Genomic DNA, 118462 nt, shown 5'->3' with positions numbered 1-118462 from the left:
GATTAATTGTTTCTTGATTTAATACGTGGACACTTTTTTTGATAAAAAAAAAAGGTAAGTAGACACTTTCTTTTATCAAGAGAGAGTAGCTTTTTGGGGCATATTTACATATTCACACGAGAAAAAAAAAATCGCAAAAAGTGTGTGTGGGAATATGTTAATTCCAACATGTACTACTTGCTTCACAGAAATAATAGTGATGTTGATATACTCCTATAATCATTTATGGGGGAAAACAAGATATATAGTCATTTATGAGTGCCTTTTCTTAAATTTATAACCATTTAATGCATGTTCCTGAAAATTGGGAAAATACATTTGTCATTCCCATTTTTTCTCATAAAATTAGAAGTATTTTTATTAACTTACACTTAATTAAATATTACTCCCTCCGTCTCAAAATACTTGTTATTCTTACTAAAAATATATGTCTCAAAATACTTGTCATTTTAAAAAATCAAGATAAGATTAAGTAGCTTTTTTCCATTTTACCCTTCGTATTAATTACAACATTTAAGAGAGAGTGCATCATTGATGGAGTTGGCATAGATATATATATAGATATTTATTGAGAAAAGATACCATGATGAAACATTTTAAGAGGGTGAAACAATCAAAATGTATCATTATCAATGCTTTCTTAAGGGTGTGTAAATGAAAAACACAACAACTATTTTAAGACAGAGGAAGTGCCTACTTAATATAGTTTCTTGGTTGAATAAATTCGGAAGAAAATAATTAATGTCTCTTCTTGATTATGTGAAACACCACTTATTTTGGACCAAAATTAAAAGGTAATGCACCACCTAGCTAATATGAACCGGATGGAGTATTGAGTTCTAAATTAATAATTTATACATATTAAATTATTATTATTTTTTTAAAGATAAATACAAGATCTAAATCAAATTCACTGACTTCTCGAATCCCCTTCATACACTCTAGCTCTGCCCACGGTAATAATAGGAGTGAAGTTTCTCTATAAGAAGTCACTAATATTTTTATTTTTTTTGGTCATTTTAAGATCATCTAATTTACCATAAATAAATAATACCCATTTTCCCATTGATGCCTCATTCTACGAGCTTATGTTCACAAGAAAATGACAATGATTTCCAACACATGTTTTATAGGGAAAAAATAAATGTTTGTACCTCCAAAACATTTCTTGTGAAAATGTAAGTATTTTTAACCTTGAATTTCGGTTTTGACTTTGGGAATTTTGAATGAATTACGTCCTACAATGGGTAGCAACATAGTGGCCCATGAATTCTTTAATGTCAAGTCCGGAATTTTAGTTCCCAACATAGCTGATATATAAAGTTTTATCCAAAAGCCTTATTGCAAGGTACATGCATGATTATTAAGTAGTACGTAATGTAGAGTCAATTTTATGTAAAATATTAAAAATAGTGAATTACAGATGCATTGCTTCAAACTATTATAGAAGTGTGAAAACAAGCAGCCTCAAGAAATTTGATTTTTCAATAAAAGAATGCTGGAGGTCGGTATCAAGTTTAAAGGTTGACCCCCCCCCCCCCCCCCCCCCAAAAAAAAGTTTGAGGGCTGACGGTTGAAATAAGATACCTGTATTTTTCTTGTTCGTCTTTTAGTTTTTCTTTCTTTTTTCTTTTTCTATTTTGCAAAGTGTTAACTGTTGACAAAGAAGGAAAAACATGGAAACTTCCATACTTATAAAGTGGACATCATCTAAGAGTCCGTTTGGATTGGCTTATAAGTTGCTTATAAGTTACTTATAAGTTGTTTTCAGTTTTTTTTTAGTGTTTGACTGACCAGCTTAAAGTCATTTTGTGCTTCAAATAAGCTCAAAAAAATAATTGAGCTCATTTGACTTAGCTTATCTAAAGCAGCTTATAAGCTGAAAACAGCTTATAAGCCAAAAAAAAATAAGTTAGACTACCCCAACTTATTTTTTTTAACTTATAAGCTGTTTGCAGCTTATAGACATAAGTCCATCCAAACAGGCTCTATATATAGCTACAGGTCCCCCCCACCCCCACGCACACACACACAACCTCCCACACCCCGCCCAACATATTCGAGAAATGATCTAAATTTGCTTTTGAATTCTTGGAAAGGATTTAAATTGACCTCCGATAATGATAGATGAAGAGAATATACCACATCGGTGACGGACGAGAATCTTAAGCTCCTTATAAGGCTCGGGTAATCCTCCTCCCTTTGAGCTAGTTTTTGGGGTGAGAGTTAGGCTCAATGCCTAATTTAACATGGTATCAGAGCCAGGCCCATGCCCGTTCAAATGTGGGGCCGCGAAAAAACGAGGTGCAGAATGCCCCTGGATCAATTAATCGGTCCCGACCTATGGGGGTGAAAATGCCCCGGTCCATGAATGTGCACGCTCCAGACCGGATAATAGAACCTCGATCTGGGCGTGAGGGGTGAAAAGAATATATCACATAGGTGACGGACGAGAACTCTGTTGGTGAGGGTTCGAATCCTACATTGTAATCCCCTCCCACATTTCCCCTTCCCCTACCCCCTATGTAATAAAAAGACAATTTAAAAAAAAAAAAAAAAACAGGGCAATCCTCCTCCCTTTGAGCTAGCTTTTGGGGGTGTGAGCCGGGCTCAATGCCTAATTTGACAATTGAGGATAAATATACTCTTATTGTTATAAGATTGGTCCAAATATGTACATATTCACTTAGGGAGAAAGATTTTCAACATATGACTGTTTTTACAATTAAAAAAAAGATAAATTCACGCTTAAACTATACTAAATAATTCAGATTTGCTCATAAACTTTGACAAAAGGGCGGGCAATTACAAATAACACGTTGGGCACCATGAATCATATTGGAGAACACATCAGAATGTGTATGAACCTTGGAAAATCATATATTCGAGTAGTAATGAAGATCTTATCTTATCCTAAATCCTTCATCATGATTTTATTTGGAAAGTAATTATACAACAACCCTATGTGGAATCCTTGTTGGATCATGTTGGGGTTTCTTACTAGTGAGTTAGCTTATACAAATAGATAATGTAAAGAATTTTCCAAAAACTATTTATAAGTAATCCTTCATATAAAGTGAAATACATAATCTTAGAAAGAAAATGATACTTGTTGGCTGTTGCAAGAGATGAAAGCAATTTATATTGCAACAATAATGACATATATGAGTTAAACTCGCTATGAAGGAACTGGGAAAAATAAAATATATTAGCGTCTTTTCATTTTTATATTTATTTGTGTAGAGTTAATTGGATGAAAACTCTTGATCATCAAAATATTACCCACATGGTCATTCTTTTTCTTCTTTGTTGGTAGTAGAGTATTATTTAATCTTCCTAATTGGAGGGATTAAAAGAAAATCAACGAACTATATTCCTTCTTATCATACAACTATAATCTTTGGGTTTCGGAATTTTGGTATGGAGAAAATATAAACCTTTCACTTTTACTATTCATGCTTTTAATATTCGTCTAAAAAGAAAAACTAATTGTTATTGCCACTATGTGCTACCCCTTCTGGCCTTTATCTATTGTATTGTATCTCGAGAAGAAGAAATAAAGGAAAAATAAAATCTAATTTATTTTCATCTTTTCATTTATTTTCGAGTAAAAATGGAAATGTTTAAAACATATAGATAATGGATGTTTTAGTTTTTGCGTTCGAAAAGGATATATAATCATAAAAAATAAGGCGCGAGTTTTTATACCAAACTTTAATACTAAAAGCAAGAAAGCAACAAGTTTAATCAAACGTGTGAAAACAAAGGTACAAAGCACTACTCCAATATATAAACCACGAGTTCAGGTTTAACGAAAAATTCAAAGCTAAATTGATTGATGTGATCAAATTGGACATAAATAAATAAGAATTAGACAAAGCAACTTAAACGTGAATAGGTAGTACGTAGGTGTTTTACCAAAAAAAAACTTTACCTTCTTTTTCTGTGTTGTTTTTCATTTTTTTGCCTCTCTTTTTTTTTCGTTTGATCAAGTCAAAAGAGTTTAAGAACGTAAGTGTTATGATTAGGGGTGTACATGGACCGGGTTGGTTCTGATTTTTTAAATATCAAATCAAACCAGTTGCATCGGGTTTTTAAATGTATAAACCAAACCAAACCAACAAAAGTCGGGTTTTTCGACCTCGGATTTTCTCGGTTTTTTCGGGTTGCTCAGGGTTTTCGGATTTTTTTCCGCAAAGTCTTCATACAAAACATATAAATTGTACTTCAAATACTTCTTTAGTCCTAGTAAGATATGAATATCTAATTAAGATATAATTTAAGAAAATAACACAAAATGTGATATGAGATATGACATTGTACTAAAATATTCAACAACAAAAAAGTAACCAGAAAATATCATAAAATAAAATGGTCATAATCTAAAAGTACTAAGTCATGCTATAATAAATACGGCTAATTTATAAGGCAAATAGAAAATGATCATAATCTAAAAGTACTAAGTCATGCTAAAATAATTAAGTAAGACTAATAAGTATTAATTACATGACTAGATATTAAAGAAAAAAATAACATGAAGTTATGTATTTTCACTATTTTAGAATTGATTTCTTTTGTTAGCATTAGTTTTTTTTTTTTTTCATTCCTAGTATTTTTATTTTAACATTAGTATGTTGATTTTTGTTGAGTTACTAACATCTATGAGCTATAAATTTTATTGGACTATTCAGAATTCTAAATTCAAGCTTGAAATAATATATTAAAAGACAAAAAACTATGAAAAAGTTTAAGAAATATTTATAAATTATATTATAAATAAACATTTTTGTGTATAAAATATTTTTGAAATTTTATATATGTAATGTAGGGTTGGTTTGATTTGACTTTTTTTTAGTTAAAACCAAACAAAACCAATGGCGGTCGGGTTTTTCTTTCTAAAACCAAACCAGTAATCGAGTTTTTTCTCGATTTGATTCGGATTGTCGGTTTGGTGCGGTTTGTCGGTTTCCTTTGTACAACGCTAGTTATGACTTATGATGCGTCTTAATTAATATTGAAGGATGTTACTAAAATCTTAATGTGGTTGACATGAAACCTTTGCTTAATTAAGGGTGATAGAGGTTAAATTAGTAAACACTATGACGTGACATCATAGTGTTAATCGTTGACGTTGCTTAATTACTCCAAAGGCACGTTAAGAACTCACCATAACTTGTATATGGTTTGAAAACATGAATTTGATCATGAAACTTTCAGTTATTTCTAATTCTACAACTAGTGGAGAGTTGACGCAACCACTTTGTATACATGACAAAATAAAGCTCAACAAGTGGCATGATGGGAATGGAACACGTGGCAATTGGAGTTAAAGCATTGCTTAGTCATTTTGTTTGGTCGGAACAAGAAGTCGCGAATATTCTCGGAGCAACTCTTCCGGACTAATTGGTTCGGGTTATTCATAGAAGATGAACATCACATGACCGATCCAGATTCGTAGCAAACGTCACACTTTAGAATTAAAGTAGCATTTATGGTCCATTATTACCCAGTATTAGGCTAGATTTACAGCTGATGATTATCTATTTATCTATATCTATCTATCTATATTATTTAAGAGCATGAATATAAATGTTGGTTGACCAAAATATTCTTCAAATATTAAACGATTTTTATACCCTTTTAAGTTGAAATTTCTCTAAACAATTATTTCATATTGGATAAAATTGTAATATTACGTTTTCCTAAAATTTAGGACTATGAATTCAACTGAAAGCTAAAATCCTATAATAAAACAAATTGATCAAGTTCATTACTCGGATGAAGTCAAACTCTGCTTTATCATTACTATATGATAATCTCATACGTGATCCATGCTAATTTTACAATACATCTGGTAAGATTTGAACTTATAATTCTCAAATAGGTGATTATTTGTTTTGCTGTTGACTGTATTCTTTTTCCCCTATGTGCCCAAGTTTTAAGTTACAATGACAGGTTTTTTCTGAGTGCAAAATTTGGTTCCGAATATTGATCTGACATGTTTCTCTTACGTTAATAAGATCTAATTGAACTTAATTATAATTTCAAGATAAATAAAACTCAAATATAATAGCTTAGGGATATTCAAATTCAAATCATACAAGAAGCACTCATTCTCCATAAGGATATTGTCTATAGGTAATCTTCAGGCAAGCTAATATTTTCAGGTTTAGTTATCACTTATCCATTCGGCGCGAGCTAGCGACCAACTATGTGGATGAGCAGTTGGAGTTACGGGTGCCTAAGAGGGTAAGGGTATGAGTAAGTGATTGTTGTTCTTCCATTGAAGTAGCTCTAAATTTGTTGGGTTATATTAATATTCTTACATCCCGCGCATAGTGGGAGCTTACTGCACCGAGCTGTCCTTTTTTTTATATTAATATGCTTACATTCTCGAGCTAATGACTACTATATTAATTTTCGTTTTATCAACATGTTGGTGTTGATGCAAAGCTAAATAGGTCATCTTCTCCTCTTATTTGTGTCACGCCCCGAACCATGGCCTGGGCGAAACACGACACTCGGTGCCTTACTGCATGTGACCGAGCGAATGACATGGCTTGCTGAATCATCATGAGGCAAAACATGAGCGGAATTTAACGTGAATGCATGATGAGCCTTTATAAAATGCAATAAGTCATAATACTTAATCAAAATACTTGTTTAAACATGAGTGCGGAAATAACATGAATGAGCCAAAATGGTTATACGACTCCGAAAGTGTGACATGACATAACTGACTTGTCTAGTCTATGAAACCTCTAACATAAGTCTGAACATGGAAAACATACTCGCTGGGACAAGGCCCCCAACATACCTTAGATGCATAGCTAATCAATAAATAAAGAGTTGACTAAACCCCGAATGAGATGGGGCTCACCAATAAGCTGATACGAATGCCTTCGGTGTATTCAGACAGTTACCTTAGTAGTGCTAACTTGACTAAGTAACTCAAATCGTACTTCTACTAACTCTGCTGAAAATTTCTAATTCACTGTGTCTATTCAAACTTACTCACTATGCTTCTGTTAACCACTTGGTAGCATCATATTCTCTAATTCTTCTCTGAGTACTAAAGTGAAGCATAAGATTATTTCTAACTTTTCCTCCTTATTTGACTCTATTCTAGGGTTGTATGCTATCTTTTTGAACTATAGACATGGATCACACTTAGGGAAATTTCATCGGTCTCAAACAAGGAATTGGAACAACTAACCCCAAACTCCCCATACACTTCCAAAATTATACCATACTATACACATCAAGGATAAATACTTAATCACATAACCTAAGAGGGAATTGTCATATCTTTTATCTCATAGTAGTATCTTCTTCTTGTAGTAATTTACTAACGTCATACTCTCTAGGTCTGATCTGAATAAGCTGAAATAATTTGAAACTAATACTAAAAAAAATTCAATATCGTCTGCTCATGGTTTTCTTATCACATTAGTCCCTTCCTAGTAATGTGCATAGATCATATGACAAAAATATATATATCTTTGAAAAAGTCGAGACTTTCTAGTATTACAAGTGGTTGGCTCTTAGGCTATTCCCCTGCTCAAAACTGCCGTGGACAATTTATGCCTGCTGCGGTTAACTTCGTAACATGCTACCTCGTAGGGTCTTAATATGAACCATCACCCTTATACTATAGTTTCATGGTCAAAGAGTCCAAATAAAATTACCCTATAGGGTATATAACCTACGTGTGCTACCATACCGAAATTTGTCTTTCAAATGGTACGAACACCTGATAAACACACCATGCACTATTTGGAAAGTCTTGGGTCTCGAATTTCCTTCTTGCCGCTTACACATTTGATACGTTCAGAATTCGATGGAAAAATAATGTTACTTACTGCTCTAAGCTTCATGGCACGAATTAGAATAATTCCTGATGACTCCATCTAAAAGAAACACATCGATAATGATTAGATTTATATCTTTCTCATCCATTGAGACCTGGCGTATTCAGTAGAACGGGAAACAACACACGAGTCCGAGTGATTTCTGAGAACATAGCTCTATTGCACGATCTAGAGTTGAAAGAAGTGAGACAATCTTAAATGTCTTGGTAGTCAACTGATTATATGTGTGGGCGCCGCACACATATAAAAGTAGCCCCACTAGACACAGTTTCATAGACTCCCTAAGGCACTTGAACTTAGGGCTCTGATATCAAGCTTTGTCACGCCACAAACCATGGCCTGGGCGAAACACGGTACTCGGTGTCTTACTGCATGTGACCGAGCGAACCACATGGCTTGCTGAATCATCATGAGGCAAAACATGAGCGGAATTTAACGTGAATGCATGATGGGCCTTTATAAAATGCAATAAGTCATAATACTTAATCAAAATACTTGTTTAAACATGAGTGCGGAAATAACATGAATGAGCCAAAATGGCTATACGACTCCGAAAGTGTGACATGACATAACTGACTTGTCTAGTCTATGAAACCTCTAACATAAGTCTGAACATGGAAAACATACTCGCTGGGACAAGGCCCCCAACATACCTTAGATGCATAGCTAATCATTAAATAAAGAGTTGACTAAACCCCGAATGAGATGGGGCTCACCAATAAGCTGATACGAATGTTGTCCTACTGAGCAGATGTGTCATCCTGTAAATCAGTACTTGCATCGTGAAATGCAGGCCCCCGGGCAAATAAAAGGGGACGTCAGCACATTGAATGTACTGGTATGTAAAGCAACTGAAGAAATAACATGGGACGTGAAAATAACATAACAGAGATAGAGCTGAAACATGATCATGAACATGAGTACATATACATATATAACATGTGTAAAGTATCGTGAGTAGGGAGAGCAGTAAATATAACCGATAACATGGTATGGTATTTGCGTCCTACCAGCAGAACACTCATACCTTGCCAGGGACATGCGGTTTAATAATATTATGAAAGGATCCAGTCATTATGAGAGATCGTCCTAAGCATGGGTGGAGCAATCCTCATCCTACGGTGGCTACGTAGTTTCAGGTTGTTTGAAGCCTTCTCGGTAATTAATGCAACTCCCAAAAACATGAACATGTAAAATAAGTGGCACTTACTGCCCATGATTTTCATGAATATAACTTGCTTGTACATGGATATCATGAAATAACTTGTAAACGTGGTTTCATGAAATAACTTGTATTTAGCATTTACGTATCTTGTATCATAGCATGAAAGTAGTTATATAATATAGTTGCATGAGAACTTGTAGACATGTAGGATATTCATGAAATAATCATTTTAGCTAAAACATGGAATACAAGATATGGGTTTTCATGGATTACAGACTGATTCTCAATAATCATATGGAGTTATTAAGAACACAATGATAGAATAATAGCAATTCATACATAATATAATCATGGACATGGACTTAGGGTTATCATGAGCATGGTATAGAAACTCTAGTTTTAGTAGAGAATCATAATTTATGGATTTTGAGGCGTGGGGAAGAACAATGATTTCCCACACTTAGATAGTAACTCTACATACCTGGTAATGCTCCAAACTTGAATTAAAGATTTTAACTTTGAAGAAGGTTTCCAAAATCTTGAATTCTTGAATCTTGAGATGGGTTTTCTTGAAAACCCTAGTTTAGGAACAATGATTTCTTGCTTAGATTATTAGAGTATATGTTAGAATTGAGTTGGAAGGGTTTGGATTGACTTACCTTGATGTTTTGAATTGTTGCTAGAGCTTGGAATTGTGAATAATGAAATAAAAGAAATCAAGGCTTGAATTTATACAAAAGTGAGGCGGAAGTTATATGGACATATTATACGGTCCGTATAAAGTTACACGATCCGTATAATATGACCATATTTTATCATGGCACAAAACAGAACGTCGGGTTGAGGTTTCGTGAAGTACGGACGACTTATACGGTTCGTATAAAATTATATGGGCCGTATAAGTAGTTCGTATAACATGACCAGTGAACGGACTACTCTGTACTCCTTCAGTAAAATGGTCATAACTTTTTGTACAGATGTCCCCTTGACCCCCATAATATACCGTTGGAAAGGTATTTCAAAGGGCTACAACTTTCAAGAAGGAAGTTTTCAAAATTCCTAACTCAATTACCCGAAAAGAGGCCATAAGTACAGACTATCCTAGACTTAGACGAATTTAGAAGGTCTTAAGAACTTCACTTTTTGGTTTGACTTCAAAACGACTGTTTATCACCCGAGTTCATCCCAAATAGATTCGTATAGCTAAAATATCACCTTTATACTAGATTCATACATTTATACCTAATTCGGATTTACGGGATGTTACAATTTGTCATCTCAAATCAATGATGAGGACTATCATCTCGTGCCTTTGGTCAGTTTTGTACAATTTCTTTACTTTAAAGAGTTTTATTTTATGATTAGCAGGATGATTGTTACTCAAGAGGTTCCATGTGATCTCCTAATTGGTGATGTATTATACATATCTCTACTTTTGATTAAAAAACACATTTTAGTTTTTAATTTAGTTCTACATATATTAAAAGAACGAATAATTTTCGCTAAATGTTGAACGACGAAAATATCTTCTAAATGCTGATCGACTTTTATGCCCTTAATTATGTACATTAATTTTCACAAGAACTAATAAAAAAGGACACGATTGGAAATATGCATTGGGATGAAGAGTTTGTGGTAAACTATATTTACATATACGGACAGTGATGTGCAACCTACACAAATACAAAGAGTTAAGACTCCAAGTTTGAGTCTACATTCAATGCCATAAGTTGCACACGTCTAAACAATTACAACTTTACCTATATAATTCCATGTTGGATAATTAAGGTAATTGAATATAGTTATAATTAAAGTGGAAATCCTGAGTTGCAAGAGAATTGCATGAGTCCTATCCCAATCAAAATATGTAATTGTGGAAGAAGCATATGTACTAAGGGATCTCAATTAAAGGTCCAATTATATAAAAAGTATGAGAGCTATCACCATATTACAAGTCTTCCTTGTTCTCCACTTTACACCTCATGTCTGAAATAACCTGGATCAATGCAGTATGCCACTCGATCTTATAAGTTGCATTTAATGTGTTCTTCTCACCATTACCAAATCGAGAAGATTGTAAGTCGATCCAATGTTATTTTTTCCTTTTATGGTTTAATTTTCTATTGATGCAGAATTTTTTCTCTTCTTTTTTCTTGATCCTAATCATGTGTTCGTCGTTTTCTCTTTGTAAGGCCCGTATATTTGTCAAAAGTTGGGAGCTATCTTGCATTGTAATTTTGGTGCCCTAATCTTACGTGGGATTTCAAATTCTTCTGAGACAAGTTTGAATCATGCTTGGACGACCCAACCTTATTTGATAAGAGATGTTCCCCACAATAATCTCGGTCAGATTAGGAAAACACATTTCATTAGAGCATCCTTGACTGCTATCGATATTAATATGTTACTTTGATTGTTAATCCATCTGTTAACCATAATTTTAGGAAAACACATAAGCACTGGGGAAGTTTGGGTGCATTGAATCGGAGGCATGCACTAACCACCTTTGGATCCTATAACAAATATCAACGTGATTATATTATGTGTCAAACACTATAGTATAAAGTTTGTCATATCTTGAGGACAATCACAACGATAAATCTGTGATTGTAAGGCAGTGATTTTATTAATTCAGTTTCAACCCTTTGTGGTTATCACGGTAAATTTAATCATCTATTGGTCGAAAGTCTCATATTTTGATTATGATTATCGGCACACATGTAAACTAAAACACCGGCATCAATGAAAATTAGCTAAAAATTTATTTAGTAATTTTAACGAAGTGATTAAAATTGTGGAGGAATCCTAAAACTAAATATAAGGGTGTAAAAAGTAAACCGACAAACCGCATCAAACAGATAAACCGAGTCAAACCGATAAAAAACTCGACTAGTGGTTTGGTTTGATTTGGTTTGGTGTTCAAAAAAACAAACCGACCATAATTGGTTTGGTTTGGTTTTAGCTAAACAAAGTCAAACCGAACCAAACCAACCCGACATTACATGTATTCAATTTTTAAAATATTTTATACATAAAAATATTTATTTGTAATGAAATTTAGAAATATTTCTTAAATTTTTTTGTAGTTTTTAATCTATTATCATATTATTCAAGCTTGAACTTAGAATTTTGAATGTCAATAAGTTTTATATCCTATGGATGTTAGTAACTCATATAAAGTCCAAACCAAAACAAACTCAACACTAATACTAACAAAAGAAATTCAATTTACCACTAGGAATGACAATAACGTTGGATATCTATTATTTAGTTTTGCATAATTGGTTTAGAGAGTGAAAATATATAACTTAAGTTTTTTTTCTTGTCATGTAATTAATACTTATTATCCGTACTTATTTTAGCATGACTTAGTAGTTTTAGATTATGGTCATTTTCTTTATGGCTTATTTATTAGCAATATTTATTTTAACCGATTTTATTATCTTTTGTTAAATATTTTAATACGATGTCATCACTCTTCTCACATTTTGTGTTATTTTCTTATAAAACACATTAATTATATAGTTGTATCTTATTAGGACTAAAGAAATATTTGAAGTAAAAGTTAAAAGTTTTGTATCAAGTCTATTCCAAAAAAAAAAACAAAGAAAACCAAATAACTCGAGAAAATCCGAAGTTGAAAAATCCGAATTTTATTAGTTTGATTTAGTGTATAAATTTAAAAACCCGACGCAATTGGTTTAGTTTGGTGTTTAAAAAATCCGAATTAACCCTGTCCATGTACACCCATAACTAAACATATTTGGCTCAGTTTTTTTTTTTTTTTAAATAGTTAGTCAAAGACTCTTTGTACTAATTACCAAGAAAAGAGATTGACTAGGAATAACGTGCAAAACATGTTTATAGAGATCAATATCTATCTATTTATATCTTTTATTTATTAAAACACGATTAACAATATTGAACGACAAAATTATCCCTAAAATATTGATCAACTTAATTTCTCTTTTAGTCTAAGTTTAGTATATTTCTATTGGCTATTTTAGTAATAAAAGATATCACAGTGAAAATAGAGTTTGAAACAAATTTTGATTCTCAATTTCAATCCTAATCTAATTATTAATTGAAGACTCTTAGGCATGTAAAATTTTAAATCCAACATAGACCGTAATTAGGCATAGGTGTTTTTATTTTACCTTCTAACCCTTATGTTTGATCTCAAAAATAAAAAGAGTTTAAAATAAAATATTTATTTTAAGACAACGAGTAAATCATATACAACAATGCTGAATAAAATTTGTAATCTTAAAAATTTAATCCAATATCTAGGACTTTGAATTACTGATTAACTAATACCAAAATATTACTAAATTAAGCTACATAGTAAATTCGAATGGATCAGGTTACTTATGTGGACCGATAAATCAGTACCATCTATTTAATTAAAGTCATACAAATGAAATATTATAATTTTATTAAAATGAGAGACATTTTTAAACGTAAAGACAATTGGGTCCTAACATGTGGAAGGAGGGGCATTTTTAAGATGAAAATTAAGGTTAAGGGCAATATGGGTCCAATAGATGGAAAGAGGGCAAATTTAAACCATTTTCAATACGTTAAGGGACATTTTTAACAATTTTCATTTCACATTTAAAGTCATTCACATATGTAAAAAAACGTGTGAAATGTTGATTTGATGATATTAATCAATTTTATGCCCTTAAAAATTATATTATTTTTATAAAAAAATTATTTCATATTGGATAAAACTGGAATGCTTGATAATTATTTTTTTAGAATAAATATAAGCTGAAAGTTTATTATTTTAAATACACATTTCATATTATTTGACACAAGATATATTTATGCAAAGCATGAACATAAAGACTGTTATTTTAAAAACATGAATATAAATGTTGGTTGACCAAAATATCCTTTAAATAGTTAACGACATTTATACCCTTCATGAGCTCTAATCCTATTTCTTTTGAACATACATCTTACACAAAAAAAAAAAAAAAAAAAAAAAAAACCTGAAACTATAAACCTTAAAGCACGTTAGTGACAAGTGAGGGATGGCTCAGTGGTTAAGCACCTCCATCCACGACCGGTAGGTCCTGGGTTCGAGTCACACTGGAGGGGAAGTGTGAAAACACTATAAATCCTCCTAAAATGGGAGGGGGGGAGGGGGGGGGGGGGGGGGAAGCACGTTAGTAATACTGTAGGGACAATCCTATTACTACTAGGAAGTAGGAACTAACTACTTCATTAAATATGAACTTATTTATTTAAGTTAGAAAATCATATCTATTAATTAAAATATATACTCCTTTGCACATGAGTAGGTAATAATTATTAGACCATATTTTAATAAGCTTAGGTGTTCTTAGTTTACCTTTTCCCTCTTATGTTTGATGTTAAAAATAAAATAAGAGTCATTAAACTAAAGTATTTATTTCAAGACAACGAGTAAAATGAATATAACAATTTTGAACAAAATTATAATTTTGAAAATTTTATCCAATATCTAGGGCTTTGAACTCCTAATTAACTAACAACATAGTATTACAGAATTAAGCTACACAATAAATTCGAATGCGTCGGGTTACTTATATCTTGGTCTAATATCTACGTAGACCAATAAATCCGTACCACCTATTCAATTAAAGTCATACGTATGACATCTTATAATTCCATTAAAATGAGGGATATTTTTAACTGTAAAGGGCAATTTGAGTCCAATAGATGGAAGGAGTGTATACATGATAAAATATAGCTTGACACATGGCATGACGAGAAAGGAACACGTGGCAGTTGAAGGTGAAATGCTGCTTAGTCGTTTAACTTGATCGGAATGAGAGACCCCGGATAACCCTGGAGCAAAGTTGCCAAGTCAATTTTTTCGGGTCATTAATGAAAGATGAACGTTGTGTGATTGGTCATGGTTCGAAGCGGACTGTAACGACCCGCTAGGTCGTTGTAGGGGCTTTGGCCATTTTACCCTTGCTAGTACCCTCTCGAGAATTGAAATGAGCTAATGAGAACTCAAGAAGTTTAAAGTCAAAAAACTGAAACTTGTGTTGTTTGTTGTTGTACATTGTTTGAAACTTGTTGTATGTCCAATTTAGGCGTGACGTGGTGAATTTGACCTCCGTTGAGAATTTCGAGGACACGGGTGAGTCCATAACACGTTTTTACATTAATATGCATGTTTGGTTTGTGTCTATAGGGCCTCGGATTGATGTTGAGTTTTTGGGTGAAAATCTGGTGAGAAAACCAGGCTCACTGGTTGATTTAGACTGCTGTAGCGAGTCCGCCATAGCGGTATGTGGTTTGCCGTCGCGAAAAATTGGAATTTAAATGAGGTCCGCCATAGCGGGACTACTCCCGCTATAGCTCGACCACTGCAGCGAACAACGGTCGATGAGAGGAAGAAACAGTGTTTTATATTCCATATTTCAAACTCATTGTTTTATATTCCATATCTCGAACTCATTCCTCGTATAACACCAAAAACAGTTCCCAAGAAATACTAAGGTGTTTTTCTAAGGTTAGGGCACCACTCTTCATCAAGGTAAGTCTTTATCTTTAACTTCATTCATTCCATAACCATCTTAAGTCCCTACATCATCTAAGGTTCTTTAATGGTGAATTAAAAGGCTACAACCATAGAATTTATAAAACCCTTGAACAATGAATGGGTATTGATTTTATTGTTGGTTAATCATCTAGGAGTATAGACTATCACTTCCTAGAATGAGAAATTGATTATTAATGGTAGAAATTGTTGATTGAGACTTAGGGTTCCAATAAAAATGGAAGATTTAGCCTAAAAACTGATTGAAAGTGGTTGAATTGATTAGAAAACCCATGAATTGATATAGTATGATTGTTGGGATTGATTTTATGATGAATTCACATTTAGTGATAGTTCACTAGTGATAGTTCACCCATTTGATAGGGTAAAAGTAGTGAGGTTTTCTTCCCCAAGTTGTTGTTGTTGTTGAGTAGATGATTTCTTTCTCACTTACCGTTATGATTTCTAAACTTTGAACGTTCTGAAGCTTTGCGAAAGAGGAAAGCTGTTACAGAATAATTGCATTGTTCCAGTTCGGTTTCGAGGTAGGTTACGTTTTACTTGACTTAGACTTTGGTTAGTTGATTGTATATGTAATGAAGTTGATCGGAGAAAGTATGATTTGGTTGGTATGAATTCTGATTTTGTGGGCTTGTTGCCATTTTTTCATAAACCGAAACTTGAGATGAAATTGTTGTGTTTTGATGAGTGTCTAGCTTATATGAAAATTTAACTCGTACTTTGTCAAATTATAGTATAGAAAGATGTCGAACCCACAGAGATTGGTTTGTCTATTCTACAGACGTTTCTTAATTTAATTACTATTTGAGAATATCAGAAAAGAGTTGATTGGTGAGTTAATTAACAAAAAATGTGTAAATAAAGCAATGGAGAAATATTTTAATTTTCACAAATATAATAAAAAGTGTTGGGATTTCGACTTCACTTAATATGTCTATTATATAGTAGATTTATTTATTCTCCAATTTCTATTTCTCAAAAATGTATAAATGCCTCTCGCGATTACATTTATATATTATTACTTAAGTTGAACAATTAATTGCACTCCTCTCGGTTATACAAATTAATTATCAAAACAGTAATATAGAAGAACCAAAAATATATGTTTGAACTGAAACATGCTCTTTATAGTAAGTCTCTTTCGGTTACCTTACTTGCCATAACTAATTATTACACTATCCGCCTCTCTCGATTACAAATAAGTGTAAAATTAATTATAACATAAAAGAGATAGCTGTTACTAAATAAACGTTTAACATCTGTCAATGCGACCATTAACTTATGTTACTTCTTCCGCCTCTTTCGATTACAAAATTAGTAAAAAGTTAATTTGTAACATAAATTTGATAGACGCTAACAAATAAAATAACATCTAACTATAAAGCAGATAGTTTCATAAAAAGCTTCCGCTCAAACATGTGAAATTGAGGAATAATAACTACTATTATATAGAAATATTAAGATCTGTCATTCTCCCAACACATAAGAAAGTTACTCCATATTGGAGTTAGTACTACTAATGAAAATATTCTTATCCATTAAATAATAAAAAAGGAGAAATATTCAAGAAGAAGAATTCCACTATTTAATTAAAAGCAGGAACTAGAATAATTTTCTACACTGAATAACTGAAGAAGCTATAAAGAAAAGGCTCTGGAATGGAAACAAAGTATTATTTTGCTTCCTCTCCATTTTCTGTCCCTCTAAGCAGCTTCAAATGTTGATATTTATAGAGTTTTTTTCTTCAGCAAAATCTTCCTGTGTGCACACAAGCTTTTTGCAATACTTTTCTTCCAATTTAGCCAATCAGCAATAGGATGTTGGTTAAAGAAAATGGTGTGTTCACGAACTCTTTTGCCAACTTGCATGTATTCATAGTTGTTCCCTTTTTTTATTGAGAATAAGGTTTGTCTTCCTCTTCCTTTAGCTTTCTTAGTTTTTATTTATTTTTTATTCAAATTGTGTCATTTCCTGCAAAGAAAGTATAAATATTAATATGAAAAATTAAATAACATACTTATTTTATGCATAATATTTTTATCTCATCAAACTCCCCCACACTTAGCATTTTATCGTCCTCGAGAAAATTTCTGACCTCTTTATATAAAAAAACACTTAAGTCGACAGTTGATACAGAGTTCCTTGAATTTCCCAAAGAATTTGATATCACCTATCATTTTAATAAAGTTTCTAGAATCGGTTCTTCCTTTTTAATCTTTTACCTATCATCCTGCATAAGATCAACTTTTACATACAGAAAATATTCATCAATCAATTTTATTCAAGATAATCATAGAATAGTGTATATTCTAACACTGATCGTAGAATCTTGTAAACTAACACTGATCATAGAATCTTTTAGGACTTTATACTGGCTTGTAATGTTGGCTGAGTGCTTTGGTAAGACATCGGGTATATATTTATAGTGACTGATCCGTTCCCTCGGCATTGGAAGGATGTAAGAATTTTTTTTTCAAGTTCAGCTATCCTTCAAATTTCAACAACCGTACCACATAAGTAGATCCACTGGATGTTGTTCACAACAATTTATTCATTATTCATACATATATATAGCTTCTTTATTATTTTTCTGAGAGAGTTTCTGCAATAAATGAGCAGAATATGTCAATATAGCTTAACAGAAATAGGTTTGCTTCAAGAAATGGTTTCAGGCTCAAATCGGGAAAAGTAGGGAATTTTTTTTTAAGTGACTAAAGTGTTTAGTTATATGGGATTTGAAGAAGGCCTAATTCATTTTCCAGATCAGTGCAGTTTAAGATTTCGCCTCAATAACAAACGAGGCAAGTTCTAGTAATTTTCAACACTTTAAATGATGAAATTGAACTGATTGAAATTAGAACATTTCAGTACTTTACTGCTAAACTTAATACAAGAATGATAGAATAAAATTTCGAGTAAAGGATTTTTTTGCAGAAAAGATCTTAAAATAGCAAGTGATATTTTAATTCTTTTGCTTATTTCTTGTATTTTTGTTTAAACCGCGGCCTTGAGGTTTCCAATAAAAGAGTTGTGAAATTCTTTTGCTTATGGTGCATTAGTCAAACTTATCAATTAACGATCTATGAGACGGTGTCTTGATGATTCTGGACAGAAAAAAATGAATCCAAAGGAATTGAGTTCATTTTTTTTTTTTTTTTTGTCTTAAACTAAAAAAACCTTGTCCAAAGAACACCTAGAGTTAAATGCAAAATTTAGATGGAACAAGAGATGGTTCAAGCCTCACCTGGTTATTTTCCTGCAAGCAATAGAAGTACAGGTCTACTAAATAATTCCATCAAAACGGTGCTTGAGTAGAATAAACAGGACCAGTTTTTGTATCTACCCACATTTATCCATGACATTGTATGCAAAAGCAGATAACTGGGAACTTATTTAGGATCAACATTTATGAGGCAAACTCTTCACAAATAAACTAGCACATGTTTCAGCAGACGAAGAAACCTTAAAATTTTGGCTTAACAATTGATTAGCCTCTGACAATCCAACACCTTCACAGTTAAAACCAAAAGGAAACCAATCACACTTGCTAAGCATTCATATCCATAATAAACTCATAATAATATTAGCATCATTGTATTAACAAAATTATGCATTTTTACATTAACATATGCATCAGTAAATTATTATATATATATATATATATATATATATATATATATATATATATATATATATATATACATATATGCATCTCTAAACTGTTATATGCATCAGAAAACTAGCTGATTCTACCATGTGGACTCTATATGAAGGAGCAGGTACAAAAACAAAACCAAAGAGATCCTTTCCTCGACTCCTTCACTTAAAGTCCACATTCATATTCTTCCACAAAAACTAATTTCAACAACTTAAGACTTCGGACCAAACAAGGGACACAAAAAAATGTTACTGATGTTACCTCCCCCCGCACTTTAATCTTACATTGTCCCGAATGTAAGACTCAAGATAGGGGGTTTTGGGGGTATTACTCCTTAGTTGTACTGCTGCTGGCACCATTTCCGTCAACGATATTAGAAGAGTTTATCCCACTACCAGCACTTGCTCCCGATGCCATTCCAACAAGCCGCTCCAACTCCATTTCGATATCCGCACGGCACACCCCACATATGCTGGATCGTTCAACTACATGATTACCTTGAGCGCCTGGATGTGGAACAATTTCAGCTGCGACTTCTCCGCGAAAAACTTGATTTCCTTGTGGTGGTGGCTGAGAATTCATCTGTCCTTCGCTACTAAACTGAGATTTCTGGTCGGAAACCAATCTCGCTGCCCATGTTGATCAACATGCCATTCAATTCCAAGAGGGCAGAGACCTGGAGCAATCTCGTCATCCCAAACTGGATTGCGAAGCAAAGCTTGCAAGGCGGTCGTCTTCCAAATTAGGGGTTTCATACATCCTATTGATGACGCTTGGAGCAAAGTAGATAGTATGTCCCCTAACAGTGGAAGTATTTGTTGTTACATCCATATTGGAGTAAAATTCTCGTACAAGCATTAACACTGCCGGTCCGGCGACGTGGTTCAATTTCAGTAAGCACAGGTCGAATTTGCTCACCATCCTCTTCTGTAAGGGCATTCTTCAATGAGAGGATGTTGCATTGCTGCCTTTTCCCATTCATCGGCTTCAGGAGAAACAAACCTATTCCTATCAAACCTGTTGATATTTCGAAGACGTTGTGGTGCCATTTTCAGAACTGAGTTTTGAGATAACAACAATTTTTATTTTTATTTTTTTGGCTAAATAGAGTTAAAGAGATGAACTGCTATTTTAGTATTGTTTTTGACTTCTGAGTTCATTTATTAATTGGGTTGAAAGGTTTTTATAGGAGCAAAGTGACCTATAGAGACACTATACCACTGTATATGGCGGTTCCTCGATATTTTAAAATGATAAGATTAGTGTGTACACAGGTTTTGGATGGCTAATTGGTTTGCTATGTATACGGAGTACCATTTACTATTAATGATTACCTTGCAGCTTTATTCTCTATCCATGTACACGTCCTTTTGTATTCCTGCGCACTAAGAGACTTTTCACTAAACTTAGCCACAAAGGTAAAAGATTTTTTTTTTTTTTACTTTAGTCTCAATAATTGTATATTACATATGTAGTAAGAGTATAATATATAGGTATATTTGTTAAATATATGCATAGGTATATGTATAGAACGTACATATCTAAGGAAAATTAATAGGTAGATTCATCAAAAAAAAAAAAAATTATATAGTTTAACTCATCATGTAAAACTCCATATCATGTAAAACTCCTTCCCCCTCTCTCTCTTGTTTTTTTCTTTTTTTCCTTTTTGTTTTTTAAAACATAACGAATAATAATTGATGTAAGGAGTTGTGTGAAACAGAACTATTTTGCTACATCAATACGTGTAAGTGTGGTATCCAAAACATGTAATTTAATTTGCAAAAGTAGGTCTCCCAGCCCTCCACGTCTAAATGTGCAGAAACATATAATCAAAAGGTAATTTTTCTCCAACTTACTTATAAAGTAAGTTTCCTCAAAGTTTTCATTTTTTTTTTATATATAAAATATTATTATAAATAATTACTTAAAAGGGAATAGTTTATATTACTATTAATAACTGTTTAAAAGATTAATGAGGGAAGAAGGAAATAGTTCTGAGTTTAACATCGTCAGCTCAACTTATATATATATATAGTTGAAGCCTTTCAAACGATGACCGTTTACTTTGAATTTTTCACCCCCATCTATGTATTGTATTTCAATGGCACCATAAGGGGTTATTTCTGCTACAATGTACGGTCCTGTCCAGCGGGACTTAAACTTACCAGGGAATAATCTCAACCGACTATTATACAATAGAACATGATCTCCATTTTTAAAATCCTTATGGCGAATGAGGTTATCATGCCACCTTTTTGTCTTTTCTTTGTACAATTTAGCATTTTCATAGGCTTTCCAATTCATCAAGCCGCAATAAATGATTTTTACCTGCATCTGGCAAATTTAGATTCAACAATTTTATAGCCCACTATGCTTTATGTTCTAATTCAACAGGTAAATGACAAGTTTTCCCAAAAACTAATCTATAAGGAGATGTGACTATTGGAGTTTTAAAAGCAGTTCTGTAGGCCCATAAAGCATCATCTAATTTTAAAGACCAATCTTTATGCGAGGAACCAACAGTTTTTTCTAAAATTCCTTTCAATTTCCTGTTGGATACTTCTACTTGCCCGCTTGTTTGAGCATGATAGGGAGTTCCTGTTTTATGAGTTACTCCATATCTAGACAACAAACTAGCGAATTGTCTATTTACAAAATGAGTTCCCTGGTCGCTTATGATAACTCGTGGAGTTCCAAACTTGGAAATTTTTTTTTTTTTAAGAAAAGCACAAACAATACGAGCATCATTTTTTTCTAGTAGCCATTGCTTCGACCCACCTTGACACATAGTCAACGGCCACTAAAATATATTCGCAACCGTTTGAAGGGGGGAAATGACCTATGAAATCAATACCCCAAACATCAAATATTTCACACACAAGAATAGAGTTAAGAGGCATTTCGTCCCTTTTTGAAATGTTACCACTTCTCTGGCATTTGTCACAAGTGGTGACATAATTTCTTGCATCTCTAAATAGAGTGGGCCATAAAAAACCAGCTTCAAGTATTTTAGCTGTTGTTCTCCTCCCTCCATAGTGTCCTCCAACAGCTCCATCATGGCAGTGGCTTAGGATGTTGTTCATTTCTGTTTCTGGTACACATCGCCTTATCATGCCATCTACACAAAATTTAAATAAGTAAGGATCCTCCCAAAAATAATTTCTCATTTCCTTTTTGATCTTTTTTCTTTGTTCGTAAGAATAATCTTTCGGGATCCACCCTCCAACTAAGTAATTGGCGATGTCAGCAAACCAAGGAGGCTGATTTACAATTGTTGTGATTCTATAAATATGTTCGTTAGGGAATTCCTCTCTAATATCTGATATCTCATTAGAAGGATCTTCCAAACGAGACAAATGATCAGCTACTTGATTTTATGAACCTTTTCTATCTTTTATTTGTTGTTGTTGTTGTTTCTATCTTTTATTTCAAGATCAAATTCTTGCAAAAGGAGTATCCATCTTAGTAATCTAGGTCTAGCATCTTTTTTGGCTAAGAGATATTTTAAGGTTGCATGATCGGTGAACACTGTAACTTTGGTTCCTATTAAATAGGAACGAAACTTATCAAACGCAAAACTACTGCTAGTAGTTCCTTCTCAGTTGTGGCATAATTCCTTTGAGCTTCATTGAGCGTTCTACTGGCGTAGTAGATCGGCCTGAAAATCGTGTCTTTCTTTTGTCCCAATATAGCTCCAACTGTTGTGTCACTTGCGTTGCACATTATTTCAAATGGCTGACTCCAATTAGGAGTAACAACAATCGGAGCATTAGTCAATTGTTCTTTGAGAATCTCAAATGCTTTCCTGCAATCCTCTGAAAATTCAAACTTGATATCTTTCATTAATAGGTTAGTCAAAGGTTTTGAAATTTTTGAAAAATCTTTTATGAACCTTCTGTAAAAACCTGCATGTCCTAAGAAACTTCTAATACCTTTAACAGTAGTAGGAGGGGGTAATCCTGCTATAAGATGAATTTTAGCCTTATCAACTTCTATCCCTTTAGAAGTGATTTTATGTCCTAAAACAATTCCCTCTGTTACCATAGAATGACATTTTTCCCAGTTAAGAATCAGATTCATTTCTTCACATCTTTTTAGCACCAAAGTTAAGTGATAAAGGCAATCTTCAAATGTCTTACCAAAAAGCGTGAAATCATCCATGAAGATTTCAAGGAATTTCTCAGTCATGTCTGAGAATATTGCCGACATGCAACGCTGGAATGTAGCAGGAGCGTTACATAGTCCAAATGGCATTCTGCGGTAAGCATACGTACATTGTGGGCAAGTAAATGTAGTCTTTTCCTGATCTTCTAAAGCAATTGGTATTTGAATGTATCCAGAATATCCGTTAAGAAAACAATAAAAACCATGACCTGCAACTCTCTCAAGCATTTGGTCGATAAAAGGTAGAGGAAAATGGTCTTTTCTTGTAGCCTCATTAAGTCATCTGTAATCAATACAAACTCTCCATCCTGTGACTGTTCTGGTAGGTATGAGTTCATTATTTTCATTTTTCACTACTGTCATACCTCCTTTCTTTGGTACTACCTGCACAGGACTTACCCAAGGACTATCAGATATCGGGTAAATGATACCTGCTGCTAGAAGTTTCACCACTTCTTTCTTGACAACTTCTTACATTGCTAGGTTCAGTCTCCTTTGGGGCTGGACTATTGACTTGTAATTATCCTCCATGAGAATTCTATGCATGCAAATAGCTGGACTGATTCCTTTGATGTCAGCTATAGTCCATCCTAAAGCTCTTTTGTGTTCTTTCAGCACTCCAATTAATCTATTTTCTTGTTCTGTAGTCAAAGAAGACGAAATGATCATTGGAAAAAAGTCAGATTCAAGAAAAACATATTTTAAATGAGAAGGAATGGTTTTGAGTTCAATCTTTGGTTGAACTTCTTCAGGTGAAATTTCCTCATTTTCTAAATCTCTTTCAAGTGTTTCGGCTTTTACTTTAATTATAGGGTCATCATCAGTTGTGGAACCTGATTTGGACAAACATCTCTCCAATGAATCAGTAATCAACTGATCTTTTTTGTATTCATCTGCAAGGTCATTTAGCAAGTCAATTTGAAAACAAGAAGATGATGACTCATCCTCAGGAAATTTCATTATTTTTTGCATGTCAAAAATCACCCTTTCATTATCAACTCGCAATATCAATTGTCCTTGATGAACATCAATGATTGCTCTTCCTGTTGCGAGAAATGGTCTACCTAAAATCAATGGTACCTCTGTATTTTCTTCCATTTAAAGTACTATAAAATCAGTTGGGAATATAAATTTATCAACTCTTATAAGGACATTTTCAATGATTCCTTTCGGTTTTTAGTACTTTGATCAGTTAATTGAAGAGTCACGGTAGTGTCTTTCATTTCTCCAAGTTCTAATTTCCTGAAAATTGAGAAAGGCATTAGATTTATTGATGCACCTGAATCACATAACGCTTTTTCAAAATGAGCACCTCCAAGGGTACAAGGGATAGTAAAACTTCCTGGATCACCAAGTTTCTGTGGAAGCTTATTTTGAAGTATAGCACTACATTTTTCTGTAAGCTTAACAACAGAAACTTCTTCCAGTTTTCTTTTACTTGACAAAATATCTTTAAGAAATTTAGCATGTGAAGGCATTTGCGTCAAAGCATCTGTAAAAGGTATGTTAATGTAAAGTTGTTTTAAAATTTCTAGAAACTTTGAGAATTGTTTGCCAAGTTTTTCCCGTTTCATTATTTGGGGATAAGGAAGAGGTACAAAATGAGGATTTGTTATCAATCATTTTTTTGTACCTTTTTTTCTTTATCATTTTTTTCCTTTAGAAACTCAAGTTCTTCTTTGTTCTCTTTTACCTGTTCCATATCTCGTGGATTTTTTTGTCCATCTGCATATGGATCATCGAGAGCGTTACTTGAGCGTAGAGAAATGGCTTTGAGGTGTTCCTTTGGATTCTTCTCAGTATTTCTTGGTACAGCTCCTTGAACTTGTCCAGACATTAGGGTTGCTAATTGGCTTACCTGAATTTCCAAATTTTTGATGGCTGAATTTTGGCTTTCCATTTTTTCATCAGCGGGCTTTAATGCATTTGTATATCAAGTCTTCAAGGCCTAGCTGATGCGTTCTTTGGGGCTGTTGTTGATACTGTTGAAAACTTTGTTGCCCTCTGTTTTGATTTTGAAAATCGAGTGGTCTTTGTACCTGTTGTTTTTGAAACTGATGGGAATTCTCAGCACCATTGGGGTTGCTCCATTGGAATCCTGGGTGCTTTTGAGTCATGGGACTCCCGTAGGGGTAAGTTTTGTAACCTATTAAGTTTACCTACTCGTCATTTTGATTATTGACTTGACATTCATGATTAAGATGACCCTAGGGCTGGGTATAAATACCGAAAACCGAAAAACCGAACCGAACCGAACTAGTTTGGTTCGGTGTTTGGTGTCCACCTTCAAAAAATCGAAACCAAAATAGCCGAATCGAAATTTGATAAAATCGAACCGAAAAACCGAACACACACCGAAATTTAATATATTACCCAAAAAAAATTAAAATAGTCCAGGCCCATTAAGTTTAAAGCCAAAAAAACCCCAATTGTAACAAGCCCTCTTTTGCATTTGTATCCCTAATTTTCTACTTCAGTTGAGAAAATCAAATATGTTAAGGAAGGCAACTAGGATGTGTCTTTAGGATTAATGTATGTCCTTTATGTGTTTTCTTAATTATTCTTACGGTATGTATATAACACCTAGTAATCCTATATCATGGTTATAGTTTTCTATTCTTGTATATCCTGTTTGTTTGATTTTGATTTCAATTTATCAGTTTTATGTTTTATTATTTTTGAGAATATGAATTAGTGTCAAAGGAATCGCTTCTAATATCATATCAAAAAAACCGAATTGAAAAAACCGAAACCGAACCAAACCGAACTTTAAAAAACCGAAACCGAAAGAACCGAACCGAACTTTAAAAAACCGAAAGAACCGAACCGAACTAGTTTGGTTCGGTGTTCGGTGTCCACCTTCAAAAAACCGAACCTGAAATAGCCAAACCGAAGTTTGATAAAACCGAACACCCACCCCTAGATGACCCTCACCACAAATATCGCATCCTTCAAATTGATGAGGTTGTTGTGGATTTACTTTAAAGGTTTCAAATTTTTGTGTTAAAGATGCAACTTGCTGATTTAAGGTATTCAAGACATCCATCTGGTTTACCATTGCAGCTTTTTTTACCATCACACAATCAGCTGGCCACTGCACGGCATTTTCATAAATTTCATTTAACAATTGTAAAGCTTCGTCAATAGTTTTTCCCATTATGGAACCTCCAGCGGCTGCGTCTATAACGTTTCTAGATAATGGTTTTAGCCCATGATAGAAAATGTATAGTAGCATGTGATCAGGGATTCCATGGTGAGGACATTTTCTTAACAAAGTTTTTAATCTTTCCCAAGCTTGGTAAACTGATTCAGTATCATTTTGAACAAAATTATTGATATCTTGTCTCATTTTCGTTGTTTTAGCAGGAGAAAAATATTTGTTTTAAAAAAATTCAATCATATGATCCCATGTTGTGATGGATCCCCATGGCAAGCTACGCAACCAAGCTTTAGCGTCACCTTTTAGAGAAAAAGGAAAAAGCCTTAGCTTAATTGCATCAGGTGATACCCCATTATACTTAGCTATTTCAACCAACTCAAGAAAGTCAATTAAGTGATTGTGTGGATCTTCACTTGGATCTCCAGCGAATTGACAAGATTGTTGGACAGTTTGGATTAAACCGGTTCTGATTTCAAAGTTGTCAGTTGCCACAGGGGGCCTTCTAACACTTGATTCACCAGTGAACTGGTCAGGTCTAGCATAATCCCTCAGAATCATATTAGCCGGTCGTGGTGCTACTTCATCAAAATGGTCTTCTGGAAGTTGAAAATTTGGTGGTGGTGGATTGTTGAGATGTCCTTCCTATTGATCCATGCTTTTGTTAGTTGCACTATGAGAAGTTGAAATGTGTCCTTTCATGCGCAATCGTAAAGATCTTTCAATTTCAGGGTCGTATTCAAACAAATCTGTAGAGGAAGAACGGGTCATAAACTAGCAGAAATGTTTTTTAAAAAAAAAATTGCTCCTAAATTAGTAAAAAAATAATTAATCTGAAGTAGTTAATTGCCAATCCACGGCAACGGCGCCAAAATTTGACGAGTGTCTAGCTTATATGAAATTTTAACTCGTACTCAGTCAAATTATAGTTTAGAAAGATGTCGAACCCACAGAGATTGGTTTGTCTATTCTATAGACGATTCTTATTTTAATTACTATTTGAGAATATCATAAGAGAGTTGATTGGTGAGTTAATTAACTAAAAATGTGTAAATAAAGAAATGGAGAAATATTTTAACTTTTCACAAATATAATAAAAAGTGTTGGGATTTCGACTTCACTTAATATGTCTATTATATAGTAGATTTATTTATTCTCCAATTTCTATTTCTCAAAAATGTATAAATGCCTCTCGCGATTACATTTATATATTATTACTTAAGTTGAACAATTAATTGCACTCCTCTCGGTTATACAAATTAAATATCAAAACAGTAATATAGAAGAACCAAAAATATATGCTTGAACTGAAACATGCTCTTTATAGTAAGTGCCTTTCGGTTACCTTACTTGCCATAACTAATTATTACACTATCCGCCTCTCTCGATTACAAATAAGTGTAAAATTAATTATAACATAAAAGAGATAGATGTTACTAAATAAACGTTTAACATCTGTCAATGCGACAATTAACTTATGTTACTTCTTCCGCCTCTTTCGATTACAGAATTAGTAAAAAGTTAATTTGTAGCATAAATTTGATAGACGCTAACAAATAAAATAACATCTAACTATAAAGCAGATAGTTAAATAAAAAGCTTCCGCTCAAACATGTGAAATTGAGGAATAATAACTACTATTATATAGAAATATTAAGGTCCGTCATTCTCCCAACACATAAGAAAGTTACTCCATATTGGAGTTAGTACTACTAATGAAAATATTCTTATCCATTAAATAATAAAAAAAGGAGAAATATTCAAGAAGAGTAATTCCACTATTTAATTAAAAGCAGGAACTAGAATAATTTCCTACACTGAATAACCGAAGAAGCTATAAAGAAAAGGCTCTAGAATGGAAACAAAGTATTATTTTGCGTCCTCTCAATTTTCTGTCCCTCTAAGCAGCTTCAAATGCTGATATTTATAGAGTTTTTTTCTTCAGCAAAATCTTCTCGTGTGCACACAAGCTTGTTGCAATACTTTTCTTCCAATTTAGCCAATCAGCAATAGGATGTTGATTAAAGAAAATGGTGTGTTCACGAACTCTTTGCCAACTTGCATGTATTCATAGCTGCTCCCTTTCTTTTATTGAGAATAAGGTTTGTCTTCCTCTTCCTTTAGCTTTCTTAGTTTTTCTTTATTTTTTATTCAAATTGTGTCATTTCCCGCAAAGAAAGTATAAATATTAGTATGAAAAATTAAATAACATACTTATTTTATGCATAATATTTTTATCTCATCATGTTTTAAAAAGGAAGGAGTCAATATACACTCTTCTTGTTGATTGAGATGGTTGCATATTCATGCTCTGTTGACTGAATTTATCTGAGTCTTGTTATGACTTGTGGCATGGTGCCTTGTATTCATTGACATTGATGTTATTGACTGACCATGTTCCATATTGACTGTTGGACTGGAAATACGTTGAGATTCATATTGTGACCAAACACAGAGATATAAATATATATAAAGGCACATTTGAGAGGGGGTGAAAATGTGGCCTAGTATTGGACTCGTGATCCGAGGTAAGTTCCGGAGCGAGTGGTGCATGGACATCTTGGGTCCCCTGCAAGTCATGACTATTTGAGGAAACGATACCATTTAGTATGTGTGTACACGGTTGAGATACTTTCATTATTTTATTGCATTGCATCGGACTCATGTTATTTCTGTTGTTGGCTGATGACTGAACTTATATCAACTCGGTGATTGATTGATAGCTGGATTTATCTTATTCCTATGTTGTCTGTTTTCTGTTGATAGCATAATTTGATTATGTGTTGTTGTGCCTATCTGCCTATCTTATTGATTTTATGAAGTATGCATGATATTAATCTTAGTCGGCCTATGATATCTACCGGTACATAGTGTTTGTACTGATACTACCTTGTTGAAGTTTTTATTTGAGTGCAGATTGTGTGGCAAAGACATCTTGCAGACCTCATATCTAGCGTGAGGCCAGTTCCCGGTCATATCCGAGGGTGAGCTCCTATCCATGCCATGCCGCCTGAAGATCTTTCCTTTCTAGATATTTATGATTATTTTAGACAGTTATTTCATTCATTAGACAGCTTTAATTTTTAAAGTCCTTGTACGATGACTTTCGCATCTTTGGGGTTGTAATAGTTAGGACTTCCGCAGTTATTTTATTTCTGGCAATGATTTAGGCTTATTCCTGACTAATTTATGGTCATAAATTTATAATCGTTCAAATGATTAAGAAAGAGGGTTAAGGGGATGGTTCGCCCACTGGGGGATTTGTGTGGGTGTCACTCACAGCTGCTTAGGTCGTGACACGAACGTTATGATTTAAAGTTAAGGCAGCATTTATTGTCTATTATTAATCATCATTAGAATTTAATCACGGCTTAAGTGTTGGTATATTTGTACTATAAAAGGAGCCTAAAGGCCACTAAAAAAGATCATCGAAGAATAACAACAGTTTACACATATTCATACTATTCAATTTTTAGCAATGAAGTTTACTTTATCATTCTTTTGTACCGGGTTGCCATTGATTCTGCAAGGCCAAAGCAAATAGTTGTTCCACCGGAAGAAAAACCTGTCAAAGGATTCTCTCCAAGGATCAACAAAGCCCAGGCTTAATTAATCCATTATTGCTTTATAAGACCTTACTAATACATTCTATTTCTCTAGTCAACTATAAAAGGAGCCTAATAGCTCACCGTAAAGATCATCAAAATTTGACTTCTTACACTGATTTATATCATCCAGTCTTTAGAATTTGCATATTTTTATTATTCTTTTGCTCCGGATCAACACTTAATTATCAAAGGCTAAAGCGTGCAAGTGCTTCACCGGAGAAAAACTTATCAAAGAATTCTCTCCGAGGATCATACAAGCTCAGGCTCAATTATTTCATTTCAGCTTTACATTGATTTATTCATTTGATTTCTCTAGTTTTCATCAACTTTTATTCATTATTTATAACAAATCAATTACGTACCCTTTAAATCACAAACAAATTCAATTGTTCTCTTTTTAGGGTAAACACACTTAAAAATGAGATTCTTGAATTCCTAAGCATCTAGAGGTAAGTCCTAAGTCTAAATTGGATTGATTATGATTATTTATGCTAAGTTAATTTAGATTATGGATTGAATTGATGAGTTTGAGAACTATTAAGGAAATTGGGAGAATGCATGAAATTCTCCATTAATTGTGTTAATGAAGATAAGGTGAAGTGGTGAACTAAGTAAATTACTAATAATAGATTGGAGCTGCAAATATTGGCAAACCCAGAGGTGAATTTAGGATTTGTAGAACATGGTTGCACCACTAAAAAAAAAGAAAAAAAATATATTAAGCTGGAATTGATCGATAGTCCACTAGGTAAGCAACTTAACATTTGACCAAGTGCACCATTTAGACTTCTTGTAGCATGGATTCCAGCAGATAATATTATACTAATTTTAAAATATATATATATATATATATAACATATCTAGTTTTACGGAGAGATCATGGATTCACGTGTCCCAAATTTAGGCAATAAAATCGCCACTGGGCAAACTGAGTTTATATAGCTAAAAGGATCTCTTAGGCATGGAGTTGGCCATGGATTCAGGCTTATCTTCAATGGCCATAACAACTGGTCTTTTTAAAAAAAAATTATAACCAATATGTGGGTTTTATTTGGGAGTAAACTTAAACTTGTAAATTGTAATGCATCTGAACGTGGTGGTAGTGGCCGATGAAAGGGTGGAGGCGGCCCGTGGTGGTGTAGTGAGGCTTTCAAGATTTGAGGACATTCTAATTATTCAACCTTGACATACGGTGATATACAAATGATATACACATATATATTACTTATATATCACTATCTTTCGTGTGAATGTCATGTATATAACACTACTACACGTAAATATACATGACATACATATAATATACAACGACATACCAATTTAAAAAAAGGAAATAAAGAAAAATCATCACATATATCCATTACCCCCATTAACTTTAAGAGCCTTCAACCATCTAAAGCTTGAAATCCACAAGTGGCAAAACCAACTGTACCTCTATTATCCAAACACATTCCCGCATGAAGATCCTTAAACCATTTGAAATTCTATACGTTCAGTTTGTCACCACCTCTGCATCTCATAGTATAAAATTCATCATCTGTTAACCGTTTTGTATAACATGAAAATCTAGCTACGTCTTGTAACAATTTAAAAGTATTAATAAAAAGAGCAGTTAGGTAGCTTAATTAGTTTTATCGCATATGTTTCCCATAGATTACCACAAGACAACGAAAGCACATCAGTGTAATTTTTAATCAATTTTTTGCGCGGATGGTCCTTCATGCGGACTAGTCTTTAAATTTTACTCCTCAAATCGTTGGTCTTTAATTTTTGTCCTTGCTTCTCATTTAATGAAAATTTGTGGGCCAAAGTACCCTTATTCGCTGGTCTACGAAACCAGATGTTCTGGGTTCGATCCCCAGCAGAGTCGAAAAATAGAATTCGCAAAACTTTGCCTTTTCGGGCAAAGTAACATAGAAACTCTACCTTGTTCGGCATGAAGTTATCCGACATAAGTTGTGTAGTAACTAATTAGCTCAATATAAGCTTATAGAAATTTTTCCTGGTCCGGTTCATTCCTATAGAACTTATGTTGGACAAGGCAAAGTTTCTATGTATCTTAGCATGAATTGGCAAATTTTCTATACGAAATTAGGTCATAGATAAGGGTAGGCCGAATTCTTTTTTTGTTTTTTCTATATCAAGGACATTTTTTACCACCTTTTATTACTTAAAGTATTGAATGGTAAAATTAAAGACCAGCAATTTGAGGGTAAAAAAAATAAAGACCACCCCAAGACAAGACAGGCGCATTCGTGCGAATTGCCCATTTGGGTGAGCCGTTATCAGTTTTTAGGTCCAGACATAAAAGCAAATTGGGCTATAACACACTTGCTTCCAGGCCCAAAAGTCCTTGAATATTGTGGGCTTGCAAGTTGCAATTGGGTTATTTGTTGGCCATGATAATATTTGGGTTTTAAGCTCTTTAACTGCTTGGGTCATTTGCACTTTTGTCCCTATTTTGTGCTTGTCTTTGTATTTTTCCCTTCAAAATCTATCTTATGCCTATAGCGGCATCAGTTACACATCATAATATTCACAAGTTTACCAACACTCTTAAAGAACTTATGCTCATATAGGCATAAATTTGATTTTGAAGGATAAAAATTAAAAACCGGCCCATTTGAAGGACAAAAAATAAGACCAGTCCATTTGAAGGATAAACCGTGCAATTACTTGTAACTGCTTTCTGTATTTCAACGAAGCAAAAGTAGAAAGTACTAATAAGTGGAAAGGGAAGTTTGAATTCAAGTTGTGGTTTTCTAGTTAACTTTAAGTTGCAAACTTTGAAATTTGTTTCGTATCATTCTTAATCTATTTTTTTGAAACGAAATTTATAGCCGATTTGGCCCAGCAAAAGGGAGGCCATTTTTTTCAAAAAGAAAGTATTTATTTTTAAAAAGTGATGTGCTTAATAGGGCCACCATAGACCCTGTTTTTTTTTTAGGTGTTGCTCAAATGTGTTTTTAAAATTAATCCACCAAGCACAAATTATTTTTCATCAAAAGTGTTTTATTTTTAAAAGCACTTTTGGAAAAACACTTTTCAAAATAAATTGATAGGCCAAATAGGCTATTAATTAATTGCTAATATCTTTATCATAATTAAATAAGTGCCTAAGATCTGTCAAAGAAACTTAATGGGCCATCTCTGACCAAGGGAGTAGTTAATTACTAATTAGAAACGAAATTAGATGCTAATGGAACGATTTCTTACCCTGGAAGACTTCAGCTATTGAAATATTTGAATCATAAATTCAATGGACAATTAACTAACATACATAGGAGTATAATTTAATTGCGTAGGGTTACCAATAGGGACCAAATTTTTTAAAAATTGGGGCCAACATAGAACCTGCTCTACAACGTTTTAATTCTACTGTTTTCCCCTCTAGCACTTTCCTTATTGTTATTAAAAAAAAAACACATAAAAACTAGATGCACAATAATAATAATAATAATAATAATAATAATAATAATAATATAACTCTACAGGTGAAATTATTTTAAAATAATCATTGTCAATTAAAAAAGTTGAGTATCAATTAAGGTATACCATCACGAGTTAAACAACTTACAATGACTCTATAGTTTGAAACGAATATTAATTAGCAAATGGAGAATAACAAGAGGCTATTAGTTAAATTCTCTCTATGTTAACCAAGATCGACAAAGACGTAATTTTAATATTATAATGTTTCAACTTTAACCTAATCGGCTCATTCCCCTTCAATCATCCCTTTTCTAATTATGTTAGAGAGATGTCTAATTTTCAATTAGCGCAAAGACAAGTTTCCATGTTCACTAAGTAGTGTATAAGTATTTTACACCATCAAATTAAATTCACAAATCTGATGTAATAATGTAGAAAATAGATTAATAACTTGATATAACCAATTAAAATAAACTAATTAAGAATTATTTACACCGCAATATATATTATATAAATTTTTTATTTATATTTAGGCTGTGGTTGTATATCAACAACTGCATTCAGTTCAAATATATAAACATTCGAACTCATTGATTTTGACTTCTTGATCTACCTCTATTATTTGTATGTATCACTTGGTCTTCAAACTTTCTTTTAAGCAAGTAATCAATGAGAAAGAAAGATGGTCATCCTACATTAATTATATTAAAATAAAGAGGCAAATTAAAGAAAAAGAAAGAGGCAAAGAGAGGAAGTAATAAATAGGAGAATAGTGCATAAAGTCCATACCCAAGTTTCAACGTGGCCTATCAAAAGTCATGAACACATCTGCAGATTTTGAGTTTTTGATTGATTCTTTTGTCCTTAAAAAATATAGAAAAAAAGAAGTCTAGATGGATCTCTCTCTTTAAAAAATATTATTACTTCATCCCCCAACATAATGATGTATCTTTCTTGACAAAATAAACCACCTAGCATGACCCAACTTGTCGTGTGCCTCAACCAAAATATTATATAATACACAATATAATATTATATATGCACATAAATCTATAATGTAATTCATACACATATATTAATTATCTTGAAATTATAATATTGTTATGGTTAGGTTAGGTCAAAATAATGCTGCATTTTTTGTTCTAAATTGGAGCAACAAGGACATCATATGATTAATTTATTGTACCAATATTTTATTCAATAGAAAATTCGTTTTAGTCATCTTCAATTTTTTATCAATTTAATATTTGTATTGCCCCAAATGAAAGCTAAGATCGGTCCTACACTAGGCCACGAAACAAGTACTTCCACTTTAATGAATAAATAATTAAATATATTGAATTATACATATTAGATAGTAATACATCTCACATAGATAAGATCACAAAAGCTAGAGCTACTTGGGACTTTGTTTATTACACTTAAAATAATGCCAACTAAAACGTATATTAAATCTAAAGTACTTGTAAAGTCAGGGTATCACATTACACGCTTGTCGCACTTTGTGGAACTTTTTGTACTTTTATATATCAGTCATTTTTATGCGAAATATATATAACAAGAATTAAGAAATTTCATTACGTTAAATTTTAGGAGAGATCTATCGATGAGCGATGTCTTTTTTCTTTTTGTCCTTTTAGATGCGCAGAATTTTATTTTTTGTTTTTATTTTATCATTTAAAAGAAATGCAAGTTGCTTAAGGAATAAAGCGGATGATTTATTTTCCCTTTATCAAAACGCTAAAAGCATTTTTCTCTGTCTCTATCCCTCTCAAAAATTATATCTGTTTATATTTGCTGCCATGACTCAAACGATCAATTGAATAACAATACTGGAAGAAAATAGACTTATATTATTAAAAAAAGAAAGGAAAAGGGTCAAAAATATCCCTCTACTTTGGAAAAAGAACTAAAAATATTCTTCAAACTTATTTTAGGTCAAAAATACCCCTCTCATCCTTAAAGTTTTGAAATATACCCCTGTCTTGACGGAAATTTTCCCTCAAAAATAACCTGAAATTATTTTTTAAACCCGTTTCATCATTTAAACTCGATCCAACTAAATAATAACTCATAAGATCCCCTTATTCCCCCAATTCCCTCAAACTTCAAACCTACGTATTGGGGAAATAAAGAAATCTTATGGGTTATTATTTAATTGGGTCGAATTTAAATGATGGAGCAGGCTTAAAAAATAATTTCGAATTATTTTAGTGGATAATTTCCGTCAAGACTGAGGTAGATTTGAAAACTTTAAGGATAGAAGGGGTATTTTTTACCCAAAATAAGTTCATAGGATATTTTTAGCCCCTTTTCCAGAGTAGAGGAGTATTTTTTACCCTTTTCCCTATTAAAAATATATTACTTACATTAATAAACATTTTGAATTTGATGACAGTACAAAAACATGAGCTCAAATATAAGTGTGATACTTGATTATTGAGTCGTTTATTTTATGTGCTTGATGAGTCTAGTTGGATGGTAAAGATTCAACCCGATGAGGCACGTAATAGGAGGGTCCATCAAGGATTCATTAATTAGTTTGGTCACATATCTACACACTGTCATAATTTTTCACATGGTTTAGTATGTATGTTAGTTGTTCTATTGATTTCGCCATATTGTGAAAGAACAATAGAGAGGAAGACCTAGTCCCTTCATCAATATGCAGTATGACTCAAACAAGGTATGCAACTCTTCTTGTTAATTTGAATACTATAATTTTGTCATAATATCATGTTTGATTCTGATTTTATTATATTAATATTCTTACAAATGTTACGTGTTTGAATTTATTGTCTAGTTAATTATGTAAAAAGAAAATTAGCCTTGAAACGTATTCTTTTGTTTATAGTTATTTCATAAGTCTTGTCGATATATAGAAAGGATATGTTAAAGTACTTTTAATGCCTCACTTGGAAAGTAGAGAGAGAGAGAGATTATTTGAACTTTTTTACCTTCATATCCAACAGTTTAAAAAAGAATCATTTCCCATCAAGAGCAAGATAGGGAGTTCTTGAAGTAAGTGACTCCTTCGTTGTATGTGGAGCCCATCCATGATAAAATAATAAATTAAATGCCAATATTAAATCTCTATTGTTTATTTTATTGCAAAGACTCAGAAAAATTAAAGAAGCCTACGGCCCACAACTTGCGTGCCAGCCATGTCACAACTACATTGCACAAAGGGTTAGATATAGTTGCTAGCATTATTATATTTACATATTCTAGGAGTCATATAAAACAAATCATTACTTGGTTTATTAGCTAAATAAAGATTGTGATAAGCAAAGCCAAGTTCCCACATTTAGAATTTCAAGTGGCATATTCTATAATGATGTTAGCATTAGTAATAAATGGCATTAGATAATAAAATAATGTGCAATATCTATTGAAATTTTGAAAACCTTTTTTTAATTTGAACTTAATATCTTATGTACTTTTGTTCCCAAATTCAAACAAAGAAAACAGAAATGACAAATAATATAACACTAACAAATTTATGACGAATTCTCCTGATATTAAACATGTCGAGATTTGTTTTAGGGAAATTGATTCTATGGCCTATTGCAAACATTATGTTCATTATATGGTCTTTTTCAAATGTGATCAATAAATATAATGGTGGAGATGGATATTTGTAAAGCTATTTTCCTATCCAAATTGTAACTTGTCATAAAAGAAGATTCTTCCATCTTTCACATACATGTATAATAAGTCAATACAACAATAATAACAACGACAACCCAGTGTAATCTTACAAGCAAAATTTAAAAATAGACAATTAGTCAATACCCATGGAAGTAAATGGAAAAAAATAAAAAAACAGAATCAAATGATTTTGGTCTAAATTAATTAAATAAAAAACTAATACAGTCAATCTTTTTCATTTCACCAATACAATCAAATCTCAATTAGCTTAAAATTGAGATGACATGAAAATAACATGTAGTCTTACTCGTTAAGCTTTGGTGGGGTCGATTTTGATGGCTAAATCTTTTTATCACGCTCTCGCACGGTCATAGGGCAAGCCACGTAGACTAAGATGACGTAGCACGTCGTTAGTACACGTGGCATAACATAGTGAATTTTTAAACTATTAAAAAACTCACAAGCGACAAACACAAAAAAAAAAAAAAAAAAACAAAGTGGTGGGTCCACATACGTGGGCCATCCAATTTTTTCATGTGGTCCCATGTTGTGGGTCCCACAAATCCTTGGTGGCCCCAACAGGCTATTAATTAATTTTTTTTTTTTAAACAAGAGGCGGTGTTAAATTAACACAGCTGTGACACAAGCTGCTTTTGGAGCCGTGTGGCCATGAGAATTATTTACTTTTTTCGGAATTTATTTTTTACTTTATTTAAAAATTGGTGTTTGGTCATAAAAATTTTTAATAGAATTTAGTTATATTTGAAATTTAAAAAAAGTACCTAAAACCTCCTTTTTGCTTTTTTTTTTTTCATACATTCAAACAACTAAGTAGGCGTTTGGCCATGAAAATCAAATATTTTTCACTTAATTTGGAATTTTGGAGTTGGAGTTGTTTTTTGTTATAGTTTTTGTCAAAAATATTTGGTTGTCTGAATGTACCGAAAGTGAAAAGGTGAAAATAAGATTTTAGATATTTTTTAAATTCGAATTATTATTTCAAGTTGTATTTGAAATTTTTTAACAAATGCTAATTTTAGAATAAAGCGAAAAAAAAATCTGAAAGAAGCGAAAAATTCTCATGGTGAAACGAATCCTATAATAACCAAACAAACCTCTATCTCTAACTTCAACTTAAAAAAACTCCAAATAAGTGAAACGTATTCGATTTCTATGGCAAAACGCCCAGTAAATCTAGCGTGCATATTTGACTGAAATGAAACGTGTTTATATTATAGTGCGCCTAGTTGGACTAGGCAGTGACGTTATTATTATTATTATTTATTTCTTTTAGAAAAAAGATATTTACTGGTGAGTGAACATGAGAAAGTAGTGGGTAGCCAATAGCAAGATCCAATTAAGAGATATTGTTTAATTAATGAAAGAAAAGATAAAATTGATTTTCATAGGTGGCAGTAGGATAAGTGGACATGTAATGAAAAGATATGCCACGTAAAAGGGGCAAAATACAGGTTAGGTGCATGAATCTGAACCGCAATAGTTGCCCTATTAAGCACTGTATAAGCCAGGAAATCAGTACGTCCTTTGACCAAGTGTAAATACGTTTGCAAATAGTACAAACTTCCACTGTACAAGCGGCTAACTCATAAATCTATCTATTTTAAGAAATAAAGGGATTTAAAATATGATATCCGTTAAACTTTATGTGACGTAATTTGATCCAAATGAAATTGGTAAAAAGGAGATAATTATAATATTGGTTGTGCATATAAAATTTTAAAATATTTGATCTTAGATATGTCATAATTAGTAGCAAAACCTGAATTTTTTAACAACAGTAAAAAACTAAAAAAATAAACACACAAAGAAGCTAAAAAGATTCAACATATAATATACTACATAAATATTTATCTATTTAGATAGTATTCCGTCCTGATAAAAAAAAAGTCCACTTAGCCATTTGCACACCCCTTAAGAAAATATTAACTCCTACATAAAAATAGGTAATTTGACTAAACTACTCCTAATTAAATAGACATTGAGATTTGATAATATAACACTTAATATGGATAAATCTGAAAAAATAAGTTTAATTTTTTCTTGATTTAATAAGTGGACACTTTTTTTAACTCAAGAAAAAAAAGCTAAGTGGACACTTTTTTTTATCCGGAAGGAGTATAATTGTTCAGCAAGTTTGTGCGATAATTGATACCCATTAGACAAGAGCGGCTCCTCCCCACTGCATGTGTAGCTATAAAAGCTTCTCATAAAAATAAAGTTGAAAGTTTATAATTAAATATTTCTAAGTATCTAAATATTTCATTTTTAAGTACTTAAATAATTAGTGTTACTTAAATATTTCAAGATATATATCCAAATGTTTCATTTATGTTTAAAATATTTTGACCTATTATGTATTTTCTTCATTTTAATTTGTTTATCTGGTTTTGACTTGATAGTTGACACGGAGTTAACAAAGTAAAAAAAAATCGTTGAATCTTATGATCTTAAATTAAATTTAAATGTGATTATTCATTATGCGAAAAGAAACTAAATAAGTAGTGGCATCGCCTAGAATAAATATTTTGATTATAGAGAAAATTTAATGAGATCCTTCCATATTACAGTAATTAATATAGCACTTTCAAAACTACAATACCAAAGGATCCTCTGCGTATCTGATACATATTTAGCTTATATTTTTAAATAAAGTTCCATTTTTTTTTCCCACAAATATACTGAAATGGACAGAATATTACGTTTTGGTCCGATAAGTTGTCAATATTTTACCATTTACGTCGAATACAATTAAAATTTTAACTTTATTCTAATTGTGAGGTGTAATTCCCAGGAAATATACAATGAAAGTTTGAACATTTCTTAAACAAAAATACAAGTTGGTTTCATTGGATGCTTTTCTCTTTTAATTGTGACAGTCAGATTTGTAGAATAATTAATCAGGACACAGTGGATCATTTAGTAAGTGGTTATGCTAGACAACTTTTTATTTTAAAATATAAAATATAATATTCTAATTTTATCAGTTGTATAAGATCAAAGTTACGTACTTTAAAATATAAATAACATATTAACGCTTATGGAGAGAGAAGTATATTTGGTTAGAACATTTAATTATCTCTGCCTAATAAGTATAATTTAGCCAAGTGACCATCTCTTTTTAATCATTTCATAAAGTCAAGCAACAAATCAATAAACACATGCCATGTATTCCTTACCTGCATTTTTATTTTTATCATTAATCATTATCAGTTAATACACGCACAAACACACACACAGAGACACAGTGTACTATTACGTTAATTCATCAATTAATTATGATAAATCAATATGTTTTGGTGTATCTGTGGACGTAGGTAAAAAAAAATTCAACACCACTATATAACATCTAATCCGAACCGTGAGGCTATTAGTCTATGATATGCATATGCTTTTTAATTGTTTGTGTAAGACCAAGATCACTTAAGAATATTAATCTTAACATCTCATTTTTTAAAATTATTTGGTTGGAGATTTTTAATCGCGGCATAATGCAACTCAGCCAAGTGGTTGCTATATTTAAGTGCACTGCGAAAATTTTATATGGTAATTGGTAAACACATTTTTTCATTTTTCGTCCATGCTACCTATCTTAAAATTGTACTGAGTTTTGGTGACTTTAAGACTTCTAATTCTCTTCCAATTATGAAAGAACGTAGTGACTAAGCAATGGAGAAAAAATAGAGGATTAAAGAGGTTTTAAATTATCTGTTGGTTAATGAATACTAACCAATCACACCACAAAAGTCTTGTTTTAAATCTATTTCGTCAACAACTAAATAAGCAATGTCACAATTCAAAATTAAAGGATCGTGAATATAATTTGGGGAGCATTTTACCGAACTCTAGGCATATTTAATTAGTGATCTAACTCAAGCATATACCATGAGACTCCAAACGGTCCATACCATGAAATAGCCATGCAAATGTGGTCCACACGACTATAACAAGTCACAAGTTTGGCTAAAGGACTTAATCATATGATAACAACGATCAAAAAAATTGTATACGATCAAAGAACTCACCCATACTATGGGTCCCATAGAGTACAAGGAGCATCTAATTGAACGAGAATTACTGAATATGAAATATAGTCCAAAACTGAAACAAAATAAAATAGATTATACTCATTTCAGCCCCAACACAGCCGTGCTCAGATATAACCAAAACATTATCTTTACTTCGATGATTCTGAGATGGGTAAGAATGAAATTTCTCTCAAAATCGAGCCCTTTGTCGTCAATAATGAGTAGCAAAATATGAAATCCCAAAATTTTTGTTTTATATATTGTCTGCCTCGACGTAGGTGTCCTATGGTTATAACATATTTTATTTGATCGTAAAAATACTGAAATATTTGAAAGGTTGATTTTATGTTGTGCAATAACCACAAAATTCTAGTCGAGCTAACGGTATTACAATAGTTTGGGGACATGGCATTCCTCTATTATGTTACGATGATTCTGAACCTCTTCAAACTTGGTTCTAGCTATTCGATCACATCAATAACAATTCAAATAATTACACTGTATGCCACACGCGGCACAGCCAAATTCACAAAAAAATAAAAACAAATTATCGAAATGTTACAATCTTATAGTTTTGAAAATAATGGTTTAATGTTGATTGAAACAAGTTGGGATTCGTATTATAATTAGAGGACTATTTCGGAAAGGTCTTTGTGCCACACTAAGTGGGCGTTTGGCCATAAGAATTATTCACTTTATTCCGGATTTTTTTTTTCACTTTTCAGCGTTTGGCCATAAGAATTCCGAAAGTTGTATTCCAAAAAAAAAAAAACTTGTTTTTTTTAAAAAAATCACTTTTTTACAACTACATTTCAACAAAAACTACAATTTCAAAAACTATGGTCAAACACAACTCCAACTCCAAAATTCCAAAAAAAATGTTTTTTTTTTTTTTGGTATCTAGGGACAAACGGGCCCTAATTTTGGCCACAATGGCCCAAATGAGGGTAGTTCAAATACTTAATTGATGTATTATCTAGATCAAATACTTAATTTGAAATAAATGAAAATTTTCAAACATAACGATGAGTCTTTTTTATTCTTTCTCCTCTATTTCTTCTTAAAGTTTGAGTTGTTAATATTGGATCTCGCTAGTGGAGAGACACTTTTTCAAAATTTAAGGCATCGGTAAGCCCTCATCGTTACATGTGATTCCGTCTTTGTGTTAACAACGCCTAGTTTATTTTTCTTGATTTAATATCTTTTTAATTATATTTATCTAATTTTCTAGAATATTTTCTAATATTTAATTTATATTTTTTAAGATAAATAACTTTGCATATATAGCAATAACAGAATAACAAGAAGCTTACTTTTACTATTTCTTTTTTGTTTTCAATATGTAGTATTCAAATTAAAAAATGTAACTCTACTTAATTGATGTATTATCTAGATCAAATACTTAATTTGAAATAAATTAAAATTTTCAAACATAACGATGAGTCTTTTTTATGCTTTCTCCTCTATTTCTTCTTAAAATTTGAGTTGTTAATCTTGTTGCAAAACTTTAAGCTTTGGTGAGTGATAAACTCACCAACATTTGAAGTGCGAAAGAAAAAATAATCATAATGTTCTAATTCGACCATCTGATGTTTAACTAGTTGAATTACATATTTAAATTCATTTTCAAGACACATTCCAATAATTTTGTAAATATATTAAATTAATTTTTGTTCTGATAAATTATTTATATGTATTCAACAGATTTTATAATACAAATATAATGAAGGAATTGTTGTGCTGCGGCAAATAATCCTTCTTTATACAAATTCTCGAATAAAGTTTTTAAGTAAAAATTCAATAGGCGAGATGTGATATTGATCGGAATTATATTTTAACTTCTGCCCGAATTTATAGTTAAACTCTAGTTCCGCTTTTTGCCAAGAAATTTTTGGTGTAGTAATAATTTTTTTTTTTGGTGGGAGGGCTAGGAGTAATTTTAACGAGGAAAAAAATTAATGGTATAATAATCATTTTTTCATTGTTTTTTTAATATAATTCTTTTAATATTAGTTAGTCTTACAAGATAATTATTACCGTCATAATTAATAAAGGAAATAAAATAAATTGCAAACAAATATTGGGATTTAACATTTTAAATTATACTTTTTTTTCTTCCATTATGGATGCCAAAAAAAATATAGTAAAAGTTCCTATAATGTTTATAAAGTATCTGATTTTTTTTATACAATTATATAAAATTTGGACCTATTAATGTTTTCATATTACCTTCAATTATTTTAAGTGCTAGGAGACAATAATATATGTATGTATAATGAGCTAATTATTTTAATAATGATGATTTTTCTTTGATTAAAGTTGGCGAAAAGGATCAAGCAAGAAGAACATTCTATACATTATGTGATTTCAATTTTTCTATTTATTTCTCCTTGAAATTTTCAAGTTGAAATCTACAAAATATTTTGATTTGAATAAGCATAAGTTAGTGTATTTATTAGTGTGTTTTGGAGGGAAAATTATTGGTGGAAAATTGCTGGTAGCAAAAATTCTACAAGTAAAGTTTATGTGGTCTTTTTATATGTGTTGTCAAATTTGGGCCAAATTAGTGTGGTAGTTTAGCAGCTACTTTAAGTAGTGCTGTGTTTATCAAGTTAAACCACGAAAGAAAAAATCATTTACTAGATAGTTCTCCAAATTAGATCCAAACTAAATTAAAGCAGCTTGATTTAGCAAACAGACATTGGTTTCTCGAAGTCAAATTTCTCTGGCAACATCAATAAGGAGGAAGAAATTCCAAATGCAGGTATTCAGATTTAGATTTCAATAGGGATTCTGAAGAACAACCAAATTAATGAAGTTATACGACCAAATAAAACCATTAATGAAGTCCAATTGAAAAAGAAAGTATTAACTCCTCATTTAATTGTAACTTTTACTGCAATAATTAATTTGGATTGAGGTAATCTAAATAAATTTATAGAATTAGATTACAGCATCATGCATGTCTCTAACTTTATGAGATTAGTCATTGTATAATTTTTAAGTATATTGTTTATCATGTAAAATTTCAAAAATACAACCCCACCTTACCTCACAAAAAAAGAAGAAAAGAACTTTGAATTTCCTTATTAGGCATAGCCTGTTCATTGATTATAGTTCAAATTTAAATTTAATGCGAAAATGATAGTGCCACTTCAATATACTCAATTACTAAGGAATAAAATACTACAAAAGGGTAAATATGAAAATATACGAGCTAGAAGCGATCAAAATACATCTACATTATTTCGTACATACCGCATGTTATAAATAAAATTTTATGGTATTGATTTTTTTTTTTTTTTGATTTAGAATTTTTCTTAAACCAGAAATGAAGTGGCATTGAAATAGTGTATCACATTTATACGATACTTTTGAACAGGTGACCCTACTACTACTGTTGACCAATTTAATGTTAGACCTACACAAGTTTGAAACATATTAACATCTAAAACTTTCTTCAACATAAATCAATCTCTCTCTGATTTGCATTTGTCTCACATTCACTTAATCATTGGCGACTGAAGTTTTCCCTAGTATTGTTTGAAGTTGCATGTTAAGTGACTATGATAATTAGGGGTGTACATGGACCGGATTAGTTCAGATTTTTTAAACACCGAACCAAATCAATTGTGTCGAGTTTTTAAATTTATACATCAAACCAAACCAATAAAATTCGGGTTTTTCAACCTCGGATTTTCTCAGGTTATTCAGTTTTCTCGAGTTATTCGAGTTTTTTTTGGGAATAGTCTTGATACAAAACATATAATTTTTTATTCAAATATTTCTTTAGTCCTAGTAAGATATAACTATGTAATTAAGGTGTTTCATAAGAAAATAACACAAAATGTGAGAAGAGTGATGACATTGTATTAAAATATTCAACAAAAGATAATAAAATCGGTTAAAATAAATATTGCTAATTAATAAGCCATAAAGAAAATGACCATAATCTAAAAATACTAAGTCATGCTAAAATAATTACGGCTAATAAGTATTAATTACATGACAAGAAAAAAAACTTAAGTTATGTATTTTCAGTCTCTAAACCAATTATGCAAAACTAAAGAATAGATATCCAACATTATTGTCATTCCTAGTGGTAAATTGAATTTCTTTTGTTAGTATTAGTGTTGAGTTGGTTTTTGTTTGGACTTTATATGAGTTACTAACATCCATAGGATATAAAACTTACTCACATTCAAAATTCTAAGTTCAAGCTTGAATAATATGATAATAGATAAAAAAAAATTACGAAAAAATTTAAGAAATATTTATAAATTACATTACAAATAAATATTTTTATGTATAAAATATTTTTAAAATTGAATACATGTAATGTCGGGTTGGTTTGGTTCGGTTTGACTTTTTTTAGCTAAAACCAAACCAAACCAATTATGATCGGGTTTTTTTTTTTCAACACCAAACCAAGTCAAACCAAACCACTAGTCGGATTTTTTTTTCGGTTTGACTCGGTTTATCGGTTTGGTGCAGTTTGTCGGTTTACATTGTACACCCCTAATGATAATATATGTGATAATATTTTAATTTATTTGTAGACTTTTCCAGTTTATATAAATACTTTTTTGATTTTTTTTAGTAACAATGTCATATATATTTTATCTTTAATTTAATAATTTATAATTACATAAATATTTAAAATTTATTTTAAATAAAAATTTTGAAAAATGAAAACTTATCGTTTTTATATGAATTTGTGCTAGTCAAATAGTGACACAAAAAATGAAATAAAAAAGTACCAATAGCTAAAGTTTGCTACCATAACATACATCCAACATTTTTCTCTTTTTTTTAATATATTCTTTTGTGAAATGTTATAGTTTTCTTCTTTCTTTGGAATAAATGCATATCATCTTACATTACAGACGTATGAATCAATTTGCACTAATCTGTTTCAGTTATCTTTTAAAGGGTGTATTTAGTCAATCTGATTTGATATCACAGTGTTAGATTTCCATCATAAATATAAACATCAAACCAGACCAAAAAAGTCAAACTTTGTAACCATCAGTAATTCAAACTGCAAAAAAAAAAAAAAAAGAAAAGAAAAAGGCGCTTGCTTCAATCATTTTTTTCCGGTTAAAAAGAAATTCAATTCACTTGCCTACTTTTTTTTTTTTTTTTTCACTTCAACCATAATTTAAAAAATTAAAATAAAAGAATGTGGGGTTTGGGGCCCACATTCTTAGCTACCACAAACTACAAAGCACTATAGAACGTGACAAAATATGGCTAACGCAAAATGTAAAATAAATAAATAATTAATTAATTTTCTCTTTACGGGCAGCGCCAAAATAACTCTAGGGCCCACACTTTTTTCTGGGAAGTTCCGTGACCGTCACTGCCCTTTTTCTTTCCGCTGCCCGGAAACTTTACACCGTTCGATCTTTCAATTTCAACGGTCCAGATCGTGCCGTACCTGCCACATAGGCTCGGGCCTTTAATTGTCGGAATCTAATAAAAGCATTTAATTAAACAACCGATGTGGCCACGTCATTTATCCATCCAACGCTTCAGGTGGTTTCCAACTAGACAAACGGATGATCTACACCGTTGATTTGACTTCTAGATCTTCATCAGGAGGGTCCCACCTGTCTATATCTGGAACAAAGGAACTGAACAGTACTAAATTCTCACTTGACTTAACAATAAAAAAATGAAGCAAAAAAGCATAATTATTGTTATCATTTTTTTTTTTGAAATGCGAAAAAAATGTAAGTAAAACCCGAAAATTAATGAATTTGACCGGCTGGAACGATATTTTCTGCAGTCACCTAGATTCCTTGTGATCGTCATGTTTTTTTGCTTTTACCAAAGTCACACACATGTACAACCGGCTATAACCAGTCACCTAAAGTGACTTGCGGGTAAATTTTGTTTGTTCCATTCAATCGTGAAAAGTGCCCCACTCACCGGGGCCAGGAAAATTAAATTACTTTTTTCGTATCAAATTATTTCTCGCATTTTTATGTTACACGTTTTTTAGAATATCTCAAAATAAATTTTATCTTAATTTGACAAGTACTTCCAACTATATTTTTAGTATGAAAGAAGCAGTCTCCTTTAATATTGCTCAATTCTAAAAAAATCTAATAAATATGGTAATTTAGTAAATTTCAGATTATAATTATTGATTTCTTAATGGACATATTTTTACCAAAGTAACATTTATTTTGAGACGGAAGAAGTATTGTTAGGAAGGGTATTTGATTAACTTTATATTTATGTCTTAGTTATAAAATATCTCGTTTAACTATTTATGTGTCATTTCTAGTAATAAAAAATTTCATAAAAATAAAATGAGAAAAAAATAATTAATCATACTTTTAACTTCTAAAGAATAAATAATCTGAGACAATAAATTTTAATAATCACAATATATAATTTGAGACCGAGTGAGGAGAGTAGTTTACTACTCAATACTTTGTGTTTTTATCAAAATAATAAAAACTCCATATATTCAGGCATCCCCACCCACGCACCCACGCACCCAACATTATTTAAATCTGGAGCATGGAAAGCGAAGACCGACACGTGTCAGTCGGTGGAACCACATGCCATGCTGGCAAATTGTAATATCAACCGTTAGATGACATATTAAATGAACGGCAGAGATTCAATGAAATGACAAAAGTGATAGATCTCAACCTTCCACGAGGGTTTGAAGAGTGTGATATAGCCAAAAGCTGATGAAGATAGAGAGCACAAAAAGTTGAGAACCAAACATTAATAGATAGAGAAAGAGAAAAGAGAGTGAGAGAAAAAAGAAGAAAGAAACCAAACAACACCTCCACACATAGAGAAAAAAACCAAGAAAACCAAGAATTCAGACACCCATTTGTATAAAGTTAAGATCTTTGATTTGTGGGGTTGTTGAAAAAATCTCATTTCTGGTTCAGAAATTCCGGTGAATTATGCTAGACCTCTTTTGGGGTTAGTTGATTTATCACCGGAAAAGAAAAAACTAAGCTCTTTTTGGTGATATAAATGGATAGAAACAGAGAAGCAAGAAGAAGTGGTATGGTAACAGCGACATCTAATGGTTTATCAAGAAGAAGACATAGAAGTAATAATAGTCTTAGAGATTCCCCTGGTAAAATGATCTCATAGATCTAATGGATTCATCTTTTTCTTGATTCTTGAAAAGAAAAAAAAAACTAATCTTTTTGTTTTTTCTTTGCAGATGAAGAAGGGGGTGTAGAGATACAAGAATCTGTAAGGTTAAGGGAAAGAGTGAAGAAAGATAGAGATCATAGAGAAAGGGATAGAGATAGAGATAGAGATAGAGATAGGAGAAGTAAAAGAAGGAGAGGTGGTGGTGGTGATAGGTTGTTACATGGTGGTGGTGTTGATGATAGTTCAGAAGAAAGTGTAAATGATGATGAAGATGATGATGATGATGAGACAACAACAAACAACAACAACAATAACAATAGCAACGTTGTTGTTACAACAGCTAGTGGTAGTACGAGGTTATTGCCACCAAATCCGGTTGCTCCGGTTACGATGGGTTCTTCTTCGATATCGAATCATCATCATCATCACAACCATAGTAATAATCATAATAATAATCATCATTTACAGCCTAGGAAGAGTTTTCCACCTAATACTGGTGGTAAAGTTTTTAGAGCAACAGCAGTAGCACCTGTATGGAAACCTGGTGATGAAATGATTGGTGTTTCTGTTCCAAGAAAAGCTCGTTCTGGTAACCCCTTTGTTTGATTATTGCACTTTCTTTGTTTTTTGAGGATTTTTTGATTGACCCTTTTTGTTTTTTCGGTTGTTTTTGGTGGTTTTTAGCAGCTACAAAGAGGTCACATGATTTTACTTCTGGAACTAGTGGTGGTGGAAATAGTGGTGTTGTTGCAGACCAAGTTTCAACAGTTTCACCTGTGAGACAGAATATTGCAGCAACATCACCATCACCAGCAGCACCTTTGTCACCATCTTCATCTAATATTTCAGTCAGAAAGAAAATTGTGAGTCTCATATTCATTGGATTTTGTTTTCTACTTTTTTTTTTTTTGTGTTATGGAACTGATTGTGTTGATTTTTTTGTTGATGTAGAAGCCTAGTGGACAAAAAAGGCCGCCTGTAAAGTCACCACCTAAAGCATCTTCATCATCTAACCCTGAAGAGTTAGAGTTTGAGATTGCTGAAGTTCTGTTTGGGTTGAAAAGTCAATCACAAGGACCAAATGATACAACAAGAGAAGTTAATAATAACAGATCTAGAGTTTCATCTCCAGTTTCTAATTCAAACTCATCAGCAACTCCTTTATCTGCTGTCGGTAAGAGCATAACAAAGTTTCAGTCTTTAGCCAAAAATCCCGTTTCTTGATTCTGTTGTGATGATCTTGGTTGTGTTTTTGTTTTTGTGTTTGTGTAGCTCCAAAGAGGAAAAGACCAAGACAAGTCTTGGAAAATCCTGGTGGATTTGGTGTAAGGAGCAGTCCTAAAGTGGAGCTGGATCAAACAGCAATGAAATTGGAGGTTTCTTCTCCTAATTTGGAAAAGACCCCACAATCTGAAGCTCAAAATGGTGTTTCTTTATATGATTTAAGTGCTTCTGTACAAAGTTTACCACCTGTATCAGATCCGGTACCAGAGCCTATGAAGGTGGAATCTGAGGCCAAGAGAAGGCCTGAGGAAAAATCTGAATTTATGGAGAGTAAAGAAGAAGTGAGTTCACCAAAGAAGGAATCTTCTACTGTTGGAAAAGAGAATATTAATCGTGAGGATGCTGTTGTTGCAAGTACCCAAGTGTAAGTATTTATCTGAAGTTTTGATCTTTTTCTTGTTTAACATGATCTTGGTCTGATTCATGTATTTATTGGAATTTCTGCAGTGTGGAAAGCCAGAGAGAGGAGAAGTTTCAGATAGATCTTATGGTGAGGATGAAGATATACCTAAAAGAATCTTGCAGTAACTTCTCTTTTTCTTTTTTCATCTTTCTTCTTTGTAATTTTTTTAATTGATCTTTTATTCCCATTTTAGGCTCCTCCTCCACAGTTAAGATCATCACCTGAAAGGGAGGGTGAGATGGATTTTGGCTCAGCAGCTGTGGATGATAAATCTATAATAGCAGAAAATATAGTTGTGAGTAGTCACATCTTTTCTCTTTCTTTTCTTAGTATATTGAGGATGATCTGATGATTGAATTGGGAAATATTTTTTGCTGATGTACAGGAAATGAAGCTTGCAGTGAAAGAGAAGGATGATGAGAGAATTAACAAGGCTGATAAAGAAGAAGTGGAGGAAAAGAAGACAAAAGCAGCTGTGGAAGAAATTAATTCTCACAAGACAAGTGAGAGCAGTAGGGGTAGGAATATTAATCTTGATCTTGATTTGGAAAAGCCAGAAAAGGATAGTAGTGGTGTAAGTAGCAAATTCCAACAGCACCAGAGTCAAAAGTTGCAGCAGCAGCACCAACCACAACCACCACAAAAAGCTACTAAAGAAGAATCAATTCTTGAAAAAACTGGTAAGTTGATGTGGGATGTTGATTTTCTTGAATCTCTATTGAATTCTTCTTCCCCTTGGATATTTACTGATGAGGTGATATCTTTCTATATTCAGGTCAATCCAGCTCTTTACCTATGCCAATGTCTATGGCTAGCTGGCCTGGTGGGCTTCCTCCCATGGGGTACGGTTGTGTTTCAGTGCTCATTTAATTGATATTACAAGTATTAGATCCATGGTGTAAATGCTGTGTTTCTCTGGAGAAATAACTCAAATTCCTGTCAGCAGATACATGGCGCCTTTACAAGGAGTTGTAGCTATGGATGCAAGCCAAGTTTCTTCTGCTCCAATGCAGGTATGTATTTTACTTTGTATTTCTCTCACTTGATGAGTTAATTCATGCTTCTACCCCTTTTAACACTGCTATCTTATGCAGCCTTTGTTCTCTCAACCACGGCCGAAAAGATGTGCAACACATTGTTACATTGCTAGGAACATAAATTGCCTTCAGCAATTTATGAAGATGCCTCCTTTCTGGCCACCTGCTGCTGCTGCTGCTGGCACTGCACCATTCTTTGGAGCCAAGACCAATCTCAATGTTATGCCATCAGCAGATCTCCATGGAAACTTAGCTGGGAGGGGAGCAAGTGCTGGTCCAGATAAGGGTCAGGGGCTTACCATCTTCCCTACTAATGGCGGTAAAGACAAAGTTCAACCTGCAAACATTGCAGATGCTGCTCAGAGAAAACAGCAGATATTGCTCCAACAAGCGTTGCCCCCTGTTGCTCCCAATAATCTACTGGTATAGTCTTTTTTTACAATCTTATTTTACCCCCTTCATTTCTTGGTTTTCCTCTATTTATGAACTTTGCTGATTCTTTTTCCCTATGATTTACAGCATGGGCCAGCTTTTATCTTCCCTATAAATCAACAGCAGGCAGCTGCAGCTGCTGCTGCTCGACCTGGTCCCGCAAAGTCACCTAGCACAACGGGCCCTTCGGTCTCTTCTAACACATCCAATTCTGCTGCTGGAACTGCTCCAACGACTGCGGGTGGAGCTGCTACTGCAATTAGCTTCAACTACCCAAATATGTCTCCTAATGAAGCTCAGTACTTGGCGATCTTGCAGAATAACGCATATGCTTTCCCGATACCAGCCACTGTAGGAGGACCTCCGAATTATAGAGGAACTCATCCTCAGCCTATGCCATTGTTCAATGGATCTTTCTATCCTTCCCAGATGATTCATCCTTCCCAGGTTCAGCAACAACAGCAGCAGCAACTGCCACCAACGTCGCAGTCCCAACAAATGCAACAAGGCCAACACCCAAGCATGTCAAGTGGATCCTCTTCATCCCAGAAGCATTTGCAAAACCAGCAGCAGCAGAGGTCCCAAGGCAATGCAGTTAATGGTGGGAGCGGTGGTGGGAATTTGCATAACTTTCCTGGAACAAAAAGTCATCCATCTCAATCCCCAGCACATTCACAGAATCAGCATATGCCCCCACAGACGCGCCATATTGAAAACGAGGTGGGCAGTGAAGATAGCCCATCAACTGCAGAGAGGAAAAGGTCGCATGGACCAATTAATGTGTACAATCAGAATTTTGCTATGCCCATGCATCCCTCAAACTTTGGTTTGATGACTCCTCCAGCTAACTTTGGTGTTGCATCTTCTGCTGGTAGCGGCAATAATCATCAAACTGAGAAGAAGCCACCGCAACAGCAGCTGCAACCAGGTCTAAAAACGAGTCTAGAATCAGTGCCGCCTCAACCCTTTGTGTCATTTGCTTCATTCAATGGAGCCACTGCTGGAGGCATTGACATGTCCATGGCACCGAATCATGCTATTTTCCAGAGTCTCCCTGAAGCTACAAGGCAAAATTTGCAAAATTTGCATATGGCCACAGCAGCTGCTGCTCAGGCTGTGCAGCAGAAGAAGAGTTTCAGAGTATCCGAGGACGGTAAATCTGGATCTAGTGACCAGTCTGGGGCTGATGGTGAAAGAAAAGGTTTATCAATGAAGCCTTCAGGAAATGCTGGTCAGTCTATTGCATTTTCAAGGTCCGATATGTCTGATGCCGCTGGTTCTACAATTGCAGCCAACAGTGTCATTGATAGCTCATCAAGATCCTTAAATCTTCCATCTGGTGCTTCATGGAATACTCGAGCTGCAATGCCAAATGCCATGGGAGCTGTAAATTTTCCTAATGCACAACAGTTCCAAGCTCAAATTCAGCATCAGCAGCAGCAGCAACAACATATGATTCAGCAGCAGCTTCATAAGCATCAACAGCAACAGCAACAGCAGATGGCTGCAGCTGTCGCTCCTCGGAGCAAGTCATCAGCTTCTAGTAATGGGAATGTTTATTCTGATCACTTGACTTCATCGGCTTCTGCTGCTGCAAAATTTCCAAATGCTATGTCAGCTTTTCCGCAAAATCTTGTACAGAGTGGTAACAACAGCAGTCAAGTTCAGTCGCATCAGTGGAAGAGTTCTACCAGAACGTCGACATCCCAAGCTCCACCATCTTTATCGTCAAATTCTTCTCTGAAAAACCTTTCTCAGCAGCCGCAGCAGCAGGTTAGATCCCAGCAAAGTCACACACAGATATCTTTTGGTGCGAATCAGAAATCCGCTCCTCCACAAGGACAACAGCCCCCTAACAATAACCAGTCTCCCTCTTCCCCCATGATGGTTGGCTCTCCTACCACCTCTTCAATCTCTAAAGGTGCCAGTGGAAGCCCTAGACATACAACTTCTGCTTCGACAAGCAATAAAACCGGTCAAAACTCGTTGTCGCAGCAGCAGGTTAAATCCTCGTCGTCAGTTCCCAACCAGAAGTCATCTCCAGCTGGTGGGAGGAATGTGCCATCAATTCTTGGAAACCCTCATATAGCTTCAACTTCAGGTGGTGCAACTAAGTCTCAAATGCAACAACAGCAGCAACAGCAACATTTACCGAAGAGTATGCAGCAGCAAGCACAACTGTTCTTCTCAAGTCCATATGTGCAACCTCAACCTCCGCATTCTACTGGTACAAGTTCTACGGGTCAACCTGCTGGGGGATATTATCTTCAGAGACGACGTCCTGATCAGTCTGGCCAACAACCGCCTGGTTCATCCGGTGCATCGTCATCAAATGGGATGTTGACTTTGTGTCCTGTTACTCTAGGCGGCGGCACCACTTCCGATCCTGCAAAAGCAATTGCAGCTGCAGCAGCTGCTAATAATATGAAAGGTGGTGTGTTGCCCCCTCAGGGAATCCTTCATGCTGCGCAATATACAACACAAACATCTGGAATTTTGCCTGCTGGTTTCTCGTATGTTCACCCTGTTCCTGCTGCGGTTCAGGTGAAGCCAGCTGAACAGAAACAACCTGCGGGTGAGTAGTTTCATCTGTCATCCTTTATTTATATTTCAGCGCCATTTCTAGGTAGACCAGTCTAGGAGTTGATGCAAAAAATTAATGATTTAGATTCAATGGGGAAGTAATTCATGGAGTGAAACATAATTCTTGACCAGGAAATGACAATTTGCATGCGTGCTGGCAGCCTGAGAAGAAATGAACAATGTATAACTTGATGGGGCCATCCAACAGGAGGCACATCAATGAAAATCAGAAGTTGGAATGAAGAAGAACCCGCAGTTTTGAATGGGCACTATGTGGGTTTTTGGACTGATTCTCCACGGATTTTGTACGGAATGCAAGTCGAAGAACATGTGGATTTATGTTGTACGACGCGTTCCCGTGGGGTATGATCTGACTGCTTACAGGGAGATCACAAATGACAGCGCTGCTCGACCAGTTGGTTTTGATGATCACAGGATGGTTTTGCTGGAAATTGATCAGCAGCAGCTCTTTCCTGCATGGGTGATGGTGGTAGTAAGATTCAGGAAAAAAAAGAAGGTTTTTGGGTTCCTTTTTACCCTTTTTTGGGGGTAGGGTGGGAGCAGGTCGGTGATTAAGGACTAAGAACTAAGAATAGTGAAGGTTGTATTGCCTTCAGTTTTTTCAGTAGGAATTCTGGTGCTTCAGTAATTCATTATTCTTTTCCTTCTCCTCTTAAAGGTGTTTCTACTGGACAGTAGTATCTTTTTGAACATATATAAGTAATGCAAGGTGTATATGTGTATGTCTTGGCACATATAAATGGAATAGCCCTCAAGATTTTCTTTTATATCTTTCTTTTCCTTTGCATTCTTTACTTTATGGCTGAAAATAGTCTCTGTCATGACAGAAAGACAGGAATCCGTGAATGATGGTATCAGTTTTTTGGTTTTGGGAAAGGGCATTATGTCATTGGTTCTCTGTTGGTTATGATGTTGTTCTCTTTTTGCAAAGTTGGACTATTATGAAGGAACTTGTAGTTTAGCAGTTGTTCTATTTCCTTTCTCACTTGGAGAATCCTTTTCTAGCTTTCTTTGCCAGCTAATTAAGAGTTTGCCAATATTTACACATTCAAGCTATTTAAAAGGTAATCATAGGTAGTTCAATTTAATACTAGCATTGATAGGTAACTTAAAACAACTGACATGGTAACTAATTGTTTTAACTTGTTAAAATGTACTGTTGGTGTAAAAAGTTCGATCACATAGTTGATGTCGGCTGTACCGAGTCTTTGCTCCATCATTATGTTATGTACATGCCTATTTAGTAGGGGTATCTTTGCTCCATCATTATGTTATGTACATGTCTATTTAGTAGATATGTTTATTTAGTAGGGGTATGTTTCAATGGGTTTTAGTTGCTCCTTTCGTTTTAATTTATGTGAATGTATTTGACTGAATATGATATTTAAAAAAGAGTGAAGATTTTTAAAATTTGTGATTTGATTGTAAATAATTTCATAAAGTGAATTTGTTTTCAAATTAAGAAAAAGATAATTTATTTTAACACGAATTAAAAAGAAAATAGGATCACATCAATTTAAATAGAGAGAGTATAACTTATTAAAACTTTAGTGCAATAGACTAATGAAAAAGAAGGATGAAGCATCTTAGCAAGTTGTTTATCATTGGTTGGTGTGATTTAAAAATTGGATAAAAGGACGAAGGTGGGCTATCTTTGAACAAAAGGCTCACACGCACACACCTACATAGATTGAGATTAGGATGGGTGGCTTTAAACAATAGTTGATTTTGGTGCACTACATGTGTGTGAAGTATAGTACGTGTAGCACCTATCTCTCTTATAAGATTTCATTTTCAATTGAGGTCCCCATTTTTTACAAATATCAACAACTCAATACTCCAGTAAATTCCTGCTTTTGTTGCTTTGAATAGTAATTGGAATCACTTTCACTATACAGACTTTACCTAGCTAGGAAAGTTGGTCTGAAAAGGCCACTTCTCTTTTGGATTCCACAATTTTGCTTTCTCTATCTTTTTTATTTTCCCAAATATTTTATTACTGTAATATTGAATATGGATAGTACTGTATATACATTGATACTGTAAAAATATATTTGAGCGTAGAAAATAATTATTATAGGCTATTTACTACTCTTTTAGATTGTCAATTCAAGCTAACTATAGAAAGTAGGGAAAATACATAAAAGTACCTTTAGATTTCTTCGAAATTTTCAACTACACATTTATTCTATGCGATGATTTCCTTGACTATTTTGAAGTTAATTTATTACCCCCAGGCGCTGATGTGATGGAGAAAATGTATTTTACTCTATTTGAGAAAGTGAAGAACAAAAGAACTGGTAAAGAAATTATTTTTATAGTAATACTTTCAATTAAATATATTTATTTCTACTTTAATCTTTTATCCTCTTTTTTTTTCTCTCTTTAATATGGAATAGAGGGAGTATTTTAAATTAAAGATGTATTTTAAAATAATAGTATCAGTAGATGGTGGACATTTTTTGATAATATCTCAATGTATGATAACTGGATTACTATATGGATTTGATAGATATGTAAAATATTCACATTGACAAATTTGACCTTCTTTTCTGGTCCCACTTCCAAATGGAATCACATAGGGCCGTTGAAAGGTCAGCGTTTTTGGCTTCCAGAAGGTCACTTGTGTCCGGACATCCTTTTGCCATGTAGGCTGGACACTTTTTTTCTTGGGAACCTTTTGTGGGGCCTACTATATTTTTTAATTATTTTCTCACAAACTTTAATAAATTCAATTGAGGGGCCTACTACCTCTTTTTTCCTTATTTGCTCACACCTTCCCAAAACTTAAAAATGTCTCTGGAAATTATCACTATGTTTGCCATAGTTTTAGGTAGTTTGCTGATGATGAACGATTAGCTGCTGCAGGCATTTACTCTTGTGTACTAAATACTTGTACTAGTAGCTACTATAAGAATATTATAATAAATATTCCTACGTAGTTCAAGTGAAACATCTCATCAACATGTAAGCAAGTTGTTATGAGAATATATTTGAGAGTTTGCACCTCGAAAAGATCATGGTTATCAACAATCTAGTGAAAAACAAGCACTTCCAAGTTCCAAATATTCCAAAAAGAAAGAAAAAGAAAAAAAAGACTTGTACAAATGTACTCCATTGTATTTAAGAATCTTAAGAATTGGCAAGATATTGAGCCCGTTTGGATTGACTTATAAGTTGCTTATAAGTTGTTTTCAGCTTTTTTGAATGTTTGACTGGCCAGCTTAAAGTCATTTTGTGCTTAAAATAAGCGCAAAAAAATAATTGGTCCAAAAAAAAAAAAGTTAGACTATCTCAATTTTTTTTTTAGCTTATAAGTTGTAAACAACTTATAGGCATAAGCCCATCCAAATAGGCTCATTGTCTTCTAGTAGAAAGGACTGAGAGTAAAAATAGGAAGTGCTTCACCTTTTTATCCCCAAATTCTTCTTTTGTTCTCTCTTTCCCTTTTTGTGCAACAAAATAAAAAATAAAAAATACAACATTAGTCAATTATTCTGGATTTCTAGCCATTTATTTTTTCAAAAAATTGCATAGTAATTATTGAACTTTCCAAAGATTAGTCATAGCTTAAAGGTAACAAATTTGTATGGACCCCCCCATTAATAGACAATAGTAATATTGAAACAAAATTAGGCGGCAAATGATTTTATGTCAAATTAAGATGTTGAAAGGGAAATTCGAAGTCCTATCTCCTTTTGACAAAAGAATAAACATGCTTTAAATTTGCTTTTATTTGAAGGGCAAAAGAAGTTAGAAAAAGATTTTCTTGATTAAGAAAAGATTAGTTGAAAATAAAATAAAAGAGATAAAGACAAGATGATGGGTCCCTAAATACCTAGCTTTTCAACGGTTAAGATTCATTATTGATAAAATTTGTAATTGTGGTCCAATCAATATAGGTAAATGATTGGAACCAAACTAGTTGAATCAATAAAATGACTTAATTGGATAAGAAAAAAAAAGGCTACAAATCTTATCTCGTGATGTATATTCATTGTCTTTTATTCCTTCAATTCTGTTACGTGTCTAATTCTGCAACGCTTCTTTATTTTTTTGCATCATTTTGTTTTTATGTGTTGCATAATATTTTATTTATTTCTCTATACTTTTAAATCATTGTCACTTTTGAATCTTTCCTTGTTCCCACTGTCATTAATCTTATTTTTGGTGGAAATGTTTTTGATATCAACAAGATGAGTGGGGAAAGAGGCAATAGTGGACAAACTTTTTATATTGTGGATTTAATTGGAGCACTTATCGTATTCGGTTGCAAACCAATTTTTTATATTTATTTTGTTTATATTAATTAGATAGTTATCATATTAGATATTTCTACCTGGACTCCTCCTTTTAAAAAAGAGAATGAGATTTTTGAATTTTAAGTACTTACTAGATTTTAGAACTATTTTGTGCTTATTAAGTTTGGACTCGTTAAAAACAAGTTATGTAAGAATTGTGATGAAAGGATTATGTTATATGGGGGCCTAAAAAAGTTGAGCCCCAAGCCGTTGCTTTAGTAGAGCCGACCGTAGACGCTAGTTAAAATATACAAAACATATACATTGATTATGTATATTAGATGTATATTTATAAATGTTATATTTATAATTTGCGTATAAAATATGTATATTTATACTTAATATACAGAACTTATACATTTTCAGACTATTATTCTTTTAAGCGGTTTAAAAGTTAATTATCCCTGTATATTAGATGTATATTTAGATGTATATTAGATGTATATTTATAAATGTTATATTTATAATTTGCGTATAAAATATGTATATTTATACTTAATATACAGAACTTATACATTTTCAGACTATTATTCTTTTAAGCGGTTTAAAAGTTAATTATCCCTGTATATTTATACATATACGACATCACCTTTCCCCTTCACCTACCCTGTGTAATATATATATATATATATATATATATATATATATATATATATGTTTTTTTTTTAAAAAGTACAGCATCACCTAGCTTTTACATGCTAGGCCTGTCGTTGGTTCAAGTAGATATGCATGATATATTAACAATAAAGTAAATGGTCCCAACAGCCAACATTTCGCTGTCTAAATTTAAAAAATTGACCTTACTTATTAATGTGCATATCCACTACTTGCTATTCTGTTTTCCTTATCTTGTTCTTCTTCTTGTAGGACACAAATGACAAAATTATATATAAATCATTCTGCTTCGGTAGCCACAAGGGTATTCCCATTGAAGCACCACAAATATGCCTTCTATTTGAGTGTTGGAAATGTCACAGTTCATCTGCCTATTGGAAGAACAAAGGTAGATTTTCAAGTATTGAAGAGCAAATACTAGAAAAGTGGTTTGAAGGCACTCACATATGTGGATTGTGGAGTATGAATTTGCTTCCATGATAGTGGCCAAAAACTTTGTGGTCACTGTTCTGATTAGTACACAATGCAATTATGAATTCCAAGTAAGAAATTGTTCCTTCAAATTTTGGACATAACTACTCTCTTCGTTCCGGTTTATATGACATACTTTTTTTATTAGTCCGTTCAAAAACAAAATGACATACTTTTAAATATTTGGAAATAGCAGTTTTTTCATCAGTATTTGTAATATTGGAATTGGTCATTGGTATTTCACATACCGACGAAATATTGCAAAAAGCTTATTAAAAAGTATTTCAAGTGAAACGATTCTTATCCATATTTTTTTTAAAATTTAATTTTTGATGGTTCAAAGTTTTCAGCTCATACTCTTCCTCTCTAATAAAGGATCACTATTATGGGAAGTTGAATGTTTTTTTTTTCTTAACAACACTAACCTCTAATTAATGTCTTCATTCCTCATTTGCAAAGTCATACTAATAGATTTTGAACAATTTTTTTTATATTTTCTTTCTTCCTTATTTTGTGAATGCTATAAGCCTACAACTATAACAGGAATTAAAGAAAGCTGAAAATTCTCTCTTATAGACACCTTGTGTTGAACTGTTGATAAGTGACTTGATGTCCTCTTTTTGAATGTTAAGTTAGAATATGATCAAAGTCATATATTAGAACACAAATTCATTTTATCTTTGTCCTTTTCAATCTTTATTTTGTTTTTAACTTTACTATACATTGGTTGCGTGTTTCTTAGTCAACAAATAACAGTGTAAAAATGTGATACGATGCATGTATGCAGCCTTTGTCCTCGAAAAGTAGTAGTCAATCAAGAGATTTATTTTCAAGCTATATTGGGAAGGTAACAAAAACAAAGAATCCTAGCAAGAGAAAACTGATCAATGTTAATGTATAACTTTCACGGAGTATCCTATTTGGACACTCGCTTTTAAATTTTTGCACGTCTATTCATTTCGGAATAGGTTCAAACATGCAGTTAGGGGTGGAAAACGGGCGGGTCGAGTCGGATATGGGTCGGGTCGAAAATGGGTTGACAAAAAACGGATTAATTACCCGACCCGCCCATATTTAACACGGTTAAAAAATGGGTTACCCGACGGATAATATGGATATCCATATTATCTAAAGCTACTTCAAAGATGTTGGCTTCATGTAGCCAATATGGAGAAGATTAATTTACCATTTTATCCACAAATCCAATCCGTAGTATATAATTGCGCCTCAACATTTGTGGGAAGAATAAAACTTGGAACCTTTTCAATGATACGACCTCCAAGAAAATCTTTTTTGAAAACTATCCACCCAACCCCACCCCTACCACCCACTCCCCAACCAAATCCCAGCCCCACCCAATGACCACCCTCGAACGCACTTCATCTTCACCTACCCACCCCAACTTCACCCCATCCCACACCACCGGTCCACCTAACCCTCACCCACCCCCCCTCCCAAAGCACCTATTTCATAGATGACTACTTTGCACTTTGAAGACAACCCCAAAAAGTGACTATGTTTGTAAACTAGCCATTTTTTAAAAGCGACACAAAAATGACTATTTTGTAAATTGACCATTTTTAAAAAGTGACATAAAAATGGTTATTTTTGCAAAAAAATATTTCTGGCAAAACGACCGAAAATGCAAATTTACAAAAATTGCAACTTTTTTTGTCATTTTTCGAAAAATGGCCAAAAGTAGCCATTTTTTTTATCACTTTTAAAAATAACTACTTTACAAAAGTGACCACAATCTTAGAAATGGCACATTGCAAAAATGGTTATTTTAATACTTTCACAAATATGGTATTTTAAAAAATGGCTACTTTTGCAAAGTAGTTAGTTTTTAAAGTAACTACTTTCACAAAATGACTATTTATGAAAATTTACTACTTTTAAAGTAGTTAGTTTGCAAAACGACTATTTTTGAAATGTAGCTACTTTTCGCAAGTAATATTTTGAAAAAGCGGCTACTTTTGTAATGTGATTACTTTTGTAAAGTTGCTATTTTTGAAAGTTACTACTTTCACAAATGTTTAGTTTTGCAAAGTTGAGAGCTAGGGGGTGGTGCATGGGCGGAGCCACACCCATTGAAGGGTGGTCATATGAACACCCTTCATCAGAAAACATTATCGGATGCCTATATTAAATATAGAACTTTGTGGATATATACTAGTAATGAACAACCTTGACATAGAAAACAAGGATAGCCCAGCGGCTAAGGGTGTGCAAATTCTTGCTGAGGACGCGAGTTCGAATCCCTGCTGTGTGTTTTCTTCATGCGCTATTTTTTTTTCCCTCACACATCCCCTGTCCTAAAATATGAACACCCTTGATGAAATTCTTGGCTCCGCCCCTGGGGTGGTGGTAGGGAGGTGAGAAGTAGGGGTTGGGGGTAGGTGGTTATAGGGGTGGGGAGGGAGGTAGTGGTGGGTGGTGGCCTGGTGGGCGTGGGGTAGGGGTAGTGAGGGTGTAGGGGTAGGGGGGGGGGGGTTATTGAACTTGTTTTAGAGAAAATGTTTTCCAAAATATTTTGACCAACCAAACGTGGGAAAATTGGAAAACATTTCCTTCATACCAAACACACTCTATATGTTGTGGGTTTATCCGTTTTACCCATTAATTTACTCATATTTTAAGTGGATAGTATGGGTTGACTCATATTAGACCCATATTAAATGGGTTGGGTATCCAACCCATTTAAAATGGATTGGATCGGGCGGATAACCATATTTTTTTACCTATTTTGCCACCTCTACATGCAGTGTTTGAAGTTATATATGACTGTAGTCTAAACAATGTCCGCATGTCAAAAATTGTTCTAGAAGAAGTAGACCTACAAATTTCTTACATGAATATAACTTAAATGGTGATCCCAAAATCAGGTATATAGGGCCAATGTTAACCTAAATCTTGAGAGTGCAATAATTCACTCAAAGCCTAAAGAGAAAATGCCAAAAATAGATCTTTTCCCACTTTCGTGTTCTATTTGCCTTTTCCTTTTGCCATATACTATATGCGTGATGTATTATTTTGATTTTAGTAAAAGCTACAGTCATGCTTAAATTGTTAGTACTAGTAGTTATTGGTAAAAAATCCTTACCTCAAAATAGAAACGAAGTGGCTAAAGATTTTGGGGACCCAAAGGTGTATAGACTTTGTCTGATATCAGACAACATGAATACATGTAAAGATAATTGCAGAATGAGAGAAAAATTGTTGGATGTGGGTCCCAATAATTTAGGTAGGGGACCAAAAGAGTACAAATGATAAAACGAGAAAAGGGTCAAAATTGCTGCTCCCTTGCCTTTTCTTTATTTGTTTAGTTATTAAAAATAATTGTTTATTTATTCATTTCAGCAAGTCATGTAAGAATTTATTATTATTTTTATTTTTTATTATTAAGTAATTATTTTTTGAAATTTTATCCGAACACTCATAGTTAAATTTAGATTTTTAAAGTATAATTTAATTAAAAAAAATTTCTTAATTAATAATTTCACAAGGTAAATGTAAAATGCAAACTGAAGTAGTAGAAAGGAATGTGGGGAGTATCACAACTACATAGGCTAGAGTTAAGTAACTTTGCCCTACATTTGATTTTGTTTTGATATTACTTCTTTTAAAAAAATTGTGTCCCTTAATATAAATAAAGCTTAAAGATGAGAATAATTTTAAATTACTCATCAAAAGTTGAGAAATAAATTAAGACCTTTTTTCTGGAATTTGGATGCATGGTGTGGACCTTTTATGCTGAAACTTTATTAATGGCAAGAGAGTACGAGAAAATAAATATGAGAGAATTAGCTAACAACAATAATGCAAATAAATATAATATAGAATAAAATTGAACAATTCAAAAACAAAATAAACTTTTCTGAGATAAAAAAAAAAAAAAAAGAGACTAAACTCTACGTAAAAGTTATACAATTGGCCGCTCGATAAAAATATTTACAATCTTCAAATCGTATATAATATATCGGAAAAGGATAAAAAAATACCCCTGAACTTTCAAATATAGTTTACTCATACCTTCCGTTATACTTTTTGACCAATTATGCCCCTACCGTTATACTTTGGTGCAAATATGCCTTTAATTTAGACGGAATGCTAGCTCAGAATAAAATAACCATCCTCAATGTTTCATTGTTGAGCTGAGGTCTGAACTTGTTCGTTGATGGCGACTTCACTGGTAGCTACTGTAGTGGTTAAAATGGCGAGGCCGGAAGATTGTAAACAACCTGTAGGCAGCAAATTGTGACTCTTCTTGATCGAGATTGCACGAATTTTTGGTTTCCGCTTTCCATTTCAGCAAGTTTTGATGAATATTAGGCAGAACTCCACCATTGCAACTTGAGAATCCATGCAATGGAAAGGAGTTCATCAGCAGAAGCAACTCAGAGGATAAAACTCTTAACAAATTGAAAGGCTTTGTTCTTGACGGAGAGGACATAATTTCATGTTCATTTAAGTGGGGAAATGGGTACAAAAATTACTGGTGGGTTCTAATTGGATTCGGGTTAAAAAAATGGGGGGTGGGTTATTTTATTCCCGAGCTGTCACGTGGCATTCCGTCGAAATTAAGGGCATATTTGCACCAAAGTATAACGATAGGGATATAATTGACCTAAAAGTATAACAACGGGTATGAATAAATTATATTTGAAAGTTCAAGGGTATTTTTGATTCTTTTCTGATAATATATTCATATATTATTATACATTTTATATTTTTTAGGCGGGCGGTTGTTTATGTTAATTTTTTTTTTTTCAAAGTATGCTTTTTTTAGCCCCACCACCCCGTAATGGTGGACCCTACACGGTTTGGGGATACAAAACGAAATGAATTTCGGTGAGTCGGGTCCCATGACCCATTAAAACAAAAACCTATTCTGATTTCTGAACTGACCTTTTGATTTTCAGCTCTTGTATTGGAAAGTGGCAAAGTAAATTAAAAGAAAAAGAACACATAAAAAAATAAATATACATTTGTTTAATTTAATTTTTCCTAGTTGTAAAGCATTAGACTAGCATTTAAAATTCATAGGCGGGATGTAGCTAGACTACACATAATGTAACTAAGCTATGTTCAAGTTGTTGCATAGATTAGGCTCTCGTTTGGCCATAGTTTATGGAAGCATATTTTGAAGATTTGTTCTTTAATTATTGTTTAGCCATAAAATTTTGATAGATTTTAAAAATAAATCTTCAAATTTCTAAATTCTGGCTCAAATTTCTTTTTGGGCCATAATTTTGGCATTTTCGGAACTTTTAAAAACTACCCTAAAATTTTGTATTTTATAAAAAACCCATTTATTTATGACCCAACTAATTCTATCTATCATGTTCCTCCATTAGAGCCATATCTACCATGTTTCCACAATTAAAGTAGTCTCTTTTATAAAGTGAAGATTATTCATACAATGTGTAAATATTATATTAAAAAATAGCTAGTTACTGCCGTCGTTTTTTTTTTCTTGAAAGGATGGTACTTTGTATTCAGGGGCGAAGCTAGCATAGGACTTGTGGGTTCGGCCGTACCCAATAACTTTGGTTCAAACCCTGTATTAGTCTTGAAAAAATCATTGAATATGTATAATTTGTTACTTTAGAACCCAGTAACTTAAACGAATAAGAATCCCGAACCCACAAGCTTCAAATCCTGCATAATTTGGGATTAGCAAGTACATGTTTTGTATGGTTGAGTATTCTTGGTAGTTTTAGAACTTATGTATAAGTAATGTTTTCATGTTTTCAAAAACAAAAGGTGAAATATGTTTTAAAAAACTATGGCCAAATACATTTTCAAAACTTGAAAAATTTCACCCAAATCAAGTTTTTTTTTTTTTTTTTTGGAATCTATGCCCAAATGCTAGCTAGCTAAATGTAGCATGTTAAATGACTATTTTTCTACTTTATTAAGAAAATATATACCCTGGTTTAATGCTTCTTCCATCCCAAAATAAGTGTCACTTTAGCAAAAATCACACTCATTAAAAAATCAATAAATACAATGTGGAGTTTACTAAAAACTATCCCTATTTATTAGATATTTTTTGAGAATTGAGCAATATTAAAGATGACTGCTCCTTTAATGTTAAGAGCATAGTTGTAAACACTTGCTAATTTTTGTCTTGAATTTTTAAGATGACACTTATTTTGGGATAATTTCTTTTGCTAATTAAGGTGACACTTATTTTGGGACAGAGGGAGTAACATTGAATCCTTCTTCTTCTTTTTAAATTTTTTTAATTTGAGATGGGCACATAATAGTAGAAAATGGAAAGTGTAACATAAATTGGAATAGTATATATTTTCCAATTATTATCCTATAAGAATAAAAATGGCGTAATGAAACAAAGGTTTATGTTAGTGAAGATCTTTCTAGTGGTTTAATACATATAGCATTGCCGCATTATCTTTGGATTCTTAGTTTAAGGCAAAGGAACCAAAAAACGTTATGTTAATTAAGTCATCTAACCTGGAGCAAACTCAGATTATGCTTTATATCAGGATAGTTAACTGATTAATCATATTATTAGTGATTAGGATATTACGTCACGTGGACAAGCCGACCAATGTGTAAGGGATTAGGTTGAAAAAATAGAATGCTTTCTTTATCGTGATCTGTGATGATGATTAGTGAGTGTTAATAGAAAAGTAGTACGAATTAAAGGACATCACTTGCCTAAAGGCCCTAAACAATTAAATGTGGATGGGACATCGACCTACTTATAAGGACATTTGTTTTGGGTCCATATGGACCACGTATATAATGAGTAGAGGGATGAAAAGTTACTATACAATTGAATGAAAGATAAGATCATAATAAGTTGAATACCAAATTAAAGTAGCTAGAGTGATACTATTGCCACAATTTTTCTAGTCATGTTTTATAGCTTAACATACTAAGGCAATAAATCGATTTAAGTACTGAGATGGCTCAACAGTGAGCTCTACACTTCCTGATAGATCTGTATATTTGTCAACAATGGCACTACATTACTCCTCTTAAACTTATATGGTAAATTAACCTGCTGTGAGACAAGTCTCAGGAAACGGAAGTGTGCAAAGGTTTCCTTGGGTTGAATGAAGACTGGTCCTCGAGTGAAAAGAATTAAGGGGCTGGACTTCAAGATCCACCAGTCAAGCTGGCCGTCCCTCAGTGGATAAAGAATACTATAGGAATAATAGGTTGGTTTTCCTAGAGCAATGATGATGTAGTCGTAGTAGTCCTTTGATGGAATAGTAAGATTTCAGCGGAAATCACATGTTATACTATATATCGAAATAGTTTTCCTGCAAGGCAGATCTTGACATATTTGTAGTCTCTCTCATTTCCATTGCAATTTGCAATTTTGGGTAAAATTGTTAGTACTAGTACAGAACAGAGAACAGGAATTTGTGAGGATGGTATTATTGTTCTGATGAGGTAAGAGCATTATGTCATTGGTGCTATGTTGGCCATGATGTTACTGTCTATCTGCTACGACGGAGATCTAATTACGAAATTGCTAGTTGTGACGACCTTGAAGGTCGTGTTGTTTCCTTTCTCAATCGAATGAATAATCTAATGGAGTATATATCTAAGTCACAAAGCAGTTTAAGTGAGGTACCTGAACTTTATATATTTCGTACTATTCAAGCGTACTAAGTAGGAACATTTTAACGAAAGTACTTTGTAAAGTTGAACACCTGCTAATTGGGTTTTTGGGTTGATCCAAGAGGACTAAGTGGCTTATTATTCCTTTGGTGTGATAAATAAAATTAGTGAAGGACAATGATATTAATCATCTTTGAACACACATGTTGCCACACAAGTGTAGTTTTTGCAGAAGAGCTGATCATTTGCTGCACTACTTGTGTATGAATTATATATAGTTTGTCACTAGTAGGACGTATCTATTCAACTAGAATAAATTAATATGTACTTGAAACTACATAGAACGGGATATATCAAAATATTCACAGTGTAAGATCGATATGAAAAAATTGATCAATCACTTAATTAACTACTCTTCAATTTCAAATTAGTTAGAATCGGCTATCTAAATAGCATCATTATTATAATTATTGTAGTGTTGGCTGTTATCCGAATTTGGACTGGTAAACTTACACAAGCCAAAAAGAATTGAAGTACCAGAAAAGACTAATTGACTTGCCAAATAGTAATATTCTTTTTAGGACGTATGGATAAATAATTCTACTATTTTCGAGTGTTTCCGCTTTCCATTATTATACTGCTATCAGTTAGTTGATAGATATTTTTGATAATGTAGATATTTTTGATAATATCTCAATGTTGATCACTGGATTATATGAATGTTGATGGATATGTCACTTTTAAATTCCTAAATTTGTCCTTTCTTTTGGTCCCATTTTGTCCAAATATAACAGCAGACACCCCTTGAAAGCTCAACAAACTTTTATGAGGTTATGGCCAGAAAGTCACTCTATGGCCATGGCCACATGTGGCCATATATCCTTTGTCTGGTTCTGGTAGCTAGGCTGTGATTCTTTTGTTGGTCTCTAATTTTCTGTACACCAATGACCAACCTTTCTTTTCAACCTTTTTGCTTGCATTCCTCAAAACATAAACTGACATAACAATTTTTTTTATGACTACTCGAAGGATCAATCACGTAGCATTCTTCATTGACGTCGGCGTTGTATGAGCAAGGCTAGGCCAGAAGAGCACGGTGAGGTCCAATCGTCATTCGTAAGGAGTATCATTTGGGTAAATAGGAGGCAATAAATATCTTCATGCCCACTACGTTTGCTAAATCCGAGAGTCCGAGCTAGTGCCATAACAATCAATGTTATGTTATGTGCACTGATATTATATAGCAGTAGAATAAATTTCTTTCCGTTTCGCATTACTGACATAATTGTGTGAAATTTCTTTTCGTTTTACAAATTGACAGGCTTAAAGTTTGTGAAAAAAAAATATAAGATTTAGACCCATTTATTTGTGAACAAGAAAAAAGATCTCACATAATTGTGTCAGTTATGTGAAGCATAAAATAAACTTATTACAATAGTAATGTCTTTACACTAGTTTCTTATGTTAATCATAAAAAGTTATTTTTAAAATTTTGAGTTATTTTTAAAATTTTGACACACTTACTAAAAAGTAGGAAACTTATGTGACAATCTAGTGTGAAAATTATCATCGCCTTGGAATTTGGGTAGCTAAATAAAAATGAACCAGTTTATGTTGCAAGCTTTACCAGTCCTGTCAATCAAGAGGTGTGGCGAGATAGGTACGTTCACTCAATTCTTAACTAGTTATCTTGAACTTGAACCATTAGAATATCTTCTGGTAGGAATCATTCTTACTTTAATATGAGTCATATACGATGCAAATCTGGTTTAATAGTAAATTTATGAGTTTGTAGTGGATCCAACTAGCAGTATTTGAGACAAATTTAGGAGCCGAGTAACTTATGTCAAATTCAGACGTGGAAAGGGATAGTCAATGTCCTATCTCCTTTTCACAAAACAAAAAGCAAAATAAAATAAAATAGTTGGCTTTAGTTTGAAGTGAAGGGAGTAAGAAAAGGATTTTCTTGATTGAGAAAGAAAACTATTAGGGGTTGTTTGGTGCATGGTATAGACTGAAATATCCTAAGGGTGGATATTATACCTTATTAAGATGGGATAAAATAATCCCAAGAAGTGAAATAAATTAGTCTCAAAATTATAATTCCGGATATAATTTTGACACCACTTATTAAAAAAAAAAGTTGGAGAAAACAAAGATAGATGGTGGGTCCCAAATAGTTCCCAACTTTTAAGTGCCTAGATTCATTATTGATAATATTTCATATGTGGTCCAATCAACAAAATCGACTGTTAAGTAAAGGTCCAAAGTCTTGTCTTAGCAATGTTGTATTCATTGTCTTTATTCCTTTAAAATTTACGTGTCAAATTTGTTCAACACTCTTTCTTGGTATATTACTAGGTGATAGTGATTGTATAGGTGGACTAGTGGATCTATAATGCATTATCTATAAGGTGTTCAAGGCAATATATAATATCACACAATTAAGTAGATCTTCATTATTAGGTGTTTGCCCTAATTGTTTTTTTATCATATTTTGATCTTCATTTTACTTGAAGGAAGGACAAAATATTTACTATAATTAATTTAATTTATTCTAAAAGAAAAATATAAGGTTCTTCATATTTGGATTATTTTTCTTTTTGGAGAAAAATATTTTCCACTATAAATTGAGGATTTTGTTCTCTCACTTTACAATATTTGTAATGTAGTCCTTTAGTACTGGAGAGTCTTGTTTTGAGGGAGAATTTTTTCCTATATTTCTGTACCTTTTTTATATTAGTGAATTGTTCATATGTAGGTCAATTGATCAAAATTATATAAAAAATTCATGAGGTCTCTTTTGGTATATTTTTCTTTACCATCTTATTTATCATCGTCTAAACTTTGTTAGCTCCCGCATGACACTTGGCGATTTCGATCACAACATCCAAACAACAATAACAACATACCTCGTGTAAACCCACAAGTGGGGGATCACGACATCCATCTCATATAATTTATGGGTTTGGATAGTTTCAAATTTATATATAGAGAGATTTTAAAATACTTTATATTTATATTTAGATTAACACTATTTATCTATATTAATATAATATATCATACTCATCATAGTAGAATTCCACATCCACTGACCTTACTGCTGAGTTGGCTTTTGGGGTACGGTCCAGCACATGTGGATGATTCAGCAATAATGTAAAGGTCTCAACAGCAATTAAGTTGACCCTTAGCTGATATAGATACCTAAAATTATTCTACTACTACTACTTCTAAAAACCAATATAATGGCAAAAGGTATAAATACACAATCTTGAAATACTCTCTTGAAGCCCTGATAAAAAAGCCTTCTATTTTTTCGCTATACTATGGAACTCTCAAGTGTATTTCCATTTTGGAGAAAAAAGGTTAGTTTTTTTTTTTTTTTTTTTTTTTTTTTTTTTTTTTTTTTTAAGTCTCGGAAGAACATAATATTATGGATGATCATGTGTTGCATCAGTGTGTTGATATTCTACATGGAGCCTGATTTATTTTCATGAGCTCAAATAGAGCGAAATAAATACACAGAATTTATATATTCCATCTTAACTATTGATTTGTGGATTTGATTACATAGCAGTGGCAGCAAAACTTTGTGGTTTCTCTGTTCTTAATGAATTCCAAGTAAGACATTGTTTAATTTTAGATGGTTAAGTCTTCAGTTCTATATTCTTCCTCCAAATGATGCAGTTATCATTGCCTCTTTTTTAAGGTTGAATTTTATTTCATCAAAGTTTATAATTTTTTTTTCGTTTGTGAACGAGAACGTTATGAGTATAAGGAAAATGCAAGTTACTCGATTATTTCTTCCTCTCTTTTTTCGTGAGCATTTATCTACTTAACAGGTTAATCTTACGATTTTCCTTGTTCTCCTGTTGACTATATTTAAATAAAAGGATTTTAATTTAGTGTCAATTATTTTTTTATTAAACAATGAGTACACGGGATAAGCAAAACACAATTTATACACGTCTAATTATAATTTCGAGATAATTATATTATAATAAAAAATTAAGCTCTAATACACATTGGTGCAGGTGTGTGTTTCTTAGTCAACAAAGAACAGTGTCAAATTGCAGTACAATGCATCTATGCAACCTTTCTGCCTTGAAAAGTAGTAGTCAGCAAGTGTCCAATTATCTAACTATTTTTGAAGTTGGATAATGCAAATATTCAAAGAGAAAATTGATAGATAACAACACTAACCTAACACTTGCGGAAATTTAGTTTAGTGGTGAAATTTATCCTTATTGACCAAGTGTAGACTTTTTTTAACAAGGGAAAAGGTCAAATGCAACTATGTGAAGTGGTGCAAATTTTGGCTGAACTGAGATATTAGCACATATTTATCAGTGTAATAATTATTGGCAGAATTTAAGCAATTATACTTCGCAATTATAACCCATAAAATGGCAGCAAATAACTAAATCCTAATAAGTAATACTGCATGAGATTCACCCACTACCAACTAGATTGATTCATTTGGTCATCCATTGTACCATCACTTCTGAATTACTGAATTCCACCACTGTTAAAAAAATAAAAAATAAAAAAAATCCTCCCAGTTCATCAATGTTAAAATCTCATTCTTAAAGTCACAACTAAATTTGTATATGAAACTTTAATAGTTTTTCTTAGTTGAGTGGTTGGGATTCGTTGGAAACATATGAACGAAGCTAGATACAAAATTTGAGAATGATTGGATGTGATTTGAACGGAATCTGAGTCAAAACTCAGGCCTGGAATCCGCCACCGCAACATGCGTATATCATCTATACATTTTGTATATTTGTATATATTACATAGATTTTCATAGATATACATAGTTTATATATAGGAGATAAACATATATAGATAAACATATATATATACACACACACACAACGGATACACGAATGGAGTCTTCATCTACCTTCATTCTACGTTATGAAAATCCGTCTCAAATCATCTACAAACACCCCCAAAATTGATATTCAAGCTTCTTAAGATATTTCTAAGAAAATTCAATATTACCCTATCGAAACAAATAACAAATATGCAGACAGAAAAATTCAAAACAAGCCCCAAAGGTCTTTAATGATGTTTTCATGTCCTTTTTCAAATTTCTTCTTTCCAGACTTTCATAAAACGAGTGTAGTAGAGATGCAGATGCTAAGATGGACGTGCAACTACACAAGATTAGACAAGATGATAGAAACTAAGAGTCCACCAAATAGTGTAGAGGTTCTCTATCTATTCCTTAAAGTAAAGACAAAAATTAAATAACACAAGATATTTATGTTGAAAACTCCTTACTTAAGCGATTAAAAATCACGACCTACCGAAGTAGGATTTCCCAACTTCACTATAACTGAGCAACTTCAGATTACAACCTAGGAATTAAACTCTTAATCTCTCACCCCTTACAATAAATCTATTGCAAAGAACAAACATTGACTAACTCTAGCCAACAAAACCAAATGATAAAGGTTGAGATCTGTCCTATTATGACACTTCTTGAAAGTAGTGTAGGATTACAAGTAAAGAACAAAAGACGAAGACTCAACAAACATAAGGACTTAAGACATCTTCAGTATCGGGATCTGGTCCTTGAGTTTGTAGCAGCTCTGTTCTTGAGAGAATCTCTAGAGCAGTGGCGGCTGACACTTGAGAGAAATTATAATTTCAGATTTGCAAGTGTTAGGTTAAACCTTATAATATGTCGTTTATATATGAGAGAGCATGTGAGATGTGAGAGGGACATTTCATTGTTTGCTTTGGCCTCTAGCAAGCTACAACTATGCTGCTGCACTGCTGCCAGGCGGTACAATGCAGCAGCTTTACAACTGTAGAGTTGACTGCACGAGGGCTAAGGGAACTGATCACATCTAGTTCCTGTCTGGTTCCTCAAGTATGTTTGGCAAACCATCAAAACATGAAATATCATAACTTATCAATTTTTCCTTTTTTGATGATGACAAACCCATAATTGATATCCCCCTAAGAAACAAACTCCCACTTGTTCCCCCTGCGAATCATACTTATCCTTCCAATCATAAAAACATGTTAATAGTAACAACATCAATAGCATATATAAATTAACCCGAACCCCTTGAATTACTTCCCCCTTTTGGCATCATTGAAAATAGTAAAGAAAGCGGCACAAGCAAAAAGAAGTTCAGCAGCATTAACTCATGGCCACTTGGGAAACAGAACATAAGCAATAGCAGGAACAAAAAAGGTAATTGCATTGCACAAAAACAGAGTAATTGCCCAAATTTGATAATCAAACATAAGAAAAATAGAGCAGTTTCAACACTACAAAATGTGACAGTCAAACTGCCAAGAGTACCAACATCATTATTAAACAAGGATCAAAAGGATTCATAAAGGCTTAAGGTCAGGGGGGCTAAGGAGAGGAAAGTATAGGTAGGGAAAAACTTAGGAGCTAAAGTTTTGAGGAGCTTGTCCACCTGCTCAATGGCAGTCCTCTGATCAAGGATCAGTTGTTTTTTCAGGTCCTCTACTTGTTTCCTTAGCTTTTTATTGTCAGCCTTCATCTGAGCATTTTTTTTTCTACCAAGGGACCATTGGGACCTGGTTCTCTGCCTTTTTTAGCAAGCTGAGATTTTAAGATAGCATTTTTAGCTTGTAACTTATGGATCTCAGCGGTTGCCAGTTCTTGAGCCTCAATCAAGCTTGAAATGGTGGAATTGCTTCCAACCCTTCCTTTTTCGGCACACACTCGCACTCCTTCAAGGTACCTAAAATGAACATTTGTTTCCCGGTCCCTATGGTTGCCTTTCTCATTTTAACTTCAAATTACTCAAAGACCTTGGTGAGAAAGAACCCGTAGGGAAGACCATCCTTGACGTCCTTCGTATTAGTAACTTTCATAATGTGCTCTATCATAAGACTTGGCAGGATAATGGAGGTGAATGTTCCTAATGCTTCAATGAGAACTAGATCAGAGATGGATACAATTGACCTTCTCTCAGACCTGAAAAGTAGCACTTTGTTGAACAAATCAAACAAGAGCTGGTATTTAGGTTTGAACTCTTTCCTAAACAGCTTTGTCCCAGATACAGTCCATTATCTCTTAATAATAATACAGTCCCTTCTCTCTTAATAATAAGATTCATGAAATCGGGCGAAGCAGTCCCTCCTCATCCAGAACTAATTTAGTCCCATTCACATACAACATCAGAGTATCATCATCAGTAACAGATAAGTTAGCATAGAAATTGAAAACTTTTGCTTCAAAGACTTTGGGACCTGGAAGAACAAATAGATGATTCCATTACTGGAATTCAACTATGTCAAGGAGTTCCTTAATCCCATCTTTCTCTGTAATGTCAGGATCAAAAAATCTTCCCAGCAGTACCTTTTGAGATTTCAGAATCTCATTCCTCTCTCACTTAGACAGTTCCGTCTTTTGTTTCTTTGATGAAGAACCTAGTTCCCCATCCAAACTACCCTTTCGATTTCGAATTGAGCGAGACTCACTCTTCTTCTTCTCAGTCGTTTCAACCTTATCATCTGTATCAACTTTCTCAACAAATTTTCCTTTCTCCATTTTTCCCTTCTTGGAATTTTTTCTAAAAAGTGAGGACTCATCCACTTCATCATCTTCATCATCTATAGTCACCACATATGCAGGTGACTCTTCCACCTCATCAACCAACTTCCTCTTTTGCTTCAAGGAGTTTTTCTCCTTATTTGCTTTCAACGTAGAATCTATTAAGCTTTTTCTTTTGTTTGGTGTTGGGTGCCTTGTGGGCAATATGCTTCATTTCCTTTGAGCGAGCCGTTTTCTCTGCCTTAGAGGTTTGTTTGAACACAATATTCAAAACCTTATCATCAGCCTCATCAACTTGCTGAAAAGGATTAGTAGGGCCAGGTTTTTTCCCAGATGGGAGATCTACCAAGGGTACATTAATAGTGAACACGGATTGGGGGTTGAGGTTGATATCTAGGTTAGCCCTGGAGGAACCTAGTGTCTCATCCCAAGTAGGTGCCGTCTTAATCACAGGAGACTCAGACTACCCTTGGTTGTAGGGACCAGTTCCCTCATCTAATTCCCCCTTTTTCATGTTCAGTCACAGATTCCCCCTGAGTGAGGGGACCTATTCCTTTCTCAGTTTCCCTTGCATTCAAGATTTCAACAAACCTTGCAACAATCTCTGCTTCACTTTCCAAAATGTTAGATCTACCCCTTTCCCTCTCACTAAGAGTCCCATAAAAAGATGATCTACAAAGGAGTCAGCAGCTTTAGTACTATCAGAGAGAGTGGGTTTACTTGGGTTTCCAGATGTTTCCTCAGAAATTACTTTTTTAACAACACATTCCTATTCCTCTGTACCAACGACTTCTATCACATGCGTTTGACTAGTAACCTCGACATCTCCGTCCTTTTCTTCGACTCCCTCGATATTTTTCAGAAATTTTGACATAGAGACTGTCTTACCACTTCCAATCGAGTATGGGTTTTCTTCAGGAATAGAGGTAGAGGATGTAGACATAAATTTCTTAGGAGTTTGACTCTTACGAGTTCTTGGGGGACCAAAAATCATTGGTCCTAAGGGTGAGATTGAGGGGTTTTGGTCAAGAGAAATTAGGAATTTTAGGGGTGAACTCTGAGATTTTGGTTCAAACGGGATTGGGGATTTGGAAGGTGACATGGTGGGGTTTGTTTCTGGCATGGTAAAAGTGGTAGATTATGGTTGATATATGGTTGATTTGGTCCGACAAGACATAAAGTGAAGAGGGTATGAAGAGTTGAGAGTGAAACATTTTTTTTTTTGAGTTTAGAGAAAGAAACTATAGAGTTGTGTGCTTTGTGAGTTTAAGTGAGAAGCTGGATGAATTATTTTGGGTTCAATAAGTAAGCAAGGAACCGGTTTTGACTGGGTGTGAAGAAAAGGTGTCTTGTTCATCGGCTCGATTCACAAAGGGCAAACCGATTTAGGCTTAATTTGGGAATTGGAGGCGGGAAGAATTTAATGACATGGCACTCTAAGCAATTCAAAACACACATAAGTAGTGAATAGACCACTAACCTGAGTCAGGGGAATCAAGTTCCTTAACAATTTTTGAAAAAAAAAAGGCAAAAACTCTAAGAGTGCAACATCATCTATACTTGTGTTGTCCTAAAAAGGTCATGAGTGTATACCTGTAACAGTATAGAAATGAGTTAGATGCCACCAAAAAACACTTTTTAGAATTGTACCTTTCCTTCTATTATAGTCAATCATTGAGGGAACTTGTTGAGAGGTAACTAGTTGAGCTTGATCAACCCCAACTCCAAGCGATTTCTTTCAAAGTGCTCCCTGCCTAATGCCTTTGTGAAGATTTCTGCTACTTGGTCCTCTGTCTTGCAGAAGTTCATACGAATCAACAATTTTTCAACATTATCCCTTAGAAAATGGTGCCTAACATCAATGTGCATGGTCTTTTTATATTGTGCTGGATTTGTTTCCATGTTGAGTGCACTTGTATTATCACACAACAAGGGTACACAATTAGTAAGCACACCAAAACCCTCAAGTTATTGTTTGATCCATAAAAACTGAGCACAACAAGAGGCAACAACTACATATTCAGCTTCTGCAGTAGAAAGAGCCACATAATTTTATTTCTTTGTACTAGATGAGATCAAGCATGACACCAAAAAGTGTGCCATTTTAGATGTGCTCTTTCTATCCACCAAGTATCCAGCATAATCAACATCAACATATCCAACCAAGTCAAAATTATCTCCTGAAGGGTAGAAAAGGATCAGGTCTGGAGTCCCTTTAAGATACTTCAAAATTCTTTTTGCAGCTTTCAAATGTGATTCTTTTAGACTTGATTGAAATCTCGCACACAAGCCAACACAAAAAAAAAAAAAAATGTCAAGTCTGCTAGCATTCAGGTACAGTAAGGACCTAATAATACCCCTATACATTGTTTCATTGACAGGAGAACCAGGTTCATGCATGTGTAGCCGAGTAGCAATAGTTGTAGGTATGGGCTTAGCATTTTCCATTTTAAATCTCTTCAGCAGCTCCTTGATGTAATTATTTTGACTGATCATGGTGCCTCTTGTCGTTTTCTTAACTTGTAGCCCAAGGAAAAAATTTAACTCACCCATCATGCTCATCTCAAATTCACTGCCCATGAGGTTTGCAAATACTTAACACAAGGAGTCATTTGTAGGACAAAAAATGATATCATAAACATAGACTTGCATAATCAACAAATTTCTTCCCTTTTTCATCAGAAACAAGGTGTTGTCAATTTTCTCTCTTGTAAAGCCATTTTCAAAAAGGAATTTTGAGAATTTCTCATAACATGCCCGATGAGCTGGCTTTAAACCATACAGAGCCTTGTCAAGCTTGTAAACATGCTCATGACTTTCAAAACCAGAAGATTGCTTGACAAAGACTTCCTCTTTCAGATATCCATTTATAAATTCACTTTTAACATCCATTTGGAACAATTTTAATTCCATATGAGATGCAAAATCAAAGAATTTTGATTACTTCTATTCTTGCAACAGGGGAAAAGGTCTCATTATAGTCTATCCCTTCTTCTTGATTGTATCCTTGAACAACTAGCCTTGCCTTATTACTTGTTGTGTTTCCAAATTCACCATGCTAATTGCGAAACACCCATCTTGTTCCAATCACTATTCTGTCTGAAGGTCTAGGGACCAGGTGCCACACTTTGTTTCTCTCAAATTGATGAAGCTCTTCTTGCATAGTAGTTATCCAGTTAACATCTTTCAATGCTTCTTTGATATTCTTGGGTTCAATTTGAGACAAGAAGGCAGAGAAGAAAAACATATATCTTGCCCAAGATTTGGTTTGAATACCAGAATCTAAGGGAGTAATCACATTTTGAAGTGGATGAGATCACTTGTGCTTCCAGTTGGATACTTGTACATCAAAATTCGAGGGACTAGGTTCCTCCATGTTCGATCTGTCATTAAAATCATCAGAGACATGACTTCTACTTCTTTGTCCAACCTGAGGAGTACCTAATACAACATCAACTACCTGATGTTCAGCTTCTAGTGGGGTAATGGAGGGACTAGGTTCATCTGTGTCTTCTGGAGATTCTGTTGCATCCTCTTCATTACTCTGCTTGACTTGACTCATTAATTAAGTCTTTCCATTTGAAATTTCTATTGCTTCATTAGGAACTTTTGTAAATTCTTCATCTTCAGCTTCATCATTCTGTATCCATTTATCACTCAATTCATTTGATTCATCTTAGATTACATGCACCCTTTCTTCTACACACTGAGTTCTTTTATTGTAGACCTTGTATGCCTTGCTGTGAGAAGAGTAACCAAGAAATATTTCTTCATCACTTTTGGATCAAATTTTCGCAAGGTCTCCTTACCGTTGTTGAGAACAAAGCATTTGCATCCAAAAGCTCTCAGGTAAGTCAGCTTGGGTTTTCTCTCGTTATGCAGTTCATAAGTTGTCTTCTCGAGCAGGGACCTAATCATCCTGTTAATTAAGTGATAGGCAGTGCTGACAGCTTCAGCCCAAAAGCTCTTAGGCACACCACTGGCTATCAACATTGTTCTGGCTATATCTTCAAGTGTTTTGTTTTTCTTTTTCACAACACCATTTTGTTGTGGTGTTCTTGGAGCAGAGAAGTTGTAACTTATACTATTTTCAACACAGAATTCATCAAACTTGGCATTTTTAGTCTCAGTACCATGATCAGATCTGATACTCACAATGTGATTTCTTAGTTTCACAAAAACAACGAACACGGGGACTGTTTTATCCTTGGTTCTTAAAAACAATGTCCAAGTGAATCTTGAATAGTCATCGACAATCACAAAAATATACTTCTCTCTTCCTCTGCTTGGAATTCTCATTGTCCCACAAAGATCCATATGAAGAAGATCAAGTGGCCTTGAAGTACTCACTTCTTTCTTTGGTTTGAAGGAGGATCTAACCTGCTTCTCTCTTATGCAAGCATCACACGACTTGTGGTCCTTAAACTTGGTCTTTGGCAGCCCACGAACCAGGTCCTTTGTAACAAGCTTGTTTAGTAAAGAGAAGCTTGCATGTCCCAGTCGCCTGTGCCATAGTTCAGCATCATCATCCATGGCACTGAGACATGTTAAATCCCCACCATTTAATGAGTCAAAATCTGCCACATAGATATTCTTGAACCTTTTTTCTATAAGCACTACTTCACCATATTTGATATTGGCGACAGTGCAGGAGCAGGACAAGAACTTTACTTCATTCCCCTCATCACAGATTTGAGACACACTATACTTTAATCCATTTACATAATACAAGCTATACTTTAATCCATTTACATAATACAAATTTTCAATTGCATGGGAGAGTGTCTTGCCAATTTTACTAACACCAAGAATATATCCTTTTTTGTCATTTCTAAAAGACACACTCCCTCCTTGGAAGGCTTTAAGTGAGAGGAAACCATCTATTCTTCCACTCATATATTTCGAACAACCACTATCCATGCATTATTTTTTACTGTCTCCTCTCACTTCAGCCTGCAAATAGATTCACTGATTAGGAACCCAAACTTGTAATTATAGAACGAGTGAATTAAGCTTATTTTAGTATATGCAGGAAAAACAGTTATCTTCTTTCGAGGACCAGGTACCTCAGCTTCGGATTTCTTTTCAATAAAATTCTTATTTTTCTGCAGAGACTAAAACTTGGCTTTACATGTTTCTTTATAATGGCAGTCTGTCCGCAATAAGTGCACCACAAATTTTCAATAGTAGTGACGTCCTTGCTGTAGGGATTATAGGGTTTTTAGCCTTTTGAAACCCAATGCCTTACCTGCCTACCCCCCCCCCCCCCCCCCCCCCCCAAATCACTTTTGTACATAGAAGCAAATTTGTCAGAGGTTCAGGTTCACTGAAGTGACTTATCAAGCTTAATTTTTACCATTTTCAAATTTTCGTGAAGCTGCTTATTCTTCTCTAACTCAGAGGTGAGACTCAATCTGGTTCTCTTAAGCTCACTTTCGAGCTCAAGTTGAATCTTACTCGCCTCTCCTTTTCCTTTTGAAGGTGTGTCCATCCATTTTCTCGTTTGATTTTTTAACAAAGAGTTATTCTAGTTACTTCATCAACCTGTTCCCTCAACTCTACAATGGACACTACCTTGTCATCCCTCTCTTATTCTAATTCACAAACTTCTTCAGTCAGAGCACTCTTTTCTTCAATGAGACTATGATATGAATCAATCAATACATTTGCTAATGACATCAATTTTTTCTAAGAGTAATTTTTCAAGTTTTTTTCAACGTCTAGCAAATTTACCTCATTGTCATCATCAACATCAGATTTAGCCATGAGTGTAAATATCGATTTAGCCATGAGTGTAAATATCGATTCATATCAATAGCCATCAAGGTAGCATCTCCTTGATCATCTTCATCTTTAGATTCACGTGATGAATCTCCCCAGGCAGCTAACGCCTATTTCACCAAGTTGTCAGCAGCTTCTCTCCTTATTGAGGACCTGGTTTCTCTTTGCTGTCTTTTCAATGTTGTTTTTATATAGCAGTCCTGCTTGTGAAGAGGACATTCTCTGATGAAGTGTCCAGATTTTTCACACTTGTGACAACAATCATTTCCTCTAGGATTTTTGCTTGTGTTTCCCTTTCTTTGGACACCACTATTGTATGAATCATCTCTTGAAACCTTCGATTTAGATAAGCCATGTCTGACTCATCGTCACTGGAGTCACTTTTGGCGGCAACCTTGAGGATCGGGTTCCTCTCTCTCCTTAGCTCCCTTCTTTCTTGATCTTGTTATTTTTTCAGCTCATAAGTTTTTAGATTTCATATGCGCTCATTAGTGGTCAGTGTTTGCAAGTCCTTGGCTTCAGTGATGGCATTGACATTGCTTTCCCATGAACTAGGCAAAACACTAAGCAACTTACGAACCAATTTGTTGGTAGGAATGATTTCACCAAGAGAATGGAGTTCATTAATTATGGAGGTGAATCTGGTATGCATTTCATGAATGGATTCACCATCCTTCATCTTAAAGAGTTCGTACTCAGTGGTAAGCATGTCTATTTTGGATTGCTTTACCTGACTTGTTCCCTCATGAGCAGTTTGAAGAGCATAGATCTCCTTTGCAGATTAGCATAACGAGATGCGATTGTACTCATCAGCTCCAATACCACACACAAGGATTTTCTTGGCTCTGCAGTTCATTTCAACAGCCTTCCGGTTAGTCTCATTGTTATATCCCGTATTTTATACATTCGGATATTTCTAGGTGGTCGTGGTAAGTTAAAGGCAAGACTATCTTCCAAAATTATTTTAATGTACAAGTTGTTATGAATATTATTTATGAATATTATTAGTGCGAAAATATTGAGAAAGGCTAAGGGTAAAAAGGGAAATTCACAAAATGGTTCATGGTAAAATTGTGGAAGGTTATGGGCAAAATGGGAATTTCACCCAAAATTCAAGAAAATTCTTGAATAGCCCATTTTGGCCATGTGGCCGTCCAAGCCAAGGTGGGCTTGTCCCACATGGGTGAATTATATGTATGTATATATATATGACATATTAGTCATATTTCACACACCAAATTCTAGAACTTTGAAGAAAAAGAAAAGGAGAAGAAGAAAGAAGAGCAAGGGTCGGCCATGGCTCCCAAAATTTAGCCATGGAAAATTGACCAAGAAAAATTATTTTCTTCTAGCTTCTCTACCAATTTGAACGCCCTTAACAACATGGAGTGGTTGTTAGAACAAGCAAAGTATTCATTTGGGCAACTTATAAGTCTAGCCGAATGAAGGAGCTAAGTGAAAAGGTATGTGTTCAACTCTCTTTTACTTGTGTTATGGATGATTTATGTATGTTGGAGTGTGTAAAAAGGGATTAAATTCATGAAATATGTGTGTATAGGTGTTGGCCGAATGGAAGTGGTGCGGTATAGAAGTGATGAATTAATTTTATTTAGTGGTTTGATTGTTGTGTTGTGGATTCCATGATGTAAAATGAATGAAAACCATGAATTTAGTGTGTTGGAGTGGTGGTCGTGTGGTGTGAAGCTTGGCCGTGTGTGTGTGTTGTGTTGTATAGGATGATGAATTAATTTTGTCTAGTATTTTTGATTGATGTGGTAATGAATTCTATAATGAAAATGAAAGTTTAATGATTTTAGTGAAGTTCATAAATTTGGAAGAAAGTAATGTGTGGTTGTCTTTGATGGTGTTGTGAGATTTCGGGTGGAAGTGTGCATTAATTGGGTTGTTTGAATATTGTGTGAATTGATTAAAGTGTTCTCGAATCATGTAGAATGTATTTTGGAAATAATTGTTGAAGTTGGAGATATGATTGTTGGTATTATTGTTGATACTTTGGCCGAGTTGAATTCTCGGGTTTGTTGTTGTTAAAATTGGCCGAGTTAGATTCTCGGGGATGGTGTATTTACAGGGGAAATGCTGCCAAAATTTCGGTAGATTATAAAGTGAATTTATGTGAGAAACTAAGGCAAGTGTATGACGACGAATCTAACGATTATGTGAATTCTTTTGAATGTAGACTAGCAAGCTTGGATAAGTAAGCGTAGCTAATAGGACGTGGAGCAGGTATGTAAGGCTTGCCCTTTCTTTCTTTTGGCATGATCTTTGTGGAACCAACATGACAAAGTATATGTATGATTTCAAAGAAACTCCCATTCTTAGAGCCACTAGGATGGCTAACGTTCTTGATTTCCATAAGCTGTTTCGTATGGTTCTGATGTTTACCCATGATGTCCGAAGTCCCGTTTGATATGTTTCCGAATGATATTCGAAGGATAATTAATATGACTAAAGTTTTGATTTCAAATGAAAATACGTTTGATTATTCCATTAAGTCTTTGATATATTTTGATACATATATATATGACTCCAAAGGCCCTATTTGATTCGATCCATAACGATATCCGAAAGGTACTTGACATGATTATGACCTTGATTTTCCAAATGTCTTCGGAAACACTTATAGAACGTTCTGTACTTCAAACGCTCGTAACTTTCTCATACTAAGTCAGATTGACCCGAAACTCGTTTCTGAGCTCTCAGAGGTCGGTAAGTATACTTATCCATCGAGTCTGGATTTATGTGCATTTAGTTTCTCACTACTCTGCTCGTGCATGTGTCATTACTTCTTTCGCCGAGTCCCGGGCCGGTATACATCGTGCGTATGGTTCGCCGGGTCCCCGCTTGAGGGTCGGGTGCCATATATGTATTCCGGAGTTAGATGTGTTACGGTGTTATGATGTGTTTAAGGTTCGCCGAACCATATATGATGTGATATATGATGTGATATTATGATGTGATATTACGATGTGTGACGGAGATTACGGAGCAAAACTTCTGGAGTTAGATGTGTGTGGCGCCAAAGGCAGGGTGGCGCCACGTTTCCCCGGGTCTCGTAAGGGACCGAATACCGTTCTTGGCATGCATGGTTTGTGTTTCCAGTAAGTGTTTTATTACCTTGCATATCGTGTTTACTTTCTGTTCTAATCTTCTGCACTATTTATCCTGCTTGTGATTCTGTTCATATTACTCTATGCTTTACATGCTCAATACATATTTCGTACTGACCCCCTTTCTTCGGGGGCTGCGTTTCATGCCACGAAGGTACACCCAGATGATGTAGAAGGCCTTGCTAGGAGGTGTTTCAGCGAGATTGGCGAACTCCACTTCTTTCCGGAGTGTTGCCGGGTCAGAGCGTATATAAGCTGTGATTTCTGATTGTGTTAGAGACTTTGCAGACAGAGTCGTGGGTACAGAACATCAGTTTTGTAAGCGGCTTCATCAGCTGATGTGACATTTTGTGATATGTTACAGATTTTACATGATTACAGATTTTGGTTTGATTTGAGAACGATAGAAAGAAAGTTTCTGAAAACCTTACTTTGTGTTTTACGATTATCTGATTTGAAAGTTTGAAAAGAGTATGTATGTGTTGACACCCAATTTTGTCCCTCCTTTATTCTAATTTTTTTCTTCGGGCTTCTAAATTTATTGACACGCTAAACACTTTCTTTTCACTATTATTAATTTTCACTATTTTACCATCAACATTACTAGCGTTACTTTATCACAATTTTCAAAATAGTTTGTCATCATTTTATTTTTAGATTTTGTACTCATTAAATTTATTATACTTTATCAAGTCCTTTATTTTCTACAGATTAATCACTAATTATCATAGTACTAGTTATTAAATTAGAAGCCCAAGAAATAATTAATAAAGGAGGAAGAATCAACAATTTTTAGTCAAATTATTAGCCCACACTTTAATTAATTAGACCAGCCCATTACACCATCCATTCTACTCGACCAGCCCACCAGTCGACCCAGCCCAACGCCTTACTCTACCCGACCCAGCCCAATCAACATTTCATCTTCTAAACAAAAGAAAACCTAATGGCAGCCGCAGCTCTCTTCTCTCTCGTTTCTCTCTACTCTCTCTCCCCTCCATGTTTAGCAAGAACCATTTCCCCTTTCAACCATGGCAGATTGCCACCCCATTTTCGTGTAATACTCTGCCGTCCTCTCGTCTCTCTCACCTCCCCTTTTCTCTCACCTCCATTTCCAGTAAAAAACCAAAACGACTTTAGCCGCGAACAGCCCCTGTCTTTCCTTTTCCACGCAAATTTTGTCTGAAATGGAAAAGGTTTCACATTTTCGTTTCAAGATGCAACAAATCTTCAAAAGACAGAATGGTCGAACCATTTTCGGAAATACCGAAGCAAATCACGTGAATCAAGCCCCAACGTTCTGATTTTGAAACAAATTTGACTTAAAATCCCGCCCAATTCAAAATCGAAACCCTAACCTTCTCCTATATATACATCGTTATGTCCTCAGCCGAAAAAAAGAAAAGGGAACGAATCCCTACTCTCTGATCTTTTCTTATTATCGGGTTCGATTCATCGAAAAAAAAAGAATCGAAAAGAAAAAGAAAAAAAGATCCTTAGCATTTTTTTTAACTAGCAGTCTAAACTTTAAGATTGCTAAAAACATCTCGTTCTGTCTCGGTGAACTTTAGCCGCGACTAAGATATTCGGTTTACGCAACTTTTAGTTTCGAAATCGTTCGTCGTATTCGAGAATAGATTCGAGGCTCCGTATTCCTGTTCACTGCACCAACAAAAGGTCAGTGTAATCCTTTTCTTCTTCTCTTTTTTAGTTTCGATTCGATTTTGATTTGTATCTGGGATTCCTTGTTGGTATGTGTAAATGTTTTAGTCTCGAGATGGTTCTCTGTTAATGTTGTATGCCCGCTGTCGTAGAACAAGAAGTTCGCTATCTTTTGATTATGGTTGGTGCCTATTTAGTATACTTAGTGTTTTACTCGAAAATATGGCTTCCGACCTCTGATTCATTAATATAGAAAAGCACGAGAATTTTTAGTCCAACTGCTCTTACGAACATGATTTTGCTGCTGTCCACATCGGAATATAGATTAATGCTTTCTCTTCGCATATTTTAGAATAGACGTATTTGTTCGTGAAAACAATGTTCTGTGTTCTAAGGCAATGTGTCAGCAACAGGTTTAAGACTCACATCCACCTTATGCATATTTCAACCATTACTTCATTTTGGTTTGAGTAACTATCTTAGTCTAAAATGCATGCTGTTACCTTTTCTTCATGTCGTATTAGAACACTGATTTTGGGAGTGTATTTTCATAAATCGATTACTAAATTGAAAAAAAAAAAAACGAATGACACCGTGACTTAAGATCTGTACATGTACTTTATAGGAAATCGACGTATGAAACTCTCTACTTGTATTATGCGTAGTTACTGAAAATTTCCCTTTCCATGACAGTAGGAAGTACTGGACGTCTGTTTGGTTTCGCTGTTCTATAGCCATTATAGAACATATTCTTTGGTTTCAAATGTATGTAAAATGAGGACACTTTTTAATCAAATTAAATGCGCTGCTTAGACAATGTATTTTGGGATAATTGCTAGCATGTTTTCCTTGCTTTCTTTCATTATACGAAAACATGTTAATTTACAGTACATGGAGGGTTTGAATGATGGAGTGATTTTATTCTTTTACTTAATGTGTCTACTACCCTATCAGCCATTTAGTTTACATATCCAAAAGGGTAAATAGCTTAGCAACCACATCCAGCAAGCAGCTAACATTAATCAGCAAGGGTAACTATTCGAACTAGTTAGAGTTTGATGCCACTTAACTTGACTCTGTCCTGCAATGTGCAATCACAGGGCCGTTTCCTTTATTTTGGTTCGCATTGCTCCTGCTCTCTTTGAAATTTTCGAACATTCCGCTCAGCCCATATATGATAAAACAGCAGCAGTAAACATGCTCCCTTAGTTTGCCTCACCGTGACCTGTTTTTTTTTTTTTTAAAAGGGACTGTCTTAGAGTCTCTTTGCCTCACCGTAAAAATGGATCACATGCTCCCTTAGTTTGCCTTCTATTTTGAATGAACATATGGATTGATAGTATTATACAAACGAGTTAAATTAATGTCCCTCAGATCTAAGGCAGTGTGGAAATGTTATGAGTTACCATTTAAGAGATTTGATCTTAAGCTGTACGAAAAGCACACAAGTTTATTTTCCAACTTGGAGTATTACTTAAAAAAAAAAAACCTCACTGTTAGCAGGAGTTACATTCTGATAATTATGGCTATCACGACATTTATAAAGTATTTGTTTGCAAGTTGTGAGTTTCCCCTCTGATTTTAATATTCGCTAAGAATCCCGTCATTATTCTAATCCATGTATTTTCCTTCTTTTGGTGCATGTACAATCGGGGCCGGAGAGTTTCACTTTGAAACTCAACAACACTGCTTACGGGCTTCGCACCCCTCCATTGTCTACTCTCTTATTTTGATTGAGCGAAATAGCGGAACATCGCCACCCCTCCATGAACACCGAAATAATTCTAGTTATTTCGTGTTACTAGTTTGGTTTATGTGATGGCGTGATTAAGTTGTTTTATGTGACTAACCTTGGCTGCTATTAGATAATTCGCTATTAAGACTTTAGTTACTTTATGAGTTTCGTTTGACATTTTTAATCTAGCTAATACGTGATAGACTAGTTACTTAACGTTGGACTCTACTTATATTTTTACCAAAAGGACGTGTTTTATCAAAACTTTCATTTTCTAATAAGTCTGATCTTTCTTTGAACATAAGAAGAACTATCTTAAATTCTTTCAATGTCTCATAATCGCTTCCACGATAAAACTTAATATTTTCAATAAACATTAAGGATTATCACTAGTATAATTTGCAAATAAAAAAATTGATTTTACAAGACGAGCTTTCTAAAAAGAGTTGATACAAACATTTCTTTTAATTTAACCGGTACCTTCTTATACATCTATCCATAACTTTAACAATACTTATAAAGATGTTTTCTTAAATACTATAAAATATTCCATCTACATTTTTAGCCTAATTTAATTTGAGTCCGGTCGGTTAACCATTATTAATGGAATTTAGAGGATGCCTAATCCCTTCCCACTAAGTTAGTTGAACCCGTACCTAGAATCGTTTGGTTTCGTAGACTTTAAAATAAAATCAACTTTAGATAATTACTTTAATAAACGTTAGGTGTCCTAATTCACCATAAATAATTAGGTGGCGACTCTTTTAACTTTAATTAACCCCGGAATTACCGGAATGTTATAAACTATTTTGATCTCGGTTAAAATAGGGTATAACAGTATGTAATAAGAGTTAGAGGGTTCGCTCGGCTCCGAATATGGGGTCGGGTGCCCATCACACCCTAATAAGGTTAGGGTGTGACACTCATTATACTCTTTCCTTGTCTTGGAACTATTGCAGCTCCAGCCTCATCTTTCTTCAGAGGAACAAAAGGACCATCACAGATAATGTCCTACAACTCAGAGTCCTCAGCCATGAGGTAGTCATGCATCCTTGTCTTCCACCATCCATAATATTTTCATTGAATCATGGTGATCTTGTGCTAGATTGTCCCTTCCTCTAGGTTTGGTGGAGGAGCCATTATACAGATCATTTCTAGGTGTTAACCTTTCAGAAAGAACCTGCTCTAATACCAATTGATAGAAACTAAGAATGCACCAAACAGTGTAGTTCTCTATCTGTTCCCTTGAGTAAAGACAGAAAGTAAATAACACAAGATATTTTCGTGAAAAACTCCTAGCTCAAGGGATTAAAAAACACGACCTACCGAAGTAGGATTTCCCAACTTCACTATAACTGAGCAACTTCAGATTACAGTCTATTGCAATCTAGGAATTAAAATCTTAATCCCTCACCGCTTACAATAACTCTATTGTAATACCTTTATAATAATTCTATTGCAAGAACAAACTTTGACCAACTCTAGCCAAGAAAACCAAATAACAAAGGTTGAGATCTGTCCTACTATGACACTTATTGAAAGTAGTGTAGGATTACAAGTAAAGAACAAAAGACAAAGACTCAACAAACCTAAGGACTTAAGACATCTTCAGTATTGAGACCTGTTCTTGAGTTTGTAGCAGCTTTGTTCTTGAGAGAATCTTGAGAGCAATGGTGGCTAGCACTAGAGAGAAATTATAATTTCAGATTTGCAAATGTTAGGTTAAACCCTGTAACATGTTGTTTATATATGAGAGAGCATGTAAGATGTGAGAGGGACATTTCATTGTTTGCTTTGGCCTCTAGCAAGCTACAGCTGTGTTGCTGCACTGCTGCCAGTCGGTACAGTACAACAGCTTTAATTTACAGCTGTAGAGTTGATTGTACGACGGCTAGGGGAACTAATCACATATGGTTAATGTCTGGTTCCTCGAGTATGTTTGGCAAATCATCAAAACACGAAATAGTACAACTTATCACAAGATTAAAAATGACCACACACACTAAAAGATGCAAGTAGCCCACATTGAGGATTAAATGAGAGAAGATCCCTTAAGATGTTTGGTCATATCCCGTCAACTAGGTTCACATGCATTGATCTGTAGGAGTGAAACGGTGATGAGTCAAGTGTTAAGGTAAACTTAAAATCACATAGTGCGTAGTTGTTTCGAAAGATCTACAAGCTCTTGATATCAATTCAAACTTAACGAAAAAATATTACGTAATGAAAGAAAAAGATCTATATAGGCAATCCTATAAGTTAGGAATATAATTTAGTAATGTTAGTATGTTTACTTTAGGTGTTGTGTTGAGACTCTTACATCAGTAGAATATATAAAGAACTTTTAGTATTTTTCATTTTCATTTATTTTTTATAATATTTCGGACTAATGAATTTAAATAGAGAATATGAAACAAAGATTTATATAGGTAATCCCAATTTACTTGGGATTGAAACATAATAATTGTTATATCAACAATTTATACATTATTATTCGTCGTAACCATCAATGTCCCCAAATAACTTATAATTTTTATAGCATACACCCTTTTGAGATAAGTAATAGAATTTCATTCTTATTTTTCTTTTCATTTATATTTTTGCTCAAAATTTTTTGGGGGTTGAGAGAAGTATTAAATTTGATAGGCGCTAGAAAAGATTGCGAAAGAAAAATAAAATGAAATGAAGCCGATTTTTAAGTACAACTATCAACCCTAATACCAAGGCATATTTTTGAAGATTTTGAAGTAAATTAAACAAAATACTTTTTTTCCGCGGGTCAACTCCATTTTTTTTTGAAAAACAATTCAAATCAATATACCGGATATTTCTCTTATTTTATTCTTTTAATGAAGCGTTTTTCCTAAGTCTTAAGATATGAAGATAGTGAAAATCTGATCATCAAAAAACACTTGATAACACATAACAAAGTAGTTAACAATTAAGGAGAAGTAGAACCAAACTCTAATGCACATGGGAAGTCTTAATCTAGGGAATATTTGAATCAATTCAAGATGTATTATATAACTAATATTACGTGAAGAAGTGATGAGATTAACGAAGCCACAATATTAGTCCCATCATGTAAGTTTTAAAATTATGGCGCATGCATTGAGGCATTTCTTTATTTGCAAGGCTTTTATTGTACGGGGCTTCTTAGTCTATACAAAGGTTCCTTATTTTACTTTACTTTACTACTATATTAGAAGCATCGGTTGGGTGCTTTTCATCGTCCGTTGTGGGGCCCCCCATGAAACAAAAAATATTTTGGGCCTCATATTAAACAGGCCCATAATTAAAAAAAAATTGTAAAAAAAAAATTGTGGACCCCATATATATTAAACAACAACTAATATTAAAAAAAATTGTGAGCTCCATATTAAACACCAACCAGTAGTAAAAAAAAAAAAAAACTGGAACCCACCACATTCAAACTCACGGGAAAAAAAAAGTGGACCCCATATTAACAAAATTAAGCAATATTAAAAAAAAAAGTGAATCCCATATTAAAAAAATAAACAATGTTAAAAAAAAATTGTGGGCCCCATATTAAACACCATGCCTATTCGTAGCAAACACTAATATAATAAATTTTTAAATACGGAGCACAAACTACAATGTAATATTAATCGTGTTTTGAACATAGTTTCCCATATTGACAAATCAAGCAATATATATATAAAAAAAAAAAAAGTGAATTCCATATTAAAAAAATAAACAATGTCAAAAAAAAAAGTGCAGACTTTGTATTCTTAGCAAACACTAATATAATAAAGTTTTAGATACGGAACACAAATTACAATGTTATATCAATCGTGTTTTGAACATAGTATATATATATATATATATATATATATATATATATATATATATATATATATATATATATATATATATATATATTATATGCATAAAAATAGTGCAAACTAATAATGTCCAAAAGGGTGGGCCCCATACTAAACAACACCAAACAATATAAAAAATAAAAATAAAAATAAAAGAAGAAACTATATAAAGCAGGGGTCATGCTTCATCGTCCGTTGTCCCTTTAAAAAAAAGGGTAGGCCCCATACTAAATAACACCGAGCAATAAAAAAAAAGGAAGAAAACAAATTGGAACTCACCACATCCAAACTCACGGGAAAAAAAAAAATGGACCCCATATTAACAGAATCAAGCAATATTAACAAAAAAAAGTGAATCCCGTATTAATAAAACAAACAATGTTAAAAAACAAATGTTTAGAAAATCAAACAATTAAATCAATAATGATGGACTCATTGCCACATGCGTATCAACCCATTAGTGGGAGCAAATGAAATTATTGTACAGCAACATACTTAAAATACTTATATATTAAAATAAGATAGAATTTAATTACTTTTTCATTTTTTCCTTACTCTAATAAATGTGAAAAGAGATTAATGTCATAAAAGAAAAAATAATATTAAATGGAGATCAAATAATTAATAAGCTAAATTAGTGAAATTATAATTCTAATTGACGTTTCCGTAAAAAACAACATGACAAATAAAATGAGTTAAACAAAAAATATTTACTAAAAATTAAAAAATAGAAGTTCTTCATGGCCCCATATTAAACACCAACCAGTATTAAAAAAAAAAGGGGGGGGGGGGGGGGGGGAAGAAAAAAGTGGAACCCACCACATTCAAACTCACGAAAAAAAAAAAGTGGACCCCATATTAATAAAATCAAGCAATATTAAAAAAAAAAAAAATCTCATATTAAAAAAATAAACAATGTTAAAAATAAAAAGTGCTTAGAAAATCAAACAATCAAATCAATAATGATGAATTCATTGCCACATGCGTATCGACCCATTAGTGGGAGCAAATGAAATTATTGTACAGCAACATACTTAAAATACTTATATATTAAAATAAGATAGAATTTAATTACTTTTTCATTTTTTCCTTACTCTAATAAATGTGAAAAGAGATTAATGTCATAAAAGAAAAAATAATATTAAATGGAGATCAAATAATTAATAAGCTAAATTAGTGAAATTATAATTCTAATTGACGTTTCCGTAAAAAACAACATGACAAGTAAAATGAGTTAAACAAAAAATATTTACTAAAAATTAAAAAATAGAAGTTCTTCATTTAAATAGAAAATCAAATTTCTACTTCGTTTCATCTTAAACATGTAAAATTAATATAATAATTTGAATTAGAATTATCTAAATCAAAATTTGATAAAAAAAAAAATTATATGTATTACTTTACTATTACTACTATATAGAAGAGCCGGTTTACAGAGGCAAGATCGTCGTCCGTGTTCGGTCCTACTTTTTTATTGCTATTCCGCCATGTCATTTATTTATTATGTTTACTAAAATAAATATACTTAAAATATATATATTTAAAAAATAAGATACAATTTAATTACTTTTTTATTTTTTTCTTACTCCAATAAATGTGAAAAGAGATTAATATCAAATGAAAATCAAATAATACAACAACAACAAGCCCAGTATAATCCCACTGAGTGGGGTCTGGGGAGGGTAGAGTGTACGCAGACCTAACCCCCACCTTGAAAGGTAGGGCGGCTGTTTCCGAAATGAAAATCAAATAATGAATAAGATAAATTAGTCAAATTATAATTCTAATTCACGTTTCCTTAAAAAACCATGCAAAAGACAACATGACAAGTAAAATGAGTTAAACCGAAAATATTTACTAAAAATTAAAAAATAGCATTTTTTCGTTTAAATAGAAAATTAATTTCTACTTTGTTTCGTTTCAAACATGTAAAATTAATTTAATAATGTGAATTAGAATTATCCAAATCAAAATTTGATAAAAAATAATAAGTATTTTACACTTTTAAATTAATCGAATTAAAATTGAAAATATCAACTGATGCTTAAATATTGCTATTATTTTATCTCAAAGAGAGGAAAATAGTTTTCTTTTAAACAAGTCTTCTCTTTTAAAAAGTATTAATAAATTTTTGTAGCAAACACGAATAAAATAAAGTTTTAGATACGGAGCACAAACTATAATGTTATATTAATCGTATTTTGAACATAGTATATATATATATATATTATTATTATTATTTAAACACAACTACATATACATAGATACACTATAATCCGAAGTGTTGGACCCGTGCGCAGCATGGGCATAGGCAATCTAGTAATGTAATAAATAAATAGTTATATACTTTTATTTTTGTAATTAACACAATGTTCAAATCAGATTTGATTCATCATTTATTAATGTGTATGGTATATATGTATAACGTGGTCACCTAGAAGGTTCATTTAGATATTCAATTCAAAATTCTCATCTTAGATCTCTCTCTTTCTTATAATGATGATAATGAGTCCGCTTACACTTACCTTGAATAATCTACCAATGATATCTCTCACATAAGCACAAGTAGCCAGATAACAATAATTCATTCAGTCGTCATATTATGTTTTGAATATTTATTTTCAAGAATGCTACTCCAATAATGATTCGACAACTAGACCAGTTCCAAGAAATTCTCACCTTAGATCTCCATCAAGCTAGTTGTAAAATCCCAACTAATTTGAAACAATTTAATGTAAATAAAGGTAATCAAGCCATGTCATTTTCTAATGAGGTGATCAGTAAAAAAAAAGATATGGCAAACTTTCACCAAAATTTGCCATATCATCCCTTCAATTTCAGCTTATAGTGCCAACATTTTCTTAAACTAAAAAAAGACTATTTCTATTATTTTGGGTTTAAAAGTTAGATAATACGTAATTCTATAATCCATACTAAACCTTCTCTTAAAACAAGAAATTTGAGGTTTAGTATAACTAAGAAGTTGAATTATTGATGAACATTGCATGAGACTATAAAACAAAAATATAAATTATACATACGAACAAAATGAAAATAAAGTACTTCAACAATAATAACTATGTCTCAATACAATTAAAATAAGTTGAGGAATCACGTACCGAGAAGATATAAGATAAAAACTTATGTGCATTGGATTTACACCTAAGAACATCAACTTATTATAGTTAGATAATTTTATGAGGTGAAGACACATATTAATTAACTTTGATTGAGTAAGTTTAGTTTTATGACTTTTTTATAAAAGATTTTTTAATTTTTACACATAGAAGATCACCAAATATATTTTCTTTTATTCAAATGGTAAAAGAATAAGAAATCTCATTTCCTCCTAAAATTATGATGAGACAAAATTTAGTGAAATAATGAAGACATCTTCAAAAAGGTAAACTTGTCAAAAGTAAATTAAATAAGAATTTAAAAGAAAAATAAAAGAAAACCATGAACAGTAGATGTGAGTTACTTACTATTCAAGCCATAGGAAACAAACATTGGATCTACCACTAATATTATTAAAACCTAGTGTGGTTCCTGACAATGAAATCACCTAGCAATAAAGCCCCACATTTCAGTCACTAAGCAAGTTGGACCCCATTATCAACTTTCTAACTAAATGCATTTACTAGACCCTACATGCTTCAGTATATAATTCATCATTACTTAATTTGTCAAAAGTAGTTGCTTTCTTGTCTCCCCCACCCCCACATGCCCCAACCCCCTAGATGGGATGGTATAGATTAAAAATAAATGATTTTTCGTAATTGGTAATGTATTGGAATCCGACTAAATTTAAATTCAGGCTTGGAAGTCTCACATTTTGGGTAAAGAGCTACCTAACAAAGATTAGGTCATATCCAAGCTCGAATCCGAGACTTTCGTTAAGAATGAAGAAATACTTATCACTTCACTACAAACTATATTAATTTTTTTATTAATATATAAATAATACAGTATATATTTACATATACATGCACATATCCACTTTTATTATTTAAGCTAGACTAGACCTTGATTGTAGGAAGCCCTAAGGTTGAAACCAACTACTTAATATTCCATTAGTTGTCCTATATGAATAAAGAATGGGGTAATGGCCTAATGGGACAAAGGTTTATTAAGTGAAGATATGTTCTTATGCATTAAATTAGTAGATAACATCGCCACATTATCTTTGGATTCTTATTGAAGCGAAGGAATCCAAATTGATTTGTTAATAACAATTACCTGACCTGGAGGAAACTGAGATTATATAATAATTGATCATCACAATTAATTAAGTTACGACAGTATAGTGATTAGGATGTATGCCACGTGGACACGAAGACCAACGTGTAAAGTTTAATAAGGGTTGAATTTATAAAATGGCAAATAGTTGTGGGTTCAATTATCGTGATTTAAGCTATGATTACTGACTATTAATAGAATAATTAATAGAAAAATAGAATAATAGAATAATATAAAGATTACGCAAGTGATGATGACACCTACTATAATCACAAATCCAGTGGAATTATTAAATGGGTGAAAATAATTTTCACCCGCCAATTTTGCTTTAAAAATTAAATCCCTCCTCCCTCAATTATGAACAATAAACATTCTCCCCCCTCCCTCCTCCCTCCCCCCCCCCCCCCCTCCTTTTTTATCCTATGCAATGTCTATTTTACCCTTAACATTTTCAATCCTCCATCTATATAATACTTTTTTATATATAATTTTTTTTAACCTAGGTATTTATAGATTTTTATTTAAATTCATATTATAACAATCCTTTTATGAATTTATCACAAAATATAATGTTACTTTTTATGGTTGATAATTTAATATATGTATATATATACACACACGCATATTACCTGTTATTTTTACATATATGTGTATATGTATATTTAGTTTCACTACTCTCTTATTCTCTATTGTCAATATATAAACGATTTTTGATTGAAATTCACTTATAATATAAATAGATAATCTTTTAGGAATTTGTTATGGAATATAACTCTAATTTTATTAATTATTTTGTATTACCTGCATTGAAAGATATTTATTAAGTTATTATTACAATGTTATTTTTACTTGTATAAATAGATATCAGACTTTTGATTATTATCAATAAAAAGAATTTTTTTCTTCTAATTTATTTCATTATAGAACTGCATTAAGTTATATAATCAACTATTATTTCTCTTTTTTTTTTTCCGTCTCGAAAATAATATTTATTTTTTACAGGAAATTATTTACATAGATTAAAGAGATTAAAAAAAATCATGATTTTAAAGAAGTAAAAGTAAAAAAGACAAGTTGATAATGTAAGGGTAAAATAGGAATTTTAAAAAGTCAATTAAGATAGGGGCGGGGGGGGGGGGGGGGGGAGAATGACTATTTTTCAAAGTTAAGGGAAAAATTTAATTTTTAAAGCAAAGTTGGGGGTGAAAACGATTTTCACTCTTATTAAATAGGTCGAATTTAATTTCCTTTTGATCACTGGTACTCTCTCTCTCTTTTTTTTTTTTTTCCCCACAGCTACTCGATTGAATCATTTCTATTTCTTGTTAAACAGTATACAAAAAGAGAGAGAAAAAATAAAACCCTAACTAAATATTAATGGTCCAATGCCCTAAGCCACTGTTACAACATTGTTTTGCGCGGATTGCCGTTCTTCTGAGGTGGTCTTTAATTTTTGTCCCTCAAATTGGTGGTCTTTAATTTTTGGCCTTCACCTAATACTCCGAGGTCCTAGGTTCGAACCCCAGCTCAGTAAAAAAAAAAAAAAAAAAAAGGAATTTCACAAGGCAGAGGTTTGGATTCGCAAGGCAGAATTTTGAATTTTGCCTTCAAAACTCTGCCTAGGCAGAATTTTGCCTTAATTCATGCAAAACTCTGTCTTGTGATTTTTTTTAAAAAAAAATTGACTGAGCTGGTGTTCGAACCCAAAACCAAAAAGAAAAATTAAAGATCACCAATTTAATGGGAAAAAATTAAAGACCACCCCGAAATGAGGACAGAATTGCCCCTGTTACAACTCAAGGGCCATATGGCCCAAAATTTCCATCTTAAATAAATAAAACGGATGAAGAATCATTATATGTTTGCTTGAAAATTCATACAATGAGATTTAGCAGTAGAAGTGTTGAGATACCTTTATGAAAACCTTATGTACAATAATGTTACATGATTAAAATGAGGAACATAAAATAAGGGTTCAGATAATAGAGAAGTAACACGAACTTGATTGTCAAAGCTTGAAAAAAAATATTAAAAAAGGGAGACCAAAGAAGTATAGAACTGATAAGGTCTGCCCATAAAAACGGCAACCGGCACAAAGTATCCTGCTGAAACAGGGTCTGAAAAAGGGTAGCACCTCAAGGAGATAAGATATAGACAGTCTATCCTAGTGCAAGCATCAATGCTAATTCTATACGTCATATGGAACATACCCTTACGCCAGCATCAGTGATTCCACGACTCAAATATATGGCCTATAGAACACAAGAAGTCATAGTTGCTCCAAGGCTCCCCTTCGTAACAAAAGTGAATAAACTTTCCTATCCCAAAGCTACGACTACCTTTTTTTTTTATGACATCGAAATCCGTAGCCGCTACCCTTTGGGTGCGCACAGGGTAAACCCAGCTCCTGTGCAATAGCTCGCAAACCACACAGGAGAGGTAACTTGCATTAGGCATGCCCCGTGCGACGAGCTCGACCCAGAAGGCAAATCTCCTACTGTCATAGGCAGGGGGTTTCAAACCTAAGACCTCCATTATGAAAGCCCCATGCTCAACCAACTGAGCCACCCTTGCGGGTACCAGAGCTGCGACTATCAGGAACCCTGACTAAAAGTGCTAGACTATCTATGGATGATCACGATCAGAATGCCAATGGACGAGATGATCCTAGGAAAGATTTTTAGCGCAAACGCGATATCAGAGAACAGAACATCCAAGCACTGATGACACATAAAAAGATACCAGCACACGGTACAATACAATCTTTCGTCCATGCCAAGCACAACTTGTACGAACCGATGAATTAACGGAGAAAAGCAAAAAGAGGGTTGGATAGAGCACTGATAATTTGCTATGCTTAAAACACAGGCCTGTTTATAAATGCAGAAAATGGTATCTTCACTTTCTAAATGTTGGAGCATCTGCCCAATAATGAGTTTCCAATTTCCTGAATCTCCAATTTTGTCAACAATGGCACTTCATTGGCACCCCTAAAATAATGTTTCTCTTGAAGTTACATAATAGTCAATGAACTTGTGAGACTAATGTTCTTTTGTACAAAGTTTCTGAAATGGACTTGCTGGTGCCGAGTCTCCAAGTAGCTTCCATCGTAATCACCAAATCCACCAATTGTTTCGTAAACCCTATTTCTGACCATTTGACAAAGGTAGCTAGCGAAAAGAAAAAGCTGGAACGTAAAACAAATCTATGAGATTGAAGTATCTGATTGCCCTCAGGATGATTTGTTCTTCAGACCAGCCAATTCATTTTCTTGCTGTTTCTTTAAATACCTTTGTGCAGTAGCATTTACAATCTTAACGAAAAAGTTCAGTAGCATGATTGTAACCACGCCGTTCCAAACTGAGGCAAATGAGAAATCCCATTTGTTCACCTGTCAAGAATATGAGTATAAATTAAGATGAAGAACCATAAACTATTGAATCAGCAAAAAAGAAATCTGTAATCATGTAAAAGAGAATTAGATGAATATTACCTTTATATTTGAAGCTGAAGGAGTTTTGGTAGCCATATACTTGTCTTTCATGGAATGGAGCTTGGCAATGATGTTAGGTAACATGGTTTCAAGACCGGGAATAAAACTAAGCATCCGAATCAACTCAGTTTCCACCCAATAAAGAAGTTGATTGTTGCAAACAGATATTATAAACACGGTCTGCAGAAGGATAGTCAAATAGCACCTCTCTATCAGAATCAACATGTTAAATAAATTGGCCAGTCTGAAAAAGGTAGCCGAGAAAGCAAATGAAAAGATCTTACATAAAGCCAAAACTAAACTAAATTGAAACTGCATCTAAGATGAGGAAACTCAGGAGAGTAGACAGACCTGTATGTGAGTTTTTATGATAGCCTTTCCAATCAAAGTTGCGAAAAAGAACTCCCAAAATGGGATCCCAAATTGTCCACACATTATGCCAGCAAGATCAAATAGAGGATTTGGAACCTACAAAAGACACTTCCATTAGAACAGTATATAGTATTTGAGAATATATATATGCACGTAAACGGAAAGCTACCACCATACCCAGTTGAATCCAAAACTATAGAAAAGGAAAAGAGAAATGATAAGCCAGAAAATAATAATTGAAAATATATTGAGCCCGTTTGGATTGACTTATAAGTTGCTTATAAGCTGTTTTCAGCTTTTTTGAGTGTTTGGCTGGTCAGCTTAAAGCCATTTTGTGCTTAAAATAAGCCCAAAAGAATAATTGGACCCATTTGGTTTAGCTTATCTAAAGCAGCTTATAAGTTGTCCTGTATGTCCCAGTTCTGATACTTTTTGTAGATTATACTACAATTGTTGGGATCTTCCCAAGTTTTGAATAATCACAATGCATTTTCAAAATCCAAACAAAATTTCTTCAAAAAGATACCGTATCACACAATTGCCAAAGTTGCTGGACCAACACATTTGTTCGATTATTATCAGGTAAAAATTAATGTTTCTCCAAATTTGCCAGACTGACAAACATCTCCAAAAGCCAACTTTATTCTGTCCTGCATAAGTTCTGGTCACCACCTTTACTACTACTGTATGTAGTTATGGGAGGTTCGGTGGTTTGCAGAGACATAATCAAATTAAAACCATTATGCACTAAAACCCAAATCTGTTTTTGCGGTCAACAAAAAATCAACTGCATTTTGGGGGTGGGGCTGTAGGCAGGGTGATGCTCTAGTGTATAGCTTTAGGAAGAATTTTATCCTCAGTGCATGGTGCTCTGGATGAATAGAAGATATACTAAAATAAAGATTTGGACTAACCGAAGCAAGTATTAGAATTGTGAAGAAGTTCAAACGATGGGCATGGGAAAGAAACCAGCGCTTCATTTGAGTCAGACGAGCAGATAGAAATCCATTATTTTCAGAAGCTGCATCTAGTTCTTCCATTGCGTCCACTCTACTACCCGAGAGGCTTGCTGCATAAAGGTGTGCAAATACATTAGCAAATCGAACCTTGAAGATTAAAAGCTCAAAATGTTCTTTTACTTCTGACAAGTTCGAGAACATCTAGATAATATTTAAGTCCCCAAATTATGGTCTTGATCTATCAAGATTTGAAACAATTACTAAGATAAAGCAAAAGTTATGCACATCTAGGCTTCCAAGGCACATCTGATTGACTGGTTGAGAAAAATCAAATTCCTACCAGTCTACCTCTGTTCTAAAAGACTGAAGGCCCAGAAGACAAAGCAAGTCCCGTAAGGCACACATTTGAAACTCAAAAAAGATAATCAAATCTCATATCGCAACTAATTTGATTCTTGATTGGAAAAAGGGGAGAACTTTCCAAACTAAAGGTGAATATCTTTAAACACCCTGCAAGGTTGTATAACTGCCTATTATACTAGGACCAGTAGCTTCAAAGTAGGTTAGTGCTGCAGGTGTTGTACTATCTAGCCAATACAGATGTAGGCTTACAGACATAAGTTAGTGTAGACGAACCTGCTCTTGAAATAAAATATGGGGGAAGCTCTCCAAGTGCAGTTCCAAGGCCCCACAAAACAGCCTCTAACTGCACTTGGGGCAGTATGCTACTAAGAGGAACACTTGTGCCATGTGAAGATGAAAATACAGGGGGGCCAAACTCTGAACAATCTTTGCGAAGCCATAGAGGAGTTCTTTGAAATTGTATTGTATCATAGGGAGCCATTTTGAGGTCAACTCGCCCACACTTCATTGCTTTTATCGTAAATAAAGCAATATGAGGGCCCAGATAGAGGACAAAAGTGTGCAAACCAGACCCTGCAACATGTCAACAAAATAGAGAATCTAAGTTTCTATGGAAAAGCTAGAACGAAGCAAGTTAAATCCCCGTTCATATCAGCAAGCTCCTTTTATGGAGACTTGAGTACATAAGTCTCCCCCCAATATAGAAGTCATTAAACATCAGAAACTAAAATATCTAACAGAGAATGATGCTTACCAAGGCCAATAGAAGATGCAACACCAAGAGCCACCCACCATAATACAAACTGGAGATATTTAAGAACCTCCTCAACATGCTGCGTTGAAACAGAAATGTTCTATTAGCATTGAGGAGACTGAGTTTTAATACAACATAATAGGTACCATAAACACGAAACAATGCCTCTTCAAAACTAGTTGGATAGATATATGAATCCTCTATATCCATCCCATTCCTTTCAGCATCAGATGTATCATACAAGCTGAGGAAAAATAAACATCTGACATTTTCTAACTCCTAACAAAATAATCAAAAATTGGCAAAAAGATCCATATAAACAGTTCACTTAGCAATGTAACAATTGTCAAAACTCAGTTTTCAGTTGACCAATTGTCAACTTCCAGCAACAAGCAATAAGTTCTTTTTCTTAGGTAGGCATGTGCATGTGTGTGTCTATATATAACGGTAGTATCCGAGCTAACTTGCGCGCACGATGACTACTACACCAAGTACATATCACCTCACACCGGCAAATATATCAAATAACTCTGCCCACCAAGGCTTAAGCGGGTGGGAAAAATCACCCAGTTTCTTTTTTTGTCTTTATTGAGATTTGAATCTTGGTCTATCAAGGCATTTCCCGCTTCATTGAACACAAGCCCCATCCTTGGATGCTAGGCATATATTCTTTTTCTTAGGTAGGCATGAGCATGTATGTGTCTATAGATAACAGTAGTATCCGAGCTAACTTGCGCACACGATGACTACTACACCAAGTACATATCACCTCACACCAGCACATATATCAAATAACTCTGCCCACCAAGGCTTAGGCGGGTGGGAAAAATCACCCAGTTTCTTTTTTGGTCTTTATTGAGATTTGAATCTTTTTTTTTTTTATTGAGATTTGAATCTTGGTCTATCAAGGCATTTCCCACTTCATTGAACACAAGCCCCATCCTTGGATGCTAGGCATATATTCTTTTTCTTAGGTAGGCATGTGCATGTGTGTGTCTATAGATAACGGTAGTATCCGAGCTAACTTGTGTTGCACCATGACTACTACACCAAGTACATATCACCTCACACCAGCACATATATCAAATAACTCTGCCCACCAAGGCTTAGGCGGGTGGGAAAAATCACCCAAGCTTCTTTTGTCTTTTTTGAGATTTGAATCTTGGTGTATCAATGCATTTCCCACTTCATTGAACACAAGCCCCATCCTTGGATGCTAGGCATATATTCTGATGATGGTACAAGTAACCATCTTTCAAGCATATGAAATTGAAGAAGCATACCTTTACATGAGGACCATCGGTTGTCACAAGCAGTACTAAGGCAAGTACAGCAATGGTACTGAAGAACATACACCATCGATGCGACAAAAGATATGCTATCGACTTCCTGAGGTACTGCACCATCGCCATACTGAAAAGCTTGAGCGTTCTGAAAGGCTGTGTCAACAGATTCAAATTTTCTAAATCCTTTTGATGTTTCGCACATTGATCTGCAAGGCAATAGCAATTGACTCAGTCAAGTAACTTTAGAAAGCAATGTTTCCTTCTCCTTAACAGGAGTATATCCCTTCCCCTCTCTGTTTAGAAATTAGACTGTCCCCTTAGTTTTTGAAAATAGACTGTTCAAAAAAAGACTGTCCCCTTGGTTTTTGTGCCCTACTTTCTTTCTCAATCTGCCTAGACAGTAAGCATCACAAATAAGCTTTCTTCTAAAATGTACTAATTAATTATACGCAAACTGTGAACTCGTTCTCCTTCCTACAACATGTCACATAGATACACCATTTTGCTTCTTTACTTTTGCTTTTTTTCTTTTTCTTTGATGGGTTGGTTGTTTCGTTTTGGTCAACCAAATTGATAAGGAGACATGCTGATTACTTTATTTTCTATTTTGTTCAATCATATCAATTAGAACCTCTTTATTTTCTATTTTGTTCAATCATATCAATTAGAACCTCTTTATGTTCTATTTTGTTCAATCATATCAATTAGAACCTCTAAGTTTTCCTGTCCTGATTTTTGACACTAGTCAATTAGAGGTTCTAATAAAATTTTCTCGTCAATAATCCTTCAATCATTTCTCAGAAAAGAATTGAATTTCTCTCGATACTTTTCAGTATGTTTATTTCCTTTTTTTTTTTTTTTGGATAATGGTAACATTATGTTTATTTCCTCATTCAGTTAAACAAAAGTGAACTTTTTTATCCTCATCCATACCATGATACTAGAGGTATAACGTAAGCTTCCAAATATTAAGTGAGATCATGCCCCAACAATTTTATTTTCTTTTAGAACTTTCACCTCCGCAAGTAACTTTTCTTTTTGGTTCTTTTATCTCTATAATTTACAATCTCAAAGATTCTTAACAAAAGAGATACAGCAAGATTTTGTGTTGCTAAACCAATGATATATGGGAAGCTACAACTCAGTAGGTCAAGATGTAAATTTCAGATAACATGTGATAGATTGCTGCTACTGATATCCTCCCCGGTTTATGATGGAGATTAAGCCATTTATAGTTAAATTACTCAGCATCTTTAAAAAGTTGATGTAATAACCATATGCCTACTGGACTGATCACTTACAGGAAACAAAGATAATACCTTCTATATTTTGCAACAATAGCAGTTCCTAATAGAGCTACTTTCTGAGTTTTTTCTTTTTTTGGTTGATAAAGGTAAGTCTTATTTCCTGAGAAATCTGATAAATCATAGTTCAAGAACATGAATGTTTTGATTTTTATAAATTGTCTCTCCTTCAGACTCAAAGGACATTCCAAATACACGTCCTTATAAGTTATATGAAGAAGCACACAGTGCATCACGTAATTCTAGTTCATTGTGTTTATCAACCATCAAGTCAACAATAATATTGTCAAACTAAAGTCTCATTTGCTTCTCTACCCAGAAATGAAACAGATGACACTGTTGCGGATTAGAAAAGCCTCACTCTGAACAGATTGTGGCTTAAATAAATGGAGAAAACAACTACCAAAAATAGGAAGTAATTATTGAGAAAAATCACAAACTTCAAAGGCCTTTACATTTCATTTTCACCCAACACTATGCAATAGAAAGTAACAAGCAGACATAAGGATATAAACAGGAAACACGGATATGAACTCTGCACAGTACAGCAAAGTAGGATCCTAGATTTTTTAATCCACAACCAACTCCACTGGGGTCTGGATTATACCTTCATGACAATTCTGGGACAATACTAAACAGGATTAACAGGGAATTTGGCATATTTGCTAAATAATTTCCATCAATCGGACTTCATCCAGCTTTAAACCAGTGCAAGTGTGGTTCACTGTATGAAATATGTTCCACTGACTTTAATCTCGCCCAGTTATCATTCTATGTTGTATATTTTGCTCCACATATTCAAACTAAAATTGAGTATTATCTAGTTTAACATTTAGCTAAGCTAAAAAAATGACCACTGACACAGAACTCTCCAAATGAAGCAGATGATCTCTAACCAGACTAGAAAACTAAGATGAAGCTTAAACTAATCTAGTCCAGATGAAAACCTACTAAACGGTACTAACTTGAGATACTTCATCTTATATATAAATGCCAATGAGACCCCAAGACCAAAGCTTTATAGAGAATTGTCTGTTCTCCAAAGAGAAGCTGATAAGATGACCTTAAAAACCTAATGAAATGAGGACGGGACTTCCTGTATAGGAGTTCACTAACTGAGTACATAGAGAAAACAGGAAATCTTCCAGAGATTTGGCATATGATCACGAAGACTGGAGTGCATAAAGTAGGACATGAATGACCAACTTTCCTCCACCACATACTGATACTTCTACTGATTAGTGTCACCTTTGTGATGCTACAGCCAAATAACAAACATTTCCATTCAAAATGCAACAAAATCTGCAGATATATCCTCTGTCCATGAGTGTTTCTAACTCCTATATAATTATACTCTCCACTGTGACTGGAAGGATTAAAACAGACAACTGCCTAAATCTACATTTCCATTTAAAGGAATGCTCATATCTCGTGAAGAAAGATACATCAACCAAGGTACATAATGGGTTCAGCATTCAAGTTCTCCGATACCATACAACCAAAAAAATAATACAATGATAGAAGCCGATTTCATACAAACAACTTAAACTTACAAGGCATTTTCACATCTATATTCCTGATTCCACTAGCAGAGGGATGATCCAAAAACTCATTGCTATATCCCAATAACTTCATACCTTGTTGAGTAACCATATAGCTGTACTAAGATTGACCCATTACAACAAAAATCTTTTCTTAACCATCTTCCAAACTTTTGACTCCATGTATCTAGATTCATGTACATTAAATTTTCCAAGATTCGCCATAAAAACAAGGCCATGCTTAATATTATTAGAAATAGTTGCACATCCACATCATGAAATTGCAGTAACATAAATTTTGAATTAACCTCGAAAGCATGAGACATCCATCAAAATTGACTCAACAACCCCCCCCCCCCCCCCTCACCCCCCCAAGCAGCACCCAACAAAACACAATCCTTCTTCATTTCAACAAAGGTCGTTTGGTTTGCGGACTAAATTATCCCGGGATTATATTCCTGGAATTATAATTCTTGGACTAATTTATCCGACCTGAAATAAATTTATACCATGAACCAAACACAGTATAAATTTAATCCCAGACTTAATCTTGGAATATCCCACCTTATCCCGCGTACAAAATAACCCCTAAGGACTCAGATTTAAACCTTCATCCATCATATGCAGTCATCAAATTAACAAAAGATACTTCCTTTATTTATTTCTAGCAAGTATTAACACATACCCAATATTCAAAAAAACAAGCTCATCCATGAACAAGTTATCCAGAAAAAAAAAAACATTAAGAAAAAAACCTGCCTGAAATAGACATTTGTTGAACTGGAGAAGCAGAAGGAAAACTTTTCTGGCTTGCTAATTTCTTCTTGGAACCCATTGTTTCTTCCAATCCAAGAAGTGTTGGATTGCAAAGAAAACTTGGAATCAATTCAAAGAATCGATAGATCCAAGTTGTCAGATCCACTGTTTGAGCTCTTCTCTCTTTATCTCAAGGGGGGTCTTAATTTTTCAAACAATGGGGGTCACCCAATGATCTGGGTTAAACAAATAGCATTAATATATATATATATATATATCCTAAATAGATTTAAATAAATAAGCTGAATTAAATAAAGTTGGTAAATGCAGTATAAGTAACATTTGACAATTGACAATTGACACTAGGGAGAATAAATTAAATTAATTAATTGGTAGATAGATACCACATATTGAATTAGAAAAGCTATTGGATCTTTGGTCCCAACTATAAATGACATGGTTTGAGATAAGAGTTATATTTTTATAAAATAAAAAATCCAACAAGAACTATTAGTAAATCAGAAACTATTTCAAAAAAGTATTAGTAAAAAACATATCTTTCTTTTTTTTTCCTTTTCAAACCATACTATCTATTAGCTTTCATTAAAATTAAAATATTTGAATCGATTAAGATGTTTGAATATGAATGTTAAGATTTGAATACTTAATAATTAATTTTATTTTGTAACATTTAAATGTGTAAAATTTATTTGTAAATAAGTATTAAAGTAAGAAATACTAATTAATTTAATGTTATCTGAATAATTTTTTTTGTTAAAACATATGGTGGTTAGTGGTGGTGACACTCAGGGGCGGAGCCACATAAAACCGAGGGGATTCGAACCCCTTCGGCAGAAAAAAACATTATTTAAACCTGCTTAAATTTTTTCTTTATATATATATAGCAGCTGCTGAACTCCCTTTCGCTTTTTCGTATATTTACTTTTTTATATATTTTGAACCCCCTTAGTGAATATCATGGCTCTGCCACTGGTGACACTAACGATTTGGTTCTTGGTGTCGATCAGTGGTGATTGTCACACTCCGAATCATAGCTTGGGCGTAACATGACATTCGATGTCTTACTGCATGTAACCGACGAACCAAATGACTTGCTCATTCAACATGGGACATGTTATTATGTTAATCAGTTTTTCCATTTCTGTCTATGTGGGGTGACCCAGATCTCTGGGTTAAACAAGTACTACTATAAATATATCAAGAATATATATCATAATCGATATTAAATAAATAAGAGAATAAAATAAAGCTGGTAAATGCAGCAATTGACAGTATGACACGGACCCAAAATTAAAGGGGAATAGAGTAATAATTAGTACTCCCTCAATCTTAAATTATCTGACGTGATTTTTAAAAATAATTATCTCAAATTATTTTTTATTTTAAAAAGTTTAAAATAAAATTAATTATTTTTTTCACATTTATTTTTACTAGTAATTGTTCTTGACGGACTACAAATATCTCAATTATGATTGTCTAAATATCAATGGATAAAACAATTAAAAGTATTTAACGTATCTTGCAAGCGTATAAAGAGAATCCCGACAGATAATTTGAGAAGAAGGGAGTATACAGATACCACAAATTGAATTAGAAAAACTGATGGACCTTCAGTCCCAACTGTAAATGACATAGTTTGGGATATGAGAGTTCCTTTTTCTCACTAAAATAAGAGATTATCTGTAATTTATATGTAAAATAAAACAATAGATTATTTTTATTTTTATTAAAATAAAATAAAATATGCAAAGGGAAGACTTTTCATGGGAGCCTCGAAATAGGGGACTATAATGATTAAATTTTTAGATAAAACCAAGAAAGTGAAGTTAGTAAATCAAAAACTATTTAAAAAGTATTAGTAAATCATATTAGCTTTCATTAAAATTTAATACTTGGATGGAAAAGATGTTTGAATGTGAATGTTAGGGATTTAGTAGCTCATGTGGTTGGCTACCTGAACTTTGTTGGTGAGGGTTCGAATCCCCACATTTGTAATCCCCTCTCCCATTTTCCCTTCCCCTACTCAGCCCCTATGTGATTAAAAAAAAGAGCTTTAATTGTATTAAGATTTGAATATTAAATAATTAATTTTATTTTCTTAACATTTAAATATGTAAAAAATATTTGTAAATAATTAAAGTAAAAAAATCCTAGTTTAATGTTAGTTTAATAAAAGATGTTAAAAACATATGGTAGAATTGGTGGTGATGACGATTAACAATATTGGTTGTGGGTGCCGATCGGTTGTGGTGTTGGTTGATGATGTGGTTGTGGGTAGTAGCTAGTGTTGATGGTGGCTGGTAATAGTGGTAGTTGGTGACGACAACTGATAATTGTGGTGGATGATACAGCTAGCTAATAATTGTTGTGCTTGATATCAGTGGTTGATGATATATAGAGATCGCTTGTGGTGGTGATTAGGGGTTGTTGTGGTAATGGTAATTGATTGTGATGATTATAATGGTGGTTAGTGATGGTGACGACTCAATATGTGATTGACAACAGTGGTAATTGTCGATGGTGGTGGTGGTAGTTTGATAATGGTATGTGGATGTGGCTGCGATTATCGATAAAGTGGATGGAATTATGGTAATATGTCATCTTTGTATAAATCCTTGAATAGACAACATTCTAATGATACTAAGACTTTCTTGTAGATCTTAATCATTCATATTTTATTCAGTCCAATTAAGTGACTGCATAATAAGAAAATAAACGCACTTAATGTATGAGATTTAAATAATTAAGATTCAAACCTAAAATACAAACGCATTTAATGACTTAGATTTGAATGATTAGTTAAGATTCATACCTTCATTCAATACAAATAAACGAGGCTCGAGAAGTTCAAGAAAGTTATAGTAAGCAGTCCAAGTTCAATATGTATTGTCCATTTTGGTTCAACAGACCTCACATATTTATCTATCATGTTACAGTGTCATCAATCCTAAAAGCATGTGAACTTGTACTTTAATTTATTATATACTAGTATCTCTTCCTTTCAGATATTGGATTTGTCTCGGGAGTCATACGTACCAATTTTTCAGAAGTTTGTCAGTCTAAAAGCTTGCTAGTCCTTCTTTTCGACTCATTTTCATCAGTCTACCCTCTATGATGGGCGTTTCATAAACCCTGTTAGTGAGTAGGGACTCAACATCCTGATTGAGGTTTGCTCCACTATCGTACTGTGGGAGCCGACTCTAATATCATATTTGTAAAAGCCTAAGCCCATGACACTTTTTTTTTTGGCCTAATAGATCTCATAGATTTGTTCGTTGGACTACGTCATTGTTGAGCCCAAAAACATGTACCACGTGAATTTGTGTTCCGTCTTATATAGTACTTCAATGTTCTCTTCCTTTTTGATGTAAAATTTTCTTCATGTCATATGAATCACTTCTTCGGAAGCTTGCTAGCCTAAGAATTTGTCAGTCCTTCTACTGAACCGTCCTTATCAGCCGCCCTTTGTTACAAACTTGCAATTAGTTGAATGAAAATAATGAGATAGAAAAGAACGGTCACCCTCTGTTTAAAATTAAATGTCAAATATGATTGGATAAGAGATTACTTGAAAGTGACCTGCAAGAGTGGCTCAATTGATTGAGCACGAGACTTTCATAATGGAGGTATCAGGTTTGAAACCCCCTGCCAATGACAGCGGGGAATTTGCCTTTTGGGTCAAGCTCGTCGCACGGGACTTATCTTGTGCAGGTTATCTCTCATGTGTGGCTTGCGAGCTATTGCACATGAGCGGAGTTTACCCTATGCACACCCAAAGAATAACGGCCGCAGGTTCTTTGTCATTAAAAAAAGAAAAAAAAAAGAGATTAGTTGAAAGTTTGAAGCGCTTGTTATTTGATGAGAAAAATTGCAGAATAATTTGCACTTATTAGTATTAGTTTTAGTATAAAAGGGAGCATAACATTTTGCGAATAGAGTGAAATGAGTTCGACGTATATTATAAGTTTTCTTAAGTTAACGGATATTCCTGTCTCAAATTATCTCTCTTGTTTCTCTTTTACACGTCCCTTAACAAAACATTGAATAGGATGGTTTGACTATTCTACCCTCATTTATGCTCTAAGATATAATCTTTTTTCATTAAATATTTACTCTATTGATGTGTTTGTAGTCTTCAAGAACAATTACTTTACTAAAGATAAAATGAGAAAAAATAATTAATTTTGTCTTAACTTTTAAAATAATAAATAATTTGAGATAATTATTTTTAGAAATCAATAATTTGTGACAGAGAGAGTATTGTTTTGGTAGATATTAGAAAATAGGTAGAGGTTCATTTTGAAATAGATATTTAGTATGACGTTATTAACAATGTCAACAAAAAATTAGGATCTTCATTTTCACACATATAAAAGGCAAACAATAAGTTAATTATTAATCATCATTAAGATGTGATGTCATTTTATTCATTTTAGAGAAAAAACATCATTTGACACTTGAACTTGGCACGAAAACTTAGTTTGGCAACTAAACTTAACTTGTATTTATTTACCCCCCCCCCCCCACCCCCAACAACTTTCATCTTAATTAAATACAACCCCAAATGCTGACATGGCAAAAAAAAAGTTAAAAAAAAATTAAGAGAGTGGAAAATATAAAAAGGTGGGCCCGCTGATATATATATATATATATATATATATATATATATATATATATATATATATTATTATATAATTAAAAAATAAAATAAAAATAATATATAATTAAAAAATAAAATCAAAATGCACCCCCCACCCCCACCCGCTCCTCTCCACCCCACCCCACAGCCCCGACCCTCTTCTTCACCAAACAACCCCGCCCCCACCACCATCTTCTTCTTCACAACCCCTCACCCCACAACCCCGCCCCCCTCTTCTTCACCCTATAACCCCGCCCCCACCACCTTCTTCTTCTTCACAGCCCCTCACGCCACGCCACAGCCCCTCCCCCACCACCTTCGTATGCTTCACAACCCCCACCCCACGCCACAACTCTGCCCCTACCACCTTCCTCCTCCTTTTTCTTCTTCACAAATTCCTCTTTCTCTCTATATTCTCATCATTCTTTTCTTACCATTTTCACCATTTTTTGGTTTCTTGATTTTGATTTTTGTTTTCTTTAAAAAATAAAGTTATGGAATAATGATCATGGAAGAAATGGGGTTGCTAATAATAATAATAATAGCCAACAATAACAACCAAAATAACCAATTTGGACGAATTTGAGAAGGAATGGGATGAAATTTGGTGGGGTGATTATGGTGGTGGTGGTGGGTGTGGGTTAAAGGTGTGGGTGTTGTTCTTATGGGTGGTTAAGGTAGGATGAGGAGAAAGAAGAAGAAAGAGAAAAATAAAAAATGAAGGGTTGGTAATTTTGACATGGCAATGACGTGGTGAGGATGACGAACTGAGCTATGTTCAATCATGGCAGCGGCGGCGGCGGTGCTGCGGCGGATGAGGCGGCGGCGGCAGCGGGCGGGTTGAGGAGAAAGAAGAAGAAAGAGAAAAGGGGGAAAGAAGAAGAAAGAGAAAAAATAATAAAAGAAAAACAAAAAATGAAGGGTTAGTAATTTTTGACATGACAATGACGTGGCAACGATGTGGCAATGACGTGGCGCGAGTGTAATACACCTCCCATTGTGAGAGTGGTATTATTTTTTCAGGGTGGTGAATAATTGAAATGAAAATTGTTAAGGGGGTAAATAAATATAAGTTAAGTTTAGTTGCCAAATTAAATTTTGATGTCAAATTCAAGGGTCAAATGGTGTCTTTTCTCTTCATTTTATAAGATCCGCATCAGCTCTCTCACACGTTGGTTCCTCTCACAGTCACGTCACATGTTCGTGCCTCGCATATTGCAATAATGCAATGTCCTCTCTTTTTTCTCTCTTTTTCTTTTTGGGTATAAATAATGGTATATGCGACATCCTTGGAACATAAAAATGAAGATCAAAACTGCTAACAACTGACGAAGCAGCAAGGTTGGGGGAGGGGAGGGTCTAGTATCCTTTTGATGAATAGTTTGTATTCAGAGGCGGAGTCAGAATTTGAAATTTATGAATTTTGGATCATAATTTTTTTTAAAAGTTAGTGGGTTCTAAATTAATTAATAACTTAAATACAGGTTTCAACCAAATTAGAGTTAGTGGGTTTCGGCCAAACATGTAACCGACACGCTAGCTCCGCCCTTGTTTGTACTATGGGACGTTCAGTTTTTTTTTTTTTTTATATAATCCTGTCCGAGCCAGCTCGCGCATAATTTGACTAATGACATGATGTATTTGCTATCTCCACCTGCACATATATCGAATAATTCTATAGATCAAGCTTTAAATTAAAGAAATGAGAAAAAATCGCCTAAATTTTGTTCATAATCTTAATTTTCAATCTTAACCTCCAATTAAAACATCCCAAGCTTGTGTTTCAAATCTTAAAAGACCTAGCATGTTTGAGCATCAAATCTTCTTATATCTTAATCCACGTTGTTCATGCGTGTTTGTAGGACCAAGTTGATTTGAATCATTAAAATAGTATTACAATATATAATTGCAATTGTCTTCATGTTCTAGAATATAATATTGAGCATGAAGCAGCTAGTAAATTTCAACGCATTTGAGAGGCATATCTTATGACTGTGAACCTTTGAGGAAGCAAAGTGTAATTTACGCCAAGGAAAGAAGCTTCAAGTCTTGGAGTACATTTCAACGTACTTGATAATGGCAAGAGAAAAACAGAAGTGTCCTTATCCATTAGTCACCAAATTATTTGTGAATTTACTGTCTTTTTCTGCTAAGCTAATTGTCTGGAAACTGGAAATTCAGTTAACATAGAGTGAAATAAAATGATGTACAAAAAATGAGCCATTACAATTTAAAAAGAAGAGATATCGTATAAAAATCTCATAAGTTCTATATTACTGATCTCATACGTCATAACATGAAGATCTTCGATACAGGATCCGGCATTTTCTACTAACAAAAAATTGGAAAATGCAAGAGACATTAGTGACTAAAATCGAATACTCCCCAATTATTGGCAAAGGTGTGTTTGAACATACAAGAATTAAATACGCCTTGGAGTCAACCATACCAATTGGTTGTCGTTTGATGAGAATGAACGTCATGAAACTTCAAAACTGTCAAATTTTGATTGCCGAGAAAACTGAGAAAATTTTGTGGATAGAAATAGTTTCATTGCGTACAAGTCTAGTGTCGGATATTTGTATTGAAGCCCGATTTAATTTCAATTATTTGTGTTAAGAAATTTGAGTCCTACTTTTACTAATAGATCCTTTTTTGTTGACATCTTGTGTTACTTTGAATTTATAACCTTGTGGTTCTATTACAAGTATTTTTGTGGTTTAACTAAATATTGCGTAGTTTGATTTTAAAATTTTGAGCACCCATTCATCAGTTTTTGTATTGATTCTATAAAATTTGAACACCCTCGGTAAGATTTCAGTCCATGCCAATAATACCATGGACCGAAAGTTGTATTTTTTATTTACTCAATTAACCAAAAGACAACTTTAGTGTATTTGTCGTTATTTAAGATGAGGAAGAGAATTTTTTTAGCTTTAATAAAAGTTTAAAGAGATAAGATGTTGAATTCTCGAATGAGCTGTTGAGCGAAAAATGTAGCAACAAAGAGTGACATATCACTAGCAATTAAAATACAGTGTAATTCTGAACTCAACAACAAAACCAAAGGACAAATTCCTGAGATATGTAGATCATGTTCTAAAGTAACGGTATTAGAGTTGGACTCTCTCAATACGATGAAAAGATAATTTTTCGCTTCAATTTGTTTGTCTTAGTTTGATTCGACACGAAAAAATAAATAAAATTATTAATTTATGACTTTAAACTACAGATGTATGTAATATACCAAAATGTCTTTTTGAATTGCGGTCTTAAGTATGACATGTAGGAAGTTGGATGTAAAGACTCACTAAATATAAAAAGTGATATTCTTTTTTAAAGAGACTTAAAAAATAAAAGTAAAACAAACAGATTGAAATGAAGGAAATATTATTTTGATGAATACATATAAAGAAGCGTGACTTACAGAGTTAAGTAAACTAGAAAGAAAGATTAGATTTCTGTGATTATATTGGATTGTCTTTGAAAATTAGTAGAATTATATAACGAAACAAGATCCTAAAAGAAATTCTAGCTGAGAAACATCTTTTGTTAAGATTCTTTACTTTATTATTTTTTGTTGCCTTTTTTAAATTAAAATAATTGATGGCTTTCAGTTTTAAATTTTCATTTTCTTAAAATTTGGGTGCGGTTATTCACATTTCATTTGATGTTCAGTAGTGAATTGAAAATCAAACAGTGAGATTCCTGGGAAAAAATAGAGATGTTTCCTGTGTCAATCAGTCTAGCCCAGCCACATGAGGCTAAACTATTGAATTGGATTGAGCTGAAAAGTGAAAACCCTCAGATTATATGGGCTAGAAAAAAGTCAGCCCAACTCCACTTAACTTAGCAGAGTGGGTCGATCGGCCACATTTAAAGTCATATCATCGTTTGGGGCCAATTCGCAGTAATACCCTTCTTTTGGGGTGGTCTGTAATTTTTGCCCATCAAAATGAAAGTATTTAATTTTTGCTCTTCGCCTAAAATCTCAAGATTTCGAGCGAAAATTAAAAAATCGCTAGCCAAATGTTGTCTACAAACTCTACCTGATAAGGCATAGTTTGCAAGAAACTTTGCCCCATCAGGCATGCAAACTCTGCCCCATTACTATAAGTGTTAGTTTGCAATCATCTGTCATAATCCCATAGTAGTCCTCTGCATTGAAGATAACTATCTTGAACTGCAAGGTAGTTAGGCTATATTATACTAATGTGCATACGAACCAACATGGGTACATTTAATTTTGGGATCTTTACACTTTACTTAAATAGCAGCTTAACAAAGCCCTCGATTAGATAATTATACGAACCAACATGGGTACAAGATTGTTATACACTTATGCCTTAATTTTGCCTTCAAAACTCTGCCTTGTGCCTTAAGGCAGAGTTTTGAAGGCAAAATTCTGCATTGCTAATTCAAACCTCTGCCTTGCGATTTTTTTTTTACTGAGCTGGGGTTCGAACCTAGAACCTCGGGGTATTAGACGAAGGCCAAAAATGAAAGACCACCAATTTGAGGGACAAAAGTTAAAGACCACCCCAAAGGAAGGGCAATCCGCGCAAAAAAATGATCGTTTGGTATGCAGACTAAATTATCTCGAAATTATACTCCTGAGATTTTAGTCCTAGGACTAATTTACCCCTTCTGGGAGGTGGGATAAAATAATCCCAATTTTGATGGGATAATGTGGGATATCCCAGAGTTAAGTTTGGACTTCATATTATACTCTGTTTGATAGAAGGTATAAATTTATACATTCTACTTTAGAATATAAAATTAACCTCAAACTTAATCATGAAATATCTCACCTTATTCCGTGTACCAAGCGACCTGTAAGGAATTAAATTTCATTTGATCTCATCCCACACACCAATAGCTCTCCTAATAAATATAAGCTTAGCCCTTAACAATCAAGTAATCAAAAATTAACATTATAAACTCAAAATCTATAAATGAAGTTTCACCATAGAATCAAAAGACTTTCAACCTAATACCCTTTTCGCCCAATGAACTTAATTTTGCCACTTACTATTCAAGAACCTCAACCACCTTCTGTAAATCAATTACTTTTATCCCTTCAACTATTTTTTCCTCACAGACTAAATACAAAAAGAAAGTAACTTTGATTATTTCAAACTAGATTTGATATCTTACCGATCACCAAATTTTGAACTTTTTTTTATCAAATCCTACAAAGTTTAATATATGATTTATGCATATATTTTAACGTAGTAACTTGTTAGGCTAAACTCCAATGTCTTTTTTTTCTAAAATTTTCTTTAATACATTGGGTGATCAAAGAAGGGGAAAGGGAACTGATATAGGGATAATTAAACGCACAAATATTATGTAATTAGATCGTAAACCACTAAACCTTAGTGAGAACTCGGATTTATTCAACACGACGGAGGTAAATAAACAATTGAAAGAAGTACATGACATTTCTTATATAAAAAAACAAAAAAAAAACACTACGTGACTTAACTCATGTAGATCTCATGAAGCCAAAAAAGACCATCAAACTAAAGATTATCTCGTGTAGCATAAATTTCAGTCTTCGGATTTGTATTGTCTATGGAATGATTTCTTCTGGTTAAGTCTAAACATCATTGGTGTTGCCTCTAAAGATAATCCACTTTACGAGCCCAAATGTTAGCCTGATACGACGATGGGAAAACCATACATTTTTTTTTTTTTTTTTTTGCGGAATGCTCTTTAAAGGCGGTCTTTACTTTTTATCCTTTGCCTAAAAATCTATGGGTTTTAGGTTCGAACCCCCGCTCAGTGAAATATTAAAAAAAAAAATCGCAAGGCAGAACTTTTCGGGCCAAGTTAGGCCTATTCAGAGGCAAACATCTGCCTGAATAGGCCTAACTTTGCCTAGTAGGCCTAACTTTGCCCCAAAAATTGGACCTTAAGGCTTAATTTTGGATAAAAGTTTGCCTTAAGGCAAATCTCTGCATGAATAGACCTAATTTTGCCCGAACAAGCCTAATTTTACTACAAACCTCTGCCTTTCGATATTTTTTTTTTACTAAGCCGAGATTCGAATCCAGAATCTCGGGTTATTAGGCAAAGGGCAAAAGTTAAAGACCAACAATTTGAGGGACAAAAATTAAAGACCAGTGCCTTTGAAGGACAATTGTGCAAATGACCCAAAAGGATACTACATGGTCATCAGAAATTTATTAGACCCATATTTGGGCTTAATGCCGCGAGTTGGCGGTTCGACCCAAACTATTGCCGAGCGCTAGCCCAACAGCCCATTCACTGCAAAAAGATTAGACTTTTTTGTGACGACTAAAAGTTGCCACAAAAGATCAAAAAGTCACCACTAAAGGTTGACGAAAAACAATCATATTGAGCCTTCAAAATTATCCCAGAACATGTATAATATGTGTATAATTAATAAGTTTACGTTGATTGAGCCTTCAAAAAATATCTCAAAACGTGTATAATAATTATATAATATGTATATAATTAGTAAGTATACATTGATTATAGATTTATTAAAACACAAATTATACAAAAATGATACATTTTCTAAACACATACTGCAGGGATACATATTCTATACAATAATGATACAGTTTCTATATACGTACGATACAGTTTCTATACATATACTGAAATTAGTTGAAAAAGGATATGAAATCGAGTTATTTTAAGAAGGCTAAAAATGTCTTTTAAGCGTCTTGGGCCATCTGGTTGTCAATAGTTTGGGCTGGATGACCATTTGTGTCCTTTTCCCTATAATAATTAGTATGGGCTTTGCAAACCTTTAAAGACTGATTTTTTTTGCGCGAATACGGACTGGTCTTTAATTTTTTCCCTGCTTTTCATTTAATGAAAATTTGAGGGCCATAGTATCCTTATTCGCTAGTCTACGAAATCAGAGATTCTGGGTTCGATCGCCAGCAGAGTCGGAAAAATAAAGTTCGCAGACAAAGTTTCATATTTTCGGGCAAAGTTACATAGAAACTTTGTAAATTCTGTACAAATGAAGTTTTCCAGCATAAATTGTGCAGTAACTAATTCGTTCGGCATAAGTTTATCGAAACTTTACCTTGTCCATCATAAGTTCTGTAAAAATAAAGTTATGCCGGATAACCTAATTGCTACAAAGCTTATGCCGGACAAGACAAAAATTTCTATGTAACTTTTAACTTGCGAAATTAGGTCATAGATAAGGGTAGGTCAATTTTTTTTCCCGATGTCAAGGATGTTTTCGGCTATTTTTTTGTTACTTAAAATGCCGAAGGGCAAAAATTAAAGATCAGCGATTTGAGGAGCAAACATTAAAGACCACCCCAAGATTGGGGCATTCGTGCGAATTGCCCTTTACTCAAGTTGAGATTAATTGGACTCATGGCTTCTATTAGAGAATTAGGGTGAAAAAGAAGAAGAGATACTGAAAATTTCCCCCTCAAAGTGATCATCTTGAGCCTTTTGTACCAGGGGAATGTTGGATTAGCAGCAAAGTTGATTCAACTCATTTTATATCATCTACGTGTAGGGTCAAAATTTACCAAAAGTTAGTGCACAAATAAAAATGTGCACATGTCCCATTCATAAGCGATGACTAGTGATATACTAAAGGAAATGGGGTGACATCAAATTCTCATGACCAATATAGGCTGCGCAATAGAAACAAATTTCATTGTAGGTAGAAACGAAATGTACTCCATAAAGCGACTTCTTGCGTAACCCCATTTTCAAGTGAACAGACCATCGAACATTGAGTGTAAGAATTATCTTTATAGTTAGAGGTAGGGGTGTCTGTTTTTTAAGAAACTGACTTAACCGACCGAATCGTATCGTAT

At 33.6% G+C, this 118462-nt stretch overlaps 2 protein-coding genes, 1 long non-coding RNA gene and 1 other non-coding gene across 11 annotated transcripts; 3 read left to right on the top strand and 1 right to left on the bottom strand.

Moving 5' to 3' along the window:
* Positions 1–26668: 26668 nt before the first annotated feature.
* LOC132612433 (small nucleolar RNA R71) lies at positions 26669–26775 on the top strand. Its single transcript, XR_009571794.1, has one exon. It is a non-coding gene; the product is annotated as a small nucleolar RNA R71 (small nucleolar RNA).
* Positions 26776–48030: 21255 nt separating this feature from the next.
* Positions 48031–54981, top strand: LOC132611359 (protein TIME FOR COFFEE). Of its 3 annotated transcripts, none has more exons than XM_060325795.1 (13): positions 48031–48431; positions 48522–49043; positions 49139–49317; positions 49406–49628; positions 49727–50102; positions 50186–50228; positions 50335–50436; positions 50527–50821; positions 50917–50983; positions 51088–51154; positions 51236–51601; positions 51698–54185; positions 54355–54981. In XM_060325795.1, the coding sequence occupies exons 1-13, from the start codon at positions 48326–48328 to the stop codon at positions 54357–54359; spliced, it is 4839 nt and encodes a 1612-aa protein (XP_060181778.1). In that variant the 5' UTR covers positions 48031–48325; the 3' UTR covers positions 54360–54981. The 3 variants fall into 3 exon arrangements, with proteins under 3 accessions (XP_060181778.1, XP_060181777.1, XP_060181776.1); XM_060325794.1 differs by having other exon boundaries at positions 48032–48431; positions 49142–49317; positions 54326–54981; XM_060325793.1 differs by having other exon boundaries at positions 48032–48431; positions 54326–54981.
* Positions 54982–59256: 4275 nt separating this feature from the next.
* On the top strand, positions 59257–86567 carry LOC132608934 (uncharacterized). 6 transcript variants are annotated; one of them, XR_009570621.1, is made up of 5 exons: positions 59257–59672; positions 68233–70568; positions 81134–81240; positions 81320–82783; positions 83822–86567. It is a non-coding gene; the product is annotated as an uncharacterized LOC132608934 (long non-coding RNA). The 6 variants fall into 6 exon arrangements; XR_009570622.1 differs by lacking the exon at positions 81134–81240 and having other exon boundaries at positions 59262–59672; positions 82737–82783; XR_009570618.1 differs by having other exon boundaries at positions 59262–59672; positions 81320–86567.
* Positions 86568–97961: 11394 nt separating this feature from the next.
* Positions 97962–106229, bottom strand: LOC132609399 (vacuole membrane protein KMS1). The gene is made up of 8 exons (XM_060323371.1): positions 105980–106229; positions 102373–102581; positions 101090–101168; positions 100609–100908; positions 99928–100082; positions 98993–99109; positions 98642–98821; positions 97962–98539 (listed from the first exon to the last, which is right to left on the bottom strand). The coding sequence occupies exons 1-8, from the start codon at positions 106053–106055 to the stop codon at positions 98381–98383; spliced, it is 1275 nt and encodes a 424-aa protein (XP_060179354.1). The 5' UTR covers positions 106056–106229; the 3' UTR covers positions 97962–98380.
* Between the last annotated feature and the right edge of the window lie 12233 nt (positions 106230–118462).

The sequence above is a fragment of the Lycium barbarum genome, chromosome 9, assembly GCF_019175385.1.
Source record: "Lycium barbarum isolate Lr01 chromosome 9, ASM1917538v2, whole genome shotgun sequence".
NCBI classification, from domain to species: domain Eukaryota; kingdom Viridiplantae; phylum Streptophyta; class Magnoliopsida; order Solanales; family Solanaceae; genus Lycium; species Lycium barbarum.
The sequence above is the reverse complement of the archived record's forward strand: the minus strand, read 5'-3'. Positions and strand labels throughout refer to the sequence as shown.

Bases quoted from the DNA above. Each gene is read 5' to 3' on its own strand.
- LOC132611359 (XM_060325793.1), top strand. From the start codon at position 48,326: ATGGATAGAAACAGAGAAGCAAGAAGAAGTGGTATGGTAACAGCGACA. The intron at 48,432-48,521 runs GTAAAATGATCT...TTTTCTTTGCAG, and splicing joins TAGTCTTAGAGATTCCCCTG to ATGAAGAAGGGGGTGTAGAG. The intron at 50,822-50,916 runs GTAAGTTGATGT...TTCTATATTCAG, and splicing joins ATCAATTCTTGAAAAAACTG to GTCAATCCAGCTCTTTACCT.
- LOC132609399 (XM_060323371.1), bottom strand. From the start codon at position 106,055: ATGGGTTCCAAGAAGAAATTAGCAAGCCAGAAAAGTTTTCCTTCTGCT. The intron at 101,169-102,372 runs GTATGCTTCTTC...GTTTCAACGCAG, and splicing joins CCGATGGTCCTCATGTAAAG to CATGTTGAGGAGGTTCTTAA. The intron at 100,083-100,608 runs GTTCGTCTACAC...ACCTTTATGCAG, and splicing joins ATATTTTATTTCAAGAGCAG to CAAGCCTCTCGGGTAGTAGA.